The sequence below is a fragment of the Magnolia sinica genome, chromosome 10 (assembly GCF_029962835.1).
Source record: "Magnolia sinica isolate HGM2019 chromosome 10, MsV1, whole genome shotgun sequence".
Classification (NCBI taxonomy): Eukaryota; Viridiplantae; Streptophyta; class Magnoliopsida; order Magnoliales; family Magnoliaceae; genus Magnolia; species Magnolia sinica.
In genome coordinates, this window is record NC_080582.1 from 13,238,747 (window position 1) to 13,366,892 (window position 128,146).

The 128,146-nt window shown below is 40.3% G+C and overlaps 4 protein-coding genes, 1 long non-coding RNA gene and 1 other non-coding gene across 8 annotated transcripts; 4 read left to right on the plus strand and 2 right to left on the minus strand.

Moving 5' to 3' along the window:
- Positions 1-16,180: 16,180 nt before the first annotated feature.
- LOC131217831 (small nucleolar RNA R71) lies at positions 16,181-16,286 on the minus strand. The gene has a single exon (XR_009157421.1). It is a non-coding gene; the product is annotated as a small nucleolar RNA R71 (small nucleolar RNA).
- Positions 16,287-31,346: 15,060 nt separating this feature from the next.
- Positions 31,347-33,525, plus strand: LOC131217357 (uncharacterized). The gene is made up of 8 exons (XM_058212271.1): positions 31,347-31,532; positions 31,606-31,809; positions 31,889-31,981; positions 32,054-32,158; positions 32,262-32,714; positions 32,818-32,865; positions 32,999-33,241; positions 33,339-33,525. Exons 1-8 carry the CDS (start codon positions 31,347-31,349, stop codon positions 33,342-33,344), a joined length of 1,338 nt encoding a protein of 445 aa, XP_058068254.1. The 3' UTR covers positions 33,345-33,525.
- A 3,523-nt stretch (positions 33,526-37,048) lies between these two features.
- On the plus strand, positions 37,049-37,652 carry LOC131257357 (uncharacterized). The gene is made up of 2 exons (XR_009177330.1): positions 37,049-37,151; positions 37,445-37,652. It is a non-coding gene; the product is annotated as an uncharacterized LOC131257357 (long non-coding RNA).
- Positions 37,653-40,021: 2,369 nt separating this feature from the next.
- Positions 40,022-75,467, plus strand: LOC131258018 (F-box/FBD/LRR-repeat protein At1g13570-like). The gene is made up of 4 exons (XM_058259038.1): positions 40,022-40,091; positions 72,235-73,081; positions 74,592-74,747; positions 75,097-75,467. Exons 2-4 carry the CDS (start codon positions 72,266-72,268, stop codon positions 75,382-75,384), a joined length of 1,260 nt encoding a protein of 419 aa, XP_058115021.1. The 5' UTR covers positions 40,022-40,091; positions 72,235-72,265; the 3' UTR covers positions 75,385-75,467.
- A 20,768-nt stretch (positions 75,468-96,235) lies between these two features.
- Positions 96,236-116,650, plus strand: LOC131258019 (F-box/FBD/LRR-repeat protein At1g13570-like). Of its 3 annotated transcripts, none has more exons than XM_058259040.1 (4): positions 96,236-96,379; positions 112,372-113,208; positions 115,651-115,806; positions 116,103-116,650. In XM_058259040.1, exons 2-4 carry the CDS (start codon positions 113,101-113,103, stop codon positions 116,118-116,120), a joined length of 282 nt encoding a protein of 93 aa, XP_058115023.1. In that variant the 5' UTR covers positions 96,236-96,379; positions 112,372-113,100; the 3' UTR covers positions 116,121-116,650. The 3 variants fall into 3 exon arrangements, 2 of the variants coding, with proteins under 2 accessions (XP_058115023.1, XP_058115022.1); XM_058259039.1 differs by having other exon boundaries at positions 96,238-96,379; positions 116,140-116,650; XR_009177771.1 differs by lacking the exon at positions 96,236-96,379 and adding an exon at positions 110,183-110,318 and having other exon boundaries at positions 116,140-116,650.
- Positions 116,651-117,550: 900 nt separating this feature from the next.
- On the minus strand, positions 117,551-126,260 carry LOC131258020 (phytosulfokines-like). Its single transcript, XM_058259041.1, has 2 exons — positions 126,109-126,260; positions 117,551-117,791 (listed from the first exon to the last, which is right to left on the minus strand). Exons 1-2 carry the CDS (start codon positions 126,241-126,243, stop codon positions 117,675-117,677), a joined length of 252 nt encoding a protein of 83 aa, XP_058115024.1. The 5' UTR covers positions 126,244-126,260; the 3' UTR covers positions 117,551-117,674.
- Positions 126,261-128,146: the final 1,886 nt, after the last annotated feature.

Consider the following 128,146-nt stretch of genomic DNA (forward strand, 5'->3'; position numbering starts at 1 on the left):
CCTCATCATGGTTTGATTATAAAAAGAAACTGAAATATGATGAGAGGAAGTACACTCTTAAAGGGCTTCAACGACATCTTCGTATAGAAGAAAAGTCAAGAAACCAAGATAAGAGAGAAAAGGCTTTGGAAAATCATTCCAAAGTAAATATAGTAGAAGATGACAAGCCAAAATTTCAACACTCCAAATCTATTCTCCCAAAGAAAGATATAGAATTATTTTTTTTTTTAAAAGCGAAAGAAAAAGGGCAAGTGTCACTTCTGCAATAAGCCATGACACTACATAAAGGAATGTTGACACAGGAAGAAGTAATTGAAAGTTCAAGCTAATATAGCAGAATACCAACTTGCAGTAATGGTTACTGAAGCTAACATAGTAATATCTGATGGTGGATGGTGGCTAGATACTGGTGCAACCATTCATATATTGAAGGACCAAAACATATTCAAGACCTATGAAGGTATTACAAATGGACAATAAGTGAAGATGGGTAATAATGTTTGAGCGAATGTTGTTGGGAAATGAACAGTAGAACTTCATTTTACTTTAGGCAAAAGACTGACACTAGCAAATGTATTGTATGTACCTGACATGTCTAAAAATCTAGTGTCAGGCGATCTTCTCAAGAAGAGAGGATTCAAAATAGTGTTTGAGTCTGATAAGTTGGTTATCACTAAGAATGATATGTTTGTAGGCAAATAATATTCATGTAATGGTATGATTAAACTGAATCTTAATAATAATAATGATGTTTCCGTTTATATAGTACATTCTATATCTTTATGGCATGCTAGACTAAGTCATGTTATCATCCAATGAAAAGAATGATGATAATAGGACTTATACCAAAACATGAAATACAATAAGAAGGAAAATGTGATGTACCAGAAAACCATTCGCGATTGGCATGAGAAAATCACAACCTTCGGAGTTAATTCATTCCGATATTTGCGATTTAAATAATACCTTAACTCGTGGAGGGAAAATGTATTTTATCATATTCATCGATGACTTTACTAGATTTTCCTATGTATACTCGATAAAATCTTAAGATGAAGCCTCTGAAATGTTTAAACTTTATAAGGTCGAAGTGGAAAATCAGTTAAATGTAAAGATCAAAGCCCTTAGAAGTGATAGAGGAGGTGAGTACTCTTCTAATGAATTTTGTCAAACACCTAAAGGGCTATGCTGAACTGAGAGGTCAGTTGGCTCGATTAGAGAGTTGTCTATGGCATATCGTCGAGCAACATTGGTGCAGTCTTAAAATGACATCCTAGGATCAGTAACTCTAGCATCTCTTTGATTGAGGTTGTTGATCAACGGACTCTACTTAGTTGGGGACGATTGGGGGAGCACGGCTTTGCCTTTTTTGATAAATTCCAGATGGAAGGACTGAATCACCCATTGGCTGGTATCTTCTTGCGGTTGGGAGGATTTGAAGGATTGATTCACCTTACAAACTCCTGTCCGGTACATTGACACTGGTTCCACATGAGTGATGATTGGAAATGAAAGGCCATATCCTCTTCTAGATCTAGGGCCGATGATAAGGCGACCGTTGGGAATGGAATAATCTTCACTCTAGAAAACATCAGAAAAGTGGCATTCCTGGAAATGTGATCTATTTCCACAACCGAACCATAGGATCCTACGATTAGAGCAATCGTGTGGTCACACCACGCGTGGATGGGGATGCCCTAGATCTGGATCCAGGTCCCTGAGTTCGTTGCCACCGACAATGGCGTCCATGGTCTAACATTTGATAACAACATTTTTTGGTGAAGGGGGGAATCTTATTCAAAAACTGCTGCTTCTTCTTGAGATTGGAAAGTGAATAAGAAGGCTCTCTCTGAAATTCTGGCAATCTCCACACGGGATGCACCATATAGAGAGGATTGAGATCAATCACCGAACATTCAACAAACAGTACTTCAACTAAAAGAGCATTCAAGAGATGGGCCTTCGTCTTATCTGAGATCCATCTAGGGATGACCAGAGTGGATTGAGAAGGCTTGGATTGGTCCCCTAATTGTGCTGCTGGAGAGTAGGTCATTCTTAGATCATTAAAATTGCTTCAATTGAGATTCTTCATATCGGGATGGGTTTGATCGATGGAAGGAGGCAAATAGGGCTTTCGAAAAGACTGGGTCGAGTAGGGAGAGTTCCGTTAATGGTCATGAGCTTCCATTATGAGCATTTTACGGCCCCCTAGAGTTCTACCCTGAAGTTTAGACATAGCCACTGCTACCTCCTCCTTTCGTCTAAATCGAACAAAACCAAAACCCCTACTTCTTCTCGATCTAGCAAGAGCAAAATTTGCCCTCAAATCTGCTTTGGAGCAAGCAAACAAACACACGCACACACACCACACACACTCATGCCTTAGTGGGATTTCACCACCTATGGGTGCTCGAACCCTTGACCAGGTGTTAAAACTCCTAAAGAGTCTACCACCGGAGCAAGAACAAGGACCCTAAAATTGAAATTTCAATTGAACATTCTCAATTGAGTTGCTTATTTGATCTAGTTTAATCCAATGCCTAATGTGGGCCAACTGATTGATTGACATTCAATCAAAGGCTGTAAATAGAACTAACCAGCCATACATGCTCAACTGATACAAAAAAACAAAAAAAAAGTCCACACGCACTGCTCTGATGATACAACAATGCATCCAAGACATTATTCTGTTGGGATTTTGGCTTGCGGAATCACACAGATCTGGATCTAGGATAGTAATACAATGACACTAAGCAAACATAAAAGAATATACAGATTTAACGTGGAAAACCCTTTTGGGAAAAAACCACGGCACAAAGCGACATAATTCCACTATAAAAGCACTAATTACAAAGCGAGAGGACTTACCCGATTCGAACAACCTCGAATCTCACCCTTGCTACACCCTTTGATAACCCTAGAACCCTTTAGAATACCTTTAGGAAGCCGTAGAATACTTTAGAATAGCCCTAGGGACCCCTATTTATAGTTTAGGAAACTTCCCTTTCGCACCCTTGCGAAACCGCATCAGATTTTCGTAGTCCGCACAAGATCCGTACTCAAATCTACATAACCTCAACTGGTCGAGCCGAGTCCTCGATTGGTCGAGGGACCCCCTCGACCGGTCAAGCCATCCCCTCGACTGGTCGAGCGGCCCGGACACCAAAAATCATAAGACGCTGGACTTTGAGTCGAGCAATCCTCGACTAGTCAAGATGCCCACTCGACTGGTCGAGGGCCTGGCTCGACCGGTCGAGAGACACAAAACCCTTTTAGATTGAAGGCTTCTGACAATAATTTTTACCAAGTCATGTATCTTGCTGCCCTCTTCTCTTATCTTTGCATCATAGCTTCTTGTGCTGTAACGTCTCGAAAAAATCCGTACAAGGGCCTGAGTACCACCTCAGGCAGAAATCACCCATGACCAAATCCTTTAGAAATTAGGTTAATATTAGCAAGTACTAAACTACAGTGCTTATGAAATTAGCACTAATTACTTTAAATATGAACTACAAGACCCAAACTGTACAATATCATTGACGTTACATTATCCTGAAATCTAGAATCCGTCCTTAAATCCAGTTGCTCTCGGGAGCATCTTGAAACTCCGTATCGGACCTGGACCGCACGTCGAAAGTCCGATTACTCCGAAACTATAAAGTTATGACCGCATACTGGACTTGACAACTCTCTCGAAAATCAAGTATTAACTGTGTCTAAAAATGCACAACTTGAGCCCGGAACAAAGTGTGTGAGAAACGTGAATATATTTAGAAGTAAATTCTGAATTTAAGTAATCTGAGTCGTGTCACTTGCGGGCCAAATATAAGGATTCAGACTATCAGAATCTGACCCAAATACACCATCGGATCAGGAGAAATGTCCCACACATGTCGGTGTACTTGTGACCCTGATCGAGTGACCGTGACCGTTGAACTGAAACGGGTCCGCCACGGCTGATCTGTAAACCCGATCGGAACGAAAACTCAGCCTGACCTAGATCCAATGTCAGGGAGCTTAAATCCGATCGCACGCAGAAAAAGGGCCACCAGAAGTGCTCTATTAGGCTGAAACAGACGCCCTTTGGATATAACCTAAGTATACCTTGGCCCTGGGGCCATTCCCATCAAACCTGGGCCTATATAAGGACCTTAAACCCTCTCTCTCTCACCTCATACGAATTTGAGAAACCCTAGGAGAGAGAGAAGAGAAAAGAGAAGGAAAAAGAGAGAAAGTGAGAGTGAGAGTTGGAGATTCTTCCTGGGATTCGATCTCGCTACTCCACGCACTCAACCGCCATTCCTGTATTGTCCGACTCCGTACTTGGGTAAGAAAACCTAACCCTAACTTGTCTTAGGATTTTCAACTAGCATAATAAATGAATTAGCTAACTTATTCCTTGTTATAGGTTATTGTGGTACCGTAGACAAAGACCTAGTTTTAAAACTGAGTTCGCTACGAGTCTACCGGTGAAAGGGCGGGACTATAAATGTTTAGGTTATGGTTTTCAAGGCTTCCAGTGTCAGTTAATGATTTATGAGTGACTTGAATTGCTATCACATGCTTAGGCACGTTGTTCCCGCACTTTACACATATATGTGAACTATGTTGAATATTGTGTATTCTTGTGTTTGTTGAAATGTTTGTATGTGTATGAATTCTGGATATGGATTTGCCATGATTAACTATTATAGACATATGGTTGAAGTATATGTGATAATTCCTTAGTGAAAAGATTTACCCTAATACATGCTATCACCAATATAGGTCATGTATGTTGCAATATGTAGTCTAAGTGTTTATAGAAATGTCTGAATGAACAAGTGTGTAATAAATTGTACGTTATATGGGCGTTGAGAAGAGATTCTCAACTATCTTAACGATGTGTATGATTTCCTCCATGTAACTTACATTCTTAGGGATTACATATGTGAGAATTCATGTTTAAGTTGAAATCCATCAAGTGCTCACATGCTGGTATGATTGAAATTGTTGATCCATTATTGTTCTGATTAGCATGTATGATTATCTGTATAATCGAATGTGTTTGGGACTACGGAATAGTCCAGGCAATTGGTAACAAGCATTGAATAGGTGGCTGAGGTTGATTTCGCCACATAGGATGTGTTTAATGAACCTGAGTCATACCTTGGTTGTCGGCAGTGGTTAGGCCACACGGAGTGCTTACGCATTTCATGTCGATTAACTCAACGTGCGCTCGTACTAGTCGAGCTCGTCAAATAACCCGATTGACCCGATGTATGTTCACCATGTATGGACGCTACTGCTTGAATCTAAGGTACCAAACTTACCAGTGAAAACTCTTTTAAACCTCGGTACTTTGATCTGCTAAGACTCACGAGCCGGGCATGGTGGTATGGGACACCGTGGTCGAGCTGTCGACCTACGCTGGGGTGACGAGCCTCCCCGTAGTGACCGTTGAGCAACCCAGACTCGTGAGCCGAACTGTATTCGAGCTGTCGGCCTACACTGATAAGGTGACGAGCCCTTTGTAGTGACTTTGAGCGTACGCTAAGACTGTGTAGAGGCGACGAGCCCTTCGTAGCAACAGGAGTACACTAGGCCTGCACTGATAAGGTGACGAGCCCTTTGCAGCGACCTAGAACCGTAACATCGTATGAGATTTACTAGGATTAACGACCCTAGATTGGATCATTGTTTAAAAATTAATATAAGGGAGGTACCTTAGCTTCCCAATCCTGCTATATGAAAAGGACTAATAAGAACTTAGTAATCACGTTCATTGGGCAGAGCACTGAGGAAGTGACTGACATGCGCAACCGTTAGATAAAGATCGTAAAGGGAGTACAGGCGAGGGCATGCATCATTTATTCAAACTATTCTTGTATTAATCACAGTACTTAGGAATGTTTGATTGTATTGTTTTATCATTACTGCTTGACTGAATTGAGAACATGTTAACCTTTGCTTTATTGTTCCACTGAGTTGATCACTCACTCCCACGTTACGGGATGGTGTTGTACACACCAACCAGACTCTGTCTTAGTTGCAGATGGAGACCCGACTGATGAGGCAGAGGCGGACTTCGTAGATGATGAGGATGCCTTCTCATATATGCAGTATTCAGGCGGGTTTGCATAGATCGTTCTGATCGACAGGGCTTCAGGGTTATACTTGTAGTGGACGATTACTTTTTTGACATTTTTGTAATTTGAAACAATACATGTAATTATTGACCTGTAAATGCATACATAATACTGAGTTATAACGCTATACATATTTGAGTAAGTCTTCCGCTTGCGTATTACAACTGTCACTGGATTATGTATTACTGATTTGGCTTAATCTTATTCATGTTTTATGGACTATTACAACAACATTTAATCATCATTAAATATGTTGCATAAGTGATGCATTGGAACTCGCGAGTTGGACTTCTACTCGACCCCCGATTTTCACGGCGTTACATGTGCACACTCCGTCCTTCTTTTATGCCATCGCAAAGCCCAGAGAAATTACACAGAACTTGAACTTCTTTTTAGGAACGATCTAGGTAAGCATGTCTGCCAGATCAAAATCCACGTGCTCAACCACCTTTGCTCCTGTCTTGTCAAAAGGAAAGACGTAGTCTTCTTACCATCTCACCGCTACCCAATATTATTTGCCGGGATACGTGCTCACAACACTGATAGCCCATGAAATAACCGGTCTAATCTAGACCATGACATACTTTGCCAACCGCATTCGAATAAGGTTCATGAGATATCTTATTTTTCCTCATCTGTTTTGGGACATGTCCTAAGGAAAACTTGAGAAGAGACGTGTAGGGAACACTCTCCGGCTTTCCCTGGTCCATCACATCCTTGATTAATACCTACACACAAGGTATTCCTCTTGTGATTACCAAAGCCTACTCCTCCTTCAGTCTCAATGCCGAGAACTATCTTTGCAGCCCCTCGATCCTTCATCCTGAATGTCCTACTTAACCGAGTCTTTAGTACAATGATTTCACACATGTCATAATTGGCGATCTACATGTCATCAATTCCTGACTCACCATGAAGGAATCAAACCACTGCCTAGGTGACAGGTCGTACACGACCTCCTGCAAAGTCTTTTCTCAGCCCTTTAACTTTGAATCGCTCTGGTTGCTTTATGTAGATCTGTTATTCACTTTTTCTTGCAGAAGTGCAGATTCCATATCCATCCTTCCAGTTCAAGATCACATTGGCCAACCAGCGCCAATCATGGATCTAATAGACACTTGCTATACCGTCGACGTGAATATCTCTGAGAAGTCGATCCCTTCTCTCTGAGCATAACCCTTCGCTACCAACCTCGCCCTATATTTATACTGTATCGTCCTGAAGATCCACCTGTATCTGACTGCTTTCTGGCCCACTGGAAGCTCCACCCGCTCTCATATGTCAGTCTGGTACAACGAATCCATCACATCGCCCATAGTCACCTTTCTCTTCTCAGCACCAGGCTCACCTAGAGCCATCTGAATAGAAGATGAATTCCCTATGATATTGGAGTCGTCCATGTATCTTGCCAATATCCTACGATCATGCTGTATGATTCTTCTCATAGGTGGCTGCTCCACTTGCTCTGTATCCTTGTTCGCGCGTCTCAGCCTTCTTGCCCTGTCGCTCATGTGGCCATGCCCATCATGCCACACACGTGCAGAGGTGGAATCCGCTACATCCACTGTAGCTTCACCTTTTGAAGTGCTCTCGATCAATCTGTACATGTTACTGAGTTGTTGCGCTTTCATGATTACCCGTGCCCCCTTAGATACCTTAAGAGCACCATCAATACCTGTGTACTTGCATCCTTTTACCTCAATTACATTAAAAGAAATCAGATTCTGCTTCAAATTAGGAACGTGCCTGACATCAGTCAAGGTACGCTCCACCCCATCAAAAATCTTGATGCGCACTGAACCAACGCCACAACATTACAAGCAATATCATTGCCCATAAATACCTGTCCACCATCACACTCTCTATAGCTAGTGAACCAACTCCGATGAGGAGTCATGTGAAAAGATGCCCCTGTGTCTAGCATCCACTCGTCCTTACAATCATCGTATGGCTGCCTGATAATAGACACAGACAAAATATTACCATCACATCCACTCGATCCATTAGACGTGGCAGCATTGGTCTCCTTAAATGAAGCCTTAGAATCTTTTCTCTTCAATTTAGAATTTTCAAAATCCTTCTTCACATGTCCTTCCTTCCCACAATTCCAGTACTTTACCTTTCCTTTGCCCTTGCCCTTAGATTTGGATCTAGAACCTGAAAAACCCGTACCTTGTTCAGAATTTCTACCCCTTGTAAACAGTGCATCAGAAGATGTCCCTATGTCGTTATTTAACTTTCTCATAGCCTTCCCTTGACGGGTTGAGATAACGGTGTCGACACTTAGGGTTTTATTCGTGCTGTACAGTGTTCTTGAATGATTCATACGACACTGGAAGAGAATTCAACAACATACATGCTTGTTCTTCATCTTTCATCACTTCCTACATATCTAGCAATTTGCATAAACTAATTTATTAAAGTTGCTGATGTGAGCCTCCAGATCTCCACCCTCTGCCATCTTGAAGTTATATCACTGCCGCTTCAAGTGTAGGTGATTTTTTGAGGATTTTTTCACATAGACATCCTCTATCTTCGCCCATAACTTAGCCGCAGTTTTCTCCCTCATGACGTTGTAGAGAACCTCATCCGTGAGACATAAACGGATCGATGATAATGCCTTCTTATCAAGAGTATTCCATTCATCATCAGTCATAGTAGACTTTCGCTCCTCAAGAGCACCATCTTCGCCTTGCTTGATTAAGGAACTCATCATCTTGATCTTCCATAACTCAAAATTATTTTTCCCTGAGTACTTCTCAATATCATACCTAGTGCTTGCCATTATTACTAATCCCTCATATTCAGATTTGTGCCCCAATTTGACTCTGATACCACTTATTGGGATTTTGGCCTGCGGAATTACACATATCTAGATATAGGATATCAATACAATGACACCAAGCAAACAAAAGAGAACACACAAATTTAACGTAGAAAACATTTTCAGGAAAAAACCACGGCACAAAGCAACAGAATTCCACTATGAAAGCACCAATTACAAAGAGAGAGGATTTACCCGATTCGAACAACCTCAAATCTCACCCTTGCTACACCCTTCGATAACCCTAGAACCCTTTAAAATAGCCATAGGGACCTCTATTTATAGTTTAAGAAACTTTCCTTTTGCACCATTGCGAAATCACCTCAGATTTTCGCAGTTCGCACAAGATCCGGACTTGAATCTGCGTAACCTTGACTGGTTAAGCCAAGTACTCGACTGGTCGAGGGACCCCATCGACTGGTTGAGCCGTCCCATCGACTGGTCGAGCGGCCCGGACACTAAAAATCATAAGACGCTGTACTTTGAGTCAAGCAATCCTCAACTAGTCGAGATGCCCACTCGACCGGTCGAGAGACCCAAAACCCTTTTAGATTGAAGGCTTCTGACAACATATTCACAGAGGACTGGTGGAGGCAATGGCCATGTCTAGGCCAGGCTACTCATGGGGCGGCTAGCCACGTAGGGTTGGAGGCTTGTTCACCGCATGCGCCTGTAGCACAACAGATCCAAGCTTTAGCTCAAAAATTTGGTTGGACCTGGGCCCATCCTGGTTGAGCCCAAAAATTGATAAAATCGCCATTTCCCACTCGAATTTCCTACTGTATCCATTGATCAAGTGGGCCACACAAGATTTCTTGAGAGATGACAAGGTTTCTGTGTTCGAAAAATCTAGCCATCTGTTTGAAGTGATCACACGAGTGTCTTGCAAAGAAGTTGCATGCAAGATTCGAAGGGGAATTAATCCATTTGCAGGACAAGCTGACAAGAAGGAAATCGGTCGATGTATGTACTTGGTGTTTCATTGAGCCTGAACAGCTGTTGAGATGTTTTAAAGATTTTGGCTGCAAAGGGAAGAAGGAATCAGTTGATGGAGATGCAGATGGGAATGCTGAAGGCATTGGAGATCCCACAGTCCATACAAATCATAGCTGCTAAGCGAATCAAGGATAAGCTAAGCGGCCAATGTTTTATCCTCATCTTGGAAGATGTTTGGGAAAGCTTCGACTTGCAAGAGATGGGAATTCCAGTCACAGCCCCTGCCACCACCCGTGGCAGCGAAGTCATGATCATGACCCAATCCCGTGAAATTTGTTCTGAAATGGGAGGGCAGCATCTTGTCATGTAACATTTTCAAAGAATGGTCTGTCAACTAAGTGATTCTTCTCTGTTTAAACTACCTCTGCTAACTGATGTTATTCTTCTCTTCTTGAACTATTGTATTTCTCTCTTATTTGTGCTACGCTGTGGTAGAAAGACTAGGATGTTCCATTGGACTTGAATAATTTAGTCTTGCTAGCTTCGAATTATGAATATCACAAAGCAATTGGATGTGATGCTCTTTTGCAGTTTGAAACAAGTGATCTTGCACTACAACAAAAAGCGGTAAAAAAGGCATTTGCGCTGCACGTTTATCGGCGCTAACGAAGACCCAACGACGGATATTAAAAAAAATAAAAACTCTCTCACATCTCTCTCTCTCTCGCTCTCGTACCATATTAAAAAAAAAAACTCTCTCTCTCTCTCGCTCTCTCTCTCTCTCGCGAGTCTCTCCTTCTCTCTCTCCTCTTTCTCTCTCACGACTGCTTTGGGATCTCTCCGTAGTATCTAGATCTGCTACTCTCTTGTTTCCTAGGGTTTTGGATCTGTTTTCTGCACTCTGCTGCAGTTCGGTCTTCTGCTGCTGGTGAATCTCAGATTCTCAGGTATGATCTATTTTAGAATACTTGATTAGGAATATGTTTTGTTAAATACAAATCCCTAATTAGGGATTTGTGTTGTAGAATCCATTTTTAGGGATTTGCATTGTCGAATCCATTTTTAGGGATTTGCATGGTCGAATCCCTAATTTAGAAGTGCTTATTACATTTGCAGATTCTCGAATTAGGGTTGTTGATGGTGTTGATCTGATTCACAAGTTCAAAGGTATTAGCTAAAACCTTCATATATATATATATATATATATATATTGTTCCTGTTTGTATCTTGTCCATCATTTTTTGTTGAAACTGTTTTAGGATTTAAGACGAATCACCAGCAGATAGTCCATTCTGGAAAACAAATCATTCTTCTTCGTTAGTCTTCCTGTGTGCATGACATGCATTAGAGCAATATAATAAGGATGAAGAAGTGGAGATCTAGCAGAAGTTTGTTGTAGCCATTGATTTGTTTCATGCACTGTGACATCATCCTCTGAATAACCACATCTATTTTATGGGCCAGGAAATCTAGATGGTGGATTGTGATTGATGGATGGCTTGGAATATTGGCACCTATGCTGGCATAGCTTAATGGTGTGGACGATCAACCGTCCTCTATTTTGGGGTGAGGCAACAACATCATTGAAACCATTTGCCAATGTATTAGCCACGATTGATGGGAAAAAGAAAATGCAAGTCCCATTGTGGTTTTGCAGGACTGTTTAAAAGAAGAAAAGAAGAATTGTCTGATTTTTGCTATTTTTTCACTCTAGCCCATCCATGGGGTGGGTCCCACCAGATAAATTGTTTAATCACCGAGGATAGTTGCGAAGAATGATGAAGATTGCGCGAAACTGAAATTTATGCGAGATCTTCAAGCATTATACTAGTCCTTTAATCCTTTAAGATATAGCCATTATGTAATGGCTGAATCAAGACAAGATTTGGGGAAGATCAGAAATCAGGTCGGGCAGATGGATATGATTTTGGTTTCCTTCATATAAAGGTGGTAACTGTTGAGTTATACAATCCCTTTATTGTTCCCTGTTTTCCTAACAACCATGAAAAGGCTATGTGGTTCAAAATGCAATGAGAAATGTTATGTCTACTTGTAAGAGTAGGGTTGTGAATTCTTCTCTCCTAGAAAGATTCAAGTTGTTCATATGGTGTGCCCCACTGGGGATATGTGGCTTGACCTGAAAATCAGGCTGCTCGGGTCAATCAGGTCTACCGCACATGCATGACCAAAAAAAGAATAAATAAAAAAGGCATGGACTATACCAGGCTGGCCTTTTGGGCCACATTATATCCACATTGGTGCCCACCTGATGTACTGTGCATTGATTGTATCACAATAGCACATATGGGCAGTGTGGGGTTCAAAAGAGAGTAGGCATAGCAGGGATGAAATCTATTTTCTGTTTCAGCTGTCTTTTATTTATTACACGTGTTCTTTGTTTTCATGTTACAAATGAGGTATAAACTTACTTGAAAGATTTCTTGTAGTTGATTATTATAATAATAATGTTACAAATTATTTTTGACCTATCAAGTCTTATAATAAAGATTTCCTGTAGTTGATTATTATAATTCTGTAATTAACTGTTGAAGGACGGTTGCTAGCACAGCAGGCATTATCTCAAATATACAACTGTTATGGCTATTTAAAAAAAAATAAAATAAAATCTGTCTAGGGAATTTTTCTTTGGAGAAGTAAAATGTCAATAGCATTTCCATTTCAAAATCCAAGTGTTCTACATTAAAGAAATATGCTTGGAATTTTTTTTCTCCTTAAAGGATGTTTTTAATATGGCAAGTTAATTGTGTTTGTGATGCAGAGTATATTTACGAGCATGGACTCAAAAAAAGATGCTTAAAGCATAGATTTAACGCTCTGATGACACCAAAGCATGGGATGGACTCCAGGGGACCAAGATCAACGCCAGAGATCCAAGAAAATCGAGAAATTGAAGCTCAAGTGGCCTGAAAAGTGTCCAGAATGCAAGATCACAGGGTCCCACCATCCGTTCAGCCCAAAAATTCATACATCGTCCGAGTACCATAAATGAACCGTACACGTAAAATTGCAGCTCCTGGATCACTGTGAAAGTTCCCCAATGGACAGATCAGCCTATAAAATAGTGATGTGGGGCCCACCTGATCTTTGGATACGCTTCAGTCCTGGGCTCAACGTCTTAATTTAAAGGAGGAAGTGGAAGGATGGAGTGGATTTCTCGAATACATCACCTGGGACCCACATCATTCAGTGCATGTGCACAGCACACACACCAGCCGAGCCGCACCGGACGGTCAGCCCAGTCAAAACAGGGCTGACCCGCCTTCTTCGCCCGCAGCAACAGTGGACGGACAGCGTCCGTCCGTTTTTCGGTAGTGGGCCCCACTCGCCCTCCAGATGATGGATCTGGACCGTCCATGTGAATCACAAGGGCCATATCATGCATGCCTAGGTGGACAATTCTCAAAAGGTCCCGGAGATTCAGTTTTGATCGTCCAAAAGAAAGATAGACGGTGAATGGATCTGGTCCAATGGGCCGTGCATAATTTGAAGAAACCCACCCTTCCTGACCAGTTTTTCGTCAGGAATCCAAATAACGGATTGGATTTTCCAAGAAGACAGCGAAGTGGGCCCCACCATCAGTACAGCGTAATTACGCACCCTGTTTTCGCGTCCGGGAAATCCGAAATTTTCGGCCGATTGTGGGCCACTGCTTGTGATCGGATTGGTGATCCAAACCGTCCAGATGATGACTAAGCCAGGAATGACCCTAGCCATGAAGCCGGTTTTGAGGTTACTGGACGGCGAGCCACCCGAGGCCAAACGCAACTCCTCTTGCGTTGCTACGCTGCTGCATCGCTGGCTGCGAAGCTTTCCGCAGCCTAATCCCTTCAGGACTCCAAAGCAGCAAACGTGAGGAGTTTTCTTGGGCTCTGACGAGAGTGCTATAAAAAGAAGAGAGGGAGAAAGAGTAAGGATCATCTTGGGCTCAGTTTGAAGGTTGGAGCGGTGAGGGAGAGAAAACGGGATTTAATTGGAAGGGAGCTGGGCTGCTGCTGTGTACGAGAGGAGTTTGGCTGCTGGTCCGTTGGCAGGGGAATTCTGGAGCAGGGTAATCGATTTTGGTTTTAGGCGTTCAAGGAAGAGAATCAGAGAGAGAAAGGGAGCAGAAGTCTGTGCTCGGTTTGGTTGCTGCACGACAGAGAAAGAGAAAGACATGGAGTTTGACTTGGCTGCATCAGCGGCTGGATCGTGAGAGATAAAAACTCAGTTATTTTCTTCTTTTCTTTTTCTTTTTCTTTTTATTATTATGTTTTAATCAGCCCATTCATGTGTGGCTAAACCTCTTAGCTAGGGCTAAGAGGTGAAGCCTGTAGCGAGATGAGAGACACTATTTCCTGCTTTTCATGAACTGAACTTGGTTTTGAGTTGATTATTAAAAGAATATTTACTCAGTCTTTAATGGTCTGTTGTGACTGAAATTACAGTGGGTTTGCAATGGCTTTGAATATCTCTTTTTCTCTTTTGATGTTTATGACGTCGGGAAGGTCTGTTGTTCACCATCGTCTCTGGGCATGGTTGGATGATAGTATTCTTCCTAACTTTCATGTACTTTCGATTGGTTGGTAATTAGTTTAATCCGGTTATTTACTTTGTCTCCTGGACATGGTAGGATGATGGAATCCATTCTAATTCATATACCTTTCATCTCTTGAAAACCAGATCAAGTAAGTTCAGTTTAAATCATTGATGCAGGCATAAGATCTCCCTGATCTCTACAAGTGGATCCTCTGAATCCCTAGTTTCCTTCCTCTGAATTTCTTAAAGTTTTAGATAATTATTCCATAATTATTTCTTAAATTCTATTTGGTTTAGATCACATCTTAGTCTAGTTCTAGTTCTACTTGATTTCAGATAATGTACAGGTATCAGTCCCTGTGGATTTGACCTCGGTCTTACCGAGTTTATTACTACATCACAACCCTATACTTGGGGAGTGAACAAGTTTTTGGCGCCGTTGCCGGGGACTGACGGTTACGTTTTTTTGAAATTAATTAGTTTTAGAATTGGGTTAGGATTAGGATTTTACTAACTTTAGGTTAAAGGTTTTTATTTTATTTTATTTTTAGGAACTATTATTTTATTTTTAGAACCTAACCTATTTTCCTGATTTTGTAGGATCCTTACATAAGTTCTAAATTGGTAATTCCTTCCTAATCTCTCTACTTTTTCTACCTTTTAGAATTAGGGTTTAAATTTTGAAATTTTTAATTCTAGTATTTTTTTCTATTTTTAGGAAGCAGTTTATTTTTAGAAACTAGGGTAGTTATTTCCCTTTCTAGAAAAATCCTCTAATTTTCGAAACTTTTCTCTTTTGTTTTTCACTTTCTATTTTTAACTCTTTTTAAATCTAATTTGTTTCCTCATTTATTTTTAGGATTTTTGTTTAGAAACTAACCTTCCTATTTTGTAGGCCTTTAAGATAGAAATTTCTAATTTGGTAAGCTCTTTCCCTACTTCCTATCTTTCAATTCTCTTTTAATAATCTACTTTCTAGTTTAGATCTTTCCTAATTTATTTTAGAAATCTCCACTTTCTTTTAAGAATTCCTTCTTTTAGAAATTAATTTACTGCTATTTTTCTTTCTAGAATCTAACTTATTTTTGTTTTATTTTGCAGGTTTTTAACTTAGGACTTCAATTTGGTAATTTCTTTCCAACTCTCTCTTTCTTTATAGATTTTCTTTTCCTTTCTTAGGATTAGATTTTTAATTGAGGGCTGCGAGTGTTTTCATGCCCAAGTGGGCCCGTGACAACACTCGACGTCTCTTAACTGAAGGAGGATTGGTTGAGGGGTTGACTATCCATCGCAGGATTAGACACCGCTCGAAATCGCCTGAGTTAACTGAGGTATGGTGAAGACCAACCTCCTCTACTTCCACCCGGTGGAGGATACCCAAGATGAAAATGAGGTGCAACAGCACCCCGCCTCGTACTTTACGAGATTATCTACAACCCGGGAGTGAGTATGCCCTCATGCATGATTTTTCCCGAAAACACAGACAAATGGACATCAAGCCAGAGTTATCCAACTCCTTCCCAAATTCCATGGACTTGAATAAAGTCCATATTTACATTGAAAGAGTTCGATGAGATTATAGCTACATTATGTTTTCCTAATGTATCGAAGGATACAATTAGGCTGAAACTCTTTCCTTTTTTCTTAAAGAGAAAGCTAAGACGTGGTTACATTCACTGCGTCCTAGATCCATTGGCACATGGAACGATATGCAGAGGGAATTCATAAAAAATTCTTCCCACATCATAAAACGATTACCCTCGGAAAAGCAATCATGAACTTTGCCCAAAAGGAAGATGAAACATTCTTCCAATGTTGGGAAAGGTTCAAAGATTTGGTCGTTCATGCCCACAACACGGATTTGAAACGTGGCGCATTACAAATTTTTTCTATGATGGATTGACATCTTCCATGCGCCAAATGGTCGAGACAATGTGTAATGGAGAGTTCATCAACAAAGATGTTGACGAGGTATGGGATTACCTCGATAGTCTCGCTGAAAAAACACAATCATGGGACTATTACCCAATGGCGAACACCACGTCTAGCCCGACTCAATTAAAGGAAAAAGGTGGATTATATCTCTTGAAAGAAGAGGATGATCTCAAGTGTAAAGTGACTACGCTTATAAGGAAAGTTGAGGCCATGGAAGGAAAGAAGGATAAGGTCAATGAAATTGTTTGCGGCATCTGTGATTGCAACATTCACACAACTGAAAACTGTCCTACAATACCCGCCTTTCGAGGAGTGTTGAATGAACAAGCCAATGCCGTAAACAACTATCAAAGACCTTTTACTGGACCTAACTCCAACACATATAATCCTGGCTGGAAAAATCATCCAAACTTTAGTTGGAGGAATGGACAAACGGCGACTCCTCCAGGTTTCTTCAATCAAAATCCAAATCAAGTGAAACCTCAAGAGCAACCGGTTCAAAATCCCATACAAGAGCTGGCTCAGGCAATGCGGGGAATCACAGATTTTATGCAAAAGATAGATTCTCGTATGACGGTTATAGAAAAGGGGATGCTTCCTGTACAATCTCTCCCCAATCCTAAACCGCTGTACGAGAATAATGATCCCAGCTCTTCAAATCAGATGGGGCATGCTAAATCCATCACCACTCTTAGGAGTGGGAAGATCATTGATAAAACTCTTCCGGTTAGGCCCGAAAACCCTCAAGAACCAAAAGAGGACAACAATGATGGATTTAGTGATGCCCCACAAAAATTAGAACCGGAACTTCTAGAGAAGCCAGTTGCTTCGTTCCCCCAACGGTTAGTTACACCAAAATGTCTTTCTAACTCTCAGGATATTCTGGAGGTATTGAAACAAGTGAAAGTTAACATTCCTCTACTTGATGTCGTGAAACAGATTCCTTCATATGCTAAATTTCTGAAAGACTTATGCATGACCAAAAGATGACAAAGTATTCAAAAGAAAATCTTCTTGATTGAGAAAGTGAGTGCCATCCTGAAGCAAGACGTGCCGCAGAAATTCAAGGATCCCGGTAGCCCAACCATATCATGTGTAATCGGGAACCATCGAATTGATCATGAACTTCTTGACTTGGGAGCGAGCGTCAATCTGATTCCCTACTCGGTATACAAATAGTTAGGTTTGGGTGAACTAAAACCCACCCTAACCACACTATAACTTGTTGATCACTCTGTTCGTGTACCAAGAGGGATATTTGAGGATGTGTTAGTCCAAGTTGATAGATTTTACTACCCTGTAGATTTTATCATCCTGGACATCGAACCCATCAATAAGAGCACTCAGATCCCCGTCATTCTTGGTCGCCCATTCCTTGCCACCTCAAACGCAATTATCAATTGCAGGAACGGTGTCATGACTATGTCTTTTGGGAATATGACATTGGAGTTAAACATTTTTTTCAATAACGGCAGCAACTCAGAGGATGATGACGATTTCCACGACATTAACATGATTGACTCTTTCGTGGAAGATACGACACCTCTGACCTTATCCTCCGACCATCTAGAGACGTGCCTGGCCCACTCCCATGATTTTGATGATGACATGATTAGGGAGACGTGCGGCTTGGTTGATACTGCTCATGTACTTGAAGTTTACCTATGGAGTCGACATTTTGAAGAATTTCCTCAAACTGATGTAGTGCTTCTACCGTCTAACCTCAAGCCGCCGAAGCTTGACCTAAAACCTTTGCCCTCTGATTTGAAATATGCCTATTTAGGTCAAGATGAGACATACCCGGTGGTGATCTCTGCCCACCTGGAGAAAGAACTGGAGAGTATGCTCATATCTACTCTCATTGGGCATAAAGGAGCCCTGGGATGGACGATAGCGGACCTCAAAGGAATCGATCCCTCGATTTGTACTCACCGCATATATCTTGAGGATAATACAAAAACCGCTCGGCACCACAACGTAGACTAAATCCAAACATGAAGGAAGTGGTTAAGGCCGATGTTCTTAAACTATTAGACGTGGGTATTATATACCCTATATCTGATAGTCAATGGGTGAGTCCACTCAGGTGGTCCCTAAGAAGTCCGGAATCACCATCGTAGCCAATACTAATAATGAACTCGTGCCAACTAGAGTCACTACTGGTTGGAGAATGTGCATTGACTATAGGAAGTTGAATACCGTCACGAGGAAAGACTACTTCCCTTTACCATTCATTGATCAGATCCTTGAAAGGTTAGCTGGTCATTCCTATTACAGTTTCCTTGACGGGTATTCGGGCTACAACCAGATAGAGATAGCCCCCGAAGACCAGGAAAAGACCACATTTACATGTCCCTACGGCACCTTTGCCTATCGAAGGATGCCATTCGGACTATGTAATGCCCCTGCCACCTTTCAAGATGCATGCTTAGTATCTTTTCGATATGGTGGGGAAATATCTAGAGGTCTTCATGGATGATTTCTCAGTTTTTGGTCCATCTTTCAAGAAGTGCTTGGAAAGTCTTAAATGTGTGCTGTTGAAAAGATGTGAAGAAAAGAACTTGGTACTTAATTGGGAGAAGTGCCATTTCATGGTTCATAAGGGAATTGTCCTTGGGCATATCATCTCGTCTAAAGGAATCGAAGTAGATAAGGCAAAAATCGATCTTATCTCTAACCTACCTCCACCCAAGAACATCGAGACGTGCGATCCTTCTTAGGACACGCAGATTTTACAGCGATTCATAAAGGACTTTAGTCTTCTCTCGCCCTTTATGTAATCTTCTTCAAAAGGATGCTCCGACGAGTGGACGACATGAAGCTTTCACCAAGCTTAAGGGCACGTTAACCACCGCACCTATCATGCGGCCACCCGACCGAGCCTTCCTTTTGAACTTATGTGCGACGCTTCGATTATGCTCTTGGGGCGGTCCTAGGCAGAGAAAAGATAAGAGGCCCTACGTCATTCATTACGCGAGTAGGACTTTAAATCCCGCCAAGTGAACTACTCGACTACGGAAAAGGAACTCTTAGCCGTAGTGTTTGCCTTGGATAAATTTAGGTCCTACTGATCGGATCCAAGATCATTATCTATACGATCATGCGGCATTGAAGTATCTTCTTTCTAAGAATGATTCTAAGCCCGCTTGATACGATGGATCCTTCTACTCCAAGAATTTGATTTGGAAATTAAAGATAAAAAGGGAGTAGAAAACGTTGTGGCCAATCACCTTTCTCGCCTTAATACCTCGATTCCCTTGAGACGCCCCATATCAACGACATGTTCCCCGATGAACAAGTGTTTCGAGTCTCCCATTCACCTTGGTTCGCCGATATTGCGAATTATCTTGCTACAGTGCCATACCGACATAGTGGACTCGCAAGATAAGAAGAAATTCTTCACCGAGGTGCACAACTTTTTCGGATGATCCTTATTTATTTAAATATTGCCCGGACCAAATCTTAAGGAGATGTGCACCAGACAATGAGCATCCGAGCGTCATCTCCTTCTGTCACTCAGAGGCTGTGGTGGTCACTTTTTGCTAAAAAGACCACGGCCAAGATTCTCCAGTGTGGTTTTATCGGCCCACTATGTTTAGGGACACTCATGAGTTTTACAAAGCTTGTGAGCGTTGTCAGAAATTGGGAGCATTGTCCCGTCGAAATATGATGCCTTTGAATCCCATTCTTATCATTGAAGCATTTGATTGCTGGGGCATCGATTTCATGGGACCATTCCCCCAATCGTTTGGAAATCTGTATATTTTGCTCGCCGTGGATTATGTCACTAAATGGGTTGAAGCGATTCCGTGTCGAAAGAATGACCATCGCACGGTCATTAAATTCCTAAAAGAAAACATCCTTTCTCGATTCGGAACGCCTCGAGCCATCATTAGTGATGGGGGCTCACACTTCTGTAATAAACCTTTTGAGAGCTTAATGAAGAAATACGGTATCTCTCATAAGGTAAGCACCCCATACCATCCTCAGACAATTGGACAAGCTGAGATTTTCAATAGGGAGATCAAACACATTTTGGAGAAAACGGTTAACCCAGATCGTAAGGATTGGTCAATCCGATTGACCGATGCCTTATGGGCATACCGTACTGCATTTAAAACTCCTATTGGAATGTCTCCCTTTAGACTTGTCTATGGGAAGGCTTGTCACTTGCCTGTGGAGCTGGAACATAAAGCGTACTGGGCGATCAAAAATCTTAATTTCAATCTGGACAACGCTGGCTCGCTACGCAAACTTCAATTGAATGAACTTGAAGAAATTCGGAATGATGCGTACGATAATTCGAGAATTTACAAGGACAAGATGAAAGCATTTCATGACCAACATATTTTGCGAAAATCATTCACGCCTGGTCAGAAGGTCCTTTTGTACAATTCTCGATTACATCTCTTTCCGGGTAAGCTTCGATCTCGTTGGACCGGCCCTTATATTGTTGTCACTGTTTTTCCATATGGGGCCGTTGAGATAAGAGATCCTGACAATGGCAAGGAGTTTAAAGTCAATGGACATCGATTGAAACCATTTGTCGAGAAATTTGATTCAGAGGACATGTCCATGCCTCTGACTGATCCTGTTTACCAGGATTGATCTCCTAGTCTGATGGAGGTATAGGTAGGTTTCCTGTTTTCTTAGGACTAGGGTAGTTGCTTTATTTGTCTGGCTGAAGACGGTAAACTTAGCGCTCCTGGGAGGCAACCCAGTTCTTCATTTCATGTCATTTTTATCAGTGGTCAATTCAATGTTTGTGGGTAACATTGCTGCAAACCCTCACGAGACTACAACTCGTCCACTAGGGGCAACCTAGGGGTTTAAAGGCTTGTTGCATACGCTAAATGCAATCGAGAGTACCTACGAAAGTGATGTAGGTAGGATTGTATTTTTTTTATTTTATTTTACTTCCGTTGGTTTCTCTCTTATGCTGACCGCTCTTACATAGAAATCTTTGAAAAGCCTCTTGATTCTTTCATCCAGGTATTATCTTTCCATCACTTCTCATTTACTTTTTGTCTCATGTGCATTGCATACTTATTTCTTTTACATTGAGGACAATGTAGATTTTAGGTTGGGGGTGGGAGATTAGGTCACCTAATCAGCATTTTCTTGGTCTTGTACAAAAGTTGTGAAAAATTTTAAAAATTTTCTGACATTTTGTTGAATTTGAAGTGATTTTGATAACCATTTTGGATTTAAAGTTGGTAATTTATGACTCTTAGATTTAGTTATCTATTATATTAGATTTCACAGTTAAGTTTGAAGTATTAATCTATAATTGGAAGTTTTAAACATTGATTGAGTTATGAGTTCACATGTCACATCTCGCTTTCACATTAAGATTTCAGTTTGATATTAAAGGGTTAACTTGGTAATCACTAAGCATGTAAGGAACCAGCTTGGAAAAACTACCTCCATTTAAAATATAAATATATATATATATATATATATATATATATATATATATATATATTTATATATATATATATAAAGGAGAGAGAGATACCTTTGGAAAAGGTTAGGCGAATAATTTTCACCATAGGTTTGCTCCCTATAGGTGCGGATTCAATTCTCCTCTCCCTCGAAATAAATAAAAAAAAAAAAAAAAAAAAGGGAACTGAAAGGCAAATTCTGGTTTAAGTTTTGAGTGTCCTAAATACTGTTTTGATTATCAATGTTATCACAAAAATTATCTATTGGATTTCTTAATGATGATAAGCCGAGATTTTATTATACACTCATGATACTCATTGTTTAGAATTGTTCTAATTAATGCATAAATACTTTAAAGTTGATTATGAAATTTGTTGTGCACTTGATTCCAGGAGGAAGTAATATCCAACATTCATGCATCTTAGAATTTTCGAATCTAGACTGCTTTTTAAAAAAATAAAAAAAAAAATCGCTTGAGTTCATAAAAATTGTCCTGTATTTCTCAACTTATTTTTCGCATACTTTGCTCGAGACTAGCAAAATGCTGGTTGGGGGTTGTGTTGAGGGTCAAATATTGCATATTAGACCCGATTATTACCCATAGTTTTACAAGCATGATACCGTTTAATGGCCGATTTAATTGTGTTTGTGATGCAGAGTATATTTACGAGCATGGATCAAAAGATGCTTAAAGCATAGATTTAACGCTCCGATGACACCAAAGCATGGGATGGACTCCAGGACCAAGATCAACGCCAGAGATCCAAGAAAATTGAGAAATTGAAGCTCAGGTGGCCCGAAAAGGTCCACAATGCAAGATCACAGGGTTCCCACCATCCGTCCCAAAAATTCATACATCGTCCGAGTACCATAAATGAACCATACGCGTAAAATTGCAGCTCCTGGATCACTGTGAAAGTGCCCCAATGGACAGATCAGCCTATAAAATAGTGATGTGGGGCCCACCTGATCTTTGGATACGCCTCAGTCCTGGGCGCAACGTCTGAATTTAAAGGAGGAAGTGGAAGGATGGAGTGGATTTCTCGAATACATCACCTGGGACCCACATCATTCAGTGCATGTGCACAGCACACACACCAGCCGAGCCGCACCGGACGGTCAGCCCAGTCAAAACAGGGCTGACCCGCCTTCGTCGCCCGCAGCAACAGCGGACGGACAGCGTCCGTCTGTTTTTCGGTAGTGGGCCCCACTCGCCCTCCAGATGATGGATCTGGACCGTCCATGTGAATCACAAGGGTCATATCATGCATGCCTAGGTGGACAATTCTCAAAAGGTCCCGGAGATTCAGTTTTGATCGTCCAAAAGAAAGATAGACGGTGAATGGATCTGGTCCAATGGGCCGTGCATAATTTGAAGAAACCCACCCTTCCTGACCAGTTTTTCGTCAGGAATCCAAATAACGGATTGGATTTTCCAAGAAGACAGCGAAGTGGGCCCCACCATCAGTACAGCGTAAGTACTACGCACCCTGTTTTCGCGTCCGGGAAATCCGAAATTTTCGGCCGATTGTGGGCCACTGCCTGTGATCGGATTGGTGATCCAAACCGTCCAGATGATGACTAAGCCAGGAATGACCCTAGCCATGAAGCCGGTTTTGAGGTTACTGGACGGCGAGCCACCCGAGGCCAAACGCAACTCCTCTTGCGTTGCTACGCTGCTGCATCGCTGGCTGCGAAGCTTTCCGCAGCCTAATCCCTTCAGGACTCCAAAGCAGCAAACGTGAGGAGTTTTCTTGGGCTCTGACGAGAGTGCTATAAAAAGAAGAGAGGGAGAAAGAGTAAGGAAGATCTTGGGCTCGGTTTGAAGGTTGGAGCGGTGAGGGAGAGAAAACGGGATTTAATTGGAAGGGAGCTGGGCTGCTGCTGTGCACGAGAGGAGTTTGGCTGCTGGTCCATTGGCAGGGGAATGCTGGAGCAGGGTGATCGGTTTTGGTTTTAGGCGTTCAAGGAAGAGAATCAGAGAGAGAAAGGGAGCAGAAGTCTGTGCTCGGTTTGGTTGCTGCACGACAGAGAAAGAGAAAGACATGGAGTTTGGCTTGGCTGCATCAGCGGCTGGATCGTGAGAGATAAAAACTCAGTTATTTTCTCTTTTCTTTTTTTTCTTTTTCTTTTTATTATTATGTTTTAATCAGCCCATTCATGTGTAGCTAATCCTCTTAGCTAGGGCTAAGAGGTGAAGCCTATAGTGAGATGGGAGACACTATTTCCTGCCTTTCATGAACTGAACTTGGTTTTGAGTTGATTATTAAAAGAATATGTACTCGGTCTTTAATGGTCTGTTGTGACTGAAATTACAATGGGTTTGCAATGGCTTTGAATATCTCTTTTTCTCTTTTAATGTTTATGACGTCAGGAGGCCCTGTTGTTCACCATCGTCTCCTAGGCATGGTTGGATGATAGTATTCTTCCTAACTTTCATGTACTTTCGATTGGTTGGCAATTAGTTTAATCCCGTTATTTACTTTGTCTCCTGGACATGGTAGGATGATGGAATCCATTCTAATTCATATACCTTTCATCTCTTGAAAACCAGATCAAGTAAGTTCAGTTTAAATCATTGATGCAGGCATAAGATCTCCCTGATCTCTACAAGTGGATCCTCTGAATCCCTAGTTTCCTTCCTCTGAATTTCTTAAAGTTTTAGATAATTATTCCATAATTATTTCTTAAATTCTATTTGGTTTAGATCACATCTTAGTCTAGTTCTAGTTCTACTTGATTTCAGATAATGTACAGTAGTTCCTGTGGATTCGACCTCGGTCTTACCGAGTTTATTACTACATCACAACCCTATACTTGGGGAGTGAACATACATTAAAGAAATATGCTTCGAATTTTTTTTCTCCTCAAAGGATGTTTTTAATATGGCAAGTATGTCTTACTGAAAGTCAAATGGTAGTAGGTATGTGCACTGTTTGATTTACGAGGAGAACGCTTTTGTAACATTATTATTATTATTTATTTTTCTTACTGAATGCAGGATCAGTATATACTGGGGTGGATTTTTGTAAAAGGCTATGCGGTGTCTCAGTTATTAGAAGGTAGACTGTCATAGTTTGTTGCGAGTTCTATTATCAGTATTATTTCCACCTTTTAAGTACTGAACATGAAGAACATCTTATTTATGCAATCACTGTCAAGTGCAATGTCACATACAGGAGCTCATTTATGCTTTTTTCACTGTTTCCTTCTGCAGCTGCTGCAGTTCTTGTAAATGTTTTAGCAGTTGTCGCCATCTTAGTTGCATATCAGTGGCTCCTGTATGTGACAAGTGCAATGTCAGGCCTGTCGACCAATTCTGTGAACAAATTAGTCAGTTGTCACCATCTTAGTTGAAAATTGTTCTCTGTACTCCTCTAAAGTTTAACTCATCTAATACCTTAATTTCAATCATTTTCCGTTATGCTTTGGCATTTTGGAGGAACTGACAAGATGTCAGTGATTGAAAATGTTGCCTGAGGACTTAACCTCTTCAAAGTAGGCATCTCCCATTTATTCCCATGTTATCAAAGAACTGAGTTCAAAGGTTGAATAAATGGAATTTATTTTTTTTGGTTACTTCACCCTCTTTAAAATTTCCAAGTATCTCATCATCATCTAAACTTTATCCTAATTAATTGGGGTCAGCTAGAAGTTAAAATTTCCAAATATCTACTATGTTGAAAAGATTGTATGGCTTGTGCATTGGTGGTTTTTTCGATTTATGCCTGTTATGCCGTGCATGGTTCTTCTGATGTAGCCTGTGGTTAGTGCTTGGAATTGTGAATATCAAACACGTGAGGTTATGAGAGTCTTTTGTCGGAGATGACATCGACAAACTAAATTTTGACATCATATTCCTTCAGGCTTTTCATATTCCATAAGATAATCAGTTTTTAATTGTTAGATAATCAGTTACGAATCTTTCTTCCTCATATATAATGCATGTGCATGGATCAGATTCTGATTGAGCGGGTTTTTCTCCATTTGTTTGCCAGGTATTATTCATCAATCTCTTCCATAAATAATTGATCTTTCTTAATTTATATTTTTGTCGCTTCATTTATGTGTTTTCCTAGAGAGTAGAGGCCGAACTTGTAACTCCTCAGAACCCGCTCTGCCGTAAGATATTACGGTGTATGACGGTTCCCAGCAGGTTAAGTTGCAAGTTATTATATAGAGTTGGTTGGATGTCTTTTATTTTTGTAAAAGTTGTTAATAGTTAGTTGGATGATGAATGATACTTGTGATTTTGAATGACAATAAACAACTTATTATATATATATATATATATATCTATATCTATATATGAAATTTTATACTTTGACATTTTACACTGCATGACTCGCAAGTCGCATGGTCATACGTGTGAGTGGTAGAGAAATGATCATCTACAGGCAAAGGTACCGCAACTTGTTGTACCGTACCGTTATCCCAGATAGTGTGCGTTTATGACCACTTTACGAATTGTTGCAATTCTCTCCATAGCATACACAAACGCCAATCTGGACCGATCAAATTACGGTTCCTACTGTGGATGGAGCACCATTAGCTAGATGATGAATGCCAATTGTGATTAATTATATAATTGTTTAAGTATAGGACAATCAGTTGCCCATTTGAGAATTTTTATGTGGCCAAGCATAGATATAGTGTGCTTTTGGAGGCATAAAAATTCTCAAATTGTCCCACGTTTGGACAATTCAAGGCTGGATAGATTGGAATGCTTTTGGTTACCTGATTTAAATGCCCATGCTAGTTCTGCGTTGTATCTATCCTTTTCTCTCTGGTTACGTTTCTTATATTTATTTCTAATGTCAAATATCCTCACATTATGTGGATACTTGACATGGGAATCAAATGCAAGATCAACGTATTCGAAGAGACATGGGGAGATGCTGCCGGAATTTCAGTGTGGGCATTTAAATGGGAACATGAAAGTATTACAATCTATCTAGTCTTGGATGAGTGACTGATTTAGTTAGTCAATTAAAGATACCATTAGAGATTCTATTAGATGCCTAAATCATCGTTGCTTGTGGGGTGAGCAATAATGGTGCTTGTTTCATTATAATTTGTCTCTTCAGTACTCTTCCTTAAATTTCTCTTATACTCATTCTTGTTTCTCCTAGGAAGCTTTGTCGGGCTCACGTTGTATTTCAACTAACTTGTCGAAGTAGCCGAGGAACATAGTGATGGATAAGAGTTGGATTCATTTGTCAAGGTATCTCAGTAACTTTTTCTTCCAGTTGTTGTGGTCCAATGGTTAAGATTCATTGTTTGATATGTCCTCCAATTGCATTGAATGGTTTAGGATAAGCAATGCATACGTAAGTGGAGCTAAGAAATTCCTAGACTTTGCATTTACAAATACAAGTGATAGAGGGAGGATCCTATGTCTATGTAAGAACTGCAATAACAACTTTTGGGTATCTCGACAAGAAGCATACGATCATATTGTGTGTGACGGATTTAATACGAGTTATACTCCTTGGCATTTTCATGGGGAAGCCACGTCTTCTTCTATGCCTAATCTGGATCCAAACGATGATATGCACGAATTGTTACATGATGCATTTGATTTTTCGGGTCCAGATGATCAAGAGAGTGATGCAACATATAGACCTACACAGAGGTTTAATACTGAAGCACAATAATTTTTCAAATTAGTAAAAGACGCCGATAAGGAATTGTACGCATGCTGCAAGAAGTTTAGTAAACTCTCTTTCATTATTCGACTATATCACATAAAGTGCCTTGGTGGATGGAGTGACAAGTCATTCACGATGTTACTTGAATTGTTAAAGGATGCACTTCCTGAAGGTGAAACCTTACCAAGGTCTTTCTATGAAACCAAGAAGATTATTGGAGACTTAGGCTTAAAATACAATAAAATTTATGCTTGTCCCAATGATTGTATGTTGTATTGGAAGGAGGCTGTTAATGAACAATCATGTGGTATATGTGGTGCTTCCAGATGGAAAACAGTTGAACATCAATCAAATGATGAGGTGACTTTTTCGTCTATAATAGATAAAAAAATTCCAACCAAAATATTATGCCATTGTTCTTTGAAACCAAGGCTTCGGAGGTTGTACATGTCATCTAAAACAATGTCCTATATGAAATGGCATTACGAGTGTCGCACTAAAGATGGAATGTTAAGGCATCCGACTAACTTCCTAGCGTGGAAATTTTTTTACCACTACTATCTGACCTTTTCGTCGGATAGTCGCAATGTTAGACTTGGGTTAACAGCTAACATTTTCAATTCATTTAAGACAATGAGTATTGCTCATAGTACATGACCTATTATTTTGATACCATATAACTTGCCACCACGGATGTGCCTGAAACAACCTTATTTCATGATGTCCTTTCTTATTCGTGGTCCTTCTGGACTTGGTAATGACATTGACATATATATGCAACCTTTAATAGATGAGTTTAAGGAATTGTGGGAGGTTGGCATAGAGACTTATGATGCCTCATGCAATGAAATATTTTGAATGTGTACAACATTGTTGTGGACTATCAGTGACTTTCCTGCATATGCGAACTTGTCTGGATGGAGCACTAAAGGACGCCTTGCTTGTCCTTGCTGTAATAAGGACATTTCGTCTAAATACTTGAAGCATGGTCGAAAGTTTTTTTATATGGGCCATCGTCGATTCTTGGAACTTGATCATAAATTTAAAAGTAATAGCAGATCTTTTAATGGTACAGAAGAATTTAGTGAGGCACCAACTTTGCTATCTGAGTCTGATGTGTTGGATCAGTTATAAGGAATTAATGTCACATTTGGGAAGAAGACTCCTAGCAATTATGGGCACAAGAGAAGACGAGAGGATAATGTAAAAAATCGATATAACTGGAAGAAGCAGAGTATCTTTTTCGATTTGCCGTATTGGGAGCATAATTTGTTGCGGCACAATCTGGATGTGATGCATATTGAAAAGAATGTGTGTGACAATGTGCTCGGGACACTGTTGAACATTGAAGGGAAAATAAAGGACAGTTTAAAGGCACGTCTCGACATGCAAGATATGGGTATAAGACAAACATTGCACCCAAGGCAGCTTTCATCGAACAAAACATATTTACCACCTGCATGCTTTACCATGTCATCCAGTGAGAAAGATGATTTCTGCAAAGTTTTGAAGCGAGTGAAAGTTCCAGATGGTTATTCAGCCAATATTTCACGATGTGTACATCTCAAAGAGCGTAAAATTTTAGGGCTCAAGAGTCATGACTGTCATGTTTTGATGCAGCAATTACTTCCTGTAGCGATACGAACAACATTGCCTAAGTGCGTGAGCTCAGTCTTACTTGAATTGTGCAATTTCTTTAGGGAATTGTGTTCCAAAGTTGGCCAAGTAAAAGATTTTGATGGGCCGGAATCTCAAATTGCGGTAACACTTTGTCATCTAGAAAAGATCTTTCCACCGACTTTTTTTGATATTATGGTGCATTTGCCGATTCATTTAGCGGGTGAGGCCAAACTAGCAGGATCGGTACAATACCGATGGATGTACCCCATCGAGAGGTGGGTACAAATATTTATAAATTAAATTTATTTTTCATGCTATTCCAGTCACGCAAATCAATCATATATTTCTAAACTGTTTAATATTGGTGACCATAGGTACCTGTACACATTGAAGTCATATGTACGTAATAAAAGTCGGCCCGAGAGTTCAATTGCAGAAGGGTACTTGGCGGAAGAATGCTTAACTTTCTGCTCGAGGTACTTGCATAATGTGGAGAAAAGGTTCAACCGACCAATACGAAATGATGACTATGGTAACACCGTTATAGAACAATCCGTTATTTTCCCACGAATAGGTCGTGCATTAGGGAAGCCGGAGGATTATGTGCTAGATAAAGTTGTATTTACACAGGCACATAGATATGTTCTATTTAACAGCGGTGCACTCATCCCATTTCTTGAGTAAGAAAACTATAACACTTATTTTATACATGATGGAAAATAAGTTACTATCACGTGTCTTACTGAAACCAATTCATATGCAGAGAACACATGAATGTTGTTAAGCAAAAGAATCCTCGCGCACGACCAAGGGATATAGAACGCATTCACAATGAAACATTTCATAAATGGTTTAACGATCATGTAAGTAGTTGATGCAATAAGTCGATCGACGTGTGCATGTTCATTTATTTTCATTGTCCAGACATGTGCTTCTGTTTTAACATTTTTAAAATAGGTTGAACAGCTGCGCCAGGTAGAGAATGAGCAGGTCTCAGAAGACCTTAGATGGCTAGCTCGGGGTCCTTGTGCAACAAGAAGATACAAGGGTTTTATCATAAACGGCTTCAGGTTTCACACTAAAGACCGAGAAAAGAAAAGAAAAACTCAACATAGTGGAGTTGTGGTGACCGCAAAGACATCAAGCTTTGCGACTGTCAACGATTCTGTTGCAGGAGATGTAACTTACTATGGTGTCTTGACAAACATAATTGAATTGGAATATTGTGGTGATAGGAAAGTTGTATTATTTAGGTGTGATTGGGTTGATGTTCTATCTCAGGGCAGGGGTGTCAGGAAGGATGGGTTGGGGTTCACGCTCGTGAATTTGAAACAGTTATGCCATTCTGGTCGACAGTTGTCTGATGAACCGTTTGTGTTTGCATCTCAAGCTGAGCAGGTGTTCTATGTACAAGACCCTGTCGAGAAGGATTGGCATGTTGTGATGAGGGCGAAACCTAGGGACTTGTTTGACATGCATGGGGAGGAGTTTACAGATGATGCTGATGCATACTTGGGGAGCTCGCCATGCAATGATCAAAGTTTGGAGGATTCGAGTGATGACATTGATAGTTGGGAAAGGATAGATATCGATGGTACAACAATTATCACACCTTTACCTCCCACCCAGACAATAGTAGATGACCAAACAGATGATACTGAGTTTTCTGATCGTGATGGAAATGACATTATGTACAATAATTGATTTCTTATACACTAGATTGTCCTAAAGTATGAAAGAGAAATTCACATCTTTTTTCATATGGTTGAATTATTATTATTTTCACATGTTCATTTATTTTCATTGTCCAGACATGTGTTTCTGTTTTGGAATATGTTCCATTGATAATGGGATTCATAATTTGTACGACTTGTATATTTCAATATGCAACTGTCCACAAATTAAGTTATTCATTTTATGAATCTCCATTTAAATGAGAAATATTTTATTATCATATTGTCATATTGCTAGACATATATAGGTTTTAAACATGAGTACTAGACGCAGGGTTAGGCAATTTGTAGGCCCTATGACTGATAGCGCCAGCCAGCCTCAGCTGCCCCAAACTAATATTGGTCCTGCCCAACCTCAGCTGCCTCAGGCTACTAGTGGTATAACAAATTGTGTTCTTCTCTCGTGGACAATGTGTTTTACTGTGTAATTTGCTTTTGTTAATTAGTTTTATATGTACCATTGTGATTTTATTTAACAGATTCAACGTCCAAGAAAACAAAGACTCGAGGCCCCACAAGATCCTTTGATGTTTGGAAAATGTGTGAAGGTCAACGGATTTCTATTTCCATCAACGATCTAGGACAGCCCGATTGTGACAATGCTAGTAAGCTGACAAATTTCATAGGGACAATAGCACGCAATGGGGTATATGCTTCCCTTACATTTAATGATTGGAGGGCGGTGCCAAATGCGAAGAAAGATGATATGTGGGGGCTTGTCACGGTAATGGTTACGATGCTTTTTTTTTTTTTTTTTTGTTCATTATGTGATTGTCCGCTTTTAACATGTGAGGCAGTCCAAGTTTGAGTTTGACGGTAATGCTAAGGCTTGGGTGCTGAAGTCACTTGGTAAAAAATGGAGGGAATGGAAGGGCAAGCTGAAGAAACTCTACTACTCTTCTCATGAGATTGATGAGGAACTGCTCACAGATCTTGATGGGCGGGTCCAAGAAGATCAATGGAAGACTCTCGTTCAGTTTTGGAACTCTGAAGAGGGGAAGGTATGCCTCATTCAATTATAAAATTATACAAAATCTTTTGTTGATATTTTATAATTTACTGTTTGTGTGTCACATATAGGCTCGTTCTAAAAAAAATAAAGAGAATCGGAAGAAACAACTGATTAACCACGCGGCAGGCTCGAAGAGTTTTGCGCGAATACGTGAGGAAGAGGTAAATTTTATTAATAACCTGACTAACCATGTTAGTATATTTGTGTTATATAACTTGTTTGCATAATAATAGAGGAAAAGGGCCAATGGGTCGGATCTGAGCCGGGCAGATATGTTTATCTTGACTCATACATGCAAAGATGGAAAGCCTGTGGATGAGGCCTCATCAGTAGTAATGGTATGTTAATGTATTTACATGCAAGAAAAGCTCCATATAAATGTGTAGCAGCAGCTAGAGTATTTACACATTAACTATTACCATGTGATAATTATTATTGCAGACAAAACTCAATGAAGAAATATCTCAGCAACCCGGGGCCTCACAGAGTAGCACGGTAAGGGATGATCTATTATCTCAAGTTATGGGAGAAGACAAGTATGGTCGTGTCCGCACTTATGGGTTAGGACCATCTCCATCTGATTTGTGGGGTGCAACATCCAGCCAACAAAGGATGACTTCCATTGATCAGAGGAGAGATGAAAGATATGAGGAACTACATGCTGATATAGTCTCTCTTAAAGAAAATATAGCTGCACTCTCATCCCTTAAAGAAACTATGGTTGAAATCTCATCCGCAAGAGATGCTGAAATTTCTTCCTTGAAAGAAACTCTGATGAAATTGATAGCCACTATGAATAATGCAAACAATAACCCACCCACAGTATTCGGTGCTGCAGCTAGTTCTAACATGAACCAACAGTCCTCATCATCAAGCCATTGGGTGAACTCTCAGGTAATTATATTATATAAATGTCTTTATTTACATATGCACTATGTCCTAGATTATATATAGTTTAGTTGGTATTTAATGATTGATATTGATTTATCATTTGCAGAAACACTCGACAAATAAGGGGAAGACCACGCGTTGCACTAGTGTTAGGGTAATTTCTTATACCAAGTGAATAGTTCTTTTATTATATTTTGATGTTATTGTGTTCTTAATTATATGTGGTATACGGATGAGTGTTTATTCAATACAATGCAGTTTGTCAAATAGTGAATTTTATTTTGTAGGATGTGACTAGAGTTCTTCTTACAAGTATTGTCAAACCCGGGGTTACTATTGCTAAAGGAATTGTTTTGAGCAAGGATCCGCTCACAAAAGTAGGGGGGCACGAACTTGGAATTGGTTTTTGGGAAGTATTAATTCATGTTGCAATAGTACGGGAGGAGGTTTTGATAAGACCCTATGGACGATATAAAACAATTGGGGATGCTATTGGAACGAGTATTGTTTGGCCCTCTATTATGTGTAAGGTCAGATTTTTTTTATTTTTATTTTCCATATACAATAGAATTTCTTGTACAAGAATGCGAGTACTAATTAATTTCTTTTTATTGTTTTGTTTTGTAGGTTTAAGGAGAGATGGATTGAGCTAAATGAAAGGATCTCTCTCTCTCTCTCTCTCTCTCTCTCTCTCTCTCTCTCTTTCTTGTAAATGTTTTATGTTTTGTGCATGGGTTTAGGACTGATGTGTGATTGGTTTTGGATAGAAAGTGTTTAACTCTCATTTTGGAATTTGGATTGACTTAAGATCCAATGCATATGACAGGTTGGGTAACTAAATCAACAAGTTAGCCAACATGATTTACTCTTGTTCTTATCAATTTTCTTTATAACTCAATGCAACTCTTGTTCTTTCCATGTTTCTTTACAACATTAATAGGATGGCGTTGACCTTTTTTAGCGTGTTTTTTGTGGCAGTGTTAGATGATGGAAGCCAAGCGAAGGAGAACAACTACATTTATGTAAGTATTATAAGTTTTAAGCTCCTTTTGGTCATCACATCAATCTTTATGAATATAATTTTTTATCAAACCAAATGGATCTTAAGCCCCTTTTTTAACTCCGCCAATGCAACTACTTTCATCGCCGGTCCCAAGCCCGGGTAAAGGAGGAGGGAGAAAGGCTTGAGCGTCAAGGTGAGTTTTCTGGATCTATGATTGTCTCTGTTTTTCCTTTTCATCCCTCTTTTTTATTACTTTGATTGTATTGTGTTTGTCCTTAGGCCATGGCAAAAACTGTAGAATTTTGGTTTTGTAATTGTTTTCTTGCAAATCAGTTTGTGATTTTTTCCTTATTTATAGTCTTCTATCATTGCTGACTTTTTCCTTATTTCACTTTCCATTATAATTGACAGTTCTTATTTTTGCACTGCCAGTTTTGGCGATTTTCACTGTTGTATCTTCTTCTTTGAATTCTTTTATAACAGTTAGCATGTTGGCAAATAGTTCTTTGTGGCATTGACAAAAGTCACGTCTCTGTATGTTTTGTGCTTACTCTATGTTATTTGACTATTCAGGTATTATCTCAATTGTATTTTGAAAGTTTTGAGTTTGTTGTTTATTTCATGCAGGAACTTGCATTAGAGATACAGGACAAGATTTTATTTATTATTAATAATATTTCAGCTTCAAATATGGATGGGAAAGCAAAAGAATTTACTGATGTCCTGAAAGAGTAGTACTATCCATGGTTTGCTCAGTATATGGTGATGAAAAGGTGAGAAAAATCTTATGAATAACCTTTAGTTTCATCAGGTGATTTTTACTTTACTGGGACATTATATTTGACAGAGCAAGCATTGAGCCAAATTTTCATGAGCTGTACTTGGAAGTTCTTGGAGAAAGTTAATTCAAGATTGCTGAATAAGGAGATTGTCAAAGCTACTTATGAGAATTGCAAGGTGCTACGTGTCCTAATTGTCTACGTTCATTCTTTTACTGATATATTTCTTTTATACAAATGTGTACTTTGTCTAATTTCTACAAGTGAGGGGAAGTGATTATTTATAATTCATTTGACCCATTGTGGGCAATGACACTAGGTCAGGCCAGTTGCATGGCTTTCCTTGGTCTTGTATCCTGTGGGAAGAGTTGTCACTTTTCTTTCAATGGGGATGCTGAAGATGCTAGGTTTGAAAGGTATAAGGTTTCTGTTTTCTATGATTTTCCTTACTCAGTTTCTGTTTTCCCCCAAATTTCTATAGATTTTGGTTTTGATCATTTTGCATGTTCCAGACTGTTAATCTGATGTGGACATGAATGGGTTTTTTTCTTGCATATCCCTAATAAGATTGTTTTCCCCCAAATTTCCATTGTTGTTATTATTATTATTTTAAAGGAGTAAAGGTGATTTAGAGACCTTACTAATCCAATCCTCAATTACAAAGATACTAAGTTGTATGATAACAAGCGTATGCCACATTGGAATTTAGATATATTTAGTCCTATACCAGCTGTGGAAATTTTGTCGACTTCTTCAATTGGTTCCTTGTTTTAGTATATCAGTTTTGATTTATCAGGAGAATTAATGGATTTCCTTGTTTTAGTATATCAGTTTTGATTTTCTAGAAAGTTGAATGCTGCATACAAGTCATGCAGGTGCTTCTCCCATCTTGTTGATTGATCTTGCAATAGTCTTTCTAATCAGGACATGCTCTTCTATTTGTCAACTTCTCCCATCCAGAGATGCTTTTGTTTATTTCCACTGACTCATATCAATTTGATCTGTGATACATGGAACTTCTTCATTGGAGCCACATAGCATATACTTCGCGATGTTGTACCAGATACCTGGATACATGCACAATGGCACCCTGTGAAATTGGTTTTTGATGCAGTGCTTTCACAAAGCCAAAGTAATATATTGTTCCTTGAAAGTAGTACTTGAAACAAACAGAACAATATTTCAGGGGGTTCTCCTGTCTAGTCTTTATTTTCCACATCACAACACAATTTCATTACTGGTTGATCTGTTTTCAGTTTTGACTGCTTTGTTTAGATGAATATGTTAACAATGACTGCAATTGTCATATGTAGATTTGGTTTTCCTTATTTGGTAGCTCATAGAACTTTTATTTCAAAATTTTTTTCTTATGTTTGTAATTATAATAAGTATTAATAGGTTATGTTATAAAAATTGATGTAGATGGTCATGAATAGAATTTACATATATGGTTTATTGGTAGAGTCAGTTGACATGGAGCATTAGTTGAGTTGAGTGACTCAGATTGAGAAGTTTAGCCCAGTCGTGATTGGATCAAGCTAGCACTACAACAAACACGTGCTTACTCGGCACTTTGGGTGCATCTTTCACCGGCGCTATCTAAAATAGCCCATGCATATCACTGTGTGTGTGTGTGTGTGTGTGTGTGTGTGTGTGTGTGTGTGTGTGTGTGTGTGTGTGTGTGTGTGTAAACCCTAAATCCCAATCCCTTTCCCCCCTATGACTATATGGCATGCCATCTTCTTTCTCGGTACTGTTGCTAAGGTAAGTTTTAAGAGCGAGAAATGTTGAACAATATTCTCATGAATAGGACTGAGTGTTTTTTCAGTGGTACACAAAGATGCCAATGTGGCATAGGTATGTTGTCTAGGCCATTCATCAGGTAGCGCCCTTTAAAATGTTTTCTTGGAATTTTGCGTTATACCGATAAATGGGTTCATTCGTCTCATTGACTTATCTAACAGAATTGCTTCGGGCCCTCTGCTTTTTATGGACACCAGTGGCTTGTATTCTTTGGTGAGACCTTTTCTTTCATTAAACTACTAGTTTTTCTTTGTCATATTGTTATAGAGAAATGCTTGTACAATGGGTGTTTTCATACAGTTCCATGAAGTGTGCACCATAAGTGTACAACTTCAGTTGGGTCAACTTGAACCCAATTGGCCCAACCTGAACTCTGTGTTTCCAATTGAAGGCCATTGTCCTTTTGTTCAATCTGAGCATCCTATGGTTGTGCCGTTTTTAGAAGCCTGTAACCTTAATCCTTGCCATTTTAGTAGAGCATGTCAGTACTACCAAGTGAAAGAGAGAAGGGAAAAACCCTAACTTACCAAATAAAATAATCTCTTCATGAAATACTACTGGATGGTGAGATCGCCTTCTCACATCCATCCACAAATGATAAAATTAGTATTTCTGTTTCCATCACACCACAAACCCATCTCCCCCATGCTTGTGTCCAAAACTGCCACAGGCATATGTGCTAGCTTGAAACTTCCTTGTCTGCATTTCTATCATCAACTCGCATCTAAAGTAAGATACATGAATCTGTCATGTTTACTGTCAGGGGAGTATTCGGCCGATGATACCTGGGAATTTGTAGAGCTGCAAGAACAGATCACTAAAGGCTATATAAATGTCTGGGCTCTTCATAAGAAAGTAAGCTCTCAACTTTGTAAAATATTAGTATGTTCATCTTTATTTATAAGTTGATTTATCTTTCAATTGATTGTGTAAAGCATAGATGTGCTGCGACATTCGTTTGTTTGTTAGCATGTTGGCTTTCTATTTTACCTTCTTTTTTGTTTTGCTTGTAATGGAATTCAAGTTACAACATTTGTTGCCTTGATAGTTTTTGATTTTTTAAGGTCGGGATCAAAGGATTGATTGTTTCCCATGCATCAATTTGTTGAATGCTACTTTTTAACTTTTCTTTTTTTCCTTGTGTGCAGGATTTTAATCAATTGTGCCTAAATTTAGGCCTACAAGCACTTCAGCCTTTTGACGCCCCTCGTGCTAGGAGTAGACCATACAGAGGATTTGTTTTTTTTTTTTTTTGTTAAATTTATTTATTTAAATTCAAGACCATTTTCAATTTATTGTAATAAATATTATATATATTTTTTATTATGTAGTACTATAAATTTTGTTTAACATTCAGTTTTATTTGTATTGCATCATTTGCATCATTTTTATGTTTCAAATATTTAAAAAATATAGGTTTCGATTGAATTTTATATAATAATAAAAATTACTGGCATGCTAGGGCCTCTTTTCCGTACAAAGGCATTTAGCGGCGTTTCTGTAGAAATCTTACGGCGCTTTCCCGGGAGAAAAAGTGTTCAGAAAGCACGTTTAACGGCGCTCGGATTGACTTTTGTCGGCGTTTATTCGCGTCGCGAAAAAGCTACTTTATCGGCGCTCAGACAAGCGCTGCAAGAAAGTATCTAGCGCCGACATAACTTTTAGCGACATACCCATTTATCGGCGCCTGTATAGCGCCGTAAAATCTATTTGCAGCGCTTTTTGGGGCTTTTACTGGCGCTTTTGCATGTATTTAAGAAAGGTAAACAAGTACCATATTTGTTTGGCAAATCATGTTTGCAGCAGTAAGGAGGACTCAATTTTTCGTTTTTTCCTTTGATTTTCCTGGTAGACTGGGTCCACTGGTCTTTCATGTTAGATGATTTTTGTTATGTGGCCTTGCTATTTTATATGAATATGTTGGGTTTTTCAGGTTTCATTTATGGTCCCCTAATGTAGATGTAATTTTTTATTATATCAATGAAATTGTAGATGGTAGTGTGACTAGTGTCCCTATAATAAATTTTTTTTTTTTTTAAAAAAAAAAAAGGAAAAGAAGAAGCATAAGCTAATGACCTGAGCCCAACCCATGGATATAAGGCTGAAACTTGGGCCAGGCTCATCCCAATACCGACTAGTCCAACCCAATTGTTCCATAGTGGGGATGAAGATGGAAGATCTCACAACAAGCTCTTCTCCGGGCAAAATTCTTCTTCTCCGGGCAAAATTCCTCTTCTTCGGGCAAATATCTCTCCAAAAAAGCTTCTCTTCGGTGTGTAGAACCTCTTTCCAGTAGCTTCTCGCAGCAAGCACTCTCAAGAAGAAAAATGAAAAAGCTTGAGAATTCGAATGCAGGAGAGTTCGAATGAGAGAGTCGAGGGGTTTTTATAGCCAACACCAACCGTCCACAATCATGACGGACAACTGTCTCTGAAGCTGAAGCGGCTCGGTTCCAAGCCTGATCGTAGACGTGGCGACATGTAATACGTCTGATCTAATATCCGCCGAGCCGTGCGCAGTCAACATTCAATGCGCCAATTGCTCTTAACCTCTCGGAGTCCATGTGGGGTCGTTCGATTCACTCAGCTGATTCAGTTCCTCGCCTGCAGCCACGTGTTCTACGCCTAGTGGCTCATACAAAAGAAATGGCTGCCGCCATACCGAGCCCGGATCATGAAGAGTCATCATTGTGATCATTCACCTTGGCCTTAACGTTTAGTCATCGTGAGGGGAGTGGCGGTTCATTTTTCCAAGGTAATTACGTCCGAGCTCAGACCTAGAAAGTAGGGGGTTTCTGTTATGAGTAAATTTGAACCGAGCTGCATCGAGGTTGACTTAGAGAAATCAACAAGCAAGGCCTTAAATCAACAGTGTCCGACCCAACCCGATTCTAAGGTATCTTGTAGAACTTTGACACCGACCCGAAACTCGAAAGAAGCCATCACACATCTGACGTGTATACTCCGACCAGGATCAGGTCACTCATAAGCTCAGAGGACTGTGAGTAAAGCTTAGTTCGGATAAGAACGTGGCCAAAGACTGCGCTGAGGGATTAACTCCTGTAATGCATATCTGGAGCATCATCCGGGGCATGATCTCCAGGTAACGACCAACGACCGCGCGCGCGTAGCTCTCGCGTAATAGTGAAAACCGTGCCGAGATTATCGGGCATGTTCATTACGACCCGAAGATATATATATATATATATAGAGAGAGAGAGAGAGAGAGAGAGAGAGAGAGAGAGAGAGAGAGAGAGAGAGAGGACATTTAGAAGGAAGAGATGAGTCTCTAGTGGTGGCTTTAAACAGACATGTTTTTATGCCTGGCTTTGGCATCGGAAGGTCCCTTGCTCTAGCAAGGGTCTCCTTTGTCTTCCTTTTGTGCGGGACTCAAGTTCACTCCGAGTACGAGGTGCACGGTGGGAGGTGGTCCAAATTTTAGCATTAACAAAACTAATACCAAATTAAAAGGAACTCCCTTGGAAGACGCAAACTCTAGACTCTTCTACGGTGAAGAGTACCAAAATTGCTTTTTATTGTGAAAGAGATTCCTCTTCCACAGTAAATCCCTCTCTCTCCAATGGAAGGAAGCATATGCCTTTCTCTTTTCCTATCCGTTTCATGCAAGCAAGCATCCAATTCTCCATCACACATGTCTTCACGTCTACCTTTGATCAGCTTATACAGGCATGTAGTATGAAGCTTTCAGGCGCTTTCAGGCTTACTGCAGCATTTAATGCGTTGTTAATTTTATTTTGAGTTGCTACTGGATAGACACGGAGGAGCCAAACTTCAGGTAGGTAAATCTATTGAAATTTCTGCCTTTTCTCATAGTAAGATATTTTCCATCATGGTTGGTGTGCAAGTGAGATGAGTTGAGTTCCTGAGCTGACCCGACTAATTATCAGAACTGATTACCTGCAGGCACCAGCACCACTCCTTGTGGCATAGGACATTTTTAGCCATTGGATGTATTAAATATTCTTTTTTCCCCATTTGGATGGCAGAAAACGCACTGTACGATTGCGTGTGGTGCAGGCTCGTATAGGTGATCAGTTCCCTTTGATAAGTGGTCTGAGTTTCAAACCCGGGCCCAATCTACCAGTGTATAGGTTGGATTTGGGTAAATTCCTGGTCCGAATAAGCTGGGGTGAAAACTTACTATTGGTAAAAATGAAGTCTGTGATACTTTCTATTAGATTGTGATACTTTCTTATTTATTAATAAGAGTACCTGATAAAATTCCTATATCTCTGTAAATCTCCAATCACTTCTAAATATTAATAAAATAAAGGAATTTTTATAAAGTAGTACCTCATTAATACAATATTTACATCCCAGTATCTTTGTAAATTATGTTCTCATCAAAATACCTCATTAATCAAGTTAATGTAAAAGGGTAGCTTCTGTTTGATTTTCTTAGCTTCCATTATAATTTTGTTTTAAATGACAAAAATGCCCACAATGTTGGGTAAGGAAATTAAAAAGGGCTCAATCTATACTGTTCAACCAATTTCTCAAATCATTTTATAATATAAGCCAAAAAGTGAGGCAAATACAAGGATCAGGTGGACCACACCATAGGATGCAGCAGTGATATGATGTTGACTGTTGAAACCTTCATAAGGCCCATCGTCACGTTTACTTTCATCCAACGTATTTATAAGGTCACACAAACTTGGATGAAGGGAGAAAACAAATGCGAGTTAGATCAATTACTTTTGTGGCCACCAAGTTTTGAACGGTGGGTGTTCAATCCCCATCTAATGAACCACTTGATCCTGGGAGCTGCCTCATTTTTTGGACTCATACCTTAGATACGAAAAAATAAATAAAATGGATAAACAACGTGGACAAAACTCATCTATCACGGTGGTTCCCATGGAGCTTTACCTGGACCTATTTTGCTAAGCATGACACAATCCGTTTCCTTTATATAGCTAAATGTAATTATCTGTAATTATTTAAAAATGCCTAAAAAAGGGTCGAGCTATGTGGGTCCACCATGATGTATGTGTTTTATCGATGTCATTCATCCATTTTTCAAGATCATTTTAGGACATGAGCCCAAAAATGAGGCAGATCCAAATCTCAAGTGGACCACATTATAAGAAACAGTGGTAATTGAATGCCCACCATTAAAAACTTACTAGAGCGCACTGTAATGTTTATCTTCCATCCAACCTATTGATTGGATCACACATACCAAGATGAATGGAAAACATAGATATAGATTCATCCAAAACTTTTATTCACTTAATGGTTGTGGGTTGAATCACCATTTTCTTATATATTGTGTTGTACATACGAAATAGTGCTGATTGAACCCCACTATTAAAAACATCTACAACACCAAAATGTCCACATAATGTTTATGTAAATATCTTATCTAAAACTTTTGTAGCCCATGATAAGTTTTTACTGGTGGACATTCAATCACCACTATTTATTGCTGTGTGGTCCACCTGAGATTTGAATCTACTTCATTTTGGGACTCATGCTCCAAACCTAGCTCAGGCCTCACCAAGTTTTCAATGGTAGAAGTACAATCACCACTACTTCCGGTGTTGTGATAGACTCGAGCCTTTAATCTATCTCTACTTTGGGATATTGACATAAAATGTTGAAATAGATGGATGGCATGATAAAACATATAAAATAAGGTTGACCGTCCACAGCCTGTGACAGGACCGTCCATCTCTAGCCTGGCCTCCACCTGTACCCAATCAGCGTGGAAAGCAGGTATAGCCTTTAATTTGAATTTAACTTGAATGCAGTTTGCATACTGAGCTATGTAGGCCCCTCCATGATGTATGTGTTTTATCCACGCTGACCATCCATTTTGTCCGATCATCTTATGACATATTATGGTATGAGCTGAAAATGAAGCAGATCAAAATCTCAAGTGCTCCACACCATAAGAAATAGTGGTGATTCAACACCAACCATTAAAAACTTCTTTGGAGGCCACAAAAGTTTTGTATCAAGATGTACCTATGTTTTTGCTTCATCCAGGTCCGTGTGACCTAATCAACAGGTTGGATGGAAAATAAACATTACAATGGACCTTGATAAGTTTTTAATGGGGGGCGTTCAATCACCATTGTTTCTTATTGTCTAGTCCACTGGACATTTGGACCGGTCTCATTTTAGGGCTCTCGAAAATGATCTCAAAATGGATAAATGGCATTGATAAAACAGATACATCACGATGGGCCCATACAGCAGCAACCGGTAGCCACATCCCCATGTAATCTCCTTACGAGAAAAATGCTAGGACTTCTCTTTTAAAGACTTTTTTTTATTTTTTATTTTACATAATCGATAATTACATCCAGCTTTTTTAAATTTTTTTTTTTTTAATGCAACATTAATAATTGGTGGGTATTTTTATTATTTTAGGATTTATTTATTTATTTATTATTATTATTATTATTATTATTTTTTGGTGATTTTAGGGGAAAACAATATAATAATAGCAAAGGAAAACTAACATAAGGTACTTCTTTGACAATAACTTAAGGATTGCATCCTACCACACCTGTCCAAATAAGAGATGGGTGGATGGAAATATTGGAGTTTTATGCAAACTCCATAATTTTTATTAATGAAAACGGTGTTAGGGGACTGCAAAAGCACACAAAGAGGAATCAAGTGAAGTAATCCAATCACATCAATCAAGCACAATGCAAACACAACAATTTTAATGTGGAAACACTAGTGTTCGAAGTATTAGTATCGCTACAAGTTTTGTTGGCCAGGGATATGAAAACAATATCGATATCACTGATTACTGGAAATGCAGGGAAACATGGGGAAAATGGTAGAATTTTCAGCGAAACTTTAGGAGATGTGAAAATATACATAGTTGTATATTGTAAGAAATCAGTCCAAGCATCCTATTCAACCTATTTCACCATCCAACCTTCCATTCAAATATCCATCGATATTGCAAAATATCAACAACACATGATATTTCAACGAGAAATCATCAACGATAGGAAAGAAAGCGAAAGATTGCGGCCGGTCTCAATATCGCGCATGCTGTGATATTAATAATATTGAGATATTATCAATATTATCAATGATAAGTTGAACACTACATATAACCATGTGCCCTTGAAAAAATAATAATAATAATAAGTTTTTTCTAATAAAAAAAAAATTTGATTATATCAATACGTTAGTGATAATATTGAAATATCGTTGATACACTTGTGATACAAACATTACTTTGAATTTACATAGTCAAAAATATTGGCGATACATTAGTGATATTGATGCATTTGCAATACAAGCAACATCTAAAATTTACATGATAGAAAATAGTGGTGAATACATTAGCAAAATTGATACATTAGTGATACTTAGCAATACATTGCTAATACCTGGAATTTTTTTTATACTACCAGCGTTATTAATATAGCTACCAGTGTTATCAGTATCGCTAAGCTAGAGATAAAGATAATATCGAAGATATTTCAGCAATATCAGAGATAATTCGATCACTATGTGGAAAAACCCTCAAAGGAAAAAACCACGGCACAAAGCGACAAATATCACTATGACAACAGATAATTACAAGAGTTAGAGGATACCCTATATATCCAAACAACCTCGAATCAACCCAAGCTACACCCTTGAAACCCTTATACAGGAATTGAAAAAGCTTTGGAATTACCCTAGTTCCAATTTCAACACATATTTATAGCAATGGGAAGAATTCCAAACAAAATTGAAAACAAGTTCCGCAGATATGCAGGACCATGCAAAATCTGTGATACGTTCAATGACACCTTTAATGGGTCTTGATGTCATTGAAAGACCTTTGATGGCATTGAACCCCACTTCTATGACATCAAACTAACACCAAAACAATTGATAGACAAAACATGAAAATTTAGAAATTCTTGATTGCACTTCGATGGGTCTCGATTGCATCGAACTTAAGTTTCAATGACATCAAAACTAAGTTCAATGGCATCGAATAGGAAGCCAATAAGTCTAGCAACCAACTGGAGAAATTCCAGAAAATCTCGATGGGATCAAGCGGCTGTTCGATGGCATCGACGGACCTTATTTCTGAATTGATTTAAGACATAAAAAATAAGAATTTTCACCATGTCTTGAATCTTCAATCATATAGCTTATCAACCTCTTTCCTCGTTTTTACCTTGCATCATAGTTTCATCATTGCTTCTCGTGCACAATCTGTCCTCCTTTTATACTTATACCAAGACTAGAAAAGTTGTACAAAACTTGAACTTCTCTACATGAACCACCTTAGTGAGCATGTCGGCCAGATTCATGCTGGTGTGAATGTTATCTAAAGTCATGCCTCCTTCCTCAAGTACCTGTCAGATACGTGAGTGATAAATCGAGTTTTTAGCTAAATTGATAGCGCTCTCACTGTCATAATTAACTGGCACAGCCTCCTGCTGAAGCCCCGACTGATTTATCATGCCTCTCAACCAAACACCTTCCTTGAATGCCTCTATTACTGCCATGTACTCTGTTTCAATTGTGGAAATAGCCACCACAGGCTGAAGCTTCGACATCCAACTGATCGCTCCACCTACTAGCACAAACAAGTAACCTTAAGTCGACTTTTTAAAATCCACACTACCTGTGTAATCCGAATCCACGTACTCAACTAACTTGGCCCATGTTTTCTCAAAAGTTAAGATATAGTCTTTTGTACATTGAATGTATCAAAGTAGCCATTTCATCGCTTTCCAGTGTTACTTTTTGGTGTTAGACATATACCTTCTCACAACACCAACTACCTATGAAATATCCGATCTAGTATAGACCATGACATACACCAAACTGGCAACTGTATTTAAATATGACATAAGAGGCATATCCTGCTTTTCTTCATTAGTTTCAGGACATTGTTCTGAAGACAGTTTGAAGTGAGCCGCGTGGGGAACGCTGACCGGCTTTGCCTTGTCCATCACATACTTGATCAATACCTTCTCAAGGTACTCTATATGTTATAATGAAAGCCTGCTCATCTTCCTGTCTCTATGTATATCAATGTCGAGAACCTTCTTTATATCCTCCAGATCTTTCATCCCAAATGTTCATGATAATTGAGTCTTTAGTAGATTGATTTCAGACATGCTATGACTGGAGATCAACATGTCATCAACATACAATACTAGGATGATCAACTGGTCATCACTCAATGTCTTGAAATAGACACAATGATCATATTCAGTACTCTTTGTAAATTTCTTACTCACCATAAAAGAATCAAACCTTTTATACCTCTGCCTAAGTGACTGTTTTAAGCTGTACAACGACCTCTTTAACCTACAAACCTTGTTCTCTGCACCTTGTACTTCGTAGCCCTCTGGTTGTTTCATGTAGATCTGCTCTTCCAATTCCCTATACAGGAATACAATCTTCACGTCCATTTGTTCCATCTCAAGATTGTATTGAGCAACCAGGGCTAACATGAATTTGATAGATACTTTCTTTACAACCAGCACGAATATCTCTATGAAGTCAATTTCTTCTTTCTAAAAGTAACCCTTTGCTACCAACCTTACTTTGTATCTTTCATGTTTCTTCTTGAAGATCCATTTATACTCGATTGCTTTTCGGCCCACTAGAAGCTCCACCAACTCCCATGTGTCGTTCTTGTACAAGGAATCTATCTCGTCATCTATCGCTCCTTTCCACTTTCCTTCATCAAACTCTTCAAGAGCCTCCTAAAGAGTAGATGGGTGCCCCTCATCTGTAACAAGGGCATATTCGATATTTGAGTCGTCCCTGTATCTCGCTGATAACCTGCGATCGCACGACGGATTCCTTCTAGGTGGCTACTCCACTTCTTTTTGTACCTCTTTTTGCAAATCTATCTCAGCCTGAGATCACTTGTGTTAACCTTAACGTCTACAACTAACTTTTATGGTTCCTTTTGTTCATCTTGCTCATTATTGTGGAATGAGGACCTTTCATCGAATTTGACATCCCTGCTTATGATAATCTTCCGTGTGACCCAGTCATATAACATATATCCTTTCACACCACCACCATAGCCAACAAAGATGCACTTTTTGGTTATTTGGTCTAGTTTATCTCTCTCAACTGACAGTACATGAGAATAAGCCTCACAACCAAACACACGTAATCCTGAGTAGTCTACCTTTTGACTACACACTTTCTCTGAAATTTTACAATCAATTGCCGTAAAAGGGGACCGATTCACCAAATAGTAAGTTGTGTTAACGACCTCAGTTCATAGGTCCTTGCCCAACCCAGCATCACTAATCATGCATCGGGCTCTCTCCAAGAGAGTTCGATTCATCCGCTTAGTCACACTGTTTCGTTTGGGCATGTGACGCACTGTGTTGTGCCTTATGATCCATTTATCCTTGGAGAATTGATTAAATTTATTTAAAGTAAATTCACCACCATTATTAGTTCTTAGTACTTTCATATTTCGCCCTGACTATTTTTCCATCATTGCTTTCCATTGTTTGAAATTGGTGAAAATATCGGATTTATTTTTCATGAAATAAACTCATACTTTCTTAGAGTAGTCGTCAATGAATGTGACAAACCATGACAACCCTCCAGCGAAAATTACGGGCAACGACCCCCATACATCAGAATGTATATAATCAAGCACACCCTTACATACATGTTTTTCAAATTTAAAAGATAAACTAGATTGTTTATCATATATACAATGCTCGCATATATTTAAATGAAAGCTTTTAACACTTGGAATTGAACAACGATCAGAAACTACATTTATACCCCGCTCACTCATGTAGCCCAGATGTGCATGACACATACGTGCAGACGTGGAATCCTCTACAGCCGCCGCAGCTCCATCCATTGATGTCCTCCCAATCAACCTATAAAGATTTTCATGCCTCTGTGCCTTTATAACTACGAGTGTCCCCTTTGAAACCTTACAGACACCATTGAAACTGGCGAATGTACAGCCAATCGCTTCGAGTGCACCAAGAGATATCAAACTCTTCTTCATATCATGAACGTGTCTCACTTCAGTCCTCATCAAACATCTTGATGTGGATAGTACCAACACCAATAACATTACAATCATTATCATCACCCATAAATACTTGGTTACCATCATATTCCCTACAACCGGTGAACTAACCCCAATGAGGAGTTATGTGATGTATTTAGAATCCATTCATCCCTACGATCATTGTATAAGTGTCTGATCATAGACACAAACAACACATTACTTCCGCTCGTGCCTTCATCAAATGTGGCAGTGTTGGCCTCCTTGGAAGAAGTCTCTGAGTTCTCTTTCTTAGCTTTTAAATTTGTATGATCCTTTTTCATGTCCCCTTTCATCCCACAGTTCCATCACTTCAATTTACATTTGCCCTTGCCCTTGGATTTGGATATCGATCGAGAAGATCCAGTGTCTCGCTTAGAATTCCACCCCTAAGTAAACAATGCGTCAGTAGAGGGCCCCATGTTACCATTTTTCTTTCTCATTGCCTTTCCCTGAAGGGCTGAGATAACGATATTAATGCTTAGAGACATTTTACCAGCGCACATGGTATCTTTGAAAGACTCATATGAAGCCGGGAGAGAATTCAACAAAATACATGCTTGATCTTTATCCCTAATTGTTTCCTCCACATCCAATAATTTTTAAATCATCTTATTAAAGTTGTTAATGTGGACCTCGACATCTCCTCCCTCTGCCATCTTAAGATCGAATAACTACAACTTCATGTGTAGAAGATTTTTATGGGATTTTTTTGCATAGATATCATCTAATTTCACCCATAGACTCGTTACAGTTTTCTCTCTCATGACATTGTAAAGAACCTCATCAGTTAGGTACAATTGAATGAAGGTTTTCTCTTTCTTATCCAATTTGTTCCATTCATCATCATCCATAGGCTTAGGTTGTTTCTCAAGAATCCAATCTAGTCTTTGCTGAACTAATAGACCAATCATCTTGATCTTCTATAATTCAAAATTATTTTTTCTGGATTCTCAACATCGAACTTAAGATTGACGGCCATTGATATTCACTTTCGGATTCAAGCCTGTGCCCTAACGATATCTCTGATACCAATTGTTGGGGGACTGCGAAAGCACACAGAGAGGAATCAAGTGAAGGAATCTAATTGCACCAATCAAGCACAATGCAAGCACAACGATTTTAACGTGGAAAAACTCTTACAGGAAAAAATAATAGCACAAATCAACAGATATCACTATGAAAGTAGAAAATTACAAGAGTTAGAGAATACCTGATCTCAACAACCTCGAATCAACCCAAGCTACACCCTTGAAATGCTTAGACACAAATTGGAAAAGCTCTGGAATTACCCTACTTCTGATTTTGACCCATATTTATAGCAATGGGAAGAATCCCAAACTAAATTGAAAATAAATTCTGCAAATACATAGAACCGCGCAAAATCTACGATACGTTGGAAAGACCTTCGATGGCATCGAACCCCACTTTGATGACATCAAACTAACACCAAAACAATATAGAGACAAAACAAATTCTCGATTGCACTTCGATGGGTCTCGATGGCATCGAACTTAAGTTTCGATGACATCGAAACCAGGTTCAATGACATCGAACATGAAACCAATAAGTCTAGCAACCAACTAGAGAAATTCTGAAAAATGCCGCCCATCCATTTTTCATCGATGCTTGTTGGCTTGCTCTTTATATTTGTCATTTGAGGCACGTAATTTGTCTTACACCTCCGTATGAATGTCCATGATCCTGTCTGTTATATGTTCTGCTGCAACGTTCATGCCCGAAAGCTTGGGTAAAGGGACCAAGTCAAGTGTATAGCGAGGCACTCGGCCGTAAATAACCTAGAAGGGAGGACTTCCCTGTCGAGCGGTTCACCATGTTGTTAAATGCAAACTTCGCTTGAGACAAGGCTAAATCCCACTGATTCAGCTTTTCTCCTGAAATATATTAAAGGACTAAATCTCATTGCTTCGGCTTTTCTCCTGAAATATATCAAAGGAGGTCTCTCAATGTGTCATTCACAACTTCAGTTTACCCATCGGTCTGTGGGTGGTAAGCACTATTAAACTGAAGTCGTGTACTGAACTGGTTCCACAAAGTCCGCTAGAAGTGGTTAATGAACTTCATATCGCAGTCAGAAATTATAGTCTTGGGGACCCCGTGTAGCCGCACGACCTCTCTTACGTATAAATTCACCACGTGCATCACATCAAGGGTCTTTTTTCATGGGATGAAGTGTGCCACTTTTGAGAAACGATCTACCACCACGATCATCGAATCCATGCCATGTTGTGTTCGTAGGAGACCCAACACGAAGTCCATAAATATGTCCTCCCAAGGGCTGTCAGGTATAGGTAACTGTGTGTAAAGGCCCGTATTATGAGATTACCCCTTGGAGACCTGACAAACATGAAAGCGCTACACCACCTTACCCACATCGCGTACTAACTTTGGATAGTAATACTATTCTTTGACAAGAGCTTGCATCTTGTCCCGTCCAAGGTGTCCATTAAAGCCACCTCCATGTAGCTCATGGATGATATGTTCCCTCAATGAGCTTTTGGGGATGCACATTCGATTCTCTTTGAAAATGAACCTGTCTTGCATATGTAGGTCATTGGGGTGACCTTCTTAGCATCTCATCCATGCGTCCTTGAAGTCGTCGACGTTGACATATATGTCCTTGAGGCGGTCGAACCCGACAATCTCACTGCTCATAGTTACTAACAAAGTTGCACGGTGACTCAGTGCACCAGCCGCTTTATTCTGCTGCTCAGACTTATGTTTCAGCACAAATGTGAATTCCTACAAAAACGAAATACACCTATAATGCACACAATTTACGTTAGCTTAGCTATTAATGAATTTGAGAGCTTGGTAATCTTTATAAAGGATGAACTCCCTTTGAATCAAGTTACGTAGCCAATGTCACAGTGTCTGTACCACTGCGTATAATTCGATCTCATATATTGATCACTTCGTGTGTGCATCGTTAAGCTTTTCACTGTAGAAGGCTACCGACCGACTTTCTTGAGACAAGACTCCCCCAATCTCGACATATGAAGCATCACATTCAACTTCGAATAGTTTGTCAAAGTTGGGAAGTACCAAAATCGAGGTTGTGGACAACCTGTGTTTAATTTCAGCAAAGTTCCTGTCGGCTTCGTCGATCCATTGAAATTGTCCCTTCTTCATGCAATCTATAATTGGATATACAATGGTGCTAAAGTTCTTCATGAATTGATGATAGAATGTCGTCAATCCATGAAAACTTCGTATCTCATAGATGTTTGTTGGGATTAGACATTCCTTGATGGCTTTCACCTTTCCTCATCCACTCGAATGCCGATGAATGTCAAGACCAAGTCTAAAAATAATAAGCTATCAGTCAAGAAGATGCACTTTTTAAAATTAAGATATAGTTTATTTTCAATGAGCACTTGAAGGACATTCTTGAGATGTTCCATATGGCTTGCCTCATCCTGACTGTATATCAAAATATCATCGAAATAAACCACAATGAACAGCCTAATGAGTATTTTCAGAACTTGGTTCATCAACCTCATGAATGTGCTAAACACATTTGAAAGACCGAAGGGCATGACCATCGATTCATACAACCCTTCTTTAATCTTAAAAGTTGTCTTCCACTCATCACCTGGCTGTATGAAAATCTAATGGTAGCTGCTCCTTAGATCCAATTTAGAAAATACTTTCACGCCCTCAAGCATATCCAACATATCATCCAGCCGTGATATGAGAAACCTGTATTTTATGGTGATTCTATTGATAGCTTAGCCGTTGACACAGATGTGCCAACTTCCATATTTTTTTGCAGTTAATAGAGCCGGTACGGTACATGAGCTCATCCTTTCTCGAATAAGACCCTTACAGATTAATTCCTCTACTTGCCCCTGTAGAATATCGCCCTCCTTCAGACTCATTCAATAGTGAGGTTGATTGGGTAAGCTAGACCTAGGGATAAATGATACTGCATATCTCGCTTGGTATGCAATCGATCGGGAAGGTCATCGGGTTAAATTTCTTTGAATTCATGCAACAAGGGCTTTAGTTTTTCAGGGATGATGATAGGCTCGAGTTCCTCCCCCTTTACAGTTAATGTATAGGCCTGTCTTGTTTTTTTAGATTCCTCCATGAAATCTTGTATGGTTAAGAGAGAACGGCCTTCCACTTTTCCACTTTAAAAGTTTTGAGTAGTTCCTCTAGATCCATAGGGGCTAATATGATTTTACGGCCGTCCTTGACGAAGATATACATGTTATCTCGCCCTTTATGAGTAGCGTCACGATCGGATTGCCAAGGTTGACTGAGTAGCATGTGACATGCCTCCATGTTAACTACATCACATACTACTTCTTCCTTATAATGCTTACCAATTAAAAATGATATAGTGCATTATTCGGTTACCTTTGTCTTACTGACCTTCGTAATTCAACTGATCATATATGGGAGGGATGACGTAATATTTTTAATTGCAATTTTTCCACCATGACCTTGGAGATAATGTTCTCGCTGCTCCTATTGTCGATGATCACGTCACAAACTTTTTGATTCACCATACACCTAGTTCAAAAGATATTATGTCGTTATGGGTGTACTTATTTCCTCGGTGCATACAATAGTCGCCTCACGACGAGTGACTTGCCATGATCTTATTGAACCCAACCTGTCTTATGATCCACCAACCTGTCTTATGATCCACCTCATCCTCTGTGGCATGTTCCAATTCCTTCACATATGGGTCTTCATCAGCGTCTTCAGCACTACCATCATTAATGTCTAGGTTTGCCATTTGTCGTTGGGGACAAGTATTTGATGACAGACTTCGTTAGCCATAATGATAGCAATTGTCAGGCTTTGGTCGAGCATAGGGGTTCGGGATTTTGCTCGGACTAGTAGCAGTCAATATGCCCCTTTGGGGCCTGGCCTGCCCACTTCCCTGTTCTCAGTTTGTGGGTGTAGGAAGTTGAGTGCGTACTCCTATAGGGTCTTTCCTTCCTGAGATGGACCTGTATGCCGCGACGACCCTGGTGGTAGGATAGGTCTGTGGGTTGGGGCGTTCAAGTTGTGCTTCCGCTCGGATAGCCAACTTGATTGTATCATTCATCATCCAAACGCGTTACATATGGACCCGATCCTAGATTGTCATACGTAATCCACCGTTGAATCGGGCGACTTATTGCTATTCAGTCTCGACCAAATCATTACATACCGCTAAGCGGTAGAATTCTTCTATGTAATCTCTCACCGATCGACTACCCTGCCGATAATTCTAGTATTGTTGGAATAGTACCTGATCGTAGTTGCTAAGGAGGAATCGCAAGCATAGTAGCTGCTTTATCCACTGCCATGTGTTGGTTGGTGCTTTAGTTTGCCTCATCCGTACTAGTTGTAGTTGCTCTCACCAAGCTGAAGCTCCACCCTTCAACTTGTAGGCCACACGTTTGACCTTCTTCGCTTCAAGAATTTCTATGTAGTCTAAGAATCATTCAACTTCAGAAAGCCAGTCGAGGAAATCCTCAATGTGAAGTTGGCCATTGAAGTTAGGGATATCGACATTCATCCTGAACTCTCGATTAGCCTGATCTGCTCGATCACCGCTTTGTTTGGGATGTTAGATAATCATGTCGTCGACCTCCTCGTCGTTAGATCCTCACTCCTCGGGAATGATCATTTGGTTCATTGTCGAAACTATCCTGTGATCAGGGTGATTGCAAGTTCTAGCAATTGCTAGTGGCGGATTACTACTAGGAACACGGAGTTGCCCTATGGCCTCCATCATGCGATCGATGAAAGATGGCAACTCTTGCATGACTTGCCGATTCTTTCGTTGTACTGCTTCGAAAGCTGTTAAAAGATGATTCCATAGAGCACTATCTATGAGATTGTTGCCCAACCCGTCATTAGAAGCCATAGATCCGAGGAAAAAGCATATCTCTAATACCAAACTGACATAGGGATGGGTGTATAGAGGTTGAACATCGTCTTCCTCAAAGGATAATTGTTCCGAATCCACGGAATTTCTCTGGACTCCTCACGGAGATACTTCAAATCCACGAGGAAAAAAAGAAAACAGGAATACTTCCTTAAAAAAATCGTTACAAATTAATTGATGAATAAAATTGTGATTACAACTCCTTAAATAATAATGTCAAACCCTAGAAGAAGTTTCAGAATTAAATTACAACTAAAACTCCTAGAAATCATGACTTACTATAAATAGTAATTAAACTCACTATTTATAGATAGTCCACTAGATCTTATGGTTTTAGGCTAAAATAGTAAGTTTCCTATTTGCCTCAACCAAGTTGTTCTCATAAATTTTCTAAGCAACCTTCCCGTTGGACACTACTTCTAAAACTCAACCGATCAAAAGTTATAATCAAACCAAAACTTATTATAAATAGTAAAAACAAAATTAAAATGGATTTTTGACTGTCCATCTGATGGAATCTTGCAAAATTGGCATTAGAAACCTGACATACCAGGGTTCGGTGGCTAAAGTAGCTTGTCCTACCGGAGAGTCATATATGACAGGTTTCGATAGCTCATTCCGGTTTACGAGATATGCCTGTTTTAAAATCCTGGCAGTCCATGTCACTTCTTTCTCCAATCACGCCTTTTCTAGTCCATCTTAGCCTCGAAATTGTCCGCGGCCTGCTCTACATCAACAAAATTTTGATGGTGGGCGTTCACTTACTGCTTCCTATGGTGTGGTCAACCTGAGACTCTGATCTACGTCATTTTTGGGCTCATGCCCTAAATTAATTTGGAAAAATTGAAGGACAGCGTTGATAAAATATATACACCATGGCGTCCCACAGAGCACCGTCCAATGGCGAGTCGTTACTGGTGGTGTCAGTAGCAATCCGTGTCCTAGCCTAACCATCATGACCGTACATCAGATTTTTTGGCCTACCATGATGTTTGTTACAGATTCTCCCCGTACATCAGATTTTTCATTTCATCTTAGGGCGTGGCCCAAAAATGAGGTTTATATAAAGCTAAAGTGAGACACACGAGCAGGAAAGATCAGGTATTGAATGCTCACCGTTGAAACATTCATGGTTCATAGATATTTTGTGACAAATCCACTCCGTCCATCTGTTAACTCATATCATTTTAGGGAATATGAGAGAAAATAAGATATATCAGAAGCTCAAGTGGGCCACACGATAGGAAACAGTGAAAAAGAACGTCCTTCGTTGAAATATCTTGGGGCAATCAAGGAGCCCTACTTGAACTTTGGATCGCATCCCTCATTTTTGGCACATGCCTTTAAAATGTTCCGGAAAAACAGATGGACGGAGTGATTTCTCACAAACTTCAAGGTGACCCGTGAAAGTTTGGGATGGGATTGGCACGTCAATAATATGAACGTAGGTCGCCAACGGACGCGGTTTGGCCAGCGAGGCCGCCACCAGCCAGGTGGCTAGTGGTCGGTGCTATGTGGACCCACCATGATGCATGTGTTTTATCCATGCCGTACATCCATTTTGAAAGATAATTTTAGGGCCTGATACCAAAAATGAGGCAGATATAAATCTCAGGTGGACCACACTATGGGAAAACAGTAGTGATTGAATGTCCACCATTAAAAACCTCTTAAAGTCCATTGTAATGGTTATTTGACATCTAATCTGTTGACTTGGTCAAACAGACTGGGTGAAGGGAAATACAGACAGGGAACAGGCACTATACGCTCGACCACATAGTACCTTTCCATGAAGACGACTGCCACCATCAAGCCAGCAGTTGAATGTTGAAATTTCCAAACAAGCGGTGAGATTTTATAGGATGAGGAAATCAGTTATTAAAATAGGACTCAATGTGTTTCCTGCAAAAGCATTTAGCATGAAGGTTTTGGCTGGAAACCTAGGTAGGGCCTACTGTGAGATATTTTGAGAAATCCACGTCATCCATCAATTTTTCAGATCATTTAAGGGGTTGAACCTAAAATTAAACCAAATACAAATCTCAAGTTGATCATATCATAGGAGGAAACAGTGGGAATAATGATTTCAACCATTGAAACCTTGTTAGGCCTCACAATGATGTTTATTTGTCATCCAATATGTTCATAAGATCATATAGACATAGATGAAGTGAAAACACAAATATAAATTTGATCCAAAAGCTCCGTGGCTCCTAAGAATTTCTCAACGATAGAAGTTTAATTCACACTCTTTATGTGGTGTCGAACATTTCATATTATGATATGCTTTATTTTTGGGTTCAAGCCCTAAAATTATCTAGTAAAATTAAGGCCGAAAGCCGAACAAGTTGGTGCTCAACCCTAACCCAACCCAAGGTTCCTATACCTCAACCCTAACCCAACGCAACCCAATATCGGGTTGGGAATTCTCAAACCAAGCAGGCTCGGTCAGGTTGGTCAAGTTGATCGGGTGTATACGTGCTAATATTTTCGATATTACATTAGTTTTTTATATTTCAATATAGGACTTATTTTTTGTATCTATGATTTTATTAATTATATATGTGATTATCCATAATAAAGAACTTCATTTTTTTCTTTAAAAAAACAAGCTAAAATATAGGACAACTATTTTAAAAGTCATGTCGCATAGTACGCAATCTATTTGGGAGAGAGAAATTTGGCATATCTTGTTAGCTTGAGTCCTTGGAAATGACGTGGACAAATGAGACCCGACATCACTAGTGTGCCTTCGACACAAACGATCCGCACTCAATTATAATTTATAAGTAACTTATATATTGATCGGGTTCAGGTTGGGTCGGGCAACCCTAGACCTCAACCCGATCCCAACCCAAGTTTTATCGGGTTGGTGTTTGTATAGCCCACACTTGAGATCGGATCCGATACATCCTGCCCGAGCCCAACCCAATGTTGGGTCGATCACGGACCGGTCGGGTTGAACTCACCCAACTTTTAGCCCTAAGTAAAATAGATAGACAGATTGGATAAAATACATGAATCATGGTGAACCTCACCGGGTTTACTTTATCCACTTCCATTTTAAAAGGCACAGTGGATATATGGCAACGCCGATGGCAGCCTCAACGAGTTCGAGAAGCCATCAGACGGGGATTAGCTACCAACAGGTTGAGTACCTAGACTCGCTACATCACCAAGTTCTGCGAGACCCACCATGATGTATGTATTATATCCATACCATCCATCCACTCGGAGATATCAATTTAAAGCATGAGCCAAAGACTGAGTCAGATCCAAAGCTCTAATGGACCCCACCATAGAAAACAGTGGATAGAGTGACGCTTACCATTACAAATTTCTAAGGGCCATGAAAGTTTTTGATCAAGCTGAAATTTGTCTTTTCCCTTCTTTCATGTCGTTCTTAACTTATGAACAATTGGATCTCAGATAAACATCTTAGTGGACCTTGGGAAGGTTTCAACGGTGGGCGTCACTCTTCCCACTGTTTTCTGTGGTGGGGTCCACTCCAGATTTGGATCTAACTCATTCTTTCTCTAATGCACTAAAATGATCTCTCCAAATAGATGGCCGATGTGGATACAACACATACATCATGGCGGGTCCCACAGAACTTGGTGACGTCACTTTAGAATCGAGTCTGGCTAAAACCCGTCAGTATCTAATCCGGGTCCAATGCCAACCTCCATTGGACGTGGATTGCGTCCTGCCCCCACCCGACGGTAATTGGTCCGGGCAGGGCTACGTGGGGCCCACTGTGATGCAAGTGTTTATCCACGTTGTTAATCACTTTTCTCAGATTATTTTAAGGAACAATCTTAAAAATTAATAAGGTACATACCTCCGGTGAGCCACACCAAAGGAAGTTGTAGTGATAATGACACCCACCATTGAAACCTTTCTAAGGGCACCGTGATGTTTTCTAACCATCCAACCTATTCATAAGGTCATGTAGACATGGATAAAGTGAAAACACAAATATCATCTTGATCCGAAACTTCCCCAGCTCCCAAGAAGTTTATAATGGTGGACATTCGATCACCACCTTGTGGTCCACTTGATCCCTGGACTTGACTCATTTTTTTGGTTCATATCTTAAAATGATCTGAGAAAAATGACAAACGTCGTGGATAAAACACTTACGTCATGGTGGGCCCCATAGAGCCCTGCCGGGTGGGGGTAGGATGCAATCGGCATTCGCCTCCGTTACCATGCTTTGGGGAGCTTCTCTGCGATGTTCCGGAGAAATCCTCAAATGCCCTTTAGTTTTAATTCAGTTGGCTATAACTTTAAAATCCATGCCGTCTATTCATTTTACCAGCTCATTTTAGGAGAAAGTTCAAAATTGAAATGTATCAAAGATAGCTCAAGTCACCACACCATAAGAAACATTGAGGATAATGCCTCCATGGTTAAAGCGTTTCTAAGAATGGGGGCCATCTTGATGGATGTATTATATATCCACACTATTCATCCATTATTACTACTTATTTTAGGTGATGGGTTTAAAAATGAAGAAGATCCAAATTCCAATTGGACCACACTACAGGAAACAGTAGGGATTCAAAGCCACCATTAAAAACTTCTTGTATGCAACAAAAGTTTCAGATTGAGCTGATATTTGATTTTAATGGTGGATGACAAATAAACATCACTGTGAGGCCTAATAAGGTTTCAATGGTTGAAATCATTATTTCCACTGTTCCTGTGATATGATCAACTTGAGATTTGGATTTGGTTCAATTTTAGGCTCAATCCCTTAAATGATATGGAAAAGCGGATGGACAGGGTTGATTTCTCAAAAAGCCCCACGGTAGGCCCACCTAGGTTTCTAGGGCAAGAACTTCATGCGGGAAGCTTTCATAGGAAATATACGAGAGAGAGAGAGAGAGAGAGAGAGAGAGAGAGGTGGAGTCGGTATTTTAATAACCGGTTTTATAGGTTTTGTTTCTCCACTTTCCCCATAAAATCTTGTAACGCCCTGAAATTCGGGGGTCGAGCATAACTCAGCTCCCGAGTTCCAAAACATCACGTATGCAACATATTTAATGATGGATGTATGTTGACTGTATTAGTGCATAAAACATGGAATAGATTAAGCCAAAACACAGATATGATTCAGGGATAAGTGAATAAAGCAAGCGGAAGACTTATAGAAAAGTATGTGTACGAGTGTAAATCCCTGAAATACATATACAAGCCAGATCGTATGAAAGTGTTATTTAACAAAATTTAAGTATCAAGTTACATCATTTAAATCCCAAAAATAATCCCAGAGATCCCGCGCATCAGACCAAGGCTCGCTAGAACCCGTCTGAAAACTGCATATAGGAGAATGCAGCCTCATCATCATCCAGCTCCCGCTCTGCCTCAAAAGTCGCATCCACATCTGCAACATCAAAGCCTAAGACAGAGTTTGGTAGGTGTTTAACACCACCCCAGAAACGTGGGAGTGAGTGATCAACTCAGTGGAACAATAAGGCACTGGTTAACATGTTATCAGTTCAATTAAACAGTAATGATAAAGCAGAACAAGTAAATAAATCCTAAGTACTCTTGTTAATGCAAGAATGTGTGCAATATGATGCGTGCCCTCACGCGTACACCCTCAGCGTCTTCATCTTACGTTACGCATGACATCGCCTCAAAGTGCGCCACATCTACAAAGCACATGGAAATGCGGTGCATGGATATGATTACCAAGTTGTTATTAGTCCATTTCACACAGCCGGATTGAGAAGCTAAGATACCTTCCTCATGTCACCATCGAAACAGTGATCCATTCTAGGGTTGTCAATCCTAGACATCTCATACGATCATATGTTTGAGGTCGTAGCAAAGGGCTCGTCACCAATCAATGCACGCCTTTCATGCCTTTACTACCACAATTCGGCTCGTCACCTGCTTGCGGTATCCAGGTATGCTCGAGGTCACTACAAAGGGCTCGTCACCAATCAATGTAGGCCGACAGCACGAATATAGTGTCCCATACCACCATAATCGGCTCACGAGTTGAGTTGCTCACTGGTCACTACGGGGAGGCTCGTCACCCAAGCGTAAGCCGACAGCTCGACCACGGTGTCCTATACCACCATGTCCGGCTCATGAGTCTTAGCGGATCAAGTACCATAGTTAATAGGATTTCACTGGTAAGTTCGGTACCCTAGATTCAAACAGTAGCGTCCATACATGGTGAACATACATCGGACAATCGGGTTACTTGACGAACTCGACTAGCACGAGCGCACGTTGAATTGAACGACATAGAGTGCGCAAACACTCCGCGTGGCCAAAACACTGCCGACAACTCTAATACAGCTCGGGTTCGTCTAATACGTCCTACGTGGCGAAAGCAATCTCAACCACGAACATAGAGTCGATTACCGATTTCCTGGACTAATGCATAGTCCCACACACCTTACACTACAACAGATATTCATATGGAATGTAAAACAGTAATGGAACAACAACTTAAATCATGGTACATAAGCACTTGAGGAATATCAACTTAACATAAATGTAAGCACAAGTAGTGCTTGAATTTAAATAACATGGAATGTAACTTGCATAAAGGAAATCATGCACATCAATAGGAGTGTTGAGAATCACTTCTCAACGCCCGCAATTAGTGTAATAAATTACATTTTAGATCATTCATGCATTTCTACAAACACTTAGCATACATGGAACAACATACATGATGTATGTTGAAATGCATGCATTTTGACAATTCCTTTTACCAAGGAGTTATCATACATGCATCTAGCATACATACATGACAAATAATCATGGCAAACATAAGTGCATATTTTATACGTATACGGTACTTTATAAATACACATAGAATACACAAATCTCAATATAGCACATGCATATCAGGAAAGCAACGTAAACATAACATTTGGCATGTGAAATCTCATCCATAACAAGAATAAATCATTAACTGGGATTGAAAGCCTTGAAAACCATAACCTATACACTTAAAGTCCGCACCTTAAGCAAGGAAAGAAACACCGAACTGATTTAGACGAGTTGTCTTCGTCAACGGCGATAGGATACCCTAAAACAAGGATAGAAATGAGATACAACAACATCAAGACTAATCTAAGCTCTAATACAGGTTAGGGTTAGATTAACTTACCCCAAAAAGAACTCAGAATCGTCAGAAGAACGATTCAAAGTGAAGGTTCAAAGATGAAGAAGAACAAAGAAGAATCCAAGATGATTCACCAACTTATCTCTCTCACTTTTCTCTCTCTTTTCCACTCTCTTTCCAAGCTAGGGTTAGAGAAAATTCGTATGGAAAAGAGGACTAGGGTTTAAGGACTATAAATAGGCCTCAGAATGATGGAAATAACCCTAAGGACAAGGTATACTTAGGTTATAACCAAAGTATGCCTTTCTCGATCCAACGAAGCACTTCCGGTGGGCCTATAACCACGAAAGGTTGGACTTAAGCTCCTTGACCATGGATCTAGGTCAAGCTTAGTTTTCATACCGACCGGCTCTTCAAATCAGCCGTGGCGGACCACACTCAATTCAACGGTCACGGAATCTCGATCAGGTCCACAAGCACTAGGATATGCCTGGGCCACCTTCCCTGATCAGAGGGTGAAATTGGGTCAGAATCCAACGGTCAGATAGCTTAAAATCGTCGCGCAAGCAACACGACTCAGATTTCATAAAAACTTATTAAATTCCAACCGTTCTCACACTCTTCACTCCGAACTCAATCAAATCGACCCAGAACATCACATGGACTTGATTTTCGAGGCGATGGTCAAGCCCAACTCGGTGACCGCAACAGCCTAAGATCATCGCCATCGGACTTCCGACGCGCGATCCAGGTCCGATCCAGATCTTCCAAAATTTCCCCAGAACAACTGGATTTAGCGATGGATCCCAGGTTTCAGAGTAACGTAGCGCTAACTAATCTACAAGTTTTAAGCCATGCAGATACAATTTAAAGTGATTGATGCGAATTTCACATGCAATCGAGTATAGCGCTAATTACCCCAAAAACAACTACTTAAGGAAAGATTAGCACAAAAATTCCAAGGTCGTTACAAATCTCACCTCTCCCTATAAAATCTCACCGTTCATTTAAAATTTTCACGATCCGACCGCTAGCATAATTCCGGCACTCGACCTCATGGGAATGTAACGAATGGAAAGATTTTATAGGAAAACAGGAGAAACAACACCGGTGAAACCGGTTATTAAAATACCCCTCCACCTCTCTCACTCACACGTATTTTCAGTAAAAGCCTTGCACTAGAAACCTAGGTGTGGCCTATAGTGGTTTAAAAAAAAAAAAAAAAAGAAATCCACCCCCGCCTATCCGTTTTTCCATATCATTTTAGGACAAGAGGCCAAAAATGAGCCGGATCCAAGACTCAAGTGAGCCGAAAACGTGAGGATTGAACGTCCACAATTGAAATATTCGTGGGGCCCCAGAAGTTTTAAATCAGGATAATATTTGTGTTTTTAGTTCATCTCAGTAGGAATGATGATAAGAACGGTATGGATGCTATTGAAACATCACTTTCGACCCAAGGAGGTTTCAACGTTAGGAATTTCCTTACCCACATTTTCCTTTAGTACGGTCCACTTGAGTCTTGGATCTGGCTCATTTTTGGCCTTATGTCCTAAAATGATCTCCAAAAGCGGATGGACGGGGTGGATTTCTCACAAACACTAAGGTTGGCCCTGAACTAACACAATGTAACCCTGACCAAAGTCAAATATCAGCTTAATCTGAAACTTTTGTTGCCTGCAAGACAGTTTTTAATGGTGAGCATTAAATCCCTGCTGTTTCCTGTAGTGTGGTCTACTTGGAATTTGGATCTGCTTCATTTTTAAACTCATGACCAAAAATGAGCAATAATTACAAATGGACAGCATGGATATATAATAAATCCATCAAGATGGCCCACACTCTTAGAAAGGCTTTAACCGTGAACGCATTATCCTCACTATTTCCTGTGGTGTGGTCCACTTGATCTATCTTTGATATGCTTCAATTTTGAACTTTGTCCTTAAACGAGCTGGTAAAATAGATAGACGGCTTGGGTTTTAAAGATCTAGCCACCTAAATTAAAACCAAAGGGCAATTGAGGATTTCTCAGGTGCCACGTCCTAGAGAAGCTCCTCAAAGCACGTGAACATAGGCTGGCATCGTACACGGGATACTGAAGTGACATCTCCAAGTTCTGTGGGACCCACCATAATGTATGTGTTGTATCAACATTAGCCATCCATTTGGAGAGATCATTTTAGGGCATTAGACAAAGAATGAGTAAGATCCAAATCTAGAGTGGACCCTACTATAGAAAACAGTGGGAAGAGTGACCCTCACGGTTGAAACCTTCCTAAGGCCCACTATGATGTTTATATGAGATCCAACTTGTTCATAAGTTAAGACATACATGAAAGAAGGGAAAACACAAATTTCCTCTTGATTGAAAACTTTTTTGACCTTAGAAATTTTTAATGGTGGGCGTTACTCTATTCACTGTTTTCTGTGGTGGGTCCATTTGAGCTTTGGATCTGACTCATTCTTTTTCTCATGCCTTAAATTGATATCTCCAAATGAATGGATGGTATGGATATAACACATACATCATGGTGGGTCTCACAGAACTTGGTGATGTAACATGTCCGCAGTTAATCTACATCCAGCCAGCGTTGGAGTCCATTACGCCTTTTAATATGGAAGTGGATAGATGCAGATTAGATTAGATGCTGACAAGTTGAGTTGCGAGTCTGCCACTGAAGTGACGTCACCAAGTTCTGTGGGCCCACTATGATGCATGTGTTGTATCCACATTGTCCATCCATTTTGAGATATCATTTTAGGGCATGAGCCAAAGAATAAGGCAGATAAAAAGCTATAGTGGACCCCACCACAGAAAATAGTGGGGAGAGTGATTCCCACCGTTGAAACTATCCCAAGGCCCACCATAATGTTTATTTGAAATCCAACTTGTTCAAAAGTTAAAAAAGACATGAAATAACAGAAAACTTTTGTGGCCTTTAGAAGTTTTTAATGGTGGGCGTCACTGTCCCCACTATTTTCTGTGTTGGGGTCCATTAGAGCTTTGGATTTAACGCATTCTTTGGATATTGCCCTAAAATGATCTCTCCAAATGGATGAAAGGTGTGGATACAAAACATACATCATGGTGGGGCCTATGGAACTTGGTGACGCCACTTCGGTAGTGAGTCTCGCTGCTTAGCCTGTCAGTAGCTAAACCACGCAAAAGTGGATAGGAATAGTGTTAATTGAACTTCTATCATTGAGAAATCCTCTGGGCAATTAGAGCCAACAATAATGTTTGTGAGAAATCCAACCCGTCCATCAGTTTTTGGAGATCCTTTTAGGACATGGGACCAAAATGAGCCAGATCCAAACTCAAGTGGGCCGCACTAAAGGAAAAGGTGGGTATGGAAATTCCTACCGTTGAAACCTCCCTAGGTCGAAAGTGATGTTTTAATTGCATCCATATCATTCATAGCAATATTCCTACTGAGATGAACTGAAAACATAAATATTATCCTGATTTAAAGCTTCTATGGCCCCGCAAATATTTCTACCATGGACGTTCAATCCTCACGTATTTGGCCCACTTGAGCCTTGTATCCAGCTCATTTTTGGCCTCTTGTCCTAAAATGATATGGAAAAACGAATGGACATAGTGGATTTCTTAAAAAAAAACTGCGGTAGGCCCCACTTAAGTTTCAAGCGCAAGGCTTTTTGCAGAAAATAGGTGTGAGAGAGATAGAGGTGGATAGAGGTGGGCACGTATGACCCGATCTGGTGGATCCAACCCGATTCGACCAAATCCGACCCGATTCGAACCGAACCGACGGCCTGGATTGGTGCAGTTCAAGTAGGGTCAGTTTGATTCGACCGTTTATCGGATTGGGTTCAGTTCAATGCCAATCCAGACTGATCCGATCCAGTATCCGATCTGATCAGATCCGTTCCGTCATTTTCCTCATGTGCAAACATCTCCCCTCATTCTCTTTCTACCACTTATCTACTCCCTCCAACAAAACAATTGGTTCAACCCCTAAAATGATCTGGAAAAATGAATGGACGGTGTGGATCAACCACATGCATTCACGATGGGCCCACATGCATTCATGCTTAGAGTTGGGCAACGCCGTGTTGCCTGGATAAGCTCAAAAGCTCAAATGGGTTTCTTGTGTCACATGCAGTATAATGAAACATTGGAAAGTGACAAATAGGTTGAGTAGCCAGCGAGACTCCTGCTGAAGTCACGTCACGAGATTATGTGGGACCCACCATGATGTATGTGTTGTATCCACACCGTCCATCAATTTGTAGAGATCATTTTAGGCCACAAAACAAAGAATAAGTAAGATCTAGATTTGGAGTAGACCCCACCACAGAAAACAGTGGGAAGAGTGACTCTACCGTTGAAACCTTCCTAAGGTCCACTATGATGTTTATCTAAGATCCAATGTGTTCACAAGTTAAGACAGACATGAAAGGAGGGAAAACACAAATTTCAGTTTAATTGAAAACTTTTGTGGGCCTTAGAAAAATTTAATGGTAGCGTCACTCTCTCCACTGTTTTCTATGGTAGGGTCCATTTGAGCTTTGGATCTAACTCATTCTTTGGCTCCTGCCCTAAATCGATATCTCCAAGTGAATGGACGGTACAGATACAACACATATATCATGGTGGGTCCCATAGAACTTGGTCTCGTCACTTCACACAGAACTTGGTCATGTCAGTTCGGCAGGGAGTCTAGCTACTAAACCTGTCAGTAGCTAATCCGCGTCCCACACGGCCAGCTACTCCCCCCGCCACCAGCTCCATGGCTGGTGGTCGATGCTCTGTGGGTCCCACCATGATGTATGCTTTTCATGCATTCCGTTAATCAATTTTTAAAGATAATGTTATGGCTTAATACCAAAAATGAGAGGAATATAAATATCAGGTGGACCACGCCACATGAAAACAATAGCGATTGGATATCCACCATTAAAATCCTCGTAAGGCCCACTATATTGTTTATTTGACATCCAAATGATCCAATCTTTTGATTAGGTCATACGGTCCCAGATGAAGAGAAAAAACAAAGATCAGCTTGATCCAAAACTTTTATGGCCCCCAAAATGTTTTTAATGGTCCACCCTTATTCAACATTGTCTCATGTAATATGGTCCAAATGAGATTTTGATATACCTCATTTTTGGATTCATATTGTAAAAGGATCTGCAAAAATAGATGGACGGCATGGATTAAACACATACATCATGGTGGGGCCCACATAGCACCGACTACCAGCCATTGGCTAGTGTCAAGGGGAGTAGACTAGCCAATTCATTTCACATGGCCACACGCAAGCTAGACAGGGTGACAGCCTGTTGTTGTAGATATGTGGCGTGCAAAGACGAGCGTGTATGCGCCTCGAGCTCCGAGTTGTACCAACAGCTCAAATGAGATCAAAGTTACATGGGCCCCACCATAACATTTATTTTCCATCTAATCCGTTAATAATTTTAAAAATACATAGATGAAGTGGAAAAAAAAATTTCATATTGATTCGAAACTTCTGTGATCTGAAAAGGGTTTCAATGGTAAACAATCGATCCCCCACTATTTTTTGCAGTGTGGTCCAACTGATCTTTAGATCTGTCTTATTTTTCGACTCAAGCCTTAAGACGAGCTCTCCAAATGTATGGACGGTTTGGATATAACACATACCTCCACCATCGGCCACTTCTCTCTTCTGATCCGAACGGTACCCAACTCGATCCGATTATGTTTTTCTGATCGAGTCGGACTCGGTTCGGGTCCTACAAGTAGTGCATCGGATTGGATTGAGTCAGATGACCCGGACTCGGTCCCGGATCAGATCGAGTTCGGGTCAAGCTATGTGGAATCCGGACTGAGTCGAGTTGGACCTAATTCGATCCGACTTGGTCCGATGCATAGCTCTAGAGGTGGAGGGATATTTTAATAACTAGTTTCACCGTTTTGTTTATCCAGTTTCCCTATAAAATCTCACTGTTTATTTAAATTTTTTACCATCGAACGAATAACGTGCTACCAGCACTCAACCTCACGGGAAGGTAACATGCGGTCTAACGCATAGAACCTTTTCCCATATATATATATATATATATATATATATATATATATATATATATATATATATATATATGGGAAAAGGTTCTATGCGCTCGAGCTCATGGGAACTTCCCATGAGATCGAGTTGTGTGGGCCCCACGATGATGTATGTAGATAATTAATACCGTGCATTTGATGGGTCCCCGTTAAATTATGAGATATTCCAAAAATCATCCGTATGTGGAACTAAGGTGGGCCATACCATCTAAAATCATGTAAAGACATCCCTAAAACATATAAAAGCACTTTATGGGGCCCACCTGAAATTTGAATGCATCTGAAACTTGGTCTGACCCCTCATCCAAGTAGGACACACATAATGGATGGGGCTGGATTCATGAACCACATCTCAGTGGGCCCAACAAATCATTATGAATGTTTTAATGGAGGGTAACCCCTCTTAACTTTTGTATGTGGTGTGGCCTGCACAAATCACAAATAAACTTGATTTTTAAGACCTAGGCCAACACGCATCACGGTGGGGCCCACAAAACTCGACCGCATGGGAAGTTCCCCATGTGTGTGTGTGTGTGTGTGTGTAAGGTTCTATGCGGTTGAGCTCATGGGAACTTCCCATGAGGTCGAGCTGTGTGGGCCCCACCATGACACATGTCGAACATCAACATCGTACATTTGATGGGTCCCCTTTAAATTATGGGATGTCCCAAAAATCAGCCGTATATAAAACTCAGGTGGGCCATACCATCTAAAATCATGTGAAGACATGCCTGAAACATATAAAAGCACTTGGTGGGGCCCACTTAAAATTTGGATGCGTCTGAAACTTGGTCTGACCCTTCATCCTAATAAATGGGTTGGATTTGTGAACCACATCTCAGTGGACCCAATGAATAATCGTGAATGTTTTAATGGAAGGGTAACCCTTCTCAACTTTTATATGTGGTGTGGCCCACAAAAGTCATAGATTGACTTGATTTTTAAGCTCGAGGCCAACCATGGAATGGTGCATCTGACTAATGGGGTAGATGTTCGACAGGCATCACTGTGGGGCCCACACAACTTGTCCGCAACACACACACACACATATATATATGGAAATGGTACTATACAGCCGAGCGAATGCAAGCTTAATATGACAAATTTGAAAACTACACCACCATGATATCTATGCTATATCAACACCATCTATTCTCTCGGAGAGATCATTTCAAGTCATGAGCCCAATAATATAAAAAGCATATCCAAGCTAAAATGAACCATATCACAGATAATGATGCCCACCATTGAATCCTTCCTAAGACCAACTATGATATATATTTGTTGTCCAACCTATTCATAATGTCAAACATACCTGGATGAAAGGTCAAAACAAATATAAAGTTGATCCAAAACTTTAGCGCCCCCGAGAAGCTCTTAATGCTAGGCATTCAATTCCCACTACTTTTTATATTATGGTCCACTTGAACTTTGGATATATGTCATTTTTGAGCTAATGCTCCAAAATAATCTCTCCAAATAGGTGGACAATGTGGATATAACACTAACATCATGGTGGGGCCCACAGAACTTCGTGACAGCAACACAATGGACAATCCAATGTTTTTTGCGCCGGGAGCCTAGGTGGGGGTTCAGCGTGATGTTATGATAAATCCATCTCGTTCATCCGTTTTATGATTTCATTTTTGGATATAAGACCAAAAATGAACTAGATTCAGTACTCAAATGGGCCACATGAGAGAAAACAATGAGAATTGAACAACCACCCCTAAACATTCCTATGGTCACAAAAATTTGTATCTTGCCAAGTTTTTAATGTTTTTAGTTCTTCTCAGTGGTTACCTTGCAAACAGCTTGGATATCATATAAACATCAAAATGTAGCCGATGAAGGTCTTAACACGGTAGGTCTTTCTTTCTAGCGCATTGTTATCAAAGCCTTTGGCAGGAAATCGGCTTCCGCCCGTGTCGATAGCAGATTTTACGTGCAGCCCCACTCAAGTTAGTGTAGCTTTACCATGAGCCCACCTTGATGTATGTATTTTATATCCACACTGCCCATCCATTTTTTATATATCATTTTAGGATATTTATATATCATTTTAGGATATGAATCCGAAACTGAATCAGATCTAATTCTCAGGTGGACCATATCATAAGAAACTATATGATTGACAATTACTGGGGCGCATAGGTTTTGATCAAGCTGATTTTTTATTTTTTTTTCACTTCATCTAAGTTTATATGACTTTATCAACAGGTTGGATGAAAAATAAGCATTATGTAAACATTATTGTGGGCCTAGGAAGTTTTTAATGGTAAAGCATTCAATCACCACTATTTTCGACAATATGGTCCACCTGAGCTTTAGATCTTCTTCATTTTTGGGTTCATGTCCTAAAATGATCTTCCAAAACGGATGGACGGCTTGGATATAGAATAAAAAAAATCAAGTTGAGCCTCTCACTTATAACGACCATACTGTCTTGGGTGAGGTAATTCGTCTCTCTCTCTGGGTGAGGTAATTCGTTTCTCTCTCTGTTGGAAACGGAATGGCTGGTGCCATAAGCCACGGAGCTTGTATGTTACCCTTAAGTTCCGTGGGCCATACCATGATGTAAGTGTTAAATCCACACCGTCCATTCATTTGGCAAGATCATTTTAGGGCGTTAACAAAAAATAAGATAGATTCAAATCTAAAGTTATCCACAACATAGAAAGCAACAGGGGTTGAATGCTTATCATTGAGAACTTTTTGGGGCCCACAAAAGTTTTGGATCCAGCTGATATTTGTTTTCCCCCTTCGTATAGATCCGTGTGACATTATGAACAGGTTGGATGGAAAATTAACATCATGGTGGGCCCTAGGAATGTTTCAATGGTGGCATCATTGTCCCCACTTCCTTTTCTAGTGTGGTTCATTTAAGCAGTGGATCTGCCTAAGGTTTTGGTCTCATGTTATAAAATGAACTTTCCAAACAGATAGACGGTATAGATATAACAAATACATCTTGGTGGGGCTCACAGAAGTTGGTAATTAAGGGCATCATCCATTTTGCCATTTTCTAAAGCGCTGGAAGGGTTGGAATAAGAGACACGTCTCGACCTTATATTGAGCTTGCATGCGCTCGACGGCATACTACCATTTCGAGATATATATATATATATATATATATATAGATGGAAAAGGTACTATGCGCTTGACTACACGATAAGATCCCATGAGGTCGAGCTGTGTGGGCCCCACCATGATGCGTGTCGACCATCAACACCGTGCATTTGATGGGTCCCCTTTAAATTATCGGATATCCCAAAAATCAGCCGTATACGGAACTCAGGTGGCCATACCATCTAAAATAATGTGAAGACACCGTTAAAACATATAAAAGCACTTGGTGAGGCCCACCTTAGATTTGCATATGTCTGAAACTTGGTCTGAACCCTCATCCAAGTGGGACACACATAATGGATGGGCTGGATTTGGGCCCAAAAAATGGTTATGAATGTTTTAATGGTGCACGACCCCTCTCCACTTTTGTATGTTGTGTGGCCCACACAAGTCACGGATTAACTTGATTTTTGAGACCTAGGCCCACGATGGAATGGTGCATCTGACTGATGGGGTAGATGTTCGAAACGCATCATGGTGGAGCCCACACAGCTCGACCTCATGGGGGTGTGTGTGTGTGTATTATCAGCTTGATCCAAAACTTTTGTGGCCCCAGGAAGTTTTTAATGGTGGGCTTTCAATCAACATTGTGAGGGACAATTGAGATTTGGATCAACCTCATTTTTGAGCTCATACCATAAAATAATCTAGAAGAATGGGTGGACGGCATGGATGAAAAACATACATCATGGTGGGCCCACAGAGCACCGACCACTGGGCATTGGCTAGGCAGGGTCAGTCAATATCCAATACGTTTCCGTTGCCAACTGCAGTAAAGTAAGGGCAGTTTTGTATTGCAAAAATACAAAAATCAATTCGTATGGATACTTAACAGCACGTGGTTTAATGACTAACGGTGAAAACTATAATCGGGATTTAAGAAATAGTTTAAATGAAGGTACTTGTACATATCCGAAAAGGCAGGTGGCCATATGGAAAAATCCATTTAACAAGGCCCCCTTTGTTAAATCTGAAATCTGAACCTGAAATTTGAATTCAAAAAACTGATTTGATAATTATAGCTGAAGTCTAAAAATTAAGTACTAAATTTGAAACAACCTATTTGTTAACAAATATATGAAATGTCTAAAATATGTTAATTTGACACATTTGTCCCTATATCCTGTTTGGAAATGTTTTACATTATAAGGAAGTTATTTTTTATTAAATGAAAATAAAATCAGTCTATTTAATTCAAATAAATTAAAATACTTAATAGAAAACTAAAATATCATTATTCTTACAAAAAAGAAAAAAACATATTAAGAAAATTAATAATTTGCATGTATAAGTGTAGCGGCAATTTCTTCTTGTATATTGGACATAATAGTTTATTCAAAGTCTCCAAATACTCCTTCCACTTCAGGCATATCATTCTCTAATTTGATATTTATTTCTAAAAGAATATTTTTATCATTGTATTGTTGGAAGAGTCAATCGGATATAAATTCTTTTCAAATATAGTTGTGTAGTGTTATACATGCAATAACTATATACATCTTACAGAAGTTACAGGCATCCAAACTACTCCTAATTTTCAAAAAAAAAAAAAAAAACAAAAAAACGAAGAAAATTAAAAAGGCAGTTCGTCTACAAGCCCTTGTAGGGTGGGGCCCATAGGGTGTGCATGGAATCCAAGCTGTTAATCAGGGTTGCCGTACAAAAAATTTGGACCCCCAAAATCTGGCCCATCCAACCATCATCTCTGCATAATATCATGGGTTGTGATAGTCTCTTTGACCATATTTTGGGAGGGATGGTGAATCAAGCCTCTCCACCTGAGTGGGCCCCACCATGGATGGCCCAAGTAGGGCAAACTGAAGACAGCAATGATGCCATGGGCTATCAGCAATAGTGCCCAACAAGTGGACGGTCCTAAATTATCATTTTCCTCAGAGGAAGCTTCTATTAAAAATCATTGTTTAAAAAATTCAAAATGTCTAGCTGACTCGTTGTTTGGATGCCCGTAATTTTTTTAGTTGTGAACACATTACACATAAAAAGACTTTCAGGTGTAATCGGTTTACATGCTATTTCGTTTGGCTTTTAGGTGGTAATATGTTTACAAGTAAACAAATTGTGTGTTTGGCCAGTGTAAAAAGTATTTACAATTAATAAAGTAGGTATTCATACCATAGAGCTTGGGCAGTGAACCTTTCAAAATATGCAAATCACGTAAGAAAGACTTGATTTTTTTAAGGGCCCTAAGAGAGCATTAATGCATGCACGAAATAAATGGATTGGATGTCTTCCACCCACCACAGTGGGCCCCAAATGCCATCTAGAAGTTTTTAATGGTGGATGTCCCATTCTTCCCTCATGCGGTCCATTTGATAATGGGCAAGCTGTTTTTTTTTTATGGCCACAGGAGAGCACCAAGGGAAGTACATGATGGATTGATTGGATGTACCATACGCATTACGGTGGGCCCCACATATCATGAGTGTATATTAACCATTGTGTTCTACTTATAATGGTGGATTGACCTGATTCTTGGGCCACACACACACACACACACACACACACACATATATATATATATCACATAGAAGTGAGGTTTGATAGAATACATCTAGCATCATAGGATGCATCAGGATGTATTCTAACAAACCTGTATAAAAATTATCATTTCTTGCTCTTTATAATGGTGGATTTTTTTATAAATTTGCTTGCATTGTAGGATAGGCATAGAGGCATCAAATCCTCACTACATGATGGAGTCGCGCCAAGTACAATTTCAAAACTTGGATATGATGAGCTCCCTTCCACCAAATGTCATTGATGTAATCCTCACATGCTTGCCTTTGAGAGATGCAGTGAGGACGAGCATCTTATCGCGTGATTGGAGGTACAAGTGGGTCACGATTCCACATCTGACATTTGACGAGCGAAGTTTTCCAACTTTGGCCGATTATTCAGAGCTCAATGAGCTTAAGCTCATCAATGCTGTTGATCAAGTTCTCTTACTACATAAAGGCCCAGTTCATGAGTTCAAGTGCCAGATTTACCTAGAAAGTTGCCCCGCCATCGATCGATGGCTACTTCACCTCTCGGATAATGCTGTGAAGAGCTTCACACTTGATAATTTGCGGCTGGAACGATATAAGTTGCCTTCTTGTTTATTCCGCTATGAAAACCTTATTCATCTTCAGGTATCCTGGTGCATCTTCAAACCGCCTAGAAAGTTCGACGGTCTGCGTAATCTCAGGACCCTTCATCTTCAAGACATTTCCATTGACAGCTCATTCGAAGACTTCATTTCCAAATTCCCTCTTCTTGAGGCATTGACACTGAGGAATTTCGACGGTCTTACTTGTCTTAATATTCAAGGCCCCCAGCTCCTGTACTTGGATATTGTTGGTAAATTAAAATATCTCCATTTCAAAAATATCCCGCTTGTAGCAACTGCACTCATTAATATGATGTCAGTAAATGATTACGAGAAAGGCAAGGATTCCAATCTGATCAATGTTGTCGGTTGTCTACATGGTGTTAAGCGGCTCGCTCTTGAAGGTTTTCTTCTGCAGGTAATAAAATTCTATGGCTGTTGTAAAATTTCTATTGAATAAATGTTTATTGTATCTTTCAAACTCAAATTACTCTTTTCATTGCACATTTATTTTGAGATAGATATTAAAGTATGGGATGCTTACTAAGATAGCTACTTATATATATATATATATATATATTCCTTCTATTCTCAATAAATTAAATAAGTTACAGTTTTTATAATGTAGTCTCTTGTGGATTAGTAGTAGTGATGCTGTTAGAGCCTAGTTAATCATGGTAACTATGCATGTATGGAGCCCTCTTATGGCTGCATCTCAGCCTATTATTTATCATTTTATGGGCATCCCAGACAACAGATTTTCAAAAAATTCTTCATTTCAAAGAAATAATTCCAAACTAGTTTTGCAGCAAACATAAGCTAAGTTTTTCCCATCAAAACTACTTATTTGTTGAACTACTAAAAATGCATTCTTAAGAAATGTGCACCAACAGCGCTTATGCATATATTTAGGTTCTGTTTGGGCATGGGATCCCACTGAATTGGTATTTAGTTATAATCATGATCTTAGTTCTCTGTATCAAATTTTTGTTCATCAATAAGCTCTTTCCTCTAATTAATTGCAATTTCAGATATTTTTTATTTTTAAAAAATGGATTTTATGAAACCACTGTTAGACAGAACCACCCAAAAAAAATTTCTTTAGATGTCAGCATCCGCATTTTAAGAGTCTCTTTATTTTACCACTTTGGATCAGAATCGAGTTTATGGCTGCTAGCCATGGGTTGTAAAGGCTATTACATAAAAGTAATGGTGACAACCGTTATATATTACAGGGTCATAATGACCCAAATGACCTCCCTGGTAAAGCTGTAACGGTTCCATAAAAGTCTGTTACAGGGTCGATAAAGATTTTCAGGTATTTTTTCAAAAAAAAGGGGGAAAAAAAAAACCAGAGACTATAACAGTCGTTATAGCTAATTGTATGGTAAAGATAACAGTGGTGTCTGTTACATCAATCATTACCGTTATGAAATACGCCACTAGCATATGTCTAAAATAATGATGATACCAAAGTAGCAATATATTGGTATATATTGATGGAAGAATCGATCCATTTTGTTGTCCACCATCTTTGAACTGTTCAGATGGTTGTCCGTAAGCTTTTAACACCTACTTTTGAATGGTGCATAACATTGACCACCTAGCGTTGAAAGGTCTAAATCATTGTTTGCCCTTTCTCTTTTTTATTCTTAAAAAAATTTTAAAAAATAAAAATAATAAAAAAATCACCCAATGAGTGACTCGGTTCTAGTCGTGCTGAGTCACATCAACCAAGTCAGCAAGTTGTTTCGTCGTGACTTGGCTCGAATTCAAGTTTCAAGTCAAGAACTATGGTTTAGGCTGCCAGGAACAGTCCGATCGGGCTTAGCCTGGGTTTTAAAAAGCCGATCTCAATTCTCAATTTTCAATGCAAATGGACTGTCTGCAAACTAACTTTTTTTTTTTTTTCATGAATTGGATCATAGTTTTTAGCTGCAGGTAATGTACCAGAAAGGCTTCCAACTATGTATAATCATCTAAAGAATCTGACGTTGAAGATAAATTTTGAAAATCTGGATCAATTATCTGTGGTTCTTTGCTTATGTAGAAGCTCTCCAAACTTGTATGAAATCAACGCCAAGGTGAGTTACTTGGAATGTTTTTTCTTTCTTTCTTTCTTTTTTTTTCTTTTTTTTTTTTGAATATTTCTCATAGAGGCCTCAAGCAACAACACAGGGAACAAATTGAGAGTGGATGTGCACTGTCCATTTACATTCGGACCGACCATGATACCTATATATAATATAGGTCGTCACAACCCTTAATGGTGTGAATGGTCAGGCGAAAAATCAGACGGTTTCGCAACTCAGGTGGGCCCCAGTGAAAATTAAGGGTGTCCATCTCTAACTTGTTCCCATTTCTGTGACTTTTGATCTTGAGTCAGGTGATTACAGTCTAACAAACTTGTTTGAGTTTTGGTGACATTTCAAGGTCCACTCAATCGATGCTGCTAGTTTGCCCCATGAGAGCTTTTGGGAAGTGCAAGAAGGTTTTGATGGCTTGTTTGCAAGCCTCCAGATTGTGACCGTAAATGGAATTATCGGCAGCAAAAACGAACTGGGTTTCATAGAGTTTGTACTCGAAAATGCGCCTATGCTCGAGGAGATGAATTTTAAGATTAGCGCAACAGTAACTGAAGCGCAATCAAGGATTTTCAGAGATTTGATGGGATTTCGAAGAGCTTCACCACAAGCCAGGATCATCTGCTTGGGGAAGTAGGTTTGAAAAAGGATTTTATATTGTCTAGGGTTATGCTAGGAGGGTCTCTTACTGCCTTCTTCTTCTTCTTTTTTATTTTATTTTATTTTATTTTATTTTATCGGAGTTATTACAAAGACTTGCCATGCTAGAAAAGAAGGGAGGAATAAGCACACTTGAGAGAGTTGTATGGAAGGATGAATTGCTCTCCGAAAAGAATCTATTGATTCTCTCCCAATTAGTTGGATTGCATGTGAGATGATTTCAGTCCAAGATGGCCTCAATCAGGGCTAGATGGTATGTTTCTCTTTTTACTTGTTTACCAATTGGGTGCACAGGATGAAATTTCATCGTGGCCGTTCATAATATGCAGCACAACGTGAACATTTCAATACCTTCTATTTAAGTGTCATTTAAATGTGTACAAGATCAAGGACATTCATCGGGTGGGATACTGCAAGTGTGCTCATACACCATGGTAGCCAAAATTGGACAGTCCAGATTGATGGAGAGACTCATTTGTGAGGTATTGTTGAATGTTTTCTTATCAGGTTCGTGGGGAAGTAAGCTGATACTACTCTTCTGGCTCCAAGTTGTGCCAATTGTTATAAAATATTGATTTTAAATATATTTTTAATAAAAAAATTTATATAAATATTATAAAGTTGTTTTGCCAAAAAACCCACTTTTTGGTGTTTTGGGAATAGTCCCACATTGGAAAAGAGAAAAGGAATTTTAGAGTTTATATGAGAAAGGTGGAGTACTTATATGTTTTACATGCTTGGTCCGTGGTGTATCGGGCTTACGCACGCTTGGGCACGAGTTCGGTTACGGGTTCGATGTGAGGGCGTAGGCATGTGAGGCAATGTGGCTGTAGAGGCACTGTAGCATACTTTGCATTTCGCAAACGACAAGTGCGAGTTGCGATGTGACGGAGAGATAAAGCAAGTGGCTAAGAGTCTAGAGGTCAATAACGGCTAATTTCTCACCAACAGTTAGAAACAGTCATGTAGATTAAAGGGTCCTAGACCAAAACTCTCAGCCATCCTAGCTTTATATAAACAGTGCACGGATAGATTAACAATCCATTAGCAACACACTCCCAAGCATACTCATACGAACCAAAGGAAGAATTGCATACAGTACACTCTAGTAAGTCAGTAAGGTTCATCTGAACCTTATCTTAAAGAACAGACCAGTGTTATGGTCTAAAACGGTTCATCTGAACCTTAGCCCGAAGAATAGACCAGTAATGTGGTCTAACACTCATTTTCTCTTTAATTTTCAGAATTTTTTTTTAGTCATTTCGGCCAGAAATTTGTGCATGAGAGTTCCATTTGTGGATCCTCGTATTTTCCGAACACAGATCACCAGGCTCGTCATTTCCTAGAAGCGATTTGCCTGGAATGAACCTTTCAGCATACTCAATCTATTTAGGTGGGGGTAAATAATGCTTTAAGGACAGCGTTCTCATACGTGCTTCAACATGTACTAATTCCTTATTATTTTTTTATTTACCTATTTTACAGAAAATATTATTTCTGTATTATTTTTTTCAACACCAATTTGGTACACATGTGGAAGATACATGTCATCCTTCCTGTGCTGGCCATGAATTGAAGTTGACATCAAAGTGGGCCAGCCACATGAATGTTGAACGTGGATATGTGGCCAACATTTTCTTGGGCTTTCTTGTTATTCTCATCCCACTTGCTGAGTTGATTGACCTTATGCTTGGGCCAGGATGCATAAGTGAGAGGGTGGAATGATTGTGTAGTATGAGCTCAAAAATGAGGCAGATCTAATGCAAGTGGACCACACCAAATAGTAAGGTTGGTTGCATTAAATGCACAAAGCATTAAGTGCAAGTTGCATTAATTGCCAAATGTGTTCAATTTTTGTAATCATACATTAAAATGATATGGGAAAAGGGATGGACCACATGGATAAACAAATAGATCATGGTAGTAGCCCACACAAATCTGGCTGTTCATGGCTTGAGACGGGCGGGGATAGGACGCAATCCGCTTCCCCTTTTTCACTTCTCCCTATGGCGTGGCCCACTTGATCTTGCAAATAACTTCCTAAGCATGCGTTGAGTATCTTCTACTTGTATGGATTGAGAATTATGTTGTAATGTATTGAAAATGTCTTGTTATTATAAGAATGTAAGTTAGCACTTAATACAGATCATATATTTTGTTGATGCCATCGAGGCGCACGCATAATTGTTAGTGTGAGATTTGTTTTCAATTTCGATTGTTTCTGAACACGAATGTCGTTGGAATATAGAAGATCATGTTCGCTCTGACCTCCATCAAAAGTATCGGGAGGCGTTTCGCCAACATCGTATGGAAAGAGGCTGACGTCGACATGAACAAGAGGGCAGGTGAATTATCTGCGGCAACACTTGAGAACCTCATGATGATTGTTGCTAACCCCTGCCAGTTCAAAATTCCAGGCTGGTTTTTGAACGGGTAGAAGGATTACAACTTTTTACGATGTGAAAAGGATGGAAAGGATGACTGATGTGACGAGCCCGTTCCTGTCAGCGTGATGGCAAGCGGTACCAAAAAAAGAATAAAGCGACTTGTGCCACTCGTGCCAACATGTACGCATGTGCGAGTTCTGGTCCAACTAATGGGGCCATCATGCCGGCCAAAGGATCTGGTCGATCCATTCTTAGGATGAGCAACACATGTATGATGAGATGGATGGCCAAAAAATGATTCACGGGATCTGTCAGCGTGCTCCCGTCGGATGAGCGGCCAGAAATGAACGGGACCAAGCTAGTAACGTACCACCGTGATGTATGGCATTTATCCACATTGTCCATCTGCTTTTCCATGTCGTTTAAGGATACAAGCCCAAAAATAGGCAGATCCAAAGATCAAAAATTTTCAACGGTAGATGTTTAATCCTCGTTGTGTGGTCCACTTGAACTTGGATTTGCATTATTTTTGGTCTTGTAGTCTAAAATGACATATAAAAACAAATCAACGATGTGAATAAACTCCACACATGACAGTGTCCCTCAGAGCACCTGCCCGTTCCTTGGCAGAGTCAAGCGGGGTAGTACCCAATCCGCGTCCCTCCCTCGGCCGCATGTGGTTGGAAGGTACGTGGGGCCTAAAAAGATGACCGTGACAAATCCACTCCATCCATCGGTTTCTCAAGCTCGCAATAGGTCAGAAAATAAAACATTAGGCAGATCCAAAACTCAGCTAGGCCACGCAACAGGAAACAGTGAAAACGCAAATGTCTGCCGTCGAAACCTCCCTGGAGCGGACCATGATGTTTATATTCCATCCAAACTGTTCATAAGGTTATTAACACTGGGATAAACTGTAATAAAAAAAAATCATCCGGATCTAAAACTTCCGTGGCCCCTACAAAGTTTCCAATGATGGACATTCAATCCCCGCTGATTCCTATCGTGTGGCCCACCTGAGTCTTGGATCTTCCATTTTTTTAAACTCCTGATCTAATGTGAACTTAAGAAACTGATTCACGGAGTGGATTTCCCATAGGAATCTCTGTGGGCCCCACATAGCTTCCAACCACAGAAACTTCCCCATATGGGCGCAGGGGCACTTCCTGTCCGCCAGAAATCTACATATCGTGCCGGCGTTGTGTCATGTGGCTCGTGGTCTTACCATTTACAAGGATGGGAGGTATTCCCAGGTTGCCTCAAATGCACTCGATATGAAGTTGAGAGATGATTTGAAGCGTATAAAAAAGATCAGGGACCGTCATGGTTCAAGGCACTATTGGGGTCTCCGTGTTCGTCGTCAGCACACCAGGACAACAGCCCGCAGAGGAAAGACTGTTGGTTTATCCAAGAAGCATTTAGTGCTTTTTCTTCTGTTCTTTTTTCAATCAACCTTATTATATTGGCTTGGTGAGTTCTTTTTTCAATCACTGTTAGTGTCTCACCCATCTTCCCAATTTCCAATCCATCACCTCTCCTACGAAAAACTCACATCTCGATTTTCTCTCAGAAATGGCAAAAAATGCAATAGCTTTTGAGGATTTCATTACTCTAATGGCAGAAAAGCTTGGAGAAGGACTTATGGAACGATCCGAACCGTGCCCAATCCGATACGACTTGATTTTCTTGACCGAGTCAGACTCGGATCGGATTAGGCCAGCAGTGGTTCGGATCGGTTCGAGTCCAATGACCCGGACTCGGTCCTGGATCGAATCAAGTTCGGGTCAGGCCATGTAGATTTCGGAGCGAGTCGAGTTAGACCCAATCCAATCCGACTCATTCCGATGCACAACTCTAATATATACTGAGATTTCTATAGATTTCTAATCTTTTCTATATATTCCTATTATTCTCAATAAAATAAATAAATTATAGTTTATACAATATAATCTCGTGCGTTAACAACTGTGATGTCGTTGTAGACTAGTTAAATACGGCAACTCTACAATATGGGTTTTGTTTCCACTATCTTGAAATGGTCCAAGTTGTTGTCCATGGACTTTTGAATGCTCTATATATTTTTGAATCGTCCAAATCATCAATCACCTAGTTTTGAACGATCTAGATTGCTGTTTGCAATTTCGAAGCAATTCGTATAGCTGTCCACCTACTCTTGAATGAACAAAATAAGTTAACAGCCGTTGCTTGGATTTGCCAGGAATTGGTGGAATCTCAATTATTCTCAATGAGAATGGTGCCACAGCGTTCACCTCTTTTCACCATGGTTTGAATTAATAAATGAATGTAAGGAGAAATTTCAAGGCAGTGTGTGGGCATGCACTTGGGGGCGTTTGGATTATAAGTTGCTTAATATAAGCTATTTATTTCACAAGTAGCTTATCTTAGGGCCCGTTTGTTAAATCTGAAGTCTAAAGACCCAATCTGAAATTTGAAGCCTAAATCTGAAACTTAAGTAAAGAATACTTGTTTGATAATTATGGCTGAAGTCTAAAAATTAAGTACTGAATCTGCAACAAACTGTTTGTTAACAAACATCTTAAATGTATGAAATATGTTAATTTGACACATTTGCCCCTATAATTATTGTTTATTAAATGAAAATTAAATCATTATATTTAATTCAAGTAAACTAAAATACTTAATAAAAAACTAAAATATCATCATAAGGCCCTCAATTCCTCTTAGCGGGAAGATTGTCACTATGTGTTGTATAGGATTGAACACCAGTAGCAACAAAACCTTCAAATAAGGCCCACCTTATATTTATATGCTATCCAAACCGTTTATAAGGTCATTCCCAATTGGATGAAGTGAAAACATATTGATCCAAAACTTCTGTGGCCTATTTAAGTTTATTTTCCATCCAATATGTTCATAAGGTCACAAATACATGTATGAAGAGGGGAAAAAATCATATTGATCCAAAACTTCTGTGACCCCAAAAAGAGTTTTAATGGTAGACGTTCAATCCCCTGCTGCTTTTTGTAGCTTATTTTTCATTTCAAGCTTTAATGTGAGCTCGCCAAATGAATGGATGGTTTGGATATAACACATACCTCATGATGGGACCCAAGGATCTTGCTGACGTCAATACAACAGCTATATAGCTGGTGTGAGGTACACCAACCAATCCGCATCCTACTTGGATGCGGATTAGCTACTGACAGGTTGAATAGCGAGATTCGCTACCGAAGTGACGTCATCAAGTTCCATGGGCCCACTATGATGTATGTGCTTTATCTGTACCATCCATCTATTTGGAGATTTAATCTTAGAGCATGAGTTAAAGAATGAGGTAGATTCAAATATGTAGACCCCACCACAAAATATAGTGGTGAGATTGATGCCTACCGGTGAAATCTTCCTAAGGCTCACCGTGATTTTTTTTGAAATCTAACTTGTTCACAAGTTAACACAGACATGAAAGATGGGAAAAAACAAATATCAGCTTGATCAAAACCTTTTGTGACCTATTTAAGTTTTTAATGGTGGGCATCACACTCCCCACTGTTTTCTGTGGTGAGGTCTATTGGAGCTTTGGATTTGACTCATTCTTTGTATCTTTACCTAAAATTATATTTCCAAATGGATGGATGGCGTGCATACAAAACATACATCATGATGGGGCCCTCATAAATTGGTGACGTAACTTCAGTAGCGAGTCACGCTACTCAACCTGTCAGTATCCAATCCGCATCCGCATAAACAGATTGGCTACTCCCCTGCCACCAACTAATGGCTGATGGTCGGTGCTATGTGGGCCCCACCATGATGTATGTATTTCATCCATGCTGTCCATCTATGTTTCTAGATCATTTTATGGTATGTGACCAAAAATGAGGTATAACCCAATCTCAAGTGGACCACATTACAAGAAAATAGTGTTGAATGAACGTCGACCATTAAAAACTTTTTGGGGGCCATAAAAGTTTTAGATCAAGCTGATATTTGTTTTTTCCATTCATCTAGGTCTATATGACCTAATCAATAGATTGGATGTCAAATAAACAGTACATTGGGCCTTAGGAGAATTTTAATGGTGGATATCCAATCACTATTGTTTTCCAGTGGTATGGTCTACCTGAGATTTATATTCCTCTCATTTTTGGTATCAAGCCCTAAAATGATCTTTAAAAATGGATGAATGGAATGGATGAAACACATACATTATGGTGGGGCATAAAGAAGTTTCACATGTTAAAAGTTGATTTTATATTCCACAGACAATTTAAAGAGAAAAAATTGCCATAGTAACTTGAAAAAGGGTAAATTTGGAAGCAAAAATTTTTGTTTAATGAATTTCGCATTCACTGTTAAGCCAGACTCCCATCACAAAAAGAATTAAGTGAAAAACCACTTAGCACTTTCCTTCTTCCACGTTAACAACGCATTCCCAAACACCACTAAACACGGACATTTTCCCAGTTCCGCGTTAAGTGCAAAAATTCAGTGTTAACAAATAGGCCCTTAGTTTGTATTTATTAAGAATATAAGTCTGTTTGGCAAACAACATACTTATCAGCTTCTCCTCTCTTACATCTGATGCCTCACTTTAGCAACTTATGATAAGTAAAAAAGCTTTTTAAAAAACGTGATTATATACTTTTAACTAAAAAAGTTACTTATATATAACTAATCATAAACTAAACTTACTGATCTGAAATAAGTCACTTATCTATTGTTGTAAGCAGAAAAAGTAACTTATTTGGTGGTATCCAAATTGGCCCTAAGTTGTACATTTCCGTACTCGGAACACATTTGCAATATCTAAGAAATCTGTTGGGGGGCCAGAGCTCATTGATGGCCCTAATCTTTTGCATGTTATGCTCTATGTACAACTATGAGATGCCTACCTGCATTCTCATATATGTTTCTTCTCCTTCGTTTACCTATCTCAATAAAGTTAACGATTGTTATGGTTCTTCTCCTTTGTTCACCGATCCCAATAAAGTATATTGTTAAGGGAAAAATGGACCGACCTACTATCAATAGGTTAAGTTAGCACTTCAGGCAACAACAAGCGCGACCTAGAGGCCCAACCCTCATCTCCTCGACCTAATGTGGAAAAAGGCCAAGCTCAATCTCTTAGCACAAGGCCAAGCTTGACCTTTCTGCAGCAAGTCGAGCTACTTATCGACCGACCACGATCTAAGAAGCTATTCACCTTAGGTCTGCCAGACCCATCCTCTGACGAATGCGACCCGACCTCACCTTAATTGCGTGGACCAGGTCGGATCACCTCAGGTCGGTTAAACCCATGCTCCATGGAATCCGACCTAGCTTCTGTTTAGTGGGTCCGCGATCTCGGCCGAAGATCTTTTTCTTTTCTTTTTCTTTTAGAGTTAGCAGTTTAGCGAAAGATGGACAAATTAAATGTAAAGAAAATTTTTATTTGCATTTAGAATATATGAGCAATTGCCCATAATGACTCATACAAACCAATGTCTTTATGTTAACAAATATAAGAAATACACAATTTAACACATGAGAAATAATAAAATGCATATAAACTTGAGCCGCAAGATCGTGCAGCTTCTCTTGGCAGGTACAACTATGCATCCTTGATAATTATATCATACTCTTCGTCAACCTGAACGTGATTATCATTTAAACCGCTTGCTCTACCTGCACGTTTATATATTCGATGAATGAGTAGCCAGCGCAGTGTGAATTCCTCTCAAGATTATACACCGCCGCATTAGTTAAGTATGCACATCAACTGGAGATGCACATCCAGTTGGCCAAGTAATGGACCTTTCAAACAGTCAGTCCATTCATGCAAGAGAATAAGCTTTTCAAATAGTCAGCGCATTCAACTTGCAAGTTAGTGGGCCTTTCAAACAGTCAACTCACTTAGACATGAATGGGCCTTTCAAACAGTCAACTTATTCATGTTTGGGGATGGGCCTTTCAAACAGTCAGCTCATCCCTAATAGAGGAATGAACCTTTCAAACAGTTAGTCCATTCAGGAAAGAGAATGGGTCTTTCAAACAATCGACTCATTCAACTTGCAAAGGAACGAGTCTTTCAAACAGTTAACACATTTTTAATAAGAAAATGAACCTTTCAAACAGTCGGTCCATTAAGCAAGAAATTGGACCTTTCAAACAGTCGGCTCATTCAACTTGCAAGGGAACGAGTCTTTCAAACAGTTGACCTGCTCAAGTAAGATAGTGAGCCTTTTAAACAGTCGGTTCACTTTAGCAATGAATGGGCCTTTCAAACAATCAGCTCATTCATGCTAGGGGATGGGCCTTTCAAACAGTTGGCTCATCCCTAATAAAAGAATGAACCTTTCAGATAGTCAATCCATTCAAAATGCAAGTGCCATAAATGTATGATTAATCCTAGCCATTATTATTTCGATTTACAAACAACCGATTTCGGAAAGCTAAAATGTCACTATGGGGGGCTCGTCACGCAGCATTGGCCGACAACTTAGGCATAGTGTCTCATTCCACCATCCCTAACTCATGAGACTTCATCATTAGGATGTTTAATGGCATCCTCCTCAACCAGTGGCCAATCAAAGTCTAACAAATGAGATTTGTCATGGTCACACAAAATAATACATCAAGCTGCCTTGGGCAAAATATGCAATAATCAGGGCCACAAGGGGCAAATATCAATCAGAAAACAATCCATGGATGGTAAGCCCACATCAATGTTTCATTTAACCCATCAATCAAAGTAACCACAGGTGAGGGTCCATTACAATCACAATCAGTCAAGTTACATCCCAAGTCTGGATGTACATATATGAGTGAGGTTTTTCCACTGATAGATGTAGCAGTTCAAGTTCCACAAGCAACCCACAAATAATCTACAAACATGAAAGATACACAAGTACAACATATGGATATTCATACGAACTAAGTGTTGAGCATATAATTGATAATCAGATTCAATATCTAACACAAGTTATCATGAATTAGAGATATCAATTATTAGTTGAAATAAAATGAACTATTACTTAAACTAACAAGGAAGAGGCAAAGCTCAAGGGGAAAGATTCATCACCTCACGTTTTGAATTACCTACAACGTTGATAGGAAATGTGTATACCCTTAGACTCTTCTCGAGATAGACTTGACTCGACTCGCCTTCAGCTCAAACAAAATGAAAGTGCAATGTTAGGCTACATCTTAATTAACCTTAGGAAATCAATCAACCAACTAAAATTCTAATTTAAACTCTACTGCGAGGTGGGAGTAAAACACCACCCCTACGTTCTCTCTCTCCTTCTCTCTCTTTCTTCTTCACCTTGCCTTCTTCTTTTCTCCTCACTTAAGACCCCTTCATCCAACAGAGTTTGCTGGACTTAACCAATGGGCCAGCAATCTGACTCGGTCCCAAATTGAGTTGACTCAGTTGCCACGTTTATTCTCTCTTCCTTCTCCAATTCCTTCTTTCTCTTCTTTCTTCTCTTCTTCTCTTTTCCCTTCTTCCTCTCTTCTTTCTCTCACTTCCTTCTTCACTCAAACCCATACACTAGCAGGGTTGTTAGACCAAACCAAGCCCAACTCACACACCAGACTCGACAGCGAGTCGGGTTGACTCGAAGGGTGCAAGCACCTGATTCTCAACCCTTCTCAACACTCTCTTCTTCTTTCATCTGCTTCTTCTTCACCTTTTCTTCCAACTGGAAACATCCAGCAATGGACATCAAGCCCGACCTGACTTAAGCTCGGTCGGGCTAAGTCGACATGATAACTGCACCACCGCTGCCTCCTCTCCTTTGTCACTCTCATCCTCTTTTCTTTCTTCTTTCCCTTCATTGTTGATGAGTCCAGCCAGCTCGGGCCATATTTCGACTGGACTCAAGCGACTTGACCCGAGTCCGCAAGCTGACACGGCAGCAACTCCACGAAGGGAGGCAACATCCCTTATTCCTCTCTTCTTCTCCTTTTTTTTCTTCTTCTTTCCTTTTTGCTTCTCCTCCCTCTCTTTCCGAGTTTCTGGCCTACAAGACTCAGCCCATTTTGAGCAGACTGGCTGACTTGGTGTAGTGCGGCACCCAGTCGCGCACGACAATGACCATCCCTTATCGCCTGCTCTCTCTCCCTCTATCTCTCTTGGAATTTCGTTCGCAATCCCAAGGAGAAATGCGACCTATTTATGGGCCTAGGGTTAGCTCCTATCAGCACTCGATGGCCGTTGCTTTATGTCGTAACGTTTTAGATGGAGTGGTTGCATCTGTTGTTTCTACCTACATGGTATTGATCCAGCGTGTGGGATGGATTTTCCATCATCATGGCCCACCCGATGAGTTCTTTTGATCGACTGGGAGTTGGATAACTAGGTAATGCGATCTTTGTTTTCAAATGATGGATCATCCTACGAGACATTGTAAACTTGGTGAATGGTGGATTTCATGATTCAGGATTGTAAATCCATAATGGTCAACTAGATTTGTCCATCAATGAAGTTGGGATCCTAAGAAAATAGATGTCTTTAGTAGTATGATGATCCATCTTGGAAATCCACAGATAAATAGCTTGATGTATGAATTGGGATTGCTTTTAACAGTCGAATTTAGGCTAGAATGCACGTAAATGTTTACTTAAGCTAGGTTTGCATTTATACCAAATTTGGTTACACAGTAACACCCGATTACTAAAAAGTACGGGGTGTTACAGGTCGCCTCAGGTCGGTTAAACCCGCCCTCTGTGGGATCCGCCCTGACCTTTATCCAGTATGTCCGCGATCTCAGCCGAAGATCGTGGAAACCAACTCCTACACGGCTCACCCCGAGATTCTAGCCAAAGATCTGCCACACAAGGAGTCAGAATCCTACTATGATTTGCCCTTGCCAAAACAGGGAGAAGCGCCCTCTACGCCACCACCTCTCCCCACCTATAAATAAGAGTACCCCCGAGAGTGAAAGGTACGCACAATTCCTAAGCCCTAATCCTCAATACTCGACTAGACCCAAAGTCCTTTCCTAACTTAGGCATCGGAGGGTCCCTTGTTTTTAGCCAAGGTCTTCCTTACCCGTTCATTGTGTAGGTTTGCAAGTCCAAAAAGGGTGGACCAGATTTTTGCATCAACATATATGATTAGTTCAAGGATTGTATTGGGAGTCAGGTGATTTCAGTGATTTGGTGGACATTTCAAGGCCCACTCTATCAATACCGCCAGTATACCCCATGAGAGCTTTTGGGAAGTGCATGAACAATTAGACAACATGTTCGCAAACCTCCAAATTGAGACCATAACTGGAATCATTGGCAACAAAAACGAACTGAGATTCATAAAGTTTGTACTCATGAATGCATCGTTGCTCGAGAAGATACATATATATTAAAATTAGTGCAATGGTAGCTCATGAACATTTGAGGATTTTCAAAGATTTGATGGGATTCCAAAAAGCTTTAAAACCAGCTAGGATCATCTTCAATGAAGAGTTTGTGTGTTACATTCGACAGGGATGAATAGCTCTCAAAAAGTAATCTATTGAGTCTCTCCCAAATAGCTAGATCATAGTTGCGATGATTTACTTCATGGGCGAGGTCTTTAGTTCAAGTTAACGATAGCCTCAATAAAGATTAGGTAGTGTATTTATCTTTTATACTTGTTATTTAGAGCCAATGGGGTGCATACTTGTAATTTCATTGTGGCCGTCCATTAGACATAACCTAACATGAACATTTCAATCGACCCAGGACTTGTACCTTAGCGACCGCGTCGTCGCCGCGGTTCCGATGCCGCGACTCGCGCGTCGAGGCGATACCCTGGTCGGGAGATGTGGGCCAGCGTTCGGTGCGAGGAAAACGCCGCGCGTGCGAATTCCGAGGGAATCTCTACAAGGTGTCACATCAATCAATCAACCCATCAATCCCATCATGTCAAGTATACATCACCTTTCACCCTTTCCCAAGCAAGCCCCAAAAGTCAAAAAGTTTCTTACAACCCATACCTTCTCTTACAACTTTTGCCCTAAAAGTCAAAAAGGAGCCTCTTACACCCATCACTACCACATCCATCACTCCATCACTCATCACTCCCTCTCTCTCTCTCTCCCTTTACAAGTCTCTCTCTCATTTTCAAACTCTCCCAAGCAAGAAAAACACCATACATATGAACCTCTCCAAGCTTCCCAAGCATCAAGTGTGGCCCACCTTTCCATCCCTAGATCTCCCATCCTAGCCATCCATTTCTCATCTTCCTCCATCAAAGAGAAGCACAAGGAGCTAAGGAAGCCAAGGGAGCAAGAAGATCAAGCGGTGGGTGCTTTGATAGGGTAGTTTTTAATGTTTTTAAGATGGGCCAAGTGAGGCCAACCGATCAATGGTTTGGATCTCACTTTGGACCCTAAGATGTGGCCGATGGCCCACTTGGATCATCATGATCATTCCATGATGGGGCCATTCTCCATGGACCCCATCATGATGTTTATTTTCCTTGCATACTTAGGGTCATTTAGACCGTCTATTTTAGTGGAGAAGGGATCTCCACCGTTGGATTTTAATTTAATGGGCCCACATGTAATGGCCCACTTGATTTATGTTGTAGATCATCGAAGGGAGGGCCCATAGTGCCGGGGTCACTCCATCAAGCGTGTCCCACTCTCTATCTCTCTCTCTCCCTCTCTCTTTTTTTTCTTTATGTGTGATGATAAGGAGGTTGTGTGGCCCACTTGAATGGACCCCACCACAAGGTATGTATTCCATCCAAACCATCTACAAGTGAGGCCCACTTTGTGTGTATTGTACCCACACCATCCATTAGTGGTGGCCCACATGAGCAGGCCCACCTTGCACGGCCAACAGTCCAACGTCCAGGGACGCTGGCCGTTTTGCTGGAAAACACAAATGTCAGCTTGGTTCCAAGCCAATGGAGGAGGCCCGCTTATTTTGGCCCCACCTCGATGTATGTCTTCAATCCATGCCGTCCATTCCCCTCTCAACCTCATTTCAGGCGTTGAACGAAAAATGGTGTCAACTCGAGGTCTGGCGGGCCATACCATACCAAATGGTGGTTTTCACCATTGAAATCTTCCCGATTGTTTATACGACGAAATATGCCCAATATTGGGCTTGTTTTGCTTATGCGGAGCCATGGAGGGCCATTGGACGGAGTGGATTGCTAGATGTGGACCCTACCTATGAAAACCATGAAAAAACTAAAAATCGAAAAATTAAAATAAAATAACACAGCCGCCGCTATGTCGACGCGCACTGCGCGCCCGACGGCGGACATACACACGGCAGCGTGGGCCCCACCTTGATGTTTATCTCTCATCACACCGTTCATTGGGTGGGCCACCCCGACGTGGGCCCACTCCAAAAATCATCCCGATCTAAGGCTCGGGTGGCCCACACCGTAGGAAACAATGGGATTGAACCTCTACCATCAAACCCCTTTTGGGCCCATAGAAGTTTAGGATCAACATGAAATTTGTTTTTACCCTTCACCCAGTCCATGTGACCTTATCAACTGGATGGAAAATAAACATTATGGTGGGCCCCACATGGAGCCACAGTGATATATGGGCTTTATCCACACCGTCCATGAGGGATTCCTTGTGATGTTTGTGTTATATCCCCACCGTCAAATCAATGGACGGGCTTGTGTGCGTGTGTGTGTGGTGTGTGCGTGTGTGTATATTTATTTATATATAATATTACATTATATATAATATTATATGTATTATATATATATATATATTATATTATATCATATTTAATGTACTGATGGTGGGAGGCCCACCTCAGTTTTCTTGTGGCCCATGATTTATATGTAAGGCCCATGGGTCGAGGCCCACTTTGATTTATATGTAAGGCCCATGGGTCGAGGCCCACTTTGATTTATATGTAAGGCCCATGGGTCGAGGCCCCTTTTGATGTGTTAGGGGCCCATGGGTTAAGGCCCATTTGATGTACATATGGGGCCCAATTGGCGAGGCCCATTTGATACACATAAGGCCCATGTGATTAGGCCCATTGTGATGTATTTTTAGGCTCACGGGTTATGGCCCATTGCAATGCACATAAGGCCCATTGGTGCGGCCCATTGATGTGGCCCACTTGATGAATATGAGGCCCATATGATACGGCCCATTTGATGTATTGAAGGCCCAATGGGATATACCTAAGGTCCATTGCAATGTGCAATCCCAACATGATTTATGTAATGATGTTTACGACGGGCTATACCTTGGGAGCAATGGCGGTTTGACGTCCCCATTGCAAGTATAGTGTTGGTTAAATGTCCGCATTATGACTTTCCCTAGGGCCCATACGTGTTATGTGTAGGCCGTCTAGGCCCATCTTCATTATAAACATCATCCATCCCATATAACATGTTTAGTTCCATGATTCATGATCATATGCATCATACGTGTGCTTGATATGAGAAATGACTGATCATAGCATATACCTTCGGGCAGATTGTTTAGGGGCTCCCGTACAGGGGGTGTTGCCCTACATGAGCGCACGATACGAGCAGGATTGCTGTATGACTGGATAGTGTGATTCATGCATTCGCATTGTGTGATATGGTTACTGTACGCCCTAGCGACATCAGGGCCGTAGCCTCCACAGACGTATCGTGGTTGGCAGGATTGGATACTGGAAATACTGTTCTACATGGGGTGCGATAGATATCCCTGGGTGAAAGTCCCTAAACCCTTATGGTACCAAGAGGTTGCTCCAACGTCTAGACCGAGTGGGTGCATGAGCGCTGAGTGCCGATTACCAGACGGTTGCGCTTTCTACTGTGTCGTGGTCGGTTGGAAGGGGGTGCGACCTTACCCGCCCGAGAGTAGGGGCAAAGCTAGGCTGAGTCTGACCAGCTCGAGGAATGGGTCCGCTATTGACGAGCCGAGCCCGATATTAGCAGGTGGATAGTGAGGTCTTTTCCACTCACCTTATTGCGCGCGATGGGGCAGCAATCTGGCTTGGAGTGTACTAGACCCCGGTGATATTTCAGATTTTGAGCTGTATTGATATGTGGACTTAGATGAGGATTTGTATGCTTGAGTTGCATTTCGCATTGCATGGCCTTGGTATGGCCGACATCATTCTTTGCACCGCATGGCCTTGGTACGGCTAATGGTATTCTTGGCATTCATCCACATTACTCTGATACTGCATAGAAGCATTACCACCTTGAGCATACACTTTCACCACCCTCTAAGCTTTCTATAAGCTTATGCACAACCGTTGCGTGCAGGTGACGTTGGATCGCAGCAGCGCTGAGGCTTGGAGCGCTTTGCAAATCATCTTGGAGCTTTTTGTTTATTATCATTGTATTTTCCCTTTATGCTCATTGTACTTGTAAAGTTTTTGATCATAGTGGAAATGTGATGGAGTTTTTGGTTGTTATTTGTGGGTTATGCCTTTGGTTATGCTTATTACGAATCAAGCGATGTTGAAAATCCTCCTTGTAGCATTCAGGATCGGAATCTCTCCCAAATAGCTAGATCATAGTTGCGATGATTTACTTCATGGGCGAGGTCTTTAGTTCAAGTTAACGATAGCCTCAATAAAGATTAGGTAGTGTATTTATCTTTTATACTTGTTATTTAGAGCCAATGGGGTGCATACTTGTAATTTCATTGTGGCCGTCCATTAGACATAACCTAACATGAACATTTCAATACATTTTTTCAAGTGTCATTTAAATGTGTAGAATATCAGGTACATTCATCAAGTGGGATACTTTGAGTGTACTCTATTGATAGATGTCTTAAATATGTAATGCATCAATCCGTCGATGATAGGTTTGATGCCATCGAGTAGACTTCGAAGTCATCGTAGTCGGCTCGATGCCATCAAGATTTTTCAAAATATATCAATTTGGTTGTTGTACACTTGGTTGCCTTTTTCGATGTTATCGACAACTATTTGATGTCATCAAAGATTGTTCGATGCCATCAAAGGCATGGTCGATGTCATCGATAAGATTCGGATTTTCATATTTAGTCGCTGGAATATTTTGGCATTATTTCGATGTTATAAAAGTGGCTTCAATCTCATCGAAGGTTAAGTTTTGATGACTTCAAAGTATGTTCGATGTCATTGAAAGTTTCCGCACATATTTTCGCAGATTTGCGAATTTGCGGGATTTGTTTCTTATTATGATTGAGATTCTCTTAAATGCTATATACTTGGGTGTAATCAGGATTGGGAGGTATCTGAGGTTTTCTAATTCATTCCTAGGGTTTCAAGGGCTTGTAAAGGGAGATTCGAGGCTTGTTCGAATCATGTATTCTTTATATCTCTTATAATTTCTGATTTCATAGTGATTTCTCTTGCTTTGTGACATGGTTTTTTCCTGTTAAACTCGGAGTGTTTGCATTGTGCTTGCTTGGTGTGATTGGATTACTTTACTTGATTCATCTTGTGTACTTCCGTTGTCCCCCAACATACTCATGCACAGCGGTGGCCACAGTTTGATAGTCCAGATTGCATGCATGCGTGTCATGTGGTATGTACACGAATGAGTTGCTAATGCATCAATCTCGTGATGAAAGGGAATTGCATCCTACCTCACTAAAGGAAATTGGTTTAGGTAGGGGTTTGTATGGTCCACCATGTTGTATGAGTTTTATCCATGTCGTTCATCCATTTTTTTTCCTATCATTTTAAGTGTAGTAGGCTAAAATTGAGGCAAATCCAATGCTCAAATGGACCACACCAGTGGTAGCATCGTTGAGGTGATAATGAAGCCCACTGTTTGAAACCTTCGTTGGGCCCACCATGATGTTTATTCATCATCTAACCTCTTCACAAGATCACATGGACCTGGATGAAGGGAAAACACAAATATCAACTTGATCCAAAACTTCTTCGGCTACCAAGAAGTTGTTAATGGTGAGCATTCAATCCCCACTATGTGGTCCACTTAATCCTTGGATATGGTCATTTTTTATTTCATATCCTAAAATGATCTTTCAAAATGGATGCACGGTGTGGATTAAACCCAAACGTCCCTGTGAGCCCCGCAGAATCCACTTCCCAATCTCACACTATAGAGAAGCTCATATGCGATGTCTTGTTGAACATTTATGATTAGATTCGTAGAAAAGTTTGCTAATACAACTCTTCTCATTCCCAATCGTACCAATTTGGCACACATGTGAGAGATACATGCCATCCATATGGTGCCAGCCATGAATTGAACAGTTATACTTATCAAAGTGGGCCACATGAATAGGGTTGTACATGAACCGAGTTAACTCGGTTAGCTCGCTCGACTCGACTCAAAAAAGCTCGATTCGAAACTGAGTTCAAGCTGAGTCGAGCTGATTTTTTTAGCGCAAAAAAATTTCGAACCGAGTTCAAGCTTGCCCGAGCTCGACTCGACTCGGATCGAACCCAACTTGAATCGAACTCGGTTCGGTGACTCGGTTACTTTGATATTGATGTTGTTTACCAAGAGTTTGATAAAATGACTCAATGAAGTGTCAGTTGGTGGCAAGGAAGGTATGTTTCATCAAACAAATACGCTTTTTAAAAAATTTTGATGTTGCTTATAAGGTGTTTGATGAAATACCTGTAAAACCACTGTTGTTTTACATATAGTGAAAATTTGAAGGTGCAATTAATGTGTTCGTGAAAATGCTACATAGGCAAACTCGGCTCGATCTTATCTTGAACACGGCTCGAACTGGCCCAAGCTGCTAACCAAACCGAGCTGAGCTAGCTGGTCAGGCTTGAGGACCAAGCCGAGTTTGAGCTGAGGTCAGCTAGTGGCCGAGCCGAGTCAAGCTATGCCAAGCTCGGCTCGGTTCGACTCTAGTACACCGCTACACATGAATGTTGAACGTGGACATGTGGCTTACCTTTTCTTGGGCTAGCTGCCTAGTTTTTCTTGTCCCACCTGCTGAGTTGATTGACCTGATGGTATGGCCCACTTGATCTTGCAAATACCTTTTCAAAAATGTTTTGAGCATCTTTATGCATGTGTTTTTGTGCATTTATTTGTTTGGATAGTGACTTACATTAGTATTGTAGTACTGTAAAATTTCACATTATATATAATTCTACAACATTTGTTTAAATATATAATTCATCAATGCAATTGTAATAAGAATTTGAAATAGGTACCCTTTTGAAAGTTCATAAATAAAGGTAAATGGAAAATGGAATTGGAAGTAAATGGTGGTAAATGAACTGCGAGTAAATGGCTTGCTTAATTATATTTGGAAGAGAGTAAATAAAATGCATTTAAAATTTAAATTCAGGTAGTTCATTTTTATTTTTATTTTACACTTTTATTATTGTTTTAGGGCAAATAAAAAGGAGAAGGACATAACTCGAATTGAGATTTCCCGAGACTCGTCTAGTAAATTGAGTCTTGCATTCAATCTGTGTGGATTCGTTTCGGGTCGAGTAGGCTTGTGGAGAGGTTTATGGGGTGAGTTTACCACACTTATGAGGCAAACATGCTCGTCCACGTAATCAATCCAGATTGTGGGCTCCATTGTCGATGATGCATAGCCCAAGAGTTCAGAGTTATAAGATGATCTAAACTATCAAATGGAGAGGAATGAAGAAAATGGGGATAGTCCGAATTCAGTAAAGTGAAACCAGATGGTTAAGATTGCCCAATCTGTTTGATTTTTTGAGCCATACTCCAATTGGGATGTGTCTATAATACTAATGGTATAGATTGGGGTACATGTATGCCTTAAGTAGTGTAAGAGGCCTGTTCCTCTACAAGCCTTTATAAGGTGTGGCCCACAGGAGTGTGTGCATGGCATCCTAGCTGTTCATCAGGGTTGCCCTACCACAAAATTTTGGAACCCCCTAACAAAATCAGGCCCATCCAACCATCATGTCTGCATCGTATAATAGATTTATTTATATCCTATTATGATAGAGTCACTTTGACAGGACATTGGCAAGGGATGGTGAATCAGGCCTCTCCAACTGAATGGTCCCCACCCTGTATGGACCAAGCAGCCAAACTAAGGACAGCCATGTTGCCATGGGCTATCAGCAGTAGGCCACAATAGGTGGGCTGTCCTAAATTGTCATTCCCCTCGGAGGAATGTTCTATCACAAGTCATAGTTTAAAACTCTAGGAAGTCTAGATAGATTCGCCCAAAACTGATTCGACAGTCCAGGTGTACTATGAATATTTCAACTATGGCCGTTTAATTACCACATTTTCAGCTCACTTAAGCTTCGGATACAGCTCATTTTTTGCAACATATCCTTAGAATGAACTCAAAAAACCAAAGGACGGGAGGAATTTTCACAAACATCACAGTAGGCCCCACCTGAGTTCCCAGCGCAGGAACTCCGTGCGAAAGGCTTCCGCAGGATATCTGCGTTCAGTAGCCAAATCGCTGTTAAAGTGACGTCACCAAGCTATGTGGACCCCACCATGATGCATGTGTTGTATCTACACAGTCTGTTCATTTGGAAAGATTTTATAGCATGAGAAAAATAATAAGATAAATCCAAAGTACAAGTGGACCCTACCTTAGAAAACAGTGGGGACAAGGACATCCACTATTCTAAACTTCTTATTAATGGGTTGGATCTAAAAAATACATCATAATGGGCCCTATAAATGTTTCAACGGTGGGTGCGACTGCTCACACAGCTTTCTGTGGTGGGTCTACTTTAACTTTATATCTATCTCATTTTTTTTTATATAACAAATGGTTGGACGGTATAGATATAACACATGGATATAACACATGCAACTAACACATGCATCATGGCAGGGTCTACGGAGCTTAGTGACGTCACTTCAGTGGCAATTTGGCTACTCAACCGGTCGGTATCTAATCCGCGTCCCTTGCCCCCCTGACACAAGCCAATGGCTGATGGTCGGTGCTATGTGTGCCCCACCACGGGGCAGGACGGGCGCTGACTGGCTGCTGACAGTTTGAGTCGGAGACTACTACGGAAGTGACGCCACCAAGTTATGTGACCCCACCATAATGTCTGTTTTGTATCCACCCCGTCCATCCATCCAAAGACATCATTTTAGGGTATGATCCAAAGAATTAGCCACATTCAAAGCTCTAGTGAACCCCACCACAGAAGACAGTGACGTCAACCGTTTAAAACTTCTAAAGGCCACAAAAGTTTTCGATCAAGTGATATTTGCGTTTTCCTTTCTTTAATGTCTTTTTAAATTTTGAACAGGCTGGATTTCGAAAAAACACCATGGTGGGCTTAGAAAGGTTTCAATGGCAGGCATCAATCTTCCCCTGTTTTCTATGGTGGGGTCCACTAAAGCTTTGGATCTGCTTCATTCTCTAGCTCATGCCTTAAAATAATATTTCAAAATGGATGGACGTTGTGGATAAAACACATACATCATAGTGGGGTCCACAGAACTTGGTGACGTCACTTCAGTAGCGAGTCTCGCTACTCAACCGGTCAGTATCTAATCCGCGTCCGGTAGGACGCAATCCGCGGCTTACCGAGGTCGGTGCTGGGCTATACATAATACAATCCGAGTCTTCTAAAAGAAGAGAGTACCGCTGCAGTAGAGAGAGAGAGAGAGAGAGAGAGAGAGAGAGTAGAAAAGAAGAAGACGACGACATCAGGGTTGCTGTGACACACGTGTGTAGATCCGATCTTTTACTTCAGGTGGCCCACATTCTTTCCAGCACCAAAAATCATTTATTTATTTATCCGAGTCTACCCGTTTCCGGTCAAGTCGACTTTCAGTTTTTAAAGTTTTAAACCATGGAACACAAAAAGTTTTCGAAGAGAAGACTATGGTGTGAGTTTACCACACCTATGAGGCATATGTGCTCGTCCATGCATCCAATCCAGATTGTGGGCCCCATTGTGAATGGAACATTAGTGCCGGATGATCTGAACCTTCAAATGGAGAAGCACAGGGAAAATGGGGTTGGTCCAAATTCCGTAAAGCGAAATCGGATGGTTAAGATCGTCCAATCAGTTTGATTTTTGTCGTCATGCTCCAGTTCCGATGATGCCCACAATATTAACGGTATGGATCGGGGTACATGTAAGCCTTATGATGTGTAAAATATTCAGAATATCCTTGCCTTTCTGTTTCTGTGAGTTTCAAACAAACCCCCCAAAATTTGTACCCCCCCAAAATCAGGCCCATCCAACCATCATCTATGCATGATATCATAGATTGTGATAGTCTCTTTGACCATATTGTGGGAGGGATGGTGAATCAAGCCTCTCCACCTGAGTGGGCCCCACCATGGATGACCCAAGTAGGGCAAACTGAGGGCAGCCATGATGCCAAATGGACAGTTACGTTGGAATTTTCACATTTTCCACATGTGGCTGGTGGATTTCCAAACGTTGGAAACTGTTAGAATAAATGTAGTTAACGACGGCATATTAAGTATTTTACATAAGTGGCAGTGACTATGTAAGGAGGTGTTGTGTATCCGATTACAGCAAGTGTGCAGCAAGAGTGCAACAGTGAAATAGTTACACTATTTGAATTTCTAAATTTCTATTTGTTTTGATATCTCTCTTCCTTCTTACAAAATCAGTTTTTCTAAGTTGTTTTAAGGCTTTGTAAAGCTGATAAATTTGGTTTGAACAACCAACAAATTGGTATCAGAGTGAGACGATCTTGTGGGACCAGGTATGATCGTTTTGCTCTGATACCAGTTTGTTGGCTGTACAAACCAAATTTATCGGCTTTACAAAGCCTTAAAACAACTTAGAAAAACTGATTTTGTAGGAAGGAAGAGAGATATCAAAACAAATAGAAATTTAGAAATTCAAATAGTGTAACTATTTCACTGTTGCACTCTTGCTGCACACTTGCTGTAATCGGATACACAATGTGCCTTTTTATAGGCTTTTGCACCTATGTGAAATACCTAATATGCCCTCATTCCATTAACTACATTTACTCTATCAGTTTCAATAGCCATAACGTGTGGAAATTGTGGAAATGGTGGAAATTCCAATAGCCATAACGTGTGGCTTTTCAATCATGTGAAAATTCTAGAGGTTGCTGGAGTATCCGAACCATCCATTTAGTTTGAACGTTTCAACACTCCCCTTCAAACCAAAACCGGTTTCATTCCAAGCATTGACCTTAGTCGTCTAAATGTATCAGTCGGTAATGCCTTGGTGAATATGTCCGTGACCTGTTTAGTGGTGTGACAGTACTCCAATTTCACCACTTTCTGCTTTACTTGATCTCTTAAGAAGTGATACCTAGTATCGATGTGCTTGCTCCTTCTATACTGCACTGGATTTTTGGCAAGCTCGTTTGCCGACTTGTTATCCACATATATGACTGTGAATTCTTCCTGCGGATGCTTCAGCTCCTTTAGCAGGTTTCTCAACCAAATCGCCTTACAGACCGTGGATGATACTGCCACGTACTCTGCTTCACATGTGGACAAAGCAACAACACTTTGCTTCTTTGAGTTCCATTTTAAAGCAGTCGATCCAAGATAGAATACATAGCCAATGGTGCTCTTTCTTTCATCTTGATCACCTCCCCAATCACTGTCTGAGTATCCATATAGAATTGCCTCATCATCGTATGGATAAAAGAGATCGAATTCCATTGTTCCTTTGACGTACCTGAGAATTCTTTTTACGAGTAGCCAGTGTGATTCTTTTGGTGCTTCCATGTACCTACTTAGAAGCCCAACATTAATGCGGGGGCATTTTCACACCGGCTCGAGTGGGGTCACTGTTGGATGCGGTACACTCGGGGTGGGTGACCCATGCGATTTGGGGCTCATGGGGGAGGTCTGTTCGAGACTCCTTACCAGGGGGTGATTAATGCGCATTTCATACCGAGCTCGAGTGGGGTAGCTCGTGGGATGCGGAGACACACTCAAGGTGGGCGACCCATGTGATTTGGGGCCCACGAAGGGGGTTCGGCCGAGGTCCTAACCCATGGTATGTGGGGCTCAGGCTACGAGATAAAGGGATTAATTCGTCATACTCTAACAATTTGAGTTTTTAGAGCAAGTGGTTAATTGTCCCGCATCAAATTGGTATCGGAGCGGGAGGTCTCGTGTTCGAGATTCCTCACCGGGGTGATTAATGCAGGGGCATTTTCACACTAGGCTCGAGTGGGGTCACTGTTGGATGCGGGGCACACTTGGGGTGGGTGATACATGCGATTTGGGACCCATGGGGAGGTCTCATGTTCGAGACTCCTTACCAGGGGTGATTAATGCACATTTCACACCGGGCTCGAGTGGGCTAGCCTGTGGGATGAGGGGATATACTCGGGGTGGGCACCCATGTGATTTGGGGTCCACAAAGGGGGATAAAAAAGACCGAATTCCAATCTTCCTGTAACATCCCTGAGGATTCTTTTTGCGGCTAGCCAGTGTGATTCTTTTGGTGCTTCCATGTACCTACTTAGAAGCCCAACACTGTAGACGATATCTGACCTTGTGATTTTTGAGGTACCTTAGGCTTCTAATCAAACTTTTGAACATAGTCCAGTCAACGCTTCTTCCTTCTGTCCTTTGTCAATTTTAAGCCCGTTTCTACAGGCGTATTTACGACATTGCAATTGGCCATCTTGAACTTTTTAAGCAATTCCTTGGCATGCTTCTTCTAAGATATATAGATGCCACTATGTTGTTGCTTCACTTCAATGCTATAAAAAAAGGACATCAGACCTCCGTCGGTCATCTCGAACTCCTTAAACATCGCCTTCTTGAATTCATCAAACATTGGTTGGCTGTTTCCTGTAAACAACAAATCATCAACATACAGGCATGCTATAAGCATATCACCATAAGCATTCTTCTTGATGTAAACTGCATGCTCATATGAACATTGGGCGAAGTCGTTCTCTTGAAGATAGTTGTCGATACGTGCATTCCAAGCATGCGGAGCTTGCTTCAACCTATAGAGGGCTTTCTTCAGTCGATACACCTTGTGTTCCTCCCCTTGAACAACAAAACCTTCAGGCTGGTCAACATAGACCTCTTCTTTCAGAATTTTATTCAGGAATGCAGATTTCACATCCAGTTAGTAGATTATCCAACTGTGATGGGCTGCAAGGGAGATAATCATCCTCACAGTGTGAAGGCAAGCAACAGGAAAAAAGGCTTTTTCATAATCCACCCTATATTTCTGTTTGTAACCCTTTTCTACGAGTCTTGCCTTACAGCGATCAATCTCACCATCAGCATTTCACTTGATCTTGTACACCCATTTCACGCTAATAGTTCTTTGGCCCTGAAGAAGTAAAGTGAGATCCCATGTATGATTTTTCTCAATGGCCTGGATCTCCTCTTCCATAGTCGTCCTCCAGCATTCTTCTTCTACAGCATCCTCAAATGTAAGAGGCTCGTGGTCCGCATACAAGCAGAACAAATTTACTTCCTCAATTTCGGCGTATATATTGTTGAGGCTTCTCATTTTGATAGGAGCCAAGGATGAAGGAGAACTGGACGATGACATGCTGACTGAATTTTGATTTGATGGAATACTTCCAGAGGAGATGGAACGTATTGCTGGACTTCTGCGTGCAGACGGTTCAGCGAAAGAGGGTGTTGCAGGTGTCTGTTCCTGGTTCTCATGCTTATCTTCTTCATGTTCTTCAACTTCGACTTGATTTTTTTGGCTGAATCTTCCTCGTTCCATTTCCAGGCTTCTTCCTCGCAGAATACTACATCTCTACTCACCCCCACTTTATTGGTTAGTGGGTTGTAGAGTTTGTATGCCTTTAACTCTTCACTATAGCCGATGAAGATGCATTTCTCGCCACGATCATCAAGCTTCTTTCTTCTTGCTTCTGGAACTTGAGCGTAGGCAACACATCCAAAGATCCTTAGGTGCGCCATGCTTGGCTTGTATCTACTCCATGTTTCTTGCGGTGTCTTAAATCTGACACTCTTGGTCGGACACTTATTGAGAAGATAGTCAGTACATGTAACTGCCTCTACCCAGAAATTCTTAAGTAGACTTTTCTCCTTCAGCATGGTCCTTATCATGTCGAGAATGGTACGGTTTTTCCGCTCTGCAATTCCATTCTGCTGTGGCGTGTAGGCTGCAGTATGCTGTCACTTGATTCCTTGATCCTTGCAATACTCTCAAAAGGCATTTGAGGTGTACTCTCCACCTCTGTCAGATCTGAGTACTTTAATTTTGTGATCACTTTCAACTTTAACATGAGCTTTAAAAATTTTAAAAATAGTAAAAGCAGTCTCAAGTATGCACGACTCACACACATGTTCTGGAGCTTCAATAGTAGGTAAGTCATGCACCATGCTTGATGAGGACACAAGTTTCAGGCTACTGAAATTTAGATTGCCAAAGCGAAGATGCCACATCCAAGAATCATTCTTTGCTTTTACATAAAAACACTTCTCGAGCATTGTGTTTATATGGAGAGGAAACATATGATTCTTTGCTATTTGAACTTTCTCAATCAAACGTCTATGTATATCTCTTATAGAAAAAGTAAAGAATGATTCTTGGATGCAGCATCTTCGCTTTGGCCATTTAAATTTCAGTGGCCTGAAACTTCTGTCGTCATCAAGCATGGTGCATATGTTGCCTACCATTAAAGCTCCAGAACAAGTGTATGAGGCGTGCACACTTGGAAAATAACAAAGGAACTCTTTTCTGAGTGGAGTATCGGTTCGGTCGAATTTTTCTCCCGATCATGATGAACGGTCCAGATCACCTAGATGGTTGATCCTAGTGGGCTACATTTCAAACGAACGACCCTCGTTCGTCACTAGCAAGAAAGCGAAAAAGGGAGAGGAATCCTCTTCAATTTGGAAGTTGTCGGGAGTTTACCCCAGGTTCATGCGCTGGTGTACACACGCAATGGGTGTGTGGCTCACGGTGATGTTTTAGCAAATCTACTCTGTCCATTCCACTTGGTGGGCCCTATCATAGACTTTGACCAAAGATCAGGTGGGTCCAAAGCTTAGGTGGGCCATACTCTTAAATTTCTAGTTCTAATGGCGGATTTCTGTCAATCTAATGGTTGGATAATGCTGAATCTGAATGTCAGCGGTTAAAAGGGTCCTAGGGACCACTCAGTTGGGAATCAATGGTTGAGTTGGGGATTAGATGTTATAATATGTTTTTAGAGTGTTGTATATTATTATTACAATATTATTACTATCATTTATATATAATTTTTTGTCATGTTGTGGGACACTTTGTAGGTTATTAAAACTGTCCATCTCATGATTTTATATTATTAAATATTTAACTATTATTATTATTATTACATATACATTTTTATTTATTTATCTTTTTATTATACCTACATGAAAGACGTGGGACTACTCATTATTCGTCATTTAGCTACATATCCTAATGTTAAGGTTACTTTGCATTAAGGTGAGCCACGCCACATGAACCTCTAGTTACCAAATGACGGTTTAGTGAGCATCCAAACAATTCAGCGATTGAATTGACCAGCATTTAATTATCAATAACCCTTGAGATCCTAAGAAATGTTTAGGTGTGATCTGGGAGTTGGATATGAAACCAGATAATCTGATCTTTGTTTTCAAATGATGGATCATCCTATGAGACATTGTAAACTTGGTGAATGGTGGATTTCATGATTCAGGATTGTAAATCCATAATGGTCAACTAGATTTGTCCATCAATGAAGTTGGGATCCTAAGAAAATAGATCTCTTTGGTGGTATGATGATCCATCTTGGAAATCCACGGATAAATAGCTTGATGTATGAATTGGGATTGCTTTTAATAGTTGAATTTAGGCTAGAATGCACGTAAATGTTTACTTAAGCTAGGTTTGCATTTATACCAAATTTGGTTACACAGTAACACCCGAGTACTAAAAAGTATGGGGTGTTACAGGTCACCTCAGGTCGGTTAAACCCGCCCTCTGTGGGACCCGCCCTGACCTTTATCTAATATGTCCGCAATCTCAGCCGAAGATCGTGGAAACCAACTCCTACACGGCTCACCCCGAGATTCTAGCCAAAGATCTGCCACGCAAGGAGTCAGAATCCTACTATGATCTGCCCTTGCATGCCAAAACAGGGAGAAGCGCCCTCTACGCCACCACCTCTCCCCACCTATAAATAAGAGTACCCCCGAGAGTGAAAGGTACGCACAATTCCTAAGCCTTAATCCTCAATACTCGACTAGACCCAAAGTCCTTTCCTAACTTAGGCATCGGAGGGTCCCTTGTTTTTAGCCAAGGTCTTCCTTACCCGTTCATTGTGCAGGTTTGCAAGTCCAAAAAGGGTGGACCAGATTTTTGCATCAACATATATGATTAGTTCGAGGATTGTGTTGGGAGTTAGGTGATTTCAGTGATTTGGTGGACATTTCAAGGCCCACTCTATCAATACCACTAGTATACCCCATGAGAGCTTTTGGGAAGTGCATGAACAATTGGACAACATGTTCGCAAACCTCCAAATTGAGACCATAACTGGAATCATTGGCAACAAAAACGAACTGAGATTCATAAAGTTTGTACTCGTGAATGCATCGTTGCTTGAGAAGATACATATATATTAAAATTAGTGCAATGGTAGCTCATGAACATTTGAGGATTTTTAAAGATTTGATGGGATTCCAAAAAGCTTTAAAACCAGCTAGGATCATCTTCAATGAAGAGTTTGTGTGTTACATTCGACAGGGATGAATAGCTCTCAAAAAGTAATCTATTGAGTCTCTCCCAAATAGCTGGATCATAGTTGCGATGATTTACTTCATGGGCGAGGTCTTTAGTTCAAGTTAACGATAGCCTCAATAAAGATTAGGTAGTGTATTTATCTTTTATACTTGTTATTTAGAGCCAGTGGGGTGCATACTTGTAATTTCATTGTGGCCGTTCATTAGACATAACCTAACATGAACATTTCAATACATTTTTTCAAGTGTCATTTAAATGTGTAGAATATCAGGTACATTCATCAAGTGGGATACTTTGAGTGTACTCTGTTGATAGATGTCTTAAATATGTAATGCATCAATCCGTCGATGATAGGTTCGATGCCATCGAGTAGACTTCGAAGTCATCGTAGTCGGCTCGATGCCATCAAGATTTTTCAAAATATATCAATTTGGTTGTTGTACACTTGGTTGCCTTTTTCGATGTTATCGACGACTATTTGATGTCATCAAAGATTGTTCGATGCCATCGAAGGCATGGTCGATGTCATCAATAAGATTCGGATTTTCATATTTGGTCGCTGGAATATTTTGGCATTATTTCGATGTCATAAAAGTGGCTTCAATCTCATTGAAGGTTAAGTTTTGATGACTTCGAAGTATGTTCGATGTCATTGAAAGTTTCCGCACATATTTTCGCAGATTTGCAAATTTGCGGGATTTGTTTCTTATTTTGATTGAGATTCTCTTAAATGCTATATACTTGGGTGTAATCAGGATTGGGAGGTATCTGAGGTTTTCTAATTCATTCCTAGGGTTTCAAGGGCTTGTAAAGGGAGATTCGAGGCTTGTTCGAATCAGGTATTCTTTATATCTCTTGTAATTTCTGATTTCATAATGATTTCTCTTGCTTTGTGACATGGTTTTTCCTGTTAAACTCGGAGTGTTTGCATTGTGCTTGCTTGGTGTGATTGGATCACTTCACTTGATTCATCTTGTGTACTTCCGTTGTCCCCCAACATACTCATGCACAGCGGTGGCCACAGTTTGATAGTCCAGATTGCATGCATGCGTGTCATGTGGTATGTACACGAATGAGTTGCTAATGCATCAATCTCATGATGAAAGGGAATTGCATCCTACCTCACTAAAGGAAATTGGTTTAGGCAGGGGTTTGTATGGTCCACCATGTTGTATGAGTTTTATCCATGTCGTTCATCCATTTTTTTTCCTATCATTTTAAGTGTAGTAGGCTAAAATTGAGGCAAATCCAATGCTCAAATGGACCACACCATTGGTAGCATCGTTGAGGTGATAATGAAGCCCACTGTTTGAAACCTTCGTTGGGCCCACCATGATGTTTATTCATCATCTAACCTCTTCACAAGATCACATGGACCTGGATGAAGGGAAAACACAAATATCAACTTGATCCAAAACTTCTTCGGCTACCAAGAAGTTGTTAATGGTGAGCATTCAATCCCCACTATGTGGTCCACTTAATCCTTGGATATGCTCATTTTTTATTTCATATCCTAAAATGATCTTTCAAAATGGATGCACGGTGTGGATTAAACCCAAACGTCCCTGTGAGCCCTGCAGAATCCACTTCCCAATCTCACACTATAGAGAAGCTCATATGTGATGTCTTGTTGAACATTTATGATTAGATTCGTAGAAAAGTTTGCTAATACAACTCTTCTCATTCCCAATCGTACCAATTTGGCACACATGTGAGAGATACATGCCATCCATATGGTGCCAGCCATGAATTGAATAGTTATACTTATCAAAGTGGGCCACATGAATAGGGTTGTACACGAACTGCGTTAACTCGGTTAGCTCGCTCGACTCGACTCAAAAAAGCTCGATTCGAAACTGAGTTCAAGCCGAATCGAGCTGATTTTTTTAGCGCAAAAAAATTTCGAACCGAGTTCAAGCTTGCCCGAGCTCGACTCGACTCGGATCGAACCCAACTTGAATCGAACTCGGTTCGGTGACTCGGTTACTTTGATATTGATGTTGTTTACCAAGAGTTTGATAAAATAACTCAACGAAGTGTCAGTTGGTGGCAAGGAAGGTATGTTTCATCAAACAAATATGCTTTTTAAAAAATTTTGATGTTGCTTATAAGGTGTTTGATGAAATACCTGTAAAACCACTGTTGTTTTACATATAGTGAAAATTTGAAGGTGCAGTTAATGTGTTCATGAAAATGCTACATAGGCAAACTCAGCTCGATCTTAGCTTGAACACGACTCAAACTGGCCCGAACTGCTGACCAAACTGAGCTGAGCTAGCTGGTCAGGCGACCAAGCCGAGTTTGACCTAAGGTCAGCTAGTGGCCGAGCCGAGTCAAGCTATGCCAAGCTCGGCTCGGTTCGACTCTAGTACACCGCTACACATGAATGTTGAATGTGGACATGTGGCCTACCTTTTCTTGGGCTAGCTGCCTAGTTTTTCTTTGTCCCACCTGCTGAGTTGATTGACCTGATGGTATGGCCCACTTGATCTTGCAATACCTTTTCAAAAATGTTTTGAGCATCTTTATGCATGTGTTTTTGTGCATTTATTTGTTTGGATAGTGACTTACATTAGTATTGTAGTACTGTAAAATTTCACATTATATATAATTCTACAACATTTGTTTAAATATATAATTCATCAATGCAATTGTAATAAGAATTTGAAATAGGTACCCTTTTGAAAGTTCATAAATAAAGGTAAATGGAAAATGGAATTGGAAGTAAATGGTGGTAAATGAACTGCAAGTAAATGGCTTGCTTAATTATATTTGGAAGAGAGTAAATAAAATGCATTTAAAATTTAAATTCAGGTAGTTCATTTTGATTTTGATTTTGATTTTTATTTTACACTTTTATTATTGTTTTAGGGCAAATAAAAAGGAGAAGGACATAACTCGAATTGAGATTTCCCGAGACTCGTCTAGTAAATTGAGTCTTGCATCCAATCTGTGTGGATTCATTTCGGGTCGAGTAGGCTTGTGGAGAGGTTTATGGGGTGAGTTTACCACACTTATGAGGCAAACATGCTCGTCCACGTAATCAATCCAGATTGTGGGCTCCATTGTCGATGATGCATAGCCCAAGAGTTCAGAGTTATAAGATGATCTAAACTATCAAATGGAGAGGAATGAAGAAAATGGGGATAGTCCGAATTCAGTAAAGTGAAACCAGATGGTTAAGATTGCCCAATCTGTTTGATTTTTTGAGCCATACTCCAATTTGGATGTGTCTATAATACTAATGGTATAGATTGGGGTACATGTATGCCTTAAGTAGTGTAAGAGGGCTGTTCCTCTACAAGCCTTTATAAGGTGGAGCCCACAGGAGTGTGTGCATGGCATCCTAGTTGTTCATCAGGGTTGCCCTACCACAAAATTTTGGAACCCCCTAACAAAATCAGGCCCATCCAACCATCATGTCTGCATTGTATAATAGATTTATTTATATCCTATTATGATAGAGTCACTTTGACAAGACATTGGCAAGGGATGGTGAATCAGGCCTCTCCAACTGAATGGTCCCCACCCTGTATGGACCAAGCAGCCAAACTAAGGACAGCCATGTTGCCATGGGCTATCAGCAGTAGGCCACAATAGGTGGGCTGTCCTAAATTGTCATTCCCCTCGGAGGAATGTTCTATCACAAGTCATAGTTTAAAACTTTAGGAAGTCTAGATAGATTCGCCCAAAACTGATTCGACAGTCCAGGTGTACTATGAATATTTCAACTATGGCCGTTTAATTACCACATTTTCAGCTCACTTAAGCTTCGGATACACCTCATTTTTTGCAACATATCCTTAGAATGAACTCAAAAAACCAAAGGACGGGAGGAATTTTCACAAACATCACAGTAGGCCCCACCTGAGTTCCCAGCGCAGGAACTCCGTGCGAAAGGCTTCCGCAGGAAATCTGCGTTCAGTAGCCAAATCGCTGTTAAAGTGACGTCACCAAGCTATGTGGACCCCACCATGATGCATGTGTTGTATCTACACTGTCTGTTCATTTGGAAAGATTTTATAGCGTGAGAAAAATAATAAGATAAATCCGAAGTACAAGTGGACCCTACCGTAGAAAACAGTGGGGACAAGGACATCCACTATTCTAAACTTCTTATTAATGGGTTGGATCTAAAAAATACATCATAATGGGCCCTATAAATGTTTCAACGATGGGTGCGGCTGCTCACACGATTTTCTATGGTGGGCCTACTTTAACTTTATATCTATCTCATTTTTTTTATATAACAAAAGGTTGGACGGTATGGATATAACACATGCATCATCGTCCCCAAAAAGTTTTTAATAGTCAACGTTCATTCAACACTGTTTCCTGTAATGTGGTCCACTTGAGATTGGGATATATCTCATTTTTTGTGTCATATCATAAAATGATCTATAAAAATAGATGGATGGCATGGATGAAACATATACATCATGGTGGGGCCCACAGACTACCGAACACCAGCCATTGGCTGGTGGCAGGGGGAGTAGCCAATCCGTTTCCCTTCGGTGGGAAGGGATTGGCTACTCCCCCTAACACTAGCCCCATCGGTGGTCTGTGGGCCCCACCATGATGTATGTGTTTCATCCATTCCGTTCATCCATTTTTAAAGATCATTTAAGGGCTTCATCCTAAAAATAAAAGGGATATAAATCTTAGGTGGACCACACCACAGGAAAACAATAGTGATTGGATATCCATCATTTAAATCCTCCTAAGGCCCACTGTACTGTTTATCTAACATCCAATCTATTGATTAGGTCATAAAGACCCAGATGAAGGGAAAAAACAAAGATCAGCTTGATCCAATACTTTTATGGCCTCCAAAAAGTTTTTAATGGTCGACGTTCCTTCAACACTATTTCATGTAATGTGGTCCACTTGAGATTGGGATATACCTCATTTTTTGTTTAATATCATAAAATGATCTATAAAAATAAATGAATGGCATGGATGAAATATATACATCATGGTGGAGCCCACCGACTACTGAACACCAGCCATTGGCCGGTGGCAAGGGGAGTAGCCAATCTGTTTCCCTTCAGTGGGAACGAATTGGCTACTCCCCTGACACCAGCCCCGTGGCTAGTGTTCGGTGGTCTATGGGCCCCACCATGATGTATGTACTTCATCCATTCTGTTCATCCATTTTTAAAGATCATTTAAGAGCTTCATCCTAAAAATAAGAGGGATAAATCTTAGGTGGACCACACCACAGAAAAATAATAGTAATTGGATATCCATCATTTAAATCCTCCTAAGGCCCACTATACTATTTATCTGACATCCAATCTGTTGATTAGGTCATAAAGACCTAGATGAAGGATAAAAACAAAGATCGGCTTGATCCAATACTTTTATGGCCCCCAAAAAAATTTTAATGGTCGGCGTTCATTCAACACTGTTTCTTGTAATGTGGTCCACTTGAGATTGGGATATACCTCATTTTTTGTGTAATATCATAAAATGGTCACATAAGGCTAAGGCTTTAAGAGGAAATCTGCATCCCCAGAAGATTGCTACATTGGAGGGGAAACGGATTGGCTACTCCCCCTGCCACCAGCTCGATGGATGGTGTTCGGTGGTATATGAGCCCCACCATGATGTATGTGTTTCATCCATTCCGTTCATCAATTTTTAAAGATCATGTAAGGGCTTCATCCTAAAAATAAGAGGGATATAAATCTTAGGTGGACCACACCACAGGAAAACAATAGTGATTGGATATCCATCATTTAAATCCTCCTAAGGCCCACTGTACTGTTTATCTGACATTCAATCTGTTGATTAGGTCATAAAGACCCAGATGAAGGGAAAAAACAAAGATCAGCTTGATCCAATACTTTTATAGCCCCAAAAAGTTTTTAATGGTCCATGTTCATTCAACACTGTTTCATGTAATGTGGTCTACTTGAGATTGGGATATACCTCATTTTTCGTGTAATATGATAAAATGATCTATAAAAATAGATGTACGGCATGGATGAAATATATACCTCATGGTGGGGCCCACAGACGTGGCAGGGGGAGTAGCCGATCCGTTTCCTACTTAGGTGGCGATTTGGCTACTGACATTGTCAGCATCTAATCACGGAGCTTAGTGACGTCACTTCAGTGAGGATTTGGCTACTGACATTGTCAGTATCCAACCCGCGCCCCTTTAACAAGCCAATGGCTGAGTGCTATGTGGCCCCACCCGGGGCAGGACGGGCGCGGACTGGCTACCGACAGTTCGAGTACGAGACCACTACTGAAGTGATGTCACCAAGTTCTGTGACCCCATCATAATGCACGTTTTGTATCCACCCCGTCCATCCATCTGGAGAGATCATTTGAGGGTATGATCCAAAGAATTAGTCACAAACAAAGCTCCAGTGGACCTCACCACAGAAAACAGTGGGGAGAGTGTTGTCACCGTTAAAAACTTCTAAAGGCCACGAAAGTTTTTCGATCAAGCTGATATTTGCGTTTTCCCTTCTTTAATGTCTTCTTTAAATTTTGAACAGGTTGGATTTCGAAAAAACATCACGGTGAGCTTAGAAAAGTTTCAACGGTGGGCATCAATCTTCCCCTGTTTTCTGTGGTGGGGTCCACTAAAGCTTTGGATCTGCTTCATTCTCTAGGTCATGCCTTAAAATAATATTTCAAAATGGATGGACGTTGTGGATAAAACAAATACATCATAGTGGGGTCCACAGAACTTGGTGACGTCACTTCAGTAGCGAGTCTCGCTACTCAACCGGTCAGTATCTAATCCGCGTCCGGGTAGGACGCAATACGCGGCTTACCCAGGTCGGTGCTGGGCTATACATAATACAATCCGAGTCTTCTAAAAGAAGAGAGTACCGCTGCAGTAGAGAGAGAGAGAGAGAGAAAGAGAGTAGAAAAGAACAAGACGACGACATCAGGGTTGCTGTGACACACGTGGTGTAGATCCGATCTTTTACTTCAGGTGGCCCACATTCTTTCCAGCACCAAAAATCATTTATTTATTTATTTATTGTTGTTGTTTGAAAGAAAGAAAGAAAAAAAGAAAAGGGTTTTCGGTTTTATCCGAGTCTACTCGTTTCCGGTCAAGTCGACTTTCAGTTTTTAAACCATGGAACACAAAAAGTTTTCGAAGAGAGGACTATGGTGTGAGTTTACCACACCTATGAGGCATCGTCCACGCATCCAATCCAGATTGTGGGCCCCATTGTGGATGGAACATTAGTGCCGGATGATCTGAACCTACAAATGGTGAAGCACAAGGAAAATGGGGTTGGTCCAAATTCAGTAAAGCGAAATCGGATTGTTAAGATCGTCCAATCAGTTTGATTTTTGGCGCCATGCTCCAGTTCTGATGATGCCCACAATATTAACGGTATGGATCGGGGTACATGTAAGCCTTATGATGTGTAAAATATTCAGAATATCCTTGCCTTTCTGTTTCTGTAAGTTTCAAACAAACCCCCCAAAATTTGTACCCCCCAAAATCAGGCCCATCCAACCATCATCTATGCATGATATCATAGATTGTGATAGTCTCTTTGACCATATTGTGGGAGGGATGGTGAATCAAGCCTCTCCACCTGAGTGGGCCCCACCATGGATGACCCAAGTAGGGCAAACTGAGGGCAGCCATGATGCCATGGGCTATCAGCAGTAGTGCCCAACAGGTGAACGGTTCTAAATAATTATCACTCCCCTTGGAGGAAGGTTCTATTATAAATCATTGTTTAATAACTCCAAAACGTTGAGTTGACTCGACTTGACCAGATTTCACTAAGACTAAGAAAGAGATCATGATGAAGACTCCATTTTAAACTCCTATGTTCAGGAAAAAAAAAATTCTGTAATTTCAGACGATGAAGAAAAATAATTCATTTATTGGGGAAAATTTATTTTTGTAATTTCCTTTTAAAAAAAAAAAAATTCTCCCTATTAAGGCACTCAAAGGAATATTTTGGTAAATAAGAAGAGTCAAAGCATAATATCATCTGCTCTCAGGAATTGTAGGGTAAAAAATCTGAAATAAAAAAATAATAATAAATAACTAACTTTTGGGGGCAATTTAAATAAGAGAGATTGGTAGTTGCCAATAGCCATTGATAAATTGAGTAGAAAGTCAAAAAGATTTAATGAAGACATTTATTTATACATAGGTTGATTGTAAAGGTAGATTTTGAGAGAGGCAAAGAACACTATTCCTATAAAAATTATAATTATTTGAATTAAAAATATTCTATTTTAACCTTCTTCTTTTTTAATATAGCCCAAGGCTCACGTTCCGACCAGCTGTCATGAGAACTTTTAAGAATTTTTTGAGAACTTATCTCATATGATATGAGTGTGAGATTTGAATCATCCAACTGATACAGCACTGCATCAAACCATCAAGTCCCAACTTTTATATTGATTCAAAAGTTTAGTAGGCCATGACAAAAGAGATTGGCAAATCAAGAGAGGAAACTGTTTTGTTTTGCTATGGCCTACCAAAATTTTAAAACAAGGTAAATGTTGCCCTAAAGGTTTCATGAGGTTTTGCATCACGTGCCTATATATATATATATATATATATATATATATATATTGCTCGCCTGTGCAACTTCAGAATTTGAATCATCCACATGGTGCGGCACCCCTTGAAACTCAATAGGCCCAATTTTCAGCCTGATCCAAAACTCTAATGGGCCATAGCAAAGAGAAATGCAAATAAAGGGAGGAAACTGTTTCCTTTTACCATGGCCCACTAGAGTTTTGTATTGGGCTGAAAGTTTAGAGTGATGAGGTTTAAGGGTGCCACATCAGGTAGACCGTTTAGATTCTGTGCCCAAGACACGTGTGCAAAGGTGCGCTTGGGTGCTCACATAAGGTGGGCAGGTGAGCATTCATATATATATATATATATATATGGTGTTATTTGTTACATCAGGATGTATTCTAATAAACCTCTATAGAAAATTATCATTTCTTGCACTTTATAATGGTAGATTTTTAATAAATTTGCTTGCATTGTTGGATAGGCATAGAGGCATCAAATCCTCAGTACATGATGAATTCGCGCAAAGTCCAATGTCAAAAACTGGATATGATGAGCCACCTTCCACCAAATGTCATTGATGTAATCCTCACATGCTTGCCTTTGAGAGATGCAGTGAAGACAAGCATCTTATCGCATGATTGGAGGTACAAGTGGGTCACGATTCCACATCTGATATTTGACAAGCAAAGTTTTCCAACTTTGGATGATTATTCAGAGCTGGGTGAGCTTAAGCTCATCAATGCTGTTGATCAAGTTCTCTTACTACATAGAGGCCCAGTTCATGAGTTCATTTTTGAGATTTACATAGAAAGTTCTGCCGCTGTCGATCGATGGCTACTTCACCTCTCAGATAATGGTGTGAAGAGTTTCATATTTTATAGTTTGCGGGTGGAACGTTATAAGGTGCCTTCTTGTTTATTCCGCTACCAAAACCTCATTCATCTTGAGGTATCCTATTGCATCTTCAAACCGCCTAGAAAGTTCGAAGGCCTACGTAATCTCAAGACCCTTTATCTTCTAGACATTACCATTGACAACTCATTCGAAGGCTTCATTTCCAAATTCCCTCGAGGAGTTGATACTGAGGAATTTTGACGGTCTCACTCGTCTTAAAATTCAAGGCCCCAAACTCCTTTACTTGGAAGTTCTTGGTAAATTAAAATATCTCTTTTTTGAAAATATCCCGCTTGTAGCAACTGCAATCATTAATATGTTGTCAGTAAATGAGTACAAGAAAAGTATGGAGTCCACTCTGATCAATGTTTTTGGTTGTCTACATGGTGTTAAGCAGCTCACTCTTGAAGGTTTTCTTCTACAGGTAACAAAATTATATGATTGTTGTAAAATTTCTATTGAATAAATGTTTATTGTACCTTTCAAACTTAAATTACTCTTTTCATACTACATTTACTTTGATATAGATATTAAAGTATAGTATACTTACTACATGTAGCTTCTTAGATGGATTCATATATATATATATATAGCGCAGTGGTGATGCTGTTAGAGCCGAGTTAGGCATGGTAACTATGCATGTATATATAGAGCCCTCTTATGGCTGCATCTCAGCCTATTGTTTATCATTTTATGGGCATCCCAGACAACAAATTTTCAAATGTTTCTTCATTTCAAAGAAATAATTCCGAACTAGTTTTGCAGCAAACATAAGCTAAGCTTTTCCCATCAAAACTACTTATTTTTTGAACTACTAAAAATGCATTCTTAAGAAATGTGTGCCAACAGCGCTAATGCATTTATTTAGGTTCTTTTTGGGCATGGATCCCACCGAATTGGTATTTAGTTATAATCATGATCTTAGTTCTCTGTATCAAATTTTTGTGCATCAATAAGCTCTTTCCTCTACTTAATTGCAATTTCAGATATTTTATATTTTTAAAAAATGGATTTTATGAAACCGCCATTAGACAGAACCACCCAAAAAAGATTCTTTAGATGTCAGCATCCACATTTTAAGACTCTCTTTATTTTACCACTTTGCATCAGAATCAAGTTATGGCTGCTAGCCATGGCGTGCTATAACAGCCATTACGGGGTTGTAAAGGCTATTACATAGAAGTAACGGTGGCAACCGTTATATATTACAGGGTCATAAGGACCCAAATGACCTCCCTGGTAAAGCTGTAACGGCTCCATAAAAGTCTGTTACAGGGCTGATAAAGACTTTCAGGTATTTTTTCAAAAAAAAAAAACTAGAGACTATAACAGTTGTTATAGCTTGTATCATAAAGATAACAGTGGTGTCCGTTATGTCAATCATTACCATTATGAAATACCTTGCCACTAGCATATTTCTAAAATAATGATGATACCTAAGTAGCAATATATTGGTATATATTGATGGAAGAATTGGTCCATTTTGTTGTCCACCACTTTGAACAGTTCAGATGGTTGTCCATATGCTTTTAACACCGACTTTTGAATGGTGCATGACATTGACCACCTAGTGTTGAAAGGTCTAAATCATTGTTTGCCCCAAAAAAAATAAAATAATAAAATTAAATTAAATTAAAATTAAAATTAAAAAAATCACCCAATAAGTTGTTAGAAATTAATTGTTTCTTGTACACAACGGAGGATAGAAGAAAAAGATAACGAGATGATCAGATCTATCAGGTTCAAGGCTCGGCTTGAATAGTCAATTTCTCAAGACAGATTTGCTGCCCTTTTTCTGAAAATTTCAGTAAGTGCAAACGAAGGAAATCTGCAAATTGTCTTCAGGATACAATAAACTCTCAATTTGAATTTCAACACGAAAATTTGTATATTTAAGTGTTGAACAGATCTCTAGTTTTGATACCGATATGCCTTTAAGACATTTAGAAAAAACTTAGCAAAAGGTCAAATTGAGATTAATTGCACAAAAGATTATATAATCTTAAGAATTAAAAGTATTTACTTCTAAATTATAATATCCAGGATTTATATCAATTGAAAGTTTATGGATTTCTTCTTGAAGAGATAATAATGTGTCTCTTCAAGAAATTTATACTCATTCACAGCAAACAATAGCCTTTCATGAAAGGACATGAATCTTTGTTTTATGGCAGTTATTTCTGTACCCATTCAGACATAAACAGTTATCCAACAGTAAAAACTGTATCCACATAAGCGACATGTGGCATAGGTGTCATATGTACAATCATGTCACAATTACTCTTAATCAACAAAAAGGTAATAAAACATCAGGGTAGACCCTAGTTCAATTCTAGTTGTACTATAGCCCAAAAAGTTTGAACCATGTGCCAAAAAGACTAAGGCCTTTATTGCTCCTTGCGACGATGCAAAGTGCTAAGTGCGCCTGATAAAGCACCAAAGCAGCCCTACAGCCCACGCCACGTGCGTGCGGACCTTGAGGAGATTTGAACTCTGGTTGCATAAGCAAAAATCCCTTCTCTTACCAATTGACTATACACACTATTTATGAAAAGTTTAAATAATTAATATATTTATTTACTTTTTAAAAATAGCTTTTATTTTTGAAATTTATTTTTATTCTAAAAAACACAGCGTGAATGACTCGGTTCAAGTTGCGTTGAGTCACATCAACCAAGTCAGCAAGTTGTTTCGTTGTCACTTGGCTCGAATTCAAGTTTCAAGTCAAGAACAATGGTTTTGGCTGCCAGGAGCAGTCCCATCAGGCTCAGCCTGGGGTTTTAAAAAGCTGATCTCAATTCTCAATTTTCAATGCAAATGGACTGTCTGCAAACTAATATTTTTTTTTTCATGAATTGCATCATAGTTTTTAGCTGCAGGTAATGTACCAGAAAGGCTTCCAACTATGTATAATCATCTAAAGAATCTGACGTTGAATATAAATTTTGAAAATCTGGATCAATTATCTGTGGCTCTTTGCTTATGTGGAAGCTCTCCAAACTTGCAGGAAATCAATGCCAAGGTGAGTTACTTGGAATGTTTTTTCTTTCTTTCTTTTTTGACTATTTCTCATAGAGTCCTCAAGCAACAACACGGGGAATAAATTGAGAGTGGACGACTGCTGTCGATTTGCATTCGGGGCTGACCATGATACCTATATATAATATAGGTCATTGCAACCCTTCATGGTGTGAATATTGGTCAGGCAAAAAATCAGACAGTTTCGCAACTCAGATGGGCCCCAGTGAATATTAAGGGTGTCCATCTCTAACTTGTTCCCATTTCTGTGACTTTTGATCTTGATTCGGGTGATTACAGTCTAACAAACTTGTTTGAGTTTTGGTGACATTTCAAGGTCCACTCAACCAATGCTGCTAGTATGCCCCATGAGAGCTTTTGGGGAGTGCAAGAAGGTTTTGATGGCTTATTTGCAAACCTCCGGATTGTGACCGTAAATGAAATTATCGGCAGCAAAAACGAACTGTGTTTCATCGAGTTTGTACTCGAAAATGCGCCTGTGCTCGAGGAGATGAATTTAAAGATTAGGGAACCGGTAGATAAAGCACATTCGAGGATTTTCAGAGATTTGATGGGATTTCGTAGAGCTTCACCACGAGCCCGGATCATCTGCTTGGGGAAGTAGGTTTGAAAAAGGATTTTATATTGTCTAGGGTTAGGCCAGAGTCATTTGCGGTGCATTCTACTTTAGTTTTGTATCTGCCTATTTTTGGACTCATACCAAGTGGGATCCAAGTGAGATAGCACACAATCCACTCCCCCCTTTTCACTTTTCCCTATGACTGGCCCACTTGAGAATCTTTCTGCATGTATGCATTGAGAATTACATAAGAGTAATATATTGAAAATGTGCCATTACTATAAATACATAAGTTTGTAGTCAAAGACATGTCTAATAAAAGATGGGTAAATGAATTTGTAACCATTACAATTTTATATTACATTATATAATAAATTAAGAGCTTACCATGTTGTATATATTGAATCTAGACCAATAAAAATCAATCTATTGTACAACACAAGTGTGCCCCATAGAATTCAAGGGTGTGCGTCCCCCTCTCTACTTGTTCCCTTCAACTTTGGATCTGGCAGAGTATCAGGCATGAGGGTTTTTTGGAGGTGACATGTCTGAGTCTGATGGATGAGTTGGATAGACACAGATTGGGTACTACCCAACCAGGACCTAGCTAGAGATATAGTTGTGGTAGGGGCTCTGTGAGGTCCACTGTGATGTATGTGTTTCATCCATACAGTCCCCATTTTGAAAGATCATTTCAAGACATGAGCCGAAAATGGAGGTTGGTCGAGTAGGTCAAACACCATTAGTGGGGATTGAACTCCTACTGGCGGAAACTTCCTAGGGCTACTGTAGTATTTATTTTCCATTCAAGCTATTGATAAGGTCACATAGACCTCTATGAAAAGGGAATATGATTTTGATCCAAAACTTGTGACCCGAACGAGTTTTCAATGGTAGGTGTTCAATATCGACTGCTTCCTTTGGCGTAGTTCTTCAATTTACCTCCTTTTTGGGCTAATACCCTAAAATGATCTAACATGATCTTTCTAAATAGATGTACGGCGTATATAAAGCACATACACCACAGTGGGGCCCACATACATCTAGTACCCCAGTCCACGTTGGATGGTGTGAATCCATCACCAGGGGCCCACATCTGGTTGGGAGGTTACCACACCAGATTGCACCCCTTACTGCAACTTTTCAAGTGCTGTATATCTTCCAAAAGTAGACGTGCATTTGTATCATCTTTTCCTTAACGATATAGATTTGAGGAGAAATGTACAGAGGAGAACAAAATTGAAAGACCAATCTACGATATTGCAAATGGAAATTTTGAAAAGGAAAATGCATCAAGGGTCTTTAATATCCTGTGTGTAGATATAATCCGTGTGAGCAATGGCCATCCTCCTTGCACTACACTCCGTCTCCAAACCTTCACAATCATCTTCGTTGATACTTGAGTCCCACTGAAAGAAAGAAAGAAAGGAAAAGATGAACAGAGTTTATCTTTATGCATGAGAGATTTATTATTATTATTATTATTATTATATTGTAGGGATTAAGAATATAATCCATAATTTATATAACGGGAATTTGGTTGCACCGAATATTATAAAATTTCATAATTAGAGTTTTCGTAAGGGCTCGATTGGCATCTCTACTTTAATCTAATAAGATCTTTTCAAATAAGATCTACTATAATAGGTTCTTTATGTGCTGTGTATTGTTTTAAATAAAGTCGTTGCTTGGTAAAACCACTTTTTCAAAATTCAAAAATATCTTTTATTTGAAATAAGCATATTTGGTAAAACTTTCAGATAAAAGCTTTCTTTATGAATAGTTGCTTCTTCTTTTTTTAAAATTACAACTACTCTATTAAAAAGCAATTCAAGCGGTTGTTTTAGTGAATCTCACATACATGGTTTGTGCTCCCAAACGGGAAAAGAATAAATGGTCACGTACCACCTTCATGTTTGACTTTTGGGCCTTCCATTGTATCAAACATTGGATGTGGATCATCCAACATATGGAGCTCACCTTTGATGTGAATTGTCCATTGTATGCGCCCAACCTTAAGTGAGTCGTCCACCATGTTAGGCCCATCTTGGATGTGAACCATTCATCATTAGGGGCTGACTTTCATGTGGACTGTCCATTATATGGGGCCCACCTTGATGTAGATCATCGACCATTTAGGGCCCACCATTAATGCTAATTGTCCTTTTATGTGGGGCCCTTCAATGTCCACTACCCGTCACACGGAGTTCACATTTGATGTTTCCATCATGTGGGCCCCACCTTTAAAGTGGGTTGTCCATCATGTGGGATCCAATTTTGATGTCCACCATCCATTTGTGTGGGATGCACCTTCTATGTGGATGATCTATCACATTGGGCCACCTTGAGTATGGGCCATTCATCATGCGAGACCATGGATGTGGACCATCTATTAGGTTGGGCCCACTTAATGTGGATTGTAGATCATGAGGGTTCACACCTTGATGTGAGTCATTCATCATGTGAGGCCCACTCCATCCATTATTCCGACCCACCTTGATGTGGACCATTTATTATGCAAGATGGGCCATTCATGATGTGGACCCATTTTGTGTCAACAATTCATCATGTGGGCCTAACTTCAATGTCCACCATCCATCATATGGTCCAACTTCAATGTCCATCGTCCATCATGTGGGTCCCCACCTTTCACGTGGGCCATCCATCATGTGGGGCTCCACCTTCAATGTGCGTCTTTCATCATATGGCCCACTTTGAAGAGTTTGTAAAGATAAGAGATGAGAGCAAGATGGAAAATACCGAAAAAAACAATAATAATGATAAACTTATCCCAAAATTAGCCAAAAATGTTTACACACTTTAGTCAAATCGGCTCTTTAAAAAATAAGATCTACGTTACTTATTTTTTAAGAGCCTTTTTGCTAGTTTTAAAAAAGTAAAGTAGCCTTTTTGCTAGTTTTAAAAAAGTAAAGTAATGAGGGCATTACGAAATACAAATAAGCCTACTTTAAAAATAAAAAAACCTTATTTTAGAATAAACAAATAAGCTCTTATAATTAGAGATATTAAACAACCCTTAAGTCCACAACCATGGATGCACATGTCACCACATGTGCCAGCATAACATATGGGTGAAATATCCGAGCCATCCACCAAGTGATCCTCATGAGTAGGTATTACTGGCCTGGTCCATTCAGTAGGTGAGCCATAACATGATAAATAAGCCAAATAGTGTAGAAAACTTAAGGCCTCAGTGGTTATATCTTCACTCAGTATACCACTTGAGTTATCACTAGGTTACTAGTTGATAGATTTCCCTTTTGATGAACAGCCAGGATATTTTACCTGTCTGCCACGCTGGCATATTTGATGAAATTTGGTACACAAACATACCCTAAGCTATGATCTCTAATATATAATAAAGAAATGCTAGTAGGCTGGTTGGCATGTGGGGGGTACCATGGCATTTGTATGACATCTTGCCCATCTAAAAAGGTTGTCCCAACATGAAATTGGGACACCCAAAAATCCTGGTGGATCCAATTATCAGGTGGGGGCACACCATAGAAAACAATAAATAACCACCCGAAAAACCACACAGATTAGCTGCTGACGGCTTCACTGGTAAGATCGCTGCTGAAGTGACGTCACTGGATTCTGTGGGGCCATCATGATGTATGTTTTGCATCCACACCCTCCATTCATTCAGCAATATTATTTTATGACATGATCCTAAAAATAAAGCAAATCCAAAGCTCAAGTGAACCCCTTTACAGGAAACAGCAGGGACAGTAACGCCCATTGTTGAAACCTTCTTAGAGCCACCATCATATTTATTTGAGATACAACATGTTCATAAATTCACATAGACATGTATAAAGGGAAAGCACAAATATCATCTTGATCGAAAACTTCGGTGGCCCCACGAGAAGTTTTTAATGGCAGTCTTTCAGTTCTCACTATTTTCTATGGGTGGGGTTCACCTAAGCTTTGGATCTGCCTCATTGTTTGGCTCATATCTTGAAATGATCTCTCCAAATGAATTGATCTCTCCAAATGAATGGAGAACAATCAGCCACTGATGACGTCACTTCAATAGGGATACAATTCATACATCATAGTGGGTCCCACATAACTTGATGACGTCACTTCAATAGGGAACATGACCCTCAGTCCAAGCTCATGTAAGATAAATTGAGATGTAATCCGATGCATCTCATGGAGGTGCACGGTTTCTAATAATAACTTGAGAGGAGAACAATCGGCCACTGATTTGGAGGGCTGTTACAAGATATACAAGGTAGGTGAATATTACAAGATATACAAGGTAGGTGAATATTGTGAGGCTAATTATAACTATGTATAATTGGAGTAAGATTATCTAAGGACACCAGAATATCTCATGAATTACGAGTTGTCTTACGGGGTGGATCCATGAGATATTTTCCAGACACCAGGATATCTCATGGATCACGAGTTGCCTTATGGGGTGAATCCATGAGATATTTTCCAGGCATGCCATCTACTCTAACACCCCCCGCGCAAGTGTAACGGTTCTGAAAGAACCGAGAGCTTGGACTTGAGAAGAGAGAAACGGGCGGAACTTAACGGTTTAGTGAGTACATCAGCAAGTTGGTCTTTAGTGGAGACGAAACGGACATTAAAGGCTCCATTGGCCACATGATCACGGACAAAATGAACATCGATCTCAACATGTTTCGACCGAGTGTGACATACAGGATTAACTGATAGATAAGTTGCTCCAAGGTTATCACAAAGCACTGTAGGAGTGGATAGGGGGAGTCCTAACTCACGAAGGAGAGACTGAAGCCAGAGAACTTCGGCGGCTACATTAGCAACTCCCCGGTATTCGGCCTCGGTGCTGGATCGTGCCACTGTAGATTGTTTCTTTGAACTCCAGGAGATAAGATTTTTACCAAGAAAAACACAATACCCATTAGTGGATTTTCGATCATCAATAGATCCGGCCCAGTTTGCATCAGTATAGGCTGTAAGACCTAATGTGGATTGAGAGGAGAAATAGAGACCATGTGTAATAGTAGATTTGAGAAAACGGAGAATCCTCTTGACCGAGCACCAGTAATCCTTTGTGTGAGATTGCATGAACTGGGCGACCTTATTGACGAAGAAGGCAATGTCTGGTCGAGTGAAACTGAGGTATTGGAGGGCCCCAACAGTACTTCGAAAGAGGAAAGGATCGGACAAGGGAGTACCTCCAAACCTTGATAGCTTGCAGGACGTGGCGATGGGAGAGATGACAGGCTTCACACCATCCATCTTGAGTTTGAGTAAGAGATCGCGAATATACTTTTGCTAAGATAAGAACATACCATCCGGAGTATGGTGACACTCGACTCCCAAGAAATAGTGAAGTGGGCCCAAGTCTTTTAGGGAAAACTCCAGGCCAAGATCCCTAATAAAATGATCGACCGAGTCAGAGTTATCCCCTGTGATGATGATGTCATCCACATAGATGAGAACCAGTTGGAGATTGAATCCAGACCGTCGAATAAATAAAGAAGTATCGGACTTAGATCTCACGAAGCCCATGCGAAGCAAGTAACTACTGAGACGAGAGAATCAGGCCCGCGGGGCCTATTTGAGGCCATAGATGCTGCGATGGAGTCGACAGACATGGTTGGGCCAAGCCGGCTCAACAAACCCTGAAGGTTGTGCCATATAGACGGTCTCTGCAAGAAAGCCCTGTAGAAAAGCATTATTAACATCGAGTTGGCGCAAGGTCCATCCTTTGGACACTGCAAGGCTGCAGACAGTTCGGACGGTGGTTGGTTTGATGACAGGGCTGAACGTTTCTCCATAGTCAAGTCCCGATTTTTGGTGAAACCCCTTGGCCACAAGACGCGCCTTGTACCTGTCCACCGAACCATCCGGGTTGTGTTTCAACTTGAAGACCCACTTGCAACCAACGAGGTTCATATCATGATGGTAGGGAACAAGAGACCAGGTACCATTTTGGAGTAGAGCATTAATCTCGGTGTCCATGGCCTGACGCCATCGAGGATCACAGTTTGCTTGTGTGAAACAGGTGGGTTCGACGGGCGAGGTGTGCAGATCATTCATGAGACAAGTGGGCAGTGGGTACCGGGTGGCAAGCCAAACTTTAGGTGTTCTTGTGTTATCCTGAGTCCTGGTGACCATTGGATGATTTCGGATGAGAGGTGGACTAGTAGGAACCACAGGGGATGGAGATACCGAGGAGGGAGTAGTATCGGAAGGGGGATCAGGAGATGAAGTGGATGAACTAGTGATAGAAGGATTAGGGAGGGACTGGTGCGAAGGTGGAGGAGAGACACAGGGATCTACTGGACCAATAGAGGGCGCCGGTGTAACAGACAGAAAGGAGTCTGGGACAGGCAGGGGACCAATGGAAATTGGAATTGGTGATTGGGACGGGGACAGTGGAGAAGAGAGGTTAGGCGTGAGGCCAAGGAATGGGAAGGTGCATTCATCAAAGACAACATCCCGGGAGATGTACACACGCTCAGTGGGGATATGTAAGCACTAGTAACCTTTCTGGGATGCGGAGTACCCTAAGAAGACACATTGCACAGAGCGGAAGTCAAATTTATGTGGATTATAGGGGCGAAGATGAAGGTAGAAAGCACAGCCAAACACCTTCAAGGAGAGGTAATCAGGTGATTTCTGAAATAATTTTTGGAAAGGGGAAAGGTTGTGTAGGACTATGGTTGGCATTCGGTTGATAAGGAAAGATGCAGTCTGAAAAGCATATGGCCAATAAGAGAAAGGTACATGAGACCGAGCGAGGAGGGTCAAGCCAGTCTCAACGAGATGGCGATGCTTCCGTTCCATAGTTCCATTTTAGGCACTAGTGTGTGGGCAAGAAACACGATGAATAATACCATGAGAAGAAAGAAATGATTTAAATTTTAGGAATTCACCACCACTACCGGTCTGCAGGACCTTTATTGAATGACCTAAGAATTTTTCAATATAATTTTTGAAAGTGACAAAAACTGAAAAAGTCTCGCTTTTATTCATTAATGGGTAAAGCCAAACATATTTGCTGTAGTGATCAACAAAGCTAACGTAGTAGCGATGACCACTTACAGAAGGTATATGAGATGGACCCCAGAGATCTGAATGAATAAGTTCTAGAGGAGCAGTAACAACCGAAGATGAAGAGGAAAAAGGTAAACGATGGCTCTTCCCTTGCTGACAGGCAGCACAAACCGAAGGACCCCCACGATCAGGAAGAGAGGGAAGCTTATATTGAGAGAGTAGACTGGAAACAATGCGACTAGTGGGATGACCAAGGCGCTCGTGCCATACTGAGGAAGAGACATGTTCACCAAGAAGAGCCTAAGGAGAAGCAGCAAGACTCTTGTCCTCCAGAGAGAAGGCATATAAATCGTTCTTAAGGTGTCCTCGCAGTAGAGTTTTCCGGGTGGAGAGATCCTTGACAAGACAAAAGTCAGGATGAAATTCAAGTAAGACTTTATTATCAGCAGTGAAACGACTAACAGAAAGAAGATTCTTAGTGATATTGGGAACGAACAAGAGGTTATGTAATGCAAAGGAGGAAGATGGAGAACTCAGAATAGAATAACCAGTAGAATGCATAGGCAGACCTGTCCCGTTACCCATGCGAATCTTGTCAGGGCCATGATACTCAGTCGGAATTGTCAGGTTCGCCATATCAGCAGTCAAGTGATGTGTAACACTAGAGTCAACATACCAGTTAGGATCAGAGGAGCTACTGCTACCGACCGAGTGCATGAGAGCAGTCGGGTTGGAAGGCGGGGTGGCTTCATCATAGCGGTTGTAGTAGTGGTTGGTATAATGGCCGAACCGGTTGCAGATTAGGCACTACGGGCGACCACCAGCTGTCTGATGTTGGGGGCCACCCGAGGTCGGATGTAAAGAGGAGTACCGACCACGCCCACGACCGTGTTCCCGACCCCTTCCTCAACCATGCCCACGGAAGGAAGACGAAGGCGAGGCAGAGAAGAACCTCGAAGTTCGTGAAGCAGTGTGAACTGCAGGTGCAAGAGAGATGAGGCCGGTAGACTCAGGGTTGGGGAGGGTGCGCCCACGATGTATCTCCTGACTGAGCATGAGGCCGATCAATTCTTCAGAGGAAATAGGGTCGACTCGTGTGTTGACAGAGGTGACGAACGAGTCATATTAAGGAGACAGGCCACTGAGGAGGGTGGACACGAGGTCGGAGTTGGTGACGGGATTTGCCACGGCAGCGAGGTTGTTCACAATAGACTTGACAGACTGGATGTATTCAGACATAGGTGTAGCACCCATTTTGATAGTGTGTAACTGATACTTGAGTTGCTGTACGCGAGCTCAGGAGGACGATGCAAAGATCCTCTCCAAAGCACACCACACATCACGAGATGTGGTGAGGCTAACAACATGGGCCATGACCGGTTCAGTGAGGGAGGAGATGAGCCAGCAGAGGAGCATTTGGTCCATTTTGATCCATCTGGTGTAGTTAGGATTGAGGATAGGCAAAGTATCCTTCTCTGTTGGAGGGAGGAAATGGTCTGGACATGGAGAGGTGCCATCGATAAGGCCTTCAAGATTATAGAGTTTTAGTATGGGAAGGAACTGGGAACGCCATACGAAAAAATTGCCTTTGTCAAGTTTGATGTTGAGGAAGTGAGTGATGTTAGAAACAGATGACGACAAGGAGGAAGATGAAGTGCTTGACATGATGGATGCACTCGTAATAGCTTTGATACCAAAATAGATTGAGATGTAATCCGATGCATCTCATGGAGGTGCACGGTTTCTATTAATAACTTGAGAGGAGAACAATCAGCCACTGATTTGGAGGGCTGTTACAAGATATACAAGGTAGGTGAATATTACAAGATATACAAGGTAGGTGAATATTGTGAGGCTAATTATAACTATGTATAATTGGAGCAAGATTATCTAAGGACACCAGAATATCTCATGGATTACGAGTTGCCTTACGGGGTGGATTCATGAGATGTTTTCCAGACACCAGGATATCTCATGGATCACGAGTTGCCTTATGGGGTGAATCCATGAGATATTTTCCAGGCATGCCATCTACTCTAACAGTGTATAGCGTTGTCAATAAGCCGGAACTTGATTTGTCTTAGGCCCGATTTTGAGCTGTTCGGACCTAGGTTTGACTTAGCCCCGGACCCGTTTACGATTTTAAAGGCGGGACTAGACCCGAAATCAAAAGCCCAAGAAGGGCGAGGACAGGGCATTACACTTCGGCTCCTGACGACTCTGAGATGCCCTGGTCTCGCCCCATTGGCGATCATATCTCTGACAGTTAATTTTGGACCGTTTGTTGTATTTTATCCATAACCATCTATTTTTTGGCATGTGATCTAAGGGTGTTCGAGATGTCTTTCTAATCCATTGAAAACTCCTTTAGATTAACGGTGTGGATCTCATATCTGTGGGCCCTACATGTAAAAAAATGGTCCATCTGGACACTATCCACGTTATAATGCAACAAGATCTTATAATTCGTCAACTTCAAAATAGGTAAAGCAAACATGCGTACGTGCCACTGCCCAAAAATCAAGCTGGCCCAGTCATAAGGTAGGCCACACGTTGTATGGGAACCAACGGTTAAAATTAAATGATCAACGCTCCAAATTGGCATACGTGTGAGGACCACCTGATGGCTTGGATGGCCTAACTATCGAGCCATGATAGCCGAGTAGAACACGAGATGAACGGTGTGAGATACATGCAACTTACCGACCATGGCGTCGCAGGAGTAGGAGATTCTGGTGGTTGTGGGTCAGATACCGGCCAAGCTGCGGCAACGGTGGTTGATCTAGAGAGAAGCAGAAGAAGAAGAGAGAGAAGGGAAAAGAGGAGGATCTTGGCCATTTTTGAAGGGTACAGATTAGAAAGGTGGTAGGACATTTGAGGGGGAGCGTGTGAGTTATATATAGAAGCAAGAAGGGCTACCCTGCATGCGCATGCACGTTAGACTATCGTAACCATAGGAGTCATGGGCCTCATCTTTGATTGATCATAACCCCCAAATCAAAGAGATTGGACAATCTTAATTCTCTGTATCAACCGTTGAATTTGGATCTTTGATGATCTCTTTTTGACCGTCCATTTCATATCCATAAATTGAACGGTTGGGAAGTCATCAATTGGGTTACTGGATTGAAGTGCATGAATGACGTGTGTACCGAGTCATAGTGATCGAGCTGCGTGGGGCCCACCCCATGATTTTATGCTAAATTCAAACCGTGAATCTGGTGATTCTCATCATGTTTACTGCCCAGAGCAAGAGTCACCCAGATTCAAAATTCAGGTGCGACACACCAGAGGGAGCAATGTACAATCATCACAAAAACCTATATATTCTCGTCCTGTCGCTCACCTGTGCCTTGGAATATCTGAATTTTGGATAGTATTTTCATCCTGGTGGGACAAACCTGATGAGTGGTTTGGATGGCATATATACATTAAGATAGATACCAAAATCCATCTCTACATTTCTATGGTGGCATTTCCCTCCCCATTGTTCCTTTTTTTGTGGGACATCTAAGACATGGGTCAAGATAAATCTTGGGATATAACCTTCCATGAGGTTTATACATATAATGGAGGGTTTGGATGGAAGCCAAACATCACGGTAGGCCCTACACCGACGGACTGAATGGTAATTAAAGGATGTTAGTATTCCTCCCAAAAGAAACTAGAGACGGAGTTTGATGCAATAGAGGGTCTGATGTATTATAATGTAGAAATGGAGCCATAATTTGGAGATCATGACCGTTGATCTGATTGGGCCTGTCTTGGGTAGGGATTAAACTTCATTTAACTCTTCATTCATCGAATTAAAGTTATACGGCTACAAAAGAATACTTCAATTATTCAGAAAAAGGGGGCCAAACATTTTATGGATAAAATCTTCTAATCTGAAACATTTTTGAGTCATCCAACATCTTCACTGGACCCAATACAACCAACGGTCCCACGTGTAAGGTCTGGGTGCAACAAGATAGAGACAGACAGAGACATAAATGTTATAGAAGCATGGATACTCGAGTTCCATGAAATGTAATCGATCAAAAAGTCAATCTACGGCCAGTTTTTTTACCTCGAGAGCATCACTAGAGATTATAGAGAACCGTTCTTCTTGCCTCTGCTGTTGCATATGCATTTAGAGCCCTGTCCATACACATGCAGTCACACGTGCCAACATGGCGTACGTGTAGAAATCAGATTTTTACCATTTTAGAAACCAGTCCGTTTCACTCCTGTGTGATCCTAATCTAAAAATCTAAACAGACCGTTAATACAATTTGTGTATCTGTCCTTTTTTTTTTTCTATGTGGCCCACTTGAGTGGTAAAATAGACTAATATTTTTTATATATGATATAAAAAGTGTATTTCATATTATAGAAGGATCGGATCTTGTAAAACATTTCCCAATTGGCTCTATTTCCTGCGTATGTATGGGCAAGGCTCTCACACGCGCGTGGAATTAGAAAACCTTTTAATTGCATTTTGCAACCACCTCTGCCAGAAGTCAAGAGATAGAAGTTTTGATACTCAGACATAGCATGATAATTGTTACACATGCACAAAGAAATCATGCATATGGTGTGTATGTACCTTAAATAGACCGTCCACAATGTAGATAGGACATAAACCAAAAGTTACATAATTATAATTGGATGATCTTCGGATATCTATGGGATGGTTAAGATGGGAAATAATTGATGGTCCACATTCAATTAATAAATGTCATTTTTTATTCAGATGTTC

Bases quoted from the DNA above. Each gene is read 5' to 3' on its own strand.
- LOC131258020 (XM_058259041.1), bottom strand. From the start codon at position 126,243: ATGGCCAAGATCCTCCTCTTTTCCCTTCTCTCTCTTCTTCTTCTGCTT. The intron at 117,792-126,108 runs GTAAGTTGCATG...TCTTTCTTTCAG, and splicing joins CTCCTGCGACGCCATGGTCG to TGGGACTCAAGTATCAACGA.
- LOC131258019 (XM_058259039.1), top strand. From the start codon at position 113,101: ATGTTGTCAGTAAATGAGTACAAGAAAAGTATGGAGTCCACTCTGATC. The intron at 113,209-115,650 runs GTAACAAAATTA...ATTGCATCATAG, and splicing joins TTGAAGGTTTTCTTCTACAG to TTTTTAGCTGCAGGTAATGT. The intron at 115,807-116,139 runs GTGAGTTACTTG...TGACATTTCAAG, and splicing joins TGCAGGAAATCAATGCCAAG to GTCCACTCAACCAATGCTGC.
- LOC131258018 (XM_058259038.1), top strand. From the start codon at position 72,266: ATGATGGAGTCGCGCCAAGTACAATTTCAAAACTTGGATATGATGAGC. The intron at 73,082-74,591 runs GTAATAAAATTC...ATTGGATCATAG, and splicing joins TTGAAGGTTTTCTTCTGCAG to TTTTTAGCTGCAGGTAATGT. The intron at 74,748-75,096 runs GTGAGTTACTTG...TGACATTTCAAG, and splicing joins TGTATGAAATCAACGCCAAG to GTCCACTCAATCGATGCTGC.
- LOC131217357 (XM_058212271.1), top strand. From the start codon at position 31,347: ATGTGTGAAGGTCAACGGATTTCTATTTCCATCAACGATCTAGGACAG. The intron at 31,810-31,888 runs GTATGCCTCATT...TGTCACATATAG, and splicing joins GGAACTCTGAAGAGGGGAAG to GCTCGTTCTAAAAAAAATAA. The intron at 32,866-32,998 runs GTAATTTCTTAT...TTTATTTTGTAG, and splicing joins CGCGTTGCACTAGTGTTAGG to GATGTGACTAGAGTTCTTCT.